General features: G+C 41.6%; 16 protein-coding genes across 25 annotated transcripts; 6 read left to right on the top strand and 10 right to left on the bottom strand.

The window, feature by feature from the left end:
- The first annotated feature begins 16,733 nt into the window (after positions 1-16,733).
- On the top strand, positions 16,734-17,901 carry LOC115675845 (protein EXORDIUM-like 2). Its single transcript, XM_030598623.2, has one exon. It carries the CDS (start codon positions 16,826-16,828, stop codon positions 17,756-17,758), a length of 933 nt encoding a protein of 310 aa, XP_030454483.2. The 5' UTR covers positions 16,734-16,825; the 3' UTR covers positions 17,759-17,901.
- Positions 17,902-27,203: 9,302 nt separating this feature from the next.
- On the top strand, positions 27,204-31,401 carry LOC115675804 (phospho-2-dehydro-3-deoxyheptonate aldolase 1, chloroplastic-like). Its single transcript, XM_030598583.2, has 5 exons — positions 27,204-27,922; positions 28,092-28,369; positions 29,048-29,324; positions 29,683-29,928; positions 30,933-31,401. The coding sequence occupies exons 1-5, from the start codon at positions 27,356-27,358 to the stop codon at positions 31,197-31,199; spliced, it is 1,635 nt and encodes a 544-aa protein (XP_030454443.1). The 5' UTR covers positions 27,204-27,355; the 3' UTR covers positions 31,200-31,401.
- A 508-nt stretch (positions 31,402-31,909) lies between these two features.
- On the top strand, positions 31,910-42,027 carry LOC115675865 (lysine-specific demethylase JMJ21). 2 transcript variants are annotated; one of them, XM_056317259.1, is made up of 17 exons: positions 31,910-32,232; positions 32,771-32,887; positions 33,055-33,110; positions 33,232-33,374; positions 34,204-34,401; positions 34,531-34,730; positions 35,433-35,532; positions 35,628-36,015; positions 36,115-36,200; positions 36,702-36,824; positions 37,553-37,633; positions 37,708-38,042; positions 38,148-38,405; positions 38,955-39,039; positions 39,465-39,669; positions 39,991-40,156; positions 41,595-42,027. In XM_056317259.1, exons 1-17 carry the CDS (start codon positions 31,925-31,927, stop codon positions 41,731-41,733), a joined length of 2,988 nt encoding a protein of 995 aa, XP_056173234.1. In that variant the 5' UTR covers positions 31,910-31,924; the 3' UTR covers positions 41,734-42,027. The 2 variants fall into 2 exon arrangements, with proteins under 2 accessions (XP_056173234.1, XP_056173233.1); XM_056317258.1 differs by having other exon boundaries at positions 35,628-36,200.
- Positions 42,028-42,188: 161 nt separating this feature from the next.
- LOC115675867 (40S ribosomal protein S6-2) lies at positions 42,189-44,634 on the bottom strand. Its single transcript, XM_030598650.2, has 6 exons — positions 44,492-44,634; positions 44,321-44,385; positions 43,494-43,551; positions 43,283-43,391; positions 42,817-43,089; positions 42,189-42,689 (listed from the first exon to the last, which is right to left on the bottom strand). Exons 1-6 carry the CDS (start codon positions 44,495-44,497, stop codon positions 42,451-42,453), a joined length of 750 nt encoding a protein of 249 aa, XP_030454510.1. The 5' UTR covers positions 44,498-44,634; the 3' UTR covers positions 42,189-42,450.
- A 3,376-nt stretch (positions 44,635-48,010) lies between these two features.
- LOC115675956 (plant cysteine oxidase 1-like) lies at positions 48,011-50,304 on the bottom strand. 2 transcript variants are annotated; one of them, XM_056317395.1, is made up of 6 exons: positions 50,202-50,304; positions 49,942-50,101; positions 49,704-49,849; positions 49,434-49,578; positions 48,407-48,610; positions 48,011-48,241 (listed from the first exon to the last, which is right to left on the bottom strand). In XM_056317395.1, the coding sequence occupies exons 2-6, from the start codon at positions 50,066-50,068 to the stop codon at positions 48,135-48,137; spliced, it is 729 nt and encodes a 242-aa protein (XP_056173370.1). In that variant the 5' UTR covers positions 50,069-50,101; positions 50,202-50,304; the 3' UTR covers positions 48,011-48,134. The 2 variants fall into 2 exon arrangements, with proteins under 2 accessions (XP_056173370.1, XP_030454645.2); XM_030598785.2 differs by having other exon boundaries at positions 48,011-48,238; positions 49,942-50,260.
- A 2,678-nt stretch (positions 50,305-52,982) lies between these two features.
- LOC115675864 (14-3-3-like protein) lies at positions 52,983-55,024 on the top strand. Its single transcript, XM_030598646.2, has 4 exons — positions 52,983-53,517; positions 54,018-54,140; positions 54,396-54,512; positions 54,644-55,024. The coding sequence occupies exons 1-4, from the start codon at positions 53,023-53,025 to the stop codon at positions 54,695-54,697; spliced, it is 789 nt and encodes a 262-aa protein (XP_030454506.1). The 5' UTR covers positions 52,983-53,022; the 3' UTR covers positions 54,698-55,024.
- Positions 55,025-56,537: 1,513 nt separating this feature from the next.
- On the bottom strand, positions 56,538-58,379 carry LOC115675953 (VQ motif-containing protein 9-like). The gene has a single exon (XM_030598781.2). The coding sequence runs from the start codon at positions 57,916-57,918 to the stop codon at positions 56,878-56,880; it is 1,041 nt and encodes a 346-aa protein (XP_030454641.2). The 5' UTR covers positions 57,919-58,379; the 3' UTR covers positions 56,538-56,877.
- Positions 58,380-60,646: 2,267 nt separating this feature from the next.
- Positions 60,647-65,943, top strand: LOC115675945 (serine--tRNA ligase, chloroplastic/mitochondrial). 2 transcript variants are annotated; one of them, XM_030598765.2, is made up of 10 exons: positions 60,647-60,981; positions 61,108-61,256; positions 61,538-61,631; positions 61,764-61,912; positions 62,215-62,307; positions 62,760-62,939; positions 63,253-63,419; positions 65,004-65,138; positions 65,217-65,310; positions 65,429-65,943. In XM_030598765.2, the coding sequence occupies exons 1-10, from the start codon at positions 60,738-60,740 to the stop codon at positions 65,699-65,701; spliced, it is 1,578 nt and encodes a 525-aa protein (XP_030454625.2). In that variant the 5' UTR covers positions 60,647-60,737; the 3' UTR covers positions 65,702-65,943. The 2 variants fall into 2 exon arrangements, with proteins under 2 accessions (XP_030454625.2, XP_030454626.2); XM_030598766.2 differs by lacking the exon at positions 60,647-60,981 and having other exon boundaries at positions 61,114-61,256; positions 61,531-61,631.
- A 320-nt stretch (positions 65,944-66,263) lies between these two features.
- On the bottom strand, positions 66,264-70,804 carry LOC115675947 (thylakoid lumenal 29 kDa protein, chloroplastic). Of its 3 annotated transcripts, none has more exons than XM_056317387.1 (11): positions 70,521-70,804; positions 70,277-70,372; positions 69,919-70,017; positions 69,791-69,825; positions 69,590-69,655; positions 69,430-69,470; positions 68,827-68,957; positions 68,484-68,590; positions 67,802-67,939; positions 66,823-66,957; positions 66,264-66,571 (listed from the first exon to the last, which is right to left on the bottom strand). In XM_056317387.1, the coding sequence occupies exons 1-11, from the start codon at positions 70,780-70,782 to the stop codon at positions 66,461-66,463; spliced, it is 1,221 nt and encodes a 406-aa protein (XP_056173362.1). In that variant the 5' UTR covers positions 70,783-70,804; the 3' UTR covers positions 66,264-66,460. The 3 variants fall into 3 exon arrangements, with proteins under 3 accessions (XP_056173362.1, XP_056173363.1, XP_056173364.1); XM_056317388.1 differs by having other exon boundaries at positions 69,919-70,003; positions 70,521-70,772; XM_056317389.1 differs by lacking the exon at positions 70,277-70,372 and having other exon boundaries at positions 69,919-70,003; positions 70,521-70,771.
- A 1,347-nt stretch (positions 70,805-72,151) lies between these two features.
- Positions 72,152-77,525, bottom strand: LOC115675944 (O-fucosyltransferase 7-like). Its single transcript, XM_056317464.1, has 12 exons — positions 77,083-77,525; positions 76,607-76,693; positions 76,213-76,312; positions 76,067-76,134; positions 75,402-75,490; positions 75,119-75,299; positions 74,914-75,042; positions 74,685-74,818; positions 74,379-74,592; positions 73,214-73,398; positions 73,036-73,131; positions 72,152-72,628 (listed from the first exon to the last, which is right to left on the bottom strand). The coding sequence occupies exons 1-12, from the start codon at positions 77,275-77,277 to the stop codon at positions 72,475-72,477; spliced, it is 1,632 nt and encodes a 543-aa protein (XP_056173439.1). The 5' UTR covers positions 77,278-77,525; the 3' UTR covers positions 72,152-72,474.
- An 8,435-nt stretch (positions 77,526-85,960) lies between these two features.
- LOC115675950 (uncharacterized) lies at positions 85,961-90,573 on the bottom strand. 2 transcript variants are annotated; one of them, XM_030598772.2, is made up of 6 exons: positions 90,425-90,465; positions 90,224-90,301; positions 88,772-88,945; positions 88,258-88,322; positions 88,008-88,094; positions 85,961-86,284 (listed from the first exon to the last, which is right to left on the bottom strand). In XM_030598772.2, exons 3-5 carry the CDS (start codon positions 88,914-88,916, stop codon positions 88,026-88,028), a joined length of 279 nt encoding a protein of 92 aa, XP_030454632.1. In that variant the 5' UTR covers positions 88,917-88,945; positions 90,224-90,301; positions 90,425-90,465; the 3' UTR covers positions 85,961-86,284; positions 88,008-88,025. The 2 variants fall into 2 exon arrangements, with proteins under 2 accessions (XP_030454632.1, XP_056173422.1); XM_056317447.1 differs by lacking the exon at positions 85,961-86,284 and adding an exon at positions 86,338-86,646 and having other exon boundaries at positions 90,425-90,573.
- A 3,791-nt stretch (positions 90,574-94,364) lies between these two features.
- Positions 94,365-96,410, bottom strand: LOC115675948 (homeobox-leucine zipper protein ATHB-6-like). Of its 2 annotated transcripts, none has more exons than XM_030598770.2 (3): positions 96,050-96,410; positions 95,463-95,839; positions 94,365-95,040 (listed from the first exon to the last, which is right to left on the bottom strand). In XM_030598770.2, the coding sequence occupies exons 1-3, from the start codon at positions 96,099-96,101 to the stop codon at positions 94,654-94,656; spliced, it is 816 nt and encodes a 271-aa protein (XP_030454630.2). In that variant the 5' UTR covers positions 96,102-96,410; the 3' UTR covers positions 94,365-94,653. The 2 variants fall into 2 exon arrangements, with proteins under 2 accessions (XP_030454630.2, XP_030454628.2); XM_030598768.2 differs by having other exon boundaries at positions 96,044-96,410.
- A 3,302-nt stretch (positions 96,411-99,712) lies between these two features.
- LOC115675937 (uncharacterized) lies at positions 99,713-107,664 on the bottom strand. Of its 2 annotated transcripts, XM_056317520.1 has the most exons (16): positions 107,436-107,662; positions 107,258-107,321; positions 106,530-106,623; positions 105,604-105,782; positions 105,036-105,086; positions 104,556-104,612; positions 103,187-103,307; positions 102,712-102,778; positions 102,554-102,595; positions 101,522-101,627; positions 101,290-101,400; positions 101,002-101,073; positions 100,813-100,914; positions 100,581-100,627; positions 100,440-100,467; positions 99,713-100,139 (listed from the first exon to the last, which is right to left on the bottom strand). In XM_056317520.1, exons 2-16 carry the CDS (start codon positions 107,273-107,275, stop codon positions 100,008-100,010), a joined length of 1,227 nt encoding a protein of 408 aa, XP_056173495.1. In that variant the 5' UTR covers positions 107,276-107,321; positions 107,436-107,662; the 3' UTR covers positions 99,713-100,007. The 2 variants fall into 2 exon arrangements, with proteins under 2 accessions (XP_056173495.1, XP_056173496.1); XM_056317521.1 differs by lacking the exon at positions 102,554-102,595 and having other exon boundaries at positions 107,436-107,664.
- A 3,052-nt stretch (positions 107,665-110,716) lies between these two features.
- On the bottom strand, positions 110,717-113,980 carry LOC115668344 (uncharacterized). Its single transcript, XM_030589809.2, has 6 exons — positions 113,730-113,980; positions 113,291-113,563; positions 111,736-111,893; positions 111,464-111,569; positions 111,260-111,385; positions 110,717-111,172 (listed from the first exon to the last, which is right to left on the bottom strand). The coding sequence occupies exons 1-6, from the start codon at positions 113,919-113,921 to the stop codon at positions 111,035-111,037; spliced, it is 993 nt and encodes a 330-aa protein (XP_030445669.2). The 5' UTR covers positions 113,922-113,980; the 3' UTR covers positions 110,717-111,034.
- A 2,968-nt stretch (positions 113,981-116,948) lies between these two features.
- LOC115675885 (uncharacterized) lies at positions 116,949-118,857 on the bottom strand. 2 transcript variants are annotated; one of them, XM_030598673.2, is made up of 5 exons: positions 118,457-118,857; positions 118,287-118,355; positions 118,072-118,169; positions 117,781-117,980; positions 116,949-117,257 (listed from the first exon to the last, which is right to left on the bottom strand). In XM_030598673.2, exons 1-5 carry the CDS (start codon positions 118,822-118,824, stop codon positions 117,150-117,152), a joined length of 843 nt encoding a protein of 280 aa, XP_030454533.2. In that variant the 5' UTR covers positions 118,825-118,857; the 3' UTR covers positions 116,949-117,149. The 2 variants fall into 2 exon arrangements, with proteins under 2 accessions (XP_030454533.2, XP_030454534.2); XM_030598674.2 differs by having other exon boundaries at positions 118,072-118,154; positions 118,457-118,850.
- A 15,628-nt stretch (positions 118,858-134,485) lies between these two features.
- LOC115675753 (E3 ubiquitin-protein ligase Os04g0590900-like) lies at positions 134,486-136,255 on the top strand. The gene has a single exon (XM_030598509.2). It carries the CDS (start codon positions 134,600-134,602, stop codon positions 135,740-135,742), a length of 1,143 nt encoding a protein of 380 aa, XP_030454369.2. The 5' UTR covers positions 134,486-134,599; the 3' UTR covers positions 135,743-136,255.
- Positions 136,256-137,531: the final 1,276 nt, after the last annotated feature.

Genomic DNA, 137,531 nt, shown 5'->3' on the forward strand with positions numbered 1-137,531 from the left:
AGAAGTTAAGAGTATCAGAAGAGTGGTTATAATTTGTTGACACCTAAATTTTGGCTAATCATTTAGTAATTTATGAGTATTATAAGAGCCGAAATTTTCCCATAGGATAACTGAGCAATTAATCTTGATTATAATTCAAATCTTGAAAGATAATTGTTCGATTTGGTTTGATATTATCAAGATTTTAAGAGATAATAAAAGTTTCATATCAGTAAAGTGTATCTCTTAAAATTTAAAATTGGGAATTTTAATCTAAACCTAATACTATATAAAGGGACGTCCATTCATGTTTGAAGGGGGAGGCCACAGAATTGAAATACACGACACGTTGAGAGAAAAGAAAGGTAAAAAGAAGGAAGTCCCTCCGCGGCCGCCGTTCGTGTCCCTTGGTGCTGGACTTTCACGCTGCGAATTGCAGCGCCCCTCACTCCCTCGCACACTCAACGGTCCAGCTCAAAACCTAGCGACACAGACGAGATCCATTGCTGTGTTCAAGCTGAAGACTTATCCAAGTTGAAGGTTGAAGGCCGTGAGACCAAGAGGTGGATTTTGTCGCCTTTTGATTACATCCTGCCAACTAAGGTCAAGAAGATTGAGTCAAAGAAATTCATAGCCAGGTGGTCTTGAGCGGAGAAATTCAACCAAAAGGCCTCTTCCTTTTGCGGGCATGCGGTAGTTCCCTTTATGAACAACTACTGTTATGCTTCCTGCTGATTTGCTACTGCTCTCTCAAACGAGAACCGAGCCTTCGAGCGTCCAGGAATGATTCCAGCGGGTTCTCAAAGAATCCAGACCCTTCGCTTTGCATCCTGCTGACCTTGTGCCGATTTGCTCTAGCCTTGTCGAGCCCAACGATGCGTGATATTGCTGGATCATCGTGTCCTCCCCTTGCAGCCATCGACCCTCCATCGAGCCAAGGAGTTTCGTCTCTGTTTTTGCAGGTTTATGGGAGCCCTACGAACTGTCGTCCTTTGGCAGAACGTCACGACCAGTCACCATAGCCGGCTGAGCATTCAAACCATCATCCGCCGAGGGATATGTTGAGTACCTCCCCGTCATCGAGCACTCCCCATCGGCCATAAGTCATCCACCAGGAGCATCCTTAGCCACAACGCCAATGAGCTGCTTGTGATCCTCGATCGAGCACCCCACACCATGAGTAGCCCCGTCGTTGAGCACTGTACACCGCCAGTCATCCTCCGAGCCTCATCCGCAAGCCATGATCCGATACGATTCCGATAAGAATACGTGCGTCCAAATTAGATAACAATCTTATCCAATTTGACATAAATTGTTTAATTGCTTAATTCGGATAGATTTTGTTATCTAATTGATTTGATTGAGATATTGGGCATTATCCAATTAGGGCTATTGATTGAGTCGATATAATTACTAATTTGATTCGTAAAGATTTCGGATCGTTTTTTTAATTAATTCAACTTAATATTTGGGTAATTGTTGTGCCTAAAGATTGCGGTAATCTCTAATTTAATCCGTGAGACGACGGGTTATTTTTTAGATTATCGTAATCTTTGATTTGAGATTTTCGTGGATCACGCATGCGGATTCGGTGAATATTATCCCGCGACGAGTGCTTATCCTTTGCTTGATTGTTTCCAATAAAAGAAAATATCAAAAATATCTTAGAATAGATTATATTTTTCTCTTAGACTTAATCATTTGTTTAAATTAAGACATTTATTTATTTCGAATTTTAATAAAAAAAATTCAAAAAAAAATATCATATGCATGTCATATAGTTTGCATGTTAGGAAATCGCACGTTATGTAGATTAGACTTCATTTCAAGATAATATAAAATCCCAAAAATGTTTGATTGTTTTGGTGTGACTAATTTATTTCCTTTCTTGCAATTTAGTTGCTTTGTTATTTAAGTCTTAATTTCATTGATTGAGCACCCGCATGATCACCTCTTGCATGTTAGTGGATAAGTTAAAATCAATTCAAGCTGCTTGCAAAATATTTTTCTGAAAATAAAAGAGAGAAGGTACCGAAAGGGCGTCAGAGAATTTAACGTAATCAAGTCCCAAACTCATAATCTCTAGTTTGTAGGAGTCAAGTATATCTCGCAATACTTTACTTGAGTTCCTAATCTACTCACAAAAAATAGATTAATGGCGACTCCTAAATGAAAATGATTCGCATGTTAAGAACTTGAATCAAGTTGTGAATTGATATGGGTTTTGAAGAGCCCAAGTTAGGTTTAGACTTAGTAATCCATTAGCCAACCCCTAAGTGATTGATGTAGAACAGTTAGCCTGTTATTATATTGAACAATGTGATCCTCGTAATCACCGGAAATCTCGGCAGTTTTTCTGATTTTAGGGAAAACAACCATTCAAGCAGTTTCCTATATTATCATTTAGGCAGTTTCCTATATTACCCAGTAAAGCAGTTTCCTATATTATCATTTAGGCAGTTTCCTATATTACCAGTAAGGCAGTTTCCTATATTACCATTCAGGCAGTTTCTTTAATTATTCGGTTTCCATTAGTATTAGGAGTCCTATCTCTATATATAAGATGTCCGTCTTGTAATCAGAAACACAGTATTATAGAATAAAAATTTCGAGTTCTTTGGAGTTGTTCCAAATTTACGCTTCTCTCTGCGTCATTTGGTATCAGAGCAGGTTTCTCCTGTGACGATGGTGAATAACGTGAATGTCAATCTCCCCGCTGCTGAGGGCCGTGAGAACGAGCCTATTACGCGGGCTGAGTTCAATCAGTTCGTGGATCAAACCGATCGGAGGTTTCAAGAGATCCTTGATGCCATCCAGCGTTTGTCCACAAACCATGCGCCTGGCAATCTTCCAGCCGAGCGAATTTCTGTTGTTCGTGATCCCGAAGATGCTATGGGGCGTGGAGGAATTCCCCGACAAAGGCGTCAAGACTATGTCGAGGATACGGAAGACGAAGACGATGATTTCCAGGAGATGCAGATTCGTGGTGGTCACCGATACAGGGGATTCCAGGAGGAGCATGTTCGTGGAAATCGACGTCAGGGAGGATATCGACGAGATCCTGAGCAGTATCAACTAAAGGTAGATCTCCCTACTTTTAATGGGAATTTGGATATTGAAGATTTCCTTGATTGGCTTTGGAAGGTCGAAAAATTCTTCGACGCTATGGATATTGACGAGGATCGCCAAGTGAAACTTGTGGCGTACAAGTTGAAGGGTGGCGCTTCAGCTTGGTGGGAACAGACTCAATTGACGCGACGTCGACAAGGCAAGGTTCCTATTCGATCATGGGGTCAGATGAAACAGAAGTTGAAGAAGAGGTTCCTCCCAACGGACTATGAGCAACTGTTATTTCAGCAATTCCAGAATTGCCGACAATCGAATAGATCAGTCCAAGCTTATACGGAAGAGTTCCTTCGACTCTCCGCTCGCAATAACCTGGATGAGTCCGAGGCACAACAAACTGCTAGGTACATTAATGGTTTACGACTTAATATCCAGGATCGGATTTCTTTGCATCGACTATTCTCTGTCGAAGACGCCCAAGATATGGCGCGAAAAATTGAGGTGCAATTGGAGAGGACTAGCCCTAGTACTCGTGGTAGCAATTATTCAGGTCGTGGGTCATTCGGGAAAGGAAGACAGCCTGATGTTGCAAGTTCTTCTAGTCAACAAACACCTGAATCGAGCCGAGTTCCAGGAGGTACTATTGGGACGCCTAAGGAAGCAGTCGCAGCAAGCAATCGCACTCCCAATCAGAATACCCAGAATCCATATGCCAAGCCCCAACCGATCAGGTGCTACAAGTGTAACGAGTTGGGCCATCGTTCCAGCGATTGTCCTCGTCGTAGAATGGCCAATATCGTTGAACATGACGAAGATGTGTATGAGGAAGATTGGGAAAAGGAAGAAGAAGTGGGAGTGGAAGATGAAGTGGGCGAGCAAGTTAATTGTGTTGTGCGTCGTCTATTGCTTGCTCGCATGGACAGGAAAGATACCCAGCGGAATCAGCTTTTCGCGCTCGTTATCTTGTCAATGGCAAAATATGCGATATCATTATTGACAGCGGAAGTTGCGAGAACATAGTGTCAAAGGCCTTGGTGGATCACTTGCAACTAAAGACGGAGCCTCATCCCGCGCCCTATACGATCGGGTGGATACGCAAGGGAGCAGAACTTAAGGTAAACCAATTATGCCGTTTACCTATTTCGATCGAGAAATCATATCAAGATAATATTGTCTGTGATGTTGTGGAGATGGATGCGTGTCATGTTTTACTGGGTCGGCCATGGCAATATGATGTTGATGCTACACACCGAACTAGGGAGAATACGTATTTTTTTGTGTGGAAAAGGACTAAAATTACTTTGAGACCGAAGAGTAATTCCCCTCAGATTGTGAAGAAGCAGAATGCAAGGGTTATGATGAACATCCGAAAGCGTGAAGGGATGTATATGATTGTGAACAAGGGCGACCAGCAAGTTGTGGTTCGTGTTCCCGACATTCTTAAGCCCTTATTAAAGGTATTCAGTGATGTTATGCCTGAGGATTTACCTGACGGATTACCTCCTTTGAGGGATATCCAGCATGAGATTGATTTTCTTCCAGGAGCTAGTCTTCCTAATTTGCCGCATTATCGGATGAATCCGAAGGAGAATCAGATTCTACAGGAGCAGGTGGGAGATCTCCTTCGAAAGGGCTTCTTGCGTGAAAGCAAAAGTCCATGTGCAGTTCCTGCGCTTCTCACGCCAAAGAAAGACGGTACCATGCGTATGTGTGTAGACAGTCGTGCCATTAACCGGATTACTGTCAAGTATAGGTTTCCGATTCCACGACTTGATGATATGCTAGACAGACTTGCTGGATCACGGATTTTTACGAAGATCAACCTTCGAAGTGGATACCACCAAGTTCGCATCCGCCCCGGCGACGAATGGAAAATGGCCTTCAAGACAAGTGCGGGATTGTACGAATGGCTTGTCATGCCGTTTGGACTCACACGCAGTGATATGCCTAAGCAGTGGGACCGGTATCTTGATCCTGCTGAGTTCGCCTTCAACAACTCGGTTAACCGCTCTACTAAGTACATCTCCCTTTCAGGTCGTTTATGGGCGTACACCACAGCATACTCTGGATTTGGTTCCCTTGCCCAAATTCCAGGCTATAGTGTCGCGGCAGAGAATTTGGCAACCAGAATTAATGAAGTCCAAGCTGCTGTGGCTAGTCAATTGGCTGCTTCTAATTCAAAGTATAAGGAGGATGCTGACAAACGGCGACGTTCAAAAATTTTTGAGGTAGGCGATGAGGTAATGGTTTTCCTACGAAAGGAGCGTTTTCCTGTAGGTACCTATAATAAACTGAAGCACAAGAAGATTGGTCCTTGCCGCATCCTGAAGAAGATCAACGACAATGCCTATGTAGTTGAACTTCCTGGTGATCTCAATATTTCCCCTACATTTAATGTGGCAGACTTATTTGAGTATCATGCTTCTGATACACCCCTCTATCCTAATCATAACTCGAGGGCGAGTTTTTCCGAAGAGGGAGGGAATGATGTAGAACAGTTAGCCTGTTATTATCTTGAACAATGTGATCCTTGTAATCACCGGAAATTTCGGCAGTTTTTCTGATTTTGGGGAAAACAACCATTCAAGCAGTTTCCTATATTATCATTTAGGCAGTTTCCTATATTACCAGTAAGGCAGTTTCCTATATTATCATTTAGGCAGTTTCCTATATTATCATTTAGGCAGTTTCTTATATTACCAGTAAGGCAGTTTCCTATATTACCATTCAGGCAATTTCTTTAATTATTCGGTTTCCATTAGTATTAGGAGTCCTATCTCTATATATAAGATGTCCGTCTTGTAATCAAAACACAGTATTATAGAATAAAAATTTCGAGTTCTTTGGAGTTGTTCCAAATTTACGCTTCTCTCTGCGTCAGTGATACACCCTGAGGGTAGGTCGCGACATAATTCAAATCGAATAACCATCAAGGGCCCTAATATTAAAGCTTAAAGGGATCATGGCTATACTAAATAACCTCTTTCACCCTTCCACTCATCTCTTTATGTTGTAAAGTAAATTTGAACACATCTTTCAATATCCAAAATTTCACCCAAAATTTCAGTGAAATGTTCATAAGTTCTGCAAAAATGAATAATAACCGTATGTTGCCAAACAATGGAGGAAATGGCAACTGGAATTGATAAACACAATCGTGCACCGTTGTTACTCGAATCACATTGTTTCTTTCTTTATTAAATCGTGCTATTCATTTTTTGCACACATATACGTGTATGCAGCGACGGATTTTCTCGGATACCCATAGTTAATAGAAACATATAACTGTATAATTTAATTGAATTCTCACCTTTTTACTATTTCACATGATCGACAAATTAGACCGAGGAAGTATGCTAATGGCTATCCATTAGGCAAAAGTTTAACGGAAACATAAATATTTAGGGAAAATTGTTCAAAAAGTTCTAAACTTATTGCATTTTTGCCAATTATTGAGATTTTCGCTGTATTAACCTTAACTTTACTTAAGTTATTAAATATTTCGTTATATTTCGAAACCTACAATTATTATTCTCACTTTTTACAATAGATTTTAAATTGTGTCTTCACTAGTACTCTCTTCCCCCACCTCGGCCAGAGGCTTGCTCAATTCGACAAATCCACCATCACCATTTCTCCCCCTCTCCACCGCGCGCACTGTCGTCATTCCTTTGGAGGTCATCGCCTTGCCAGCTCAAGCCCAGGTCAAGGCCAAATGACGAGCTTGATTTTACGGGAGTATTGTTGCGACCTCTCCTCCCGCGGTGCACCACCTAGGGGTTCGGCTAATTAATTGTTAAGTAACTCAGGCTCTCCCAAGCCCTACCAATTCACGATTTAAGGTTTAAGTTTTTAATATGTAAACTTTTTTGTACTAGAGTCGCCACTAATCTATTTACAGTGGATCGATTAGAAACCCAAAGAAAGCATAGGGGGATATGTTTTATTCCTACGAACCAGAAATTTTGGATTCAGGGACTTGGTTACGCTAGAACTAGTCTAACGCCCTTTCGGTACCTTTTCTTTTCAAAAAAAAATGTTTGAGCAGGCAGTCTAGATCCATTTTATTACCTAATTGCTAACATGTGGGGTGACCATGCGGGTACGCAATCTACCAATTTAATACCCAATAAAGAAAGTAATAAATAAATTACTAATTTAGGAGAACAACGTACCTTTTAGCAATATAAGCATCTGCATTGTTAGCTAGAAAATCATACAAGCAAACCCTATATAATTTCTAATTAACAAGCAATTCACTTAACATATTTTTTTTAGGTTTTCTCTTTATTACAATGCAAACTAACCTAAGTGTAATGACGTGCAAAATATGACATGCAATTAATTAAACCTAGCATGCAAATTATATGACATGCGATTGAATGACCTATTTCTAATGACTGGCAAATAATGTATTTTTGGTATTTTTCAATGAAATTCGGAATTAAAAAAAATGCCTAAATTAACATGCAATCTATCCCAGAAAAGACAATTTAATCTATCCTAAAGTGACTCTTTTTTTTCGATATTTTTATGAAAATTCAAAATTCTAAATTAACCTAAATAATCTATTAGGATTAGAATAACCCCTAATTTAAACTAGAAAATAAACTACCCTAAATCCCAATTTAAATTAAGTAATTATCATATATTCAGGAATCCTTAAACCTACAAAATTTCTAATTTAAAATCTAACTAGTATTTTTTTGATTTTCGTTGTTTTAAAAAGAAAGCAATCAAACAAAGATAGCAATCGCACTCAAACAATCCAAGCAATCCGCAAGATTTGTTTATCACGTTCAAATTAGGAAAACGAATCGGGCCATCAATCATATCCACGGGGTCGTGGATATCAATGGAAAGCCGACCGTTTGAACTTGAAAAAGCGAATAAGATATATTATCATATCCAAGTAGTTATAGATAAGATAACAATCTTTCCGTACCGCTGCGTATCGTACCTTAGGGTTAAGGTCAGATAGTCGTCCAGGTACGTTGCTAAATTCGGAGAAAACTCCTAATTTGAAGCATCTTAGAATATTACGGATATCACAAACATTATCCTCAGATATCTAACATTCCACAAAAAATATCCACAAAATATTCAAACACCCGAAAGATTAGGAAATCAAATATTCTAAGAATATCGGATGAGAATCTTAACTAATTTCGCGGATAATTTCCAAGTTTGTATCGTCTCGGGATCGGACTCGCGGATCGGGATGAGGTGGCCGACGGTGGGCGCAGCCACGAGGACGACAACGGTGGGTCAGATGACGCTTGGTTCTTGACGGGGAGGGCACGCCATTGGACTGGACAACAGGCCAGCGATGAGGCTCGACTGGATCGCGGCCAGCAACTCAGCTTGGATCAGTAGCTCGTCACCGTGGCATGCGGTGTGATGCTCGGATCACGCGGCAGGTTTGTCGAATGAGGCTTGCCGATGGGCTGTCTCTCCGTGGTGCTCGGCGGTCGGCAATGAGAAGGAACTCTTAGCCTTCGCTGCTGATCGATGATGTTGCTTGAAGATGGCGGGGACCGGCTTGGAGCGTCAGGAATGTTGGACAAGAGGCGGATGTAAACTCGTGCTCATGGGAAGCCCAAAAAGAAACCAAAAACCGTGACCTCCAAGTGTGGGTTTTCTGATCTCTGGGCGTCTCCGCTCTTTTGTTTTTATTTTTGTTTCTTTGCTGGCACCTTTCACTCAATCTATTTGAGTGCTCTATTCTTTCTTTTGCACAGAGACCACCAAGGACAAAACTTACCGCTTGACCATGGCTAGTGTTGACTAGATTTCGTTGCTTTGGCAGTGGGTCTTCAATGGCCAAATCTATGGAACGCTGGAAGTGTTGGCGACAACGATGGGTGGTTGCAAAGCACCGGAGGAACCACAGCGGGAGAGAGAACTTCTCTTCTTTTTTTGCCGTCCATCTCTCTCTCTCTTCTTTTTCTGCCGTCCTTCTCTCTCACGCTTTTCTCTCTTTTTTCCTCTCTTTTGGCCATGAATTGTGAATTTGTGTGGGCTTCTCTCGTGTGTTTCTGAAAATTCTGAACGTTCCAATGATTATGAGACATAACGACATATTTATATTGCATACCTAAGTTAATTGGCCCGGCTATCAAGACCTAATAGGCTATGGGCTTTGGCTTTGGCTTTATCACTTAATTTTATTTTAAACTCAAATGGGCTGAATTAATTTGGGTTTTTCTCTAATTAAGCTTAATGGGCTGATTTAAGTTCAAATTAAGACAGCCAAAGCCTTTTAGACTTGTGATTTTCGACCCCTGTCCCCTGAGTGAGCCGAGTTTCGTTCGATGTCCGAGCTCGGTTTACGCGATGAATCTTCAGCTTACTCGCCACCGCCGGTCCGATATGGAATGCAATTAACCTATATGAACCTAAGCTATATGCTGTGCAATTTTAATATTTTTATTTACGGGTTAAAATTTAATCTCTACTTTTCTATGCAATTAATCGATGGTTAGCCAAAATTTAGGTGTCAACAAGTGTCTTTAACAAAATCGAATCCAAAATACTAAACTGATGCAAATTAGTACAACTTCAACTAACGCTGCAGTTTTTCCGACCAAAAAAAATAAAAACTAACATTGTAATTCAATTATAAATTCTCTTAGGCTTTGTTTGGTGGTCCGGATTTGAGTTCGAATAGGATAGCAAATTATCATATTTGGTGTTTGGTGACGTTCTCCGGACCGAATAAACCTGAATATATCTGGATAAAATGCCGAAGAATAAATCCGGCATAGGGAGTGGGATAAACTCGGATTGGATGTAAAATTTAAAAAATCAACTTAACAATTCTAACGTAGCAGGAAAACCCCACCTAAGGCGAGACTCACCGTCCTTGGCGTTTCTCACCAGCAGCACCCTACCACAACTTCGACGGTCGTCCACCATGACCGTCCCTCACTCCGGCATCCTTGAGTTTCCTCGCCAGTGCCCTTGCTCACGGCTCACTTAAGGGCTAGAGCTCACCACCTCATCCATGGCTTCCTCTCTTTCTCAGTCGATTTTCTAGCTTTTCCACCATCACCAAATCATCTCTCGGTTGCTCTCTCTACTTTACCTCTGATTACTCATTCTTGGCCACCATTGTTCCACGATCTCTCTCTTGATCGACTTTGAATTAGGCGCTCACCAAGTGTTTGATGAAATGCCAGAGAGAGATCCCCCTCGTCTTTAGTTTAGAATTTTGCTTAATGAAAAAGTTCGCCCTCCTCCATTTCCTCTGTAGCTCGCCTACTCCATCACACTCCCCCCGTCACCGCAGTAACTCCACATTCAAGGCCACACTCACCAAGGGTTCGACAATTTTCCGAAGAGATAGAGAACTGAGCATTTGAACTTATGTGGGGCAAAGGTTGCTGAGAATAGAGTCGACGATTGTGGGAGGCTTGAGGGCGCTTGTTGAAGATGATAGGATATTATGTTGAAGATTTTCAAAGATTTCAAATCTTTTCTTAAATTGCACCAAACATATGATAGGATATTTTTACAATCCGGATGATATTTGAAGGATTTTAAATCCCCATTTATCCTATCCTATCTTAATCCGAATCCTAACGACTAAACACAGTCTTCGGGAAAATGGTTTAGATGGCCAACTAGTCCTGAAGACATAGACGAGAGTAATCTGTTGGAAAAATAGATGAAGAAAAAGGAGAAGAAGAATTTACGTATTGGGAGAAGAATATACGTAACACTGTTTGTTTTAATCAGAAAAAGAATAAATCCGAACAAAATAAACAGGAGGTGAGGTACGGCTAACCGAATTCCTTAAGGTGATTAGTTCCTGCCAACGGTGCTAAGCAGCTTCACGAACTATGCCTCCCAAGCTATAACACCTCAAACACGTTTGAATTAGCACTATGCAAACAAGATTCTATCGAACACTTCTTGAAACCAGCACACTTAGAGAAAATTGAAGAGAGGAGATGTAGGTGTTTTCGAACCTTGCTTGGAATGAAGAATTTCAACTCTATTTATAGAGTTTTAGAATTCATGTATAGAAACAATACATGAACTAAAAATTAAATAGATACAAGAATCCAGGAGTTACATGAATTAAGTAGATACACAAATCCAAGAAATACATGGACTCGAGAGATACATGAATTAATGAGAAACGTGAACGGAAGAGACGTATCTCGTTTTGCTCACATTCGTTGATCCATTAACCCACCATAAATACAACAATCCCCTATATTAATGGATCAACAAAACAGTTTGACTCGAGGAACTCTAAGTGTGCCTGTGGAAATACACTGCATCAAGATATGTAGCTTTTGCTTTGAACCTTCTTTAGTAAAAGCCTATCGAACGTACTTAACCAGTCGATGGACTAGGCCTTGAACCGCCAGTTGTTGGTGTAAGCCCAGACAATAGACCTCACACAGAGTATTTCCGAATCAAGATTAATTCTCGATTGCATTCATTCTTTCGGCCCTGAACCTCTTAGGATTCATGCGTGCTTTAGAAAATCTAGCCTTTAAAGATTTTCATAGAGTCGGCTAGCTCCACGCATATAGGTGCATTCCTATAGAAGGTATCCTACCACACCTTACTAGGATGTTGAATTCCTAGCTATAGGAATCATTAAACGCATAGCGTACCCTTTAAACACTCTAGGAAGCACCGTTGCATCATAGGAGTGGGAGACAGTGCGCACACTAAAGTTTCCAAAATTTGTGTTGTCCTATTGAACCCAGTCCATGGGATCTCTAATCGCTAGGTTAGGTTTCCACCCTGAACCTCTTTATTGAGTTAAGGCTTTTAACCCCATTCCCCTCGATGCGCAGTTTACCTACTCTCTCAACAAACCTTTTGTTAGCGGATCCGCAATATTTTCCTTTGACTTCACAAAGTCCAAAGAAATTATTCCATTCGAGAGCAACTGCCTTACGGTATTATATCTACGACGAATGTGTCTAGACTTACCGTTATATATTACATTTTGTGCCCTTGCAATCGCTACTTGATTGTCACAATGAATGCATATCGGAGGCACAGGTTTTGGCCACAACGGAACATCCTCTAGAAACTGTCGAAGACACTCTGCTTCTTCAGCAGTTTTATCCAAAGCAACAAACTCTGATTCCATTATGGAGCGTGCTATTAGAGTTTGCTTTGAGGATTTCCACGATACTGCGGCACCTCCTAGCGTGAACACATATCCGCTAGTCGATTTCGATTCATCGGAATCCGAAATCTAGTTGGCATCAGAGTAACTGTCCAAAACAGCTGGATATTTGTCATATTGCAGAACATAGTCTTTAGTTTTTTGCAAATAACCCAACACTCTCAAAAGAGTATTCCAATGCTCATAACTAGGATTACTTGTATATCGGCTCAGTTTTCCTACAGAGTGCGAAATATCCAGTCTAGTGCAATTCATGATGTACATGATGCTGCCAATCACTTGAGAGTACTCTAGCTACCTAATACTGTTTTCAGTATTCTTTCTTAAAGTTAGGTGTGGAAGAAAATGATTATTCGTATCATTAATACCGAACCCTTTAAACCTCTCAATTACCTTTTTAATGTAATGAGATTGTGTTAAACCTAAACTTCAGTATTCCTTAGAATTTTGATGTCGAGTATAACATCTGCAACACCTAAGTCTTTCATCTCAAAGTTCTTCTTGAGAACATTCTTGGTGATTTGGATAACCTCAGTGTTATCTCCAAAAATAACAAGTCATCGACATATAGACAAATAAGTACACATCCAACGGTTGTGGATTTAGTGTATACACAATTGTCACACTCATTGATTCTATATCCATTTTGGATCATCACACGGTCAAACTTCTCATGCCATTGCTTAGGAGCATGTTTAAGTCCATAGAATGATTTGACAAGTTTACATACTTTGTGTTCTTGTCTTTTGACTTTGAATCCTTCAAGTTGTTCCACATAAATCTCCTCGTCAAGATCACCATTCAAGAATGCAGTTTTCGCATCCATTTGATATACCTGCAAATTGTGTAGCAAAGCTATAGCAATCAACATCCTAACAGATGTTATTCTCGTTACAGGTGAATAAGTATCAAAGTAGTTTAGACCATCTCTTTGTCTAAACCCTTTGGCAACAAGCCTTGCTTTATACTTATTTATGGAACCATCAGCTTTACGCTTCTTTTTGATGATCCATTTACATCTAATTGGTTTATTTCCTGACGAAAGATCAATCAATTCCCAAGTGTGATTACTTAGGATAGAATCAATTTCATTGTCAGCGGCTTCTTTCCAGTAAGGAGCATCTGGAGTTGACATTGTCTCTTGAAACGTTTGAGGCTCACCTTTTAACATGTATGTCAGAAAATCAGGTCCGAAAGATTTTCAATTCATGACCTCTTACTCCTTCGAAGTTCGGCTTCTTTGGCTTCAACTTCCTCATTCTCAGATTATGGATTTTTAATTCTCTTCTAAGAAGGTTCACCCTGATTTCTTTTCGTAGGATATACATTCTCAAAGAATTCAGCATCCCTTGATTTTAAGATAGTATTGGTATAGATTTCCACATTTTCAAATTTATGAACCAAAAATCTGTATGCGCTGCTATTTTGAGCATAATTGATGAATACGCAATCCACCGTTTTAGGTCCCGACCAAGTTTGTTTAGGAGGAGGAATTGCCACCTTGGCTAGGCACCCCCACACTTTCAAAAAATTGTAGGATGGTAACCTTCCATTCCATAATTCATATGGAGTTTTACCTGTCTTCTTATGGGGCACTTTATTTAAAATGTAGTTCGCAGTTAAAATTGCCTCCCCCCACAAATTTTGAGGTAAATCCGAACTTAAGAGCATGGCGTTAGCCATCTCCTTTAGAGTCCTATTCTTCCGTTCAGCAACTCCATTTTGCTACAGAGTATAAGGTGCCGTTGTTTGGAGAATTATCCCCAAACTAGCACACAACTTTTTTAAATTGGAAGAATTGTATTCTCCTCCTCTATCAGACCAAAGCACTTTGATTCGTCCATCAAGTTGGTTCTCGACCTCATTTTTATACTTGATAAACATGCTTATAGCCTCGTCTTTGCTAGTTAATAAATAAATATAGTAAAATCGAGTACAGTCATCTATAAAAGTGATGAAGTATTTCTTTCCACCTCTACTTTCTACAAACTTTAAATCACATAGATCATTATGGATTAGTTGTAGAGGTTCACTCGTTCTTTCAATCGATTTGAAATATTTATTAGCAAACTTAGCCTCAACACAAGTCTCACACTTGTAACGGGCATCCAACTAAAACCTTAGAATTAGCTCCAAGTTTGCTAATTTATTCATTGTACCATAGTTTACATGTTCTAATCTACTATGCAGTAGATAATGAGACACAACAGTGTAAACTGAAGACTTTTCTTTATTAATAGTCTTTGGGTACAAGAATTTACGGTTAAATCAATGACAGCCACATTAGCTTTGAACATGTCATTATACAAATACCCTTTCCCCACATACATCCCCCATTTGGAAAGTACAAACTTGTCAGATTCAAATACAATTTTGAAACCCTTCTTGACAAGTATGGGGCCATAAATGAGATTCTTCCGTATCTCCGGTACATGCAGCACATTTTGCAGGATGATCTCCTTGCCGGAGGTGAAGTGACTTTTGCTAATGTAGTATTAACAATATAAATTATCTCATCTTCATCAGCTTTCTCGTAAAACGAGAACATGTGTTTATCAACAAAAATGTGATTTGTGGCACCTGTGTCCAACTACCAATCGGTATTGTTTGACACCAAAAATACCTCAGATACCACCACAGCGGTCAGTTTCTCATTATCTTCCTGCTGCCACTGCTTAAAGCCCACACCGGTGAATTTCTCCGGTTTCTCATTCGGTATTACTAGAGGTGGTACCATCAAACTAGGCAAAGCCTGTTGAGCCATTCCTCTCGAAATTGATCCACAAGCCAGGCCTGCACTGTTTTGAAAAACGGTCCCAAGTATTTCAGTCAAACGACTTGCACCCATACCACCATAAATGGTTTCAGCCTAAAGGCTCGCAGCATTTGCTACCACAACACCAGACCACGAGGTTTGAATCTCATCAATCGAAACAACCATAGGAACGTCTCCAAAAATATTCCGAACATCATTAGGTACTTGATTGTTATCAACCATCTCGATTTTCAAATGAACCCAACAAACAGTAAATTCCAAGATAACTGCCTTAAGATTGTTGGAAAAATAGAAGAAGAAAAAGGAGAAGAAGAATTTACGTATTGGGGGAAGAATATACGTAACACTGTTTGTTGTAATCAGAAAAAGAATAAATCCGAGAAAGCGATGACAAAATAAACAGGAGGTGAGGTACGGCTAACCAAATCTCCTTAAGGCGATTAGTTCCTGCCAACGGTGCTAAGCAGCTTCACGAACTATGCCTCCCAAGATATAGAACCTCGAACCCGTTTGAATTAGCACTATGCAAACAGGACTCTGTTGAACACTTCTTGAAACCAGCACACTTAGAGAAAATTGAAGAGAGGAGATGTAGGTGTTTTCAAACCTTGCTTGGAATGAAGAATTTCAACTCTATTTATAGAATTTTAGAATTCATGTACAGAAACGATACATGAACTAAAAATTAAATAGATACAAGAATCTAGGAGATACATGAATTAAGTAGATACACGAATCCAAGAAATACATGAACTCGAGATATACATGAATTAATGAGATACATGAACGGAAGATACATATCTCGTTTTGCTCACATTCGTTGGTCTATTAACCCACCATAAAAACAACATAATCAACTATTATTGGGGAACGCACGTAAATGACAACTTCTCCACATCATAGTGGTTATGGTCAACCACCTGATCGCGAGCCCAAATCCATAGCTATCCCCATACCTACCTGCATGGGAGGCCAAGTCCAAACCTGTTAACATATTCAGTTTGATCCATCTTTACTCAAAAGCTTAAGCAAGTGGGTTATAGGCCAACTAGTATATATTAACTGCTCTACATCACATCATACCAATTTTTTGATGTGAGATTTTTCTAATATAATTCACACGTGCATCCTCGCGGTGAAAATATTCAGAGCTGAAATAATGCCATTAGCTTTTGGCTTCAAACATGACTGACTATAATTATCTGCAAAAGTTTATTGGTGGTGGACCGGAGAAAAAAGGCATTTCTCTAATTAAAATTGGAGTAGTTTTGTCGTTCAACAAAACCAGATTTGGAGTACACAAGTAGGTTCAATTCAGTAAGCCTAGCCGTGGATTAGTAATGAATTCCAATATATTTTATTCAGTCACCAGGTTATAATGCATCTATTAAAAAATGATCCCATTATACAATAGCAATCTGTCTCCCAGTGGATCAGAACAAGAACCTTGTCACCCCCAAGAAAATGCCCGGCACGGGCGTAGCAATATGCCAATATTCATTCGAGCATCCTATTAAAGTCGTGTTTTCTTGTGCTGTCCCAGAAAATGTCGGACCCAGCTCGAACACCCAGCAAAAAGCGGCAACACCCTTTTGACCCTCCAAACCCGTCAAACCAATCCGACGCGTCTTCTCTTCTCTCGTTCCTGAGATGCTTCCTCCCTCTCTTTTCTCTTTCAAAGCCAGCTATGCCACCTGCCCCCACGCACGCACTCACTCCCCCCTTCCTCCTCCGTATAAATACATCACCGCTCCCCCTCCCTCACTCATCAACCAAGCAGAAGCAAATCAATCTCTCGTTCTCTCATCTTCTTCCTCCTTCTCGTACTTGTCCTCTCAGAAAAAATGGCTTCTTCAAGCCGCAGTAACTTTGCGAGCCTCGCTTTACCTGTCCTTGTGATCCTCTCCAGCCTCGGCCCGCGCCCAGCAGCCTCCGCTCTCGTCCAGGAGCAGCCCCTCGTCCTCAAGTACCACAACGGCCCCCTCCTCAAGGGCAACGTCACCCTCAACCTCCTCTGGTACGGCGCCTTCTCCCCCGCCCAGCGCTCCGTCATCCTCGACTTCCTCCACTCCCTCTCCGCCACGGCCACCTCCCCGCCCCCCTCCGTCTCCTCGTGGTGGCGCACAACCGCCCGCTACAAGGGCGGCCCTTCCAACCTCGCCGTCGGGGTCCAGATCCTCGACGAGAGTTACTCCCTCGGCAAGTCGTTGCAGATGGGGCAACTGGCGGCTCTGGCTTCTAAGGCCGGCTACAAGAGCATCAAGACCAGGGCGCTCGCCATCAACCTCGTGCTGACCTCAACCGACGTGGCGATCGACGGTTTCTGCATGAGCCGGTGCGGTACCCACGGCTCCGGCGCGGCCGGGAAGGCCAAGTTCACGTACGCGTGGGTGGGGAACGCGGTCAGCCAGTGCCCGGGGCAGTGCGCCTGGCCGTTCCACCAGCCGCAGTACGGTCCGCAGACGCCGCCACTGGTGGCGCCCAACGGCGACGTCGGGGTCGACGGGATGGTGATCAACCTGGCGACGGTGCTGGCTGGGGCCGTGACGAACCCGTTCAACAACGGGTACTACCAGGGGGTGGCCGGGGCGCCGCTGGAGGCGGTGAGCGCATGCACGGGGATCTTCGGGAAGGGCGCGTACCCGGGGTATCCTGGCCAAGTCCTGGTGGACAAGACGACGGGGGCGAGTTACAATGCGATCGGCGTCAATGGCCGCAAGTTTCTGTTGCCGGCCATGTGGGACCGGAAGACCTCCGCGTGCGAGACCCTCGTGTGAATCGCAACACTGAAAGTCCAAAAGGAGTTCGTAGGTATGAGCATTAGAGGAAATGTTTGCTGAATTCTAGTTAATTTGTTATTCAAATGAGAAGGAATGTAAAAATGCATAGAAAGTTGCAATAATATGGGAAAGTATCTCTACTTCTGGAAACCCTCACACCGGCCGGTTCGACCAATCATGGGTTGGTGAATAATTTGATTTATGGAAAAACGAAAACTTCCATTTATTATAAAATAGACAAAAAAAACCAACTTTATACATCAATCCTGTGTCATGTCGAATGCAAGGTCATAAGTTTATGTCATGAATGATGCTAGGATCTATTCATGCAATGAATATTGTTCATTATGTATGAAAAGACTTCTCGGCTTCTGATACGCTCATAAACTGTGAAGACGGACTCATTAACATTAGAATTTAGAGTTTGGCATGACTACTTATAATTCAAATCGAATAACCACCGTGGACCCTAATATTAAACCTTAAAGGGATGATGACCATACTAAATACCATCTTTCGCCTTTCCCACTCGTGTCTCTTTATTTTGTAAAGTAAATTTGAACACATCTTTCAATTTGCAAAATTTCACCCAAGATTTCAGTCAAAAGTTCATACATATTGTAAAAATGAATAATAACCATATGTTATCAATAACGGAGGAAATGGTAACTTAAATTGACAAACACAATCGTGCACCGTTATTCCTCCAATCGCATCGCATCGTTTCTTTCTTTATTAAAACATGCTATTCATTTTTTACACACATATACGTATGTGTAGTGACGGCTTTTCCAGTATACCTGTAGTTAGCAGAAACATATTATTGTGTAAATTAAATGAATTCTTTCCTTTTGACTAATTCGCATGATCGACAAATTAGACCGAGGAAGCATGCTAATGGCTATCCACAAGGCAAAAGTTTAACAGCAATGCAAATATTTATATTTTATGGAACCTTAGCGGATGCACATAAGTATATGCATGATAGTCACTTTTGATTTGTGTGCCACTATTGAAGTTCATACCACTTGCTAATTTATTTATAAAACGAGACTTCATACTCATCAAAAGCCCGTGTATAATTATGCAAAGAAAGACCCCTAAAAAAGTTCATATTTGCTGAGTTGACACGATTTTTGTAACAGTTTAAAGACCAATATTGCCAGAAGGCAAATAGGCCCGCTCGGCCCGCCCGGATCTGAAATACAAATGAGCCTGTTTGACCAAGTCCTTTCATTAGAAAGTGCAGCCGGCCCAACTTTGGCCCGGTCCAGCTTGGCCAAAGATTCCTATATATGTCTTAAATTATGGACGGACTTGGGCGACATATTCAGCCCAACCTTCGAGTTGATCTAGGGTGCGCATGAATACCATTCTATGTCCGAGAACTATTTCTGAACAAAAATGATTTTTTTTTTATTCTGTGCCCGGAAACAATTTCTGAATATTTGAAGGCGTTTGATAAACTATCCAAAATTTCTATTCCTAGAGTAGAAAAGAACATAAATGTGTTTGGTAACTACACAAAATTTCTGTTCCCAAATAATATTTTAATAATATTTTGAATTGTTTAAATTTTTTTTTTCTTTCTACCTATTTTTTTCTTTAGCCATGGCCGGTCGCCGGCGGCCGGCAGAACCGGCCATGACCCAGGGCCGGCGAGGGTCCACCCTCACCCTCGCCCGCGAGGGCGTCACGGCCCTCGCCGCCTTCGGGGCCGTGGCCGGCCGCTGGCCGCGCCCCGATCGGCCGGCCGAGCCCGGCCCAGGGAAGAACAACACAAAAATAAGAAAAGAAAAAAAAGAAAAAGAAGAAAAAAAACTGATTCTCAAAATTATGCCGAGAAACAAAAAGCAACTTTTTTTTATTTCTTATTTCTCTTCCAAAACTGTTTCTCGGCACAAATTTTTGCAAAAATGTGCCCTGGAACAAAAAGTTTACCAAACGCATTTCTGTTCCCAAACTATTTCTGTGAACAAAAGAACAGAAATTTTCACTGTTTGGCACATTGCCAAACGGGCCCCTAGACTCGCCTAATGATGATGGAACTCAATTTGGGAATGAGATGGCTTCCGGTGCATTATGATTTTTTAGTGGTTAGTTGCACATCGATTGTGACTAATTTTCAAAGAATTCAGCGAATGATTACTTGGGAATAGAGGTGACAATATGGGACAGAAACCCATTTATTAACTCATTTTTTGTGGGTCCAGGTTGAATATAGGTCATTTGAAATTTTGAAAACATGTCAAAATGAGTTTGCAACATTAAAGCTCAAGTTTATATGGGTCGAATATGGGCTGAATATGGGTTTGCAAACCCATATTCGTCTCATTTAAGTTATTAACTTGTAGCCTTATAGGGTAAATAGCTTAAGTGTAATATTTTTTTATTTTTTATTAAAAAATATAAATTTTTACAAACCCATATTTGACCCATTTAAGTTATGAACTTGTAGCCTTGTAGGTAAATAGCTTAAGCGTCATTAAAAAATAAAAATTTTATTATTTTATTTTTAAAAAAATCGAATTTTAATTACTTTTTCTTTTTCTTTTTTCTTTTCTTTTCATTTTTTTCTTTTTCATTTTTTTTCTTTTTCTATTTCCTTCTTCTTCGGCCGGTCGTCGGCCACAGCGACGGCCGGCGACCGGCCATAGGCGAGCTCCAACTCGTCCAGATCGGCGAGCTCAAGGCTTGTCCAGATCGGCGAGCTCGAGCTCGCCAGATTCCGGTGAGCCGAGGCTCGTCTAGATCGGGAGCTCAAGCTCGTCCGTCAAACTCGAGCTTAGCCAGATTGGCGAGCTCGCCTACTGCCGGTCGTCGCCAGCGGCTGGCCGAAGAAAAAGGAAAAAGAAAAATAATTAAAATTTTCATTTTTAAAAACGAAAAAAGAAAAAATTAAAGATAAATAAAAATATAATTTTTTTAATTATAAAAATTGTTCACTTATTTTGTATTGCATTGAAGCATTTTAGCAATATAAAAATATTAAGAAACAAGTTTTTTTCTAAATTGAATTTTATATTAAAATCTTTTAGAATACGGGTTGAGTCAGGTATAGGTCGTTAGATTTACACTATATGAATATGGGTCAAAACAGGTTACATGGGTCAATATGGATCAGACCATTTTCGACCCGACTCGACCCGACCTAACCCAACCCACCTGTTTGACACCCCTACTTGGGAATTAGTATCATGATTAAAGAAATCAAAGTAAAAAGCGGACAACCATTCGCAAATTTTAGGCGCGGGCCATTCGAAATCGCGTTTTGGAGTTCACATCCTCTCCGCTGTCGTATGTCATTGCATGTTTACCGATCCTTGTTACATGGATTTGGGATTGAGCTTTCCTCTTAATATTTAAATCCTTTGATGTTATAGCATAAATGAAGCAAACACGTAGGTATCGACCCTGCAATGAATTGATACCTGATGCGTTAGGGCTGAACTTAAAAGATCTATCTGCTTCGCGAGAAGCTGACGGTCATACCTAGAGTCTGCAAAGCATGGCGCGTAGCAGCGAGTGCACCCGACCTTCGGCAAGAGATGAACCTCGAGAAATGGTGCGTGGGCCGGTGGCCTACATCTTTCCGAATGATTTGTTTATGCTTCTTCAGGCACCCGAGCGACGGCATTTTCGGTTTCTTTGGTGATCGGTCGTTCCTTTCACTCCCTTTACAATTTGGTTTGTAATTCCATATTAAGCAAGGAAAGAAGACGAAAAGAAAATGAGCGAAAATAGCAGACGCGAATAACAAATAGTTAACTCCTACGTGATGGACTGTATGAGTTTGTGACATATGGTCTATTTCCGACTAGTTGCGAAATCTCGGTTGCTTGTCGTCGAGCTTTTGGTCGATTATGTTCCTCCTTTTCTTTTAGGCAGTGTAAGTTCTCTTAAGACATTGAAGGTGCCAGATACTGACTCTTGCAGTAGCTGAACATATTGCTGCGAAAATTAGTACGCTCGCTTCTCTGGACCTGTGCTTCTGCTACAGGGTTGGAGCTTCTGCCGTCGAGGCTATTGCAAAGAATTGTAGAGCACTTCGCCACACTGTGCCGCAATGTGTATGCTGGATATTATACCCAACAGTAGCTCGGGAAACAAGAAGGTGCACGCTATTTCCGCCGCAATGCCGAAGCTGAAGCACCTCGAGATGTCGGGCCAATTCATCACCATAGAAAGTGCTCTCGCGATCCTTTTGGGCTGCCCTGAGCTCGAGCTATTGGACATTACGAGTTGCCGGGATGGGAAACTGGACGAGAAGTCACTCAAAGATAGGTTGCTCAAATTGAAGATTCTAGGGCCTTCTATTGATGAGGATTACTGGGAATTAGGGCTGTCAAATGGGATATCGCGTCGGGTTTGAGTTGAGTTGAAAATGGTCCCACCTAAATTAAGTTCATCATGTGTATATGTTATTTGGATAAAATCGCTATTTCGACTATAAGATGCTAAAGAATTGGCTTTCAACATTGCATAGAATTTGCAATTTTTGTATGGTTTCACGATGAAGAATAAGATAACGTTAGTACTTGGTAGTCAATTTATAAAATTACAACAACAAATAACATGGCAAAATTGAAATTTTAATTAAATGGAATATAAGATATTGAAGAAAATGATTTATGCTGACCATGAATTGCAATAACAAGAACTAAGATTAGAATTTTGCATAAAATAAACAATGCCAAATGCAACCAAGGAAAGATATATCCCAATAATTAACAGAAGAAACTTACAAGATTAATAAAAATAAAAAATATTTGGGAAACAAGAAGCCGTCTTGATATTTTTAATAACGGTTAATACCGCGAAAAACCTCAAATTGGTACGTGTGATAATTTACCCCATACTTTTTTGACGTGATAATTTCCTGTTTTTTTTTTTAATTGTTTGTTAAATGCCGGATTATTTTTGTCTTCCTCCGTTGGTTTAATTTTGTATTAATTATTTAATACAATAATATTTGTCAATGTCTGTTGTTTGGTGGTAATTGTTTTTGTAATTTGTTTGAATAATTTGTTTGTTTTATGTGTTGCCGGCTTACTTGGAATAGTCCGATGAATCCATTTTTTTCTCATAGCGGGTGAAAAAAGAGTCACAAAAGTGGATTGGGTTTGGGTAAACTATGAACCCATTTAACACACATATTTGTTTGGGCTTTACCATTTTAAACCTATTTATTACATATTTACTAAATGTAGCAAACCCATATAATGACTCAGCCCATTAAAATATGAGTTGTGAAATGGATATGCTGCTGCTGGACTGATTCGAATCCCGAAGACTTTCCTCGGCTGTCTGGAGCCCGCACGAGCAGGAACTATAACATGCATGTGGATGATGTTTTGGCTGCGATGTATGACTTCTAAGATCTTGAGTTTAAGGTCATTTGCAGGAGTGGGTGGGTCTATTATTAGGCTGGACATGCTTAATAAGTATAGTCCTAGTGTCCTTGCTAGGAAATGGGTTGCTCTTCTATTACTAGGATTTTCTGGCCTAATATCTTTAAGATACCTACTTCATGTTCTCTCTGATGCCAATATTTAGCTCTGATGAATGATTGGTATGTTTTCTGTGGCTTGTGGTACCTTGCAACTAGAATTTATCTGCTAGATTAGGAGCTTATGCTAGGAATTGCAGATTCTTGCGTGTATACCTTCTAACCACTTGTGCCCATAGTCTTGTCCTAAACCAACTTTTAAGCCACTTTTTCTTTGATCTTATCTTTCAGAAATCACTTTGTGCTCAAAAAGAAGACAAGGGATACTTGAGACAATAAACCATGTTTTGCTTGTTGGTTAGCGGTGATTCATCATCACCAAATTAAGTTGTGTGGATGTCACAAACCGACACGTGAAGGCTTTGTAGATACACGCGTCTATCAAGAAAACAACTTCTTGGTAAGTATAAGAAAAGGAAAGATTTAGAATGGAGATGACAGATGCCCTAACTCTATTAATTGGCTATGAATGCTCGTTCCTCTTCGTCCGTTAACTATATGTGCTTGACATTTGCCATAATATCCTAAAGACGACTCAACTTTTTGCTACATGATTGCTCTAAATTGTTTTACTTTTGCCGGTTTTTCCTTTCCTTTTTATGTCTCAATGAGTTGTGCAGAACTCTTTGAGTACCCGACTAATTCTCGTCGAGGGTGACAGTAGCATAGACCGTTCTGGTGGGTATGGTGACGACGAAATATTTCATCTCTTGCACTAGATGGTGGCCCTTCTAAATTCCAAATATTTGAATTTGCAACCCTTAGAAATTTAGGAATGATCTTAGTTCTCTTATTTCCTCTACAATTTACATCTCATATTCTCCGACCATATTTGAAAGTCACACTATTCTCGTATTTTGTAGCTCTTTAAACTGTAAATGGACTCGTAAATTCTCCGTAATGATTACAAACTTACAGTCCGTTTGTTCGAAGAAAAACAATTTTCGGAAAATTATTTTCTATCTTTCTGGTGTTTCGATGACAGAAAAATAATCGATTTATAAAAACTTTTTCCATGGATTGAAAATGAGTTTGGACTTAGGGAAAACGACTTCCCCTTCTGGTAAAAAGAAAATCACTTTTTCTTATTAACGAAACAAATGAAAACTAAACATTTTCCTTTGTCCTAAAATTTTTCAGTGAAACAAACACACCCTTACTTAGCGAATGCATGATCCTCAATCTAGTACGAGCAAGGCACGAGCATAAACACGTACGGGCATGAGTTATGCGCGTGAAAGGACTTTTGGCAACATGACGTGCCCCGGTTTACTTGGTCGAAGCCTGGACACGGCCATGTGCAAACTAATTAGTTAAGACCATAATTGAAACGTGGAATCAAATTTATTGTAGAGGAAAAAGGTCGGGGAGAGAGATACCGATTGCTTAATTATAAGTGCTAAATGTTTTACACACACAAAAAAAAATTGATTAAAGAAAAAAGGGATGAGTGCAATTATATGCACCTTATCATAATTAGACTAGTGCTTCTTGAGAGTAAAAGGCTTTATAAATAGGACTAAGGTTATGTTTGATTCAGCTTTCTCGAGGAGATACCGGGCCTCCAAAGCTCAATCCATCAACCAAACGCCCTTTGCTTTTGACAAATCCACCTTTTTTTTTTTTGGTCAGAAATATAAACTGCTCATTAATAACTTGTATTATTTTTAGCCCTATTACAAAAAATAAGCTTAATGCTAGAAAAGCTGGAAACCAGGTCACGGGCTTCACTTATCAGTACGCAAATCCACGTTCATTCGTGGATCTTTTGGGGAAATTGATTTGCATTCCCTAAATCAAGGGAAGGAGGGTTACAGAGACTTAATTCCCCTTACCCTTTTGCAAGATCCTCTGATTTGCACATGCTATTCATTGAAGAGGGTTGGTGACTACATGACTTGAAGTGACTTCAGTGGGCCTCCCCAACATTCGCCATGATTTCGCAAGTCTAGATAGACAGCCCTCGTGGTCGCGAGGAATCTTTTCCCCCTTCGGAGGAATTATGCTCTTTACACGTTCAAATTTTAATTAGCCTTCGTGCTTACCAATAAAAGCCAAAACAAAACCCCGTTTTGGACCGTGTCAGCGGATCGTCAGCGATTGGGACAAATGAGTTTCAAGCCTCGTGCAGCTCGACTCACCACCAACCCTCGATGGGCTTCATCTCCACGATCCAATCTTCTTCGACACTTTGCCATTGACTACGTAGGAGACACCATGTAATTGCATCACCTAACCTCGTTCTTTCGATTATTGCATCGAGCAAGCCCCCCTAGACAACGAGTGGCGATGATGATTCCGTGGTATAGGGATGGGGGTGAGGTCGACGGCACAAGTTTGTTTCATTTTGGTATAATGAAGGTGAAGGAGAGAGTTGGTTAAGAGGCGGAACTGGGGGTGCTTTTAGCAAAGCCAAGACGCTTACGGAGTTTCGTACGTGAGTTCCGAAATGACCGACCCTTAAAAAACGCAAAATTAGAGTTACGAGTAGCTTAACTCGTCCATAATTGCTCGATATCCTTCTCCCCTTCACTTTGATAATTAGAAGATAAATCGAAAGCCATTATGTTTCGAAGGAACTCTCGAGAGAACGCACGTCAAGTATATGTTTCTACCGGAGCTTTTAATTTTAAGAAGTCGTAATAGAGACAGGAAGGGGTATGGGATGTAAAACTCTAAGGTCCCGTTTGGTATGTGAGGCTGAGGCAAATTGGAATGAAACGGAAGGGGTCCAAATGAATTTCGAGGAATCGGAATGGGAATCAATTTGAAAGCAAGCACGTCCGGTGATAAACGGGAAATGAAACGTGTCTTCATTGTGCTAACCTATTTATCACGGAGCAGTTTTCATTCCGACTTTAAGAGAGCAAATAAGTTGTCGAAACTCCCTTTCTTAATGATTGGTTTGATTGGCGGCGACTATCTGAAAATCTTGGTGAAAAAACGTATCTATACTTTTACCTGATCCATTTAAACAATATGTAAACATTTCAATTATTCGTAAGTAGATCTAATTTGTCGAATGGATTCAACCCATCTTAGTTAAGGCAAATGGATTATGTGTCAAATCATGGTAGGTTGTCGAAGAAAATCAGTAATTTAGGATTTGGGCTAATTTTAAAAAATGCTAATTTATCTAGAGTGATATTTCTGGCCCGAATTTTTTTTTTATCTTATTAAAAAACACCAACTTTTACTCAAATCCCAAACCTGGCCCCGTGATGTGAATTTTATAAATTGTTCAGATCGGATTTTGGATTTAAGGAAAGTTTGTGATTTTTTATGAGACAAAAAAAAAAGTCTGAGCAAGAATTGTCGCTTGAAATAAAATCGATGCTTTGTTTTTTGGAATTAGGCCGAACCCACTTGAATTGGCTCTTTGTTTTTTATTTTTACTTTAGATCTGAATCTGATAATTCCCGCACCTTCGATTGTTCTTCGAGTTCGGAATTCCTGAAATTCCCGGACGAGCTCCAGCTCCAGCTCCCAAGTGGCGACGATCTCCGGCTAATGAGGCTCGGCGCAGCCGCGACCACAACGGCAGTCCAAAATGAGCCGATCGAGTGGCGCTTTTAGTAGGTGAAGCGAAAAGTTTTTCCCCTTTAATTTTCCTTTTTTTTTTTATCATTTTTCCCCCCTCTTTCAGAAAACCAAAGAAAAAGAAAAAAAAAATGAAGTTGGGTGCGCCTGGAGATTTTTCCGAAAAGTAATTGAAAAGAGCGCTCCCCCAGACCGAGATGATCAAACCCGTTGACTTCTTGACCGGTTCCCCTCCCCACCCTACCCCCACCAACTCGCTCGAATTACCGCCCCGTGCCATCGTCTCCAACTACCCCCACGTCGCCACCAGACACCACCACCACCCCTCCATCTCCACCGCCGCGCCCGCCCCCCACCCCCACCCTGACCTAACCCCCCCCCCCCCCCCTCCCTCCCTTCTCCTTTATAAAAACGACCGGCCGTTTCTCCCCACCTCTTCAGGTACCTCCCTCGTGCCTTCCCCTTCCGATCTCCCTCTCCTCCAACTCGACCCGCATTGCCGTCACCCCGAAAAGGGAAGGACAAAACCAAGAGCGGAAGCAGCAATGGCGATCGCCTACAGCAGCTCCATCATACCCGCCAAGGCCTTCTCCAAGACCCTCCCGGCGCCGGCGCCCGCCGCCGTCCCCCTCCGCATCGCCGCCGTCCACTCCCCCGAGCCCGGCAAGAACGCCGACAAGGCGCATAAGCTGCCGCAGCTGAAGAGCTCCGCCCTCCCCCCGTCGTCGTCGTCGGCTGCGGCGGCGGCGGCGGCGCCCACCATCCCCGCCCCCGCGGCCCCGGCGAAGGCCGCCGTGGGCGCCGGGAGGTGGAGCGTCGACAGCTGGAGGTCGAAGAAGGCCCTGCAGCTGCCGGAGTACCCGGATCAGGCGGAGCTGGAGTCGGTGCTGAAGACGCTCGACGATTTTCCCCCGATCGTGTTCGCCGGGGAGGCGCGGAGCCTGGAGGAGCGGCTCGGGGAGGCCGCCATGGGGAACGCCTTCCTCCTGCAGGGCGGCGACTGCGCCGAGAGCTTCAAGGAGTTCAACGCGAACAACATCCGTGATACTTTCAGGATTCTGCTCCAGATGGGAGCTGTCCTGATGTTCGGAGGCCAAATGCCTGTTGTCAAGGTCAGAGACACTGCGACGGCGCCGTGATATTCGATTTCAGTTGTTCCTTTTGCCCTTCACTTTTCAATAGTTGCTATTAGGACATGGAAATATACGCATTGGGTCGCTGTCTAAGAGTTTTGAGTGACACCGGTGGTCTGATGTTGCTTGAATGATTATCGGTGTATAGGTCGGAAGGATGGCTGGTCAATTTGCGAAGCCGAGGTCGGACCCATTCGAGGAGAAGAACGGGGTGAAGTTGCCGAGTTATAGAGGCGATAATGTGAATGGGGATGCGTTTGATGAGAAATCAAGAATTCCTGATCCTCAGAGAATGATCAGAGCATACTGTCAATCTGCTGCTACGTTGAATCTATTGAGGGCTTTTGCAACTGGAGGTTATGCTGCCATGCAGAGGGTCACCCAGTGGAATATGGATTTCACCGAGCATAGCGAGCAAGGAGACAGGTGATTTTTCCAAACTTTACCGCGCTTGGATAATTGATTAACATTAATCCAGTTGGATTAGGTTGTTATTAGATCTATTTAGCTTTAAGGAGAAGGTTTCCTAAGATGGAATCTTTGGCCTGATGAATGAATCGTATTTGAAAAAGCAGTGAGCTCACTTTATGGGGGCAAAAGGAATCACAACCGGATAATCCATTTTTGGCGCTGGAAAGCATTTGTAGTGGAGAAAAAAAAGAAAAGACCAATGAAATTAACCTCAATTTCAGGCCACGTTTGCATTCTTTGTCAACACATTTTCTGCTCTAGTATGGTGGATCAATGATGAATTGGGCTTATAATCAGTTAACGGATATGATCGTCTAGATACTGGTTAAAGGACTTGAAATTGCGTTATATTTGATGAATATTTTTTGGAAGGTTTTGATTTATTCGCATTTGGTTGGTGTCAAATGCAAATCAGTTAGCTGGACCAGGTTCACCGGTTCCCTCTCGTCTTCTATGTTTGTAGCTTTCTGGTGGACCGAGTAATCCGGACAGATTCTGCTTCGGCAGTACATGTGTATCTGTTTTGCTCTGCTTGTTGTGCGGTAGTTTATTGTGAGCGTTGACATCAGGGAATAATATAAAGATAGACGCTTGATTAATCGCATGTTGCTGAGTTTCTTTTTTTATCCCTAGGTACCGGGAGCTGGCTCACCGAGTCGATGAGGCTCTTGGGTTTATGTCCGCAGCTGGGCTTACTGTTGACCATCCTATTATGACTACAACTGAGTTCTGGACATCACATGAGTGCTTGCTCTTGCCCTATGAGCAGTCGCTCACTAGAATGGACTCAACTTCAGGTCTTTACTATGACTGCTCTGCCCATATGCTTTGGGCTGGCGAACGTACTCGACAGCTGGATGGTGCCCATGTTGAATTTTTAAGAGGAATTGCCAATCCCTTGGGCATTAAGGTAATTGTTTCATTTCTCATCTCAGGCTGAAGAGTTATTATAAAGCGAATACTGGCCAACATTTGAATAAACTTAAAGTCAGGTGAACCTTGCTTTCTGGAGTCTTTAGATGAAGAATTAACAGGCAAGATTTGAAAATGGAGGAGGGCTTTAGTTGAAAGTGGTTCTTGGGCAATGCACATTATTTTCTAAATATTATAAGCACCACAGCATGACGAACATACTTTTTATGCTATCAGTAAGCAATCGATAAGTCATACTGCTTATCTGAAGGAAAAGATTGCCACTCGGCTTGTTATTCCTTACTACATCTGCGAGCGCAGAGGCAGTCGGATTCATGGTTGATGTTATGCTGCAGGTGAGTGACAAGATGGATCCAAATGAGTTAGTTAAGCTCATTGAGATTTTGAATCCTCAAAACAAAGCTGGAAGGATAACAATTATTACCAGAATGGGAGCTGAGAACATGAGAGTGAAGCTGCCGCACCTTATCAGGGCTGTCCGTAGGGCGGGGCAAATTGTTACATGGGTCAGCGATCCAATGCATGGGAACACCATCAAGGCTCCATGTGGTCTTAAGACTCGCCCATTTGATGCCATAAGGGTATGCTACTTCACTCTTCTATTTTCATATTATTTTGTTAATGTAGTCAATTTTGTATGCCACTTGAAGTCCTGGTGTAACTTTTGAGCGAATGCATAGGATCTTGGAAGGATTGATTTGAATGCAATACATTTTAGAAGGAAAGCATCAGGAAAATCTAACATATGTACAACTCGACAATTATTTTGCGAGCAAGAAGCTTGAGATTGTACACCTTTTTCGCTTAAGATTTCCTTTCCAACAGCAAAAAGTACTGTTTTTTTTTTTTAATTGGTCGGGAAAAGTACTGGGTTTGAGGAAGCAGTTTCTTGTGGTTATCACTTCCTCCTCTTCTTTTGGGCAAAGAAGGTGATCAGATGGTATGGTTTCCTGTTCAGCAGTAGATAGGTAGCAAATGATTTGCTCTGATAGCCAGTTAGCTACTACCGTCCATTGATTTGTACACTTTATTTGCAGTTTATGTTTTCTACACATTAACGTGTCTCATGGAGATGTTCATTGTCTAAGATGGATCTATACTATTTGAATTATTGACTAGTATCTCATTTACAAGGTAGGTGAGCTTTATGCGGTTGTATTATGCATATTAAATTTTGTTGAGACACAAGTGGTGGTTCGTTGAATGAGGTGAAGTTGGTGGGAAAATGACATCTATGTTTAGGTGCAATAGTTGCGCAAGATTTCTTAACCAACCATCATTTGAGTAAGAAACTGTATTGCTTTGGTTGTTGGGTGCACATCCCTGTCAATAATTTGGTTGGATCTTCATCAATTTGGGAAAAGGTCCTCCTCCTAGATATGTGCTGTTTCAGATAGCGCCACGTTGATTAAATCAACAACCACCATACGCATTATTGCTGACTCGAAGTGAGGGAACTTTTGCAAATCATGGCTTGGGCTGTTGATTAGTCTACTTAATTATTTTGCAATTATCAAATGGTGTTGTTCGTGTTATAGTGTCTTCCTTTTCTTTTTACCACCTCTTAACAATTACCATTTGACAGGCCGAGGTGAGAGCATTCTTTGATGTCCATGAACAAGAAGGGAGCAATCCAGGAGGAGTGCACTTGGAGATGACAGGTCAGAACGTGACCGAGTGCATTGGCGGGTCGCGAACCGTGACGTTCGACGATCTCAGCTCGCGCTACCACACCCATTGCGATCCCAGGCTGAACGCTTCCCAGTCTCTAGAGCTTGCTTTCATCATCGCGGAGCGCCTCAGAAAGCGGAGGATCCAGTCACAGCACCCTGTTTCATCCTTAGGGCTGTGAAATTGGCTCCCATGATTACCGAAGATACATATTCCCTTCTATTAGTGCCGGCATGTGCGAGTTGTTGTGTTGTACCAACATTTATGTAATGTTTTAATTTATGCTCGTATACAGTGGTTGAAGTTTGATTTTTAAGTACTGAAAGGGACACTGAAAGGTTAATAAAGAATTTGGTGTGGCCACCAGCCTATGCGGCTTAGAATCATCGGCTCCAGCTGTTTAAGCTCTTGCACGGTCAAAGTAGAGGGCATAGTGGCGTCCCACCCCCTGAATTAAGATATATGTATATATGCTGGTAAGAGTCGCCAGCAGGTGGGTTCGGATACCAAATATTGAGTTGGTATTTGTTGAGTTGTGTCGGGAACCAAATATTTGTGTTCTTGCTTTTCAAGGATGTAGAAAATCATAACATGAGCGGTTCGACAAAATTGCATTCCTCTATACCCACCCATTTGGCAAGATCAATTTGTTTAGATACTGTTATATTTTATAAATCTTCTACCGACTTGACTCAATTTGTTTGCCCGCTCATAAAAAGGATGGGCTTGACCGGAATGTTTAGGCCCGCTGGGAAGCCCAGGACAAAAAGATCCAGGCCCAAAATTGGAAGGCCCGGACCCAAACAGGCCTGGGCCCAGCACGGGTCCAATCCAAGGCGGAGCATCCCGATCCGGGAAGCCCCCACGATCGCTGCAGGTGGCGTGAAACTTCAGCGCACGCGGCAAATGCGCCAACCTCACGCGGTTGGGTTTTCGCGGAAAAAATGGCGGATAGCCAAACGTATATATATCGCGAAAGCCGACGCTGAATCGACCCCCTTCCTTCGTCGTCGTCGTCGTCGTCGTCTCTCTCTCTCTCTCTCTCCCTCCCTCGCCTCGTCAATGGAGAATCCTCCTCAAGCGCCGCCTTTCGGGTTCGGAGATCGGAGGCCCGGCGCCCTCGGCGACCTCTGCGTCCTCCCCGACGAAGTCATCTGTTCCATCCTCGATTATCTCTCCCCTAGCGATGTGGCTCGCCTCTCTTGCGTCAGCAGGTTCACGAATCTCTCTCCCTCTCTCTGGTCGGTTCCCTCTCGATTGTCGGCGTTCGAACGCGTTTTGCGTCGGTGCTGCACGTTTAGGTTGCGAATTGAACTTGCGGTTCGCGAGTAGCGAACCAGCGGAAGCTCATTTTGTGTGCCGATTGATGTTGCGGTTAGCGATGGAGTAGTTCGGTTGCGTTTGTGGAGATCGATTATTTTGGTTCTGCGTGCTGCCTTTAGTATGGATATAGAGTATCGCTGCTTAGTATTTTGTGATTTTGGTAACTCGTGAAGATGCGACAAGTCATGGAATTGAAGCATTAGGTTGTTGTAGCATTTCTATTCAGAACTCCATTCGCTTGGTCGTTTGCACGTCCTGCTCCTGTATACCGAGCGTAGTATAAGCTTGTCTAGTTTGAAATTTTTCTTATGGCCTTAACTTGTCATCGAAATAAACTACTACTGTGGGTAGGACTCATAAGTCCTGGAGTTTAGTTTGCTGCTGCAGATTTTATATGCTATCTGATTGGTTGGATTTGTGATACTGTAGTGCGATGTACATCCTGTGCAATGAGGAACCGCTGTGGATGAGTCTTTGCTTGAATTCGAAGAGATCAGATAAGCTTCTTCAATACAGAGGATCCTGGAAGGAAACCACGCTCTATTTGTATGTCTCGGGACTCATTTTCCATCTACTTCCGTAGTTTTTCTTTCATTGGTGGTTTATGATCAGTTGACATTTATGTAGTTGTCATCAACTTTTTTTTCTTTTTTTCTTTTTCTTGCTTACAATTGGTATAAGCTGATCTTGTTCCTTACTGTTTCTCTATGCAGAGAGAACCTTCCAACCGAGTGCATTGAAACTTGCAGGAAAAGATTGCATTTTGATGGTACCACATTCTTTTTTGTGTCATCACTTCATTCTTTAGAGCGGTCAATTTCTTTCAGATCACTTGTGAAGATGTGTTAACATAGTGTCATCTTAAAACTTTCTGTTACTACTGTGTACAGGATTCAATTCATTGTTCTTGTATCGAAGATTGTATAGGTGCCACACCACATTGAACGGGTTTTCCATGGATAGCGGAAATGTGGAAAGAAAGAATGACATATCTCTAGAAGAATTTCGCCATGAGTATGATGGAAAAAAACCGGTAAAGTTTCAAATGATTGGTGTCGTAATGACCATCGTTGCCAAAATTTCTTTCTACAGATTTTAGAAAGGCAGGAAAGAGAGACAGAGAGGCACATCTTTAGTTATTGTGGTTATGAAGAACAATTATCTTGTGATGATTGATGTGGGACAGTGGTACTGATTGGTAGACACTTTTAGATATATGATAGTAATAACAGTATGGTTTTGCTCAATGAAATGATAAATTATCTTCTTTTGCCTTATTATCGTCAGTGGTCTGCATCATTAATTAGATCTGTAATTTCTACTTGGAGACAAACTTCTTAACATGGATATATTTACTACTACAAAATGTGTTTTGTGCAACTTCCAGATTTATTTTTGTTTCACGGAAGCAGTGCAGGGTTTGGCTATGTTAGATTTGAAACAGAAACTGAACTCTTTAATAGGCTTTTTTCAAGATTGAAGATTCCTTTTGAATGCCCGATTAAGAAATGAAAATCTGATAGACATTCAGATACGATGGGCTCACTTGACTAGGCTAAACTCTAATTACTATTTTTAGGAGAAATTATTTGTTTTTATAGGTTTTCGAACCCACAAACCAAAGCCTATAAACTGAAAACACAAATGCATACAAGAAAACACGATAAATTGATAAACTGAAGGAATTGTTTTCATAAGGTTTGGTTCTTCTTTTCTTTTCTTTTTTCTCTTTTTATAAACTCCCTTACCCCTTTCCCTCCCTCCCCCTTCATTCTTTTTCTAGTGCATGCACATGTGCTTTTGTATTTCCAAATGCATATTTTGTACTTTCTGGATGTAAATACTTCTAAATCTTTTATCAGGTTCTGCTCACTGGACTTGCTGATACATGGCCAGCAAAAACTTCATGGACCATTGACCAGCTGTTATGCAAATATGGAGACACACCATTCAGAATATCTCAGCGAAGTTCAAGGAAGATCCTGATGAAACTTAAGGATTATGTTTCATACACAAAAGTCCAGCATGATGAGGATCCCCTATATATATTTGATGATAATGTGCCTCTCCTCCTCCTCCTCCTCCTCCTCCTCCTCCTCTATGCCCTTTTTTCTGGAAAAGAATGTGGTCGTTTTTTCTTTACCTCCCACTTTTTCTCCGTGAAAGTAAATTTGCTGTAAATTCCTCAGTTTGGAGAAGCTGCTCCTGGCTTATTGAAGGATTACCGTGTGCCTCACCTCTTTCAAGAAGACTTTTTCGATGTTTTGGATTTCGAGCAGCGGCCTCCCTATCGATGGCTCATTATTGGTCCAGAGAGGTCTGGTGCCTCATGGCATGTTGATCCGGCTCTTACCAGTGCCTGGAATACTCTTCTTTGTGGTAGAAAAAGGTACATTGTGCTTACTCTCGTTGCTACAATCCTGTTGGTAGAAATTATGTTTCGAGAATTTACATTCCTACAAGTATCTTTTAAACTTCATGCAATAATAGTACCTCTATCAGATGTTTAAATTATACATAAATTGTTCCTGAAGTTATATGAAAAGCAGGAATTTCTCCGGTACTTTTATCTGATGGCATCTTCATCACTGTGATGTAGGAAATCTAGTCTTAAAAGTAGCGAATCTAATTTAGTGAAAAGTTGTATCTACTAACATTATCCAGAAGTGTGAGGGCACTTATATTGTCATGCTCAGAAAGCACATTGCATGCATCTAAAGATGATCGCACAATATTGTTACGATTTTATGAAATTTTATTCAATTAGGCGGTCATATAACCCACGAATAACTGAGCTTCACCTTTGACTGGGATCAAGCAAAAGGAATGAGTGTTACTCATATGGTTTTGGCAGTTATCTTGAAACTTCCATCGATAATGTGGACAGCATCAGCTTCTTCATTAATTTATGTGCTGAACAAAGATATTCCTTAATTTTGAGCCTTCCACATTTCGATTATTCCTGTTTTGTACTTCAAATTAACTGGAACAGATGTTGAAGAATTAAGTTCTCTGTTTTTGTCTTATTATGGAGCCTCAATCAGAAAGAATAGTCTTCACCAGGAAATTTATGAAATCGATGTTGAAGCAGGTGGGCATTATATCCTCCAGGAAAAGTGCCTTTGGGTGTTACAGTACATGTGAATGAAGACGATGGCGATGTCAATGTTCAGGGTCCATCATCATTGCAGGTAATTAGTGTTGAACCTGGTAGTTCCTCGCCGTTTATGTCTTCTATATGCACTTTGATGTGTTTTCTTTACTCATATCGTCTGTGTCTGTGTAGTGGTGGCTGGATTTTTATCCACTTCTTGCCGATGAAGATAAACCAATAGAATGTACCCAACTTCCTGGAGAGACAATATTTGTTCCTAGTGGCTGGTGGCATTGCATCCTGAATTTGGAGACAACAGTTGCAGTAACGCAAAATTTTGTGAATTCAAAAAATTTTGAGTTTGTATGCTTGGATATGGCTCCTGGTTATTGTCATAAAGGAGTATCGCGAGCTGGGTTGCTAGCTGTGGATGGAGGCATGTCTGGCGAAGCAGAAATGGTTGATCTTCGTCAATTTGATACCTTGAATCACTCAGATTCAACCAGAAAAGAAAAGAGGTTAAGAACCCAACACGGAGACCAGATGAGCAATGGCGGAGCTGCAAATGGCGCATCCAAAAGTTATGATTTGTGGAAGCAAGATTTCTCCTATGATATAGATTTCTTGGCTATGTTTTTGGATAAAGATAGAGACCACTACACATCTCCTTGGAGTTCAGGGAACTGCATAGGACAACGGGAAATGAGAGAATGGTTATTCAAGCTTTGGGTTGGAAAACCGGAGATGAGAGAACTATTATGGAAGGTTAGTCTTTTGAGATTACTCATTTATCTTTGACAGTTTCGGAGACTAGTGTCTTCTTTCTTTCTTCTTTCTTTTTCATGGCGAGGAGACCCTCTTACATAGGTATACCTTGGCCTTAAAATACACCGCTAACCTCTTGAACCAGGTAAGAGCACGAGCCAAAAGCCAAGCCCAGGTAGATGGCCCAAATGGAGAATTGTTTGCGCTGGGTAGTGTGGGAAATTGAATATGTGCTGTGCGCTTCTACTCATACACGTGATCCTTAACCATATGGCCAGTGTTTTCTACAGGAAGATTCAACAAAAAGTGAACTCCTGTTGTCGACATAATAGAAGAAGTAAAACAATTTTAAGAAACGCACATTGGTCACAAGATTCTTCAAGTTCCATGATTTGCCAGTGTTTTACTTTCTCATGCTCTGGATGCTGATGGTGTCATCATGTCGTGTTGCCTGTTCTTTCTTCATTTCATATGTTCTAATTAATTTTTTAACATTTTTAGGGGGCATGTCTTGCACTGAACACAGAGAAGTGGTTGAAATGCTTAGCAGAAATTTGTGCTTTTTACAAATTGCCTTATCCAATGGACAGTGAGAGGCTTCCTGTTGGCACAGGTAGCAATCCGGTACGTCTCAGTCTACAGGAAGCATTAGTTCTTTGCGATCTCTGTTGTCTTGTGTTTATGTATATTCTCGTGATTGTCATGCACGATCAATTTGGGAGGAATCTTTAGGAACTCGGTTACTTATTCATGAAAACAACAAGTAATACAGTTATAATCCAACCTTTAACCTCTGAGGCAGGATTGGTGGATGAGTTCTCTTATATGACAGCACCCTATACAAAAATTTTATTCTTTATTGCATGGATATTAATAGTCAATTTCTTTTATTTTGCTAATCCTATAAATGTTGCTGGGGAACCATGAGACTTGGGGTCAATTGCTCTGAGAAAGAATCGCTGGTAGCAGGATCTTAGGCTGCTCATTTGTTGAGGCAGTCTACTAGAACCTCATTGAATTTGAATACATGATTTCCATGATTTTTTAAACAAAAAGCAGTTGAGAATTTTATTGCTGGAGGATTGCTTCCATTCTGCTAAGCTCGCTGTTTGTTGACTATTCTTAAGGCGTATATGCAGAGTTCATGGCTGGCATTGATCTTATAATCCCTCGCTCAGCTTCATTTCAAGACTGTTTACTTTCTTCTTACCTAGAAGATAGATATTTGACTTTTGAGTGCACGTTAAGACGAATTAAATATTGCATGTAATTATATAATAGAAGTTTCAGCAAGGGAATGAGAAGCTCAGATAATTCTCTACTGGCTATGAATTTCATATTCACTTTTGCAGGTTTACCTCATTGGGGACCATGTAGTGAAGATATTTGCTGAAGAGGGCCTGGAGAATGCAATGTATAGTTTAGGCACAGAGGTATAATCTTATTAATTCATTCCTGAATTTTACGTTTTCATATTTTTTTTAATTTTTATCTCTCTTATTTGCAGCTTGAATTCTATAACTTAGTGGATCAAGTCAGCTCTCCACTGAGAAATAACATTCCAGATGTTTTGGCTAGTGGCCTTCTTTACTTGGAAGATGATGAATCACTTACTGTTCTGCCATGGGATGGTCAAAAGGTGCCTGATATCATTTCAAACTATAATCTGATCCCACCAAAGTGCTCAGTGCATGGCTTTCCTTTTGGTGTTTGGAGCAAGAAGAGATACGAATATACGAAAGCTGGAATGTCTATGAGCGAATCAATCTGTTCAGCTAGCTGTTCCAGAATATGGCCATTCATCATAACTAAAAGATGCAAAGGGAAGATATATGCTCAGCTGTAAGTGGTCTTGTCTATGAAGTGCAATGCCGACTTAAAGTTCATGTATGCTAGCACAGATGGATGTTATGTATTGACAAAGATTCCTGTACATTTGAAATGCAGAAGAGATACACTATCAATTCAGGACACACTAGATCTAGCAGCCTTTCTTGGAGAACAGCTGCGTAACCTACATATGTTGCCCTGTCCATCGTTTGTTTCTCAAAGTTTCTCAGATATTGGACAAACAGTGGAATCACAGGTTACAAATCATCAGGTGGAAACTCATCTTTCTAGTTCAAAAGTTACTGCAGAATGGAATATCTTCCTTGGGACTTTAAGCAGGAAAAAGATGACTTTAGCAAGCCGGTTAACTAGATGGTAAGTCCAACTGATACAAAGGACTTGATGGAATTTCATTTGCTGCAGCAAATAATGCATTACTAAAATGTGCAAACTCATCCAATTTGCAATAGAAAAAGTTTTCTTCTCCATCTATTAGGGAAATGTTATCCCTTTGAATCTGCAAGACCTTTCTGAACAAAAAAAAAAATCTGCAAGACCTTTGTGTGTTCTTTGAAAAATGATGACAAATGAATGTTATTTTCCATGGACTAGATGTTAGACCCTATTTGTGATAGCAGACACCCTCAATCTTGAAGGTGTCATTTGACTTGTGCTGAGAGTGCACATTTCTTTTGCTAAGCTAACTAGAAATTACATGATCCCTCGGATTGCTGTTTGATTATTGCTGTTATTTATGGCTGTTTGATTATTATGTTGCTGGCAATTCCAGTGTGGCCTTTTTTTAAAATGGGAAAGGAAATGAGGACTATTGTCATCTGATAGAGAAAGTTGAAGAGTATTAGTAGAATCCAGTGTCACATTTGAGTTTAATGTGAGACCTTTAACACTTCTACTGTCTTGTAGGGGAGATCCAATTCCTAGCGCGCTGATAGAGAAAGCTGATGAGTATATCCCAGATGACCTAACGAAGTTGCTTTCCTCGTATAAGGTGACTCGAGGACCCTCTTCTCATGCAGCTTATGGATTAATACTTAATTTCTTTCTCTAGATACTATAATTTGACAGCATGTACCTGTTTTTGTGGTCATCTGTTTTTGTATCATGAAATCCCATGAAAACTTATGTGATGCACCCCAAAAAAAAGAACTTTCTAGGGAATCAGCATCTATCTGCTATGCTTCTTGAATTTGAATCTGGACTAGACATTAGATGAGAAAATGGGTTTATGGACCTAATGGCAGTTTTCTTCTTTTCCGGAAATAGTGCAGTTGATTGCTCGCATTCGACATGAGAGGCATAGATATTTCATTAGCAACTTGGGCTGTTGTTGTATTACATGGCGGGTGTGAGTTGATTTTTTTATGAGCACTTCATATCCTTTGTTTCTGAATGTGCACTGTATATCTTTTTCAGGATTACCCCAAGGAAGGCTGTCAACCTTCCTGGATACACTCTGACATTATGGATGACAATATTCACATGGAACCCCGTTCTATTGATTGTTACAATAATCGAATTTCGCCTAGAGTTGGCTGTATGGATAATGGAAATGATGGCAGTGAGCTGGGACAGTCATGGCGGCCAAGTCACATTCTTGATTTTAGTGATCTCTCCGTAGGTTAGTTCTTTTCATGTTTGCATTTATGCTTTTGCTTGATTGTTAATTAGCGAGTTAGTCTTCAAATTCACAGAGCTAAGGTCCATAGTACAGCCATGCAAGGTTGATGCAAACTCATAAATGTGCATAGCAGGCTAAATAAATTGAATGTACTTGGACAGCCATGTCCGTGAACTATGAGAATTGATTTCTGAGGTTTAGTCATGCAAGTGAGGATGACTGAAAACCTAAATGCCTTTGAATCTGTGTGATGGAGAAAAGGAGTCTAGCAAGTCTCAGGACATTCTTGCTGGTACTGAACGATCTTTTATCTCTTTGCAGGGGACCCCCTTTATGATCTGATTCCTATACATCTGGATGTCTTTCGAGGTGATTCCTATCTGTTAAAACAGCTTTTGCAGAATTACAAGATCCCCTTGCCGGGAGGCCAACTACAGCATCAATCTTTGCGAGATATCAAATACCAGCGGCTGTCGTACCGTGCCATGTGAGTCATAGTTTTCCTTCCATGTTTGTTTTACATAATTTTATAATCTCGATTTGTTTTATGCAACTAATTTTCATGAAAAAGGCACATGTGCATGCGCACGCCGTGTTTGAGGGATACTCGATAACAAATAGACATTCCCAAGAAAGCATCTTTGTGCAAGGTTGCACCTGACTTGGACCTTGGCTAAAATGAAAGGTGCGAGCGAATGGATAAAATTGATGCTCATTGTTGGAGAAAATATAGCAGTATGAGATACTCATGGTTAGTAGGTAATTGTTTGGTATTTAAATGAGGTAGGTAGGGATTTATGTATCAAGAGCGTCTTTAAGAGCTCATGCATAATTTTGAAGTGAGTAATAATGCGTTGAAAGCCTACTGCTTCTCTTTCCCTCTATTGTAATCCTAAAATCTTATCCTGACTTTAGAGCCACCGCGAGAGAGCAAATCAAAGCCCTAATTCCCGCTTTCCTTTTGCCACCCCACACAGAATAGGTAAAAGAACTAGTGTTAGCACTGTCCATTTGAGTTTTCATTGTCAATCACGTCACCTCCGACCTAGGGTTTTCAGTCAACCCTGACTACATTGATTGGTTCTTTAACGTTTCTATCTTCATCGGACTATGTCAAGTTGGGTACTTCATCCTCAGTTGTTACTTCATTTCCATTTCTCTTATCAATCGCATTAACACTCATCAATCCCCGCTTGTAAATTTTTTTTTGGTTGGTTAGAATCCCCGCTTGTAAATTTAGAATGTGTAAAATTGGGTGTCTGATCTGTAGATTCTTTGTGACGAATTTAATCTTTGCAAACAAGGTTTCTCTTGAGGCTTGTTGCAGTGTGCCTCTTGGGGGATAATTCTTGTATTGCTTCAATATCAAGGGTCCTATAGAAGCAACTTTCTTGCAGATAATTTTTATCGCACAGTAGCTTTTAGTCACTGCTTTGTGCTGAAGCTTTCTTCATCAGCATGTGCTTATCATGGGGATGGAGATGGTAAAAATATGTTTGTGTTGTATGAATTGACGCTCACAGCTCCCCTAATTTTACCTTGATTCTTGGAGATGAGAAAGGTACATCTTGACAAGTGGAGTCATATGACGCAAGTCCTAAGATATTGACAAGCTAAATTTCACTAGATTGAACAGTTATGGACATCTTATTTTGCCTCTTTGTACGAGCCTTGCCACGTCCCGCCCTTTCGAATATTAAATTGGAAGAATGCATTGATTGTGCTGTAACCAAGCTCTTAAGAGTTTGGTGCCTATAATTGCACTGGCTGACCCCAGGGGCTGGCAGCGGCCGCATCCCTTAGCGATGGGATATTCATAGCCAATTTTCCCTGTTCCTAACCTTTTTACATTCTGGGCTTATTTCTAATTATCATTTGACCTAAATTCTATGTCTTTCATCATATATCAAATGATGCATGTGCAGGTGCTATTGCATCTTGCATGAAGAGAACGTTCTGGCAGCTATTTTCAGCATCTGGAAGGACCTCAGACGTGCAGAATCTTGGGAAGAAGTCGAACAGACGGTGTGGGGAGAATTGAACGAGTACAAGGGCTTCCCCTGATCTTATCTGCAGTCACAACGCATCAGCCTGAATTTCCAGTTTCAGAAATTGCCTGCCACACCAAGACGATTCCGTCAAAGATTAATTATTGATTTATTTGTAAAGATTCACAGCTCCATTAGGCATACCGACCATGATTGGCCAGGACTATTGTACGATACGATTTTCATATTCCTGCCAATTGCACCATACGATTGACAAAGGATGATTTTGTTTACGGGTCGGGGGAATACTTTTATTTCGTACTTATACGTTTATACATTTATAAACTCCTTTCTACTGGATTAGTTGTGTGCCCATTTCCCATCTCATTAACAATATCGACGAACGTTATATTAGGCCAAGGTTTTGGCCTACGGGGAAAGACATCCAATCAAAATAAGCAGATACAAGTTTTTTCTCACCCCTGGCTTTCTCACAGATCTCTGCGAGCAATACCAAATCACAAGAGTCGGTACAGATTAAGAAATAGCAAGTGGTGTCTCCATGATGGGGTGATGACAAATCATCCGTCTAATATAAAATGTAGATCAGTAAATAGGGAGAAACTCATGACATTCTACCGGACAAAGCAACAGCATGATGAAGTAAACTTCAAAGTTTCTGAGTCGTAAAACAAGATGACCACACCGACCATCAAAAATTGAACTTCAAGCATGTAAAATCTTAAAAGTAAACTCCAGTCATAATCAAAACTCCAGGCAGAACCAATACAGTCTAAGCTGCAACTGATGGCTTAGAGGCAGCAGAAAGCCGGGACCTCTTCTTGGCCAAACTCTCACTGCGACGTTCTCTCTGCTCCTTCAATCTGGTGGCAAGGAGCTTCTGGTAATCAGCAGCTTCAGACTTGGCCTTAGCAATTCTCTTCTTCTTATCAGCAATCCTCGCCCGCTTCCTTTGTAGAGTCAAAGGAGTGACCAGCCTCTGAATCTTGGGAGCTTTGCTCACCTTCTTGCCTGAGATTGTGCAGCCAAAAAACCGGATTCAACATTGAAGGTAAATTTGTAAAGAACAGTCACTAGCTGTCGATGACAAATTTAGTCCCTTTTAAAAAAGAAAAAACATGATGTCATGGAAACATACCAGATTTTGTCGTAAATGTTCTGCGGTAAGTGTTGACATACTTCCGGACATCATCTTCCTTTGAAAGGTTGAAGAGCTTGCGAATCTTTGAAGCCCTTTTAGGACCTCGCATCCTTGGTTTCTCGGTATCAGTAAGACCAGGGAGCTCACTCTCTCCCTTCTTCACAATAACCAAATTCAGAACAGAAAGGTCAGGGCTGACAATGCACCCACGCACAGACTTCCTCCTCCTCTCTCCAGTCCTCCTTCCGTATCCACGGAAGCAAGGGGTCCCTGATGAATGAGCCTCATTTTATAGTTCAAGAAGGCAAATAAAAGTTTGTGCCATCAAATATGTAAAAATTGACAGTGTAACAGTGACTCTACAAAGATACTGCCAACATTAACACCTCTCTTGGTGTCCTTTATTTAGCCTATTGTAAGCCAAAAACAATTCATTCCTTAATTCAGGCTACAAATCACTCACCCCTATGAAGCAAGAGGCGGACACGGCCAGGAGTCAGGACTCCCTGCTTCATTGGGAACCCTTGCTTGTCACATCCTCCCATGATCTTGAAAACATAACCCTTGAACTCCTGTTACGAAAAATGTAAACTCTCAACCAGAAAATATGGCAAACATACAAGGACAATCACATTGTCAATGACAAATGCTAAAACTCATTGAGCATAAAATACCTCTCCAAGTGCATCTCCAACGACTTCCTGTGAAAGCCTTTTGTCATAAAATGCTCGCCTACAAGATGTGGAACCCAGCAGTCAGCAGAAAAGAATATTTGGTATTCGAGGAAAAAAAAACATAAATTAGGCAGAACTAGACAACCAGAGAGGCTACAGCAATTGCGCAATCCACATGCATAACATATTCACGGCATAAATTGTAAACACGATATGGATTTCGGTGTCCAAGGACTACGTAATCATGGGCATCAACTACAAAGTTTAGGCAGACGGCATTCAACTCCAATGAAGCCAACAACACTCTTTATGAGCACATACATAGACAAGATAATTTCTTTATCAAGCAGGAAACAAACGGAAATTCTACTCAAGCTTTAGCATTTAGCAACCCCCCCCCCCCCCCCCCAACCCAGACATTGGAGCCTTTTCCCTATCTAAAGATAAACCCGCTTTGCGAAAAGGACAAACCGGACATACCCCAATTATCCCATAGGCTACTCATGATCACCATGGGAAAACCATGAGACAGTCGAAAAAACCTCAATGCACCGAACACACTCACCAACACCAACATCAGAACATCTTAACAAGCAAAACAACGAGCACAAACAGTACCCACCACAGAACATCACACCACGTACACGTCTATTCACTGCCAAACCCATCCAAGTTGAACTCAACCACGAAAAGGAGAGTCCCCAGCTCATATTCTGCGCACCACACGACGCGCGGCCCGCAAAACACCAAACCCACATTTGGACGACTTGGGTCGAATCAAACGAGCACAGAGAAAGAGCAAAGAGAGAGAGAGAGAGAAGACTAACAATTTCTGGTCATCGTCGATCTCGAGCTTCTTCTGGCAGCCGGTGGTGGGGTTGGCGATGTTGAACTGCAAAAAAAGCACACGAGCAAAAGAGAAATCGCAAAGCGAATGAGCAAAAACTTCCGAGCACTTCTACGATCAGAGCGCGGTGGCCGGAGAGAAGAGATCGAACCTTCATTTTCGCTCAGAGGAGGCGATGGCGCAGAGGCGGCTCCGAGGTTGCCTTCCTGCTGGAGCTTGAATCTGCCTTCTGCAAAACTAGGGTTTTTCGGTGGCATCATTGGCCATGGTATTTATAGGGCCGGCTGATGTGGTCTGTGTCGGTTTGGGCCCAATAAATCACCCGGCCCGGCCCATATCGATCCGACCCTATTGAAGAAATGGATAATTTTGGTCATCCTATCGATTAAACTCATACCATTTCTTTCGACCAACAAAAAAAACACTCGTACTATTTCTATCTTGCCAAAAAAAAAAAAAGATAATGACACAAATAGTTCATGATCTTCAACCCGATATGTAATATAGTCCCTAAACTTTTAATTTGTTCAATATGGTCCATGAACTTTAACTCGATATGTAATATAATTCCTGAATTTTTAATTTGTTTAGTGTGGTCTGCAAACCTTTGGTACATGTTCAAGTTAGTTCCAGGATTATGTGAAAATGTTTAATGTCATCCTTCCATTAATTCAAGTTTAGGGACAACATTGAACGTTTTTTATATAGTTTATGGACTAGATCGAACATGTATCAAAAGTTCAGAGACCATATTGAACAAATTGAAAGTCCAGGGATGACATTGCACATTGGGCTAAAGTTTAAGAATAATATTGAATGAATTATAAGGCCGGGGACTAAAGTTCAAGGATCGTATGTGTCATTTTTCCAAAAAAACTCTCCTATGGGTCCACTTATTTTTTGGAAAATGAACATTTTGAAAAATGTTTTTCTTGAAAATAATTATTTTGTACTGTTTATAAAACTAAGTTGACGGAAAGTATCGGTGATTTTTGGCAACATAAATGCACGTATATTTATCGTTTGCTTCTAGAATAACTTTGTTCAATTAAATCCTCGAAAGTAAACCAGCGTTGAACACCATTAGTTTGTGGCAATTTAGTTATTTTTGTCGTGACTAATAAACTGGTCGATTTAAAACTCTATAATAGGTAAAAGCGAACAAATAGAAAACGAAGATAAGTTTCTACAAAACTAATCACTTTGCATCCCCTGCTTTTAGAAATACAATAATTCTTTTGTAAGTACTATCTTTAACTTTTCCTTCTCTTTTCGGAATTTTGATCTACTTTTTTTATAGAGCACGAGAGTCGAACCCTAGACCTATAATACTAACGTCCCATTTAAATAGTATTGTGCAACTCTTTTGAATTATCATCATGTTCCTTTCCTTCACAAAAATTCCCTTATCGGTTTTCTTATTTTTCACAACCATAAGCCCCTTGTTGCCACCGCAAAGGCACCCATCATACAAGCTCCTCGTATCTACCTTGTTTCTCTTGGGATAGATGTTCAAAAAGTCTTAAACTTATTATACGGTGGCCAATTCATAAATAATCTTTCAATTATGTGAATTTAGTCATAAACCTTTTAACGATTGCTAATTGTAGTCATTCTATCCAATTTTGATAAAAAAAAATCGCTAATGTGGACGCTAATTGTCCTAAGCAGTGTGATCGACGTTGACATAGTTTGAGATTTTTTTAAAAAATTCTGAATTTTTCTCTTTTTCCTTTCTTTTATTTTTCTCTTTTCTTTTCCTTTTCGTTAGTGGTCGATATTCAACCGCGGCCAGTAAGAGCATTGCAACCCTCACCCTCTCCAAATCGGTCGAGGCAGACCCTCACCAGGTGAGGCTAGCCCTCGCCGGCTGCCGTTTGTGCACAGGTGCTCGCCTTGGCCTAGTACCAACCACAGGCAAAATGAAAAGAAAGCGAAAAAAAATCCATAAAACTTTTTTAGAAAATACAAAAATTATCCACGCCAGTGCCGTCACACGAGACAGCCAGCAATTTCCATTAAAAATTGGCCGGAAGGATTGTCAAAAAATTTAAGACTAATTCATAATTAAAAAGTTTAGTTTTGAATTAATCGACGTATAATAAGTTTAAGACTTTTTAAATAATTTTTTTTAATTTCCTCTCTACATCTCTCCTCCTCGCCTCCCTAGATCTCTCCACCGTATCTCGTCCACCGAAAGCCCGCCCTTGTATCGATCAAACATTACTCGTGTCGACATTACCATCTAAAAAAACATCGAGGTGACGAATACCATGGCGGGCTCTTGCCAAGGAGGTAGCCCACAGGACATGACGTTCGAACCCATCGAATCTCGGCTTCTGCGAGATCAACGATGATCTTGGGGTTCGCTGCTCTGAACGGGCGGTTCCTTTTCTGCTTAAGAAACATGGCCCAGCCTGCCCGTGTTCAACACTCGTACTTCAGATATCTTATTCAATCTGATACCTACGCCTTACACCCATCACTTTGGACTTGTAATTCTTCTCACCGTAGCCCTCATAAAAACCCTGCAACGTTTCGGCATGTAAATTGCTCAATGTCAGGACAACTTACTTTCGTGCTCGAGAGATTTTCAAATCGGAAATTGAAACTTTCCAAATTGTAATCGATTGTGTAAATTGCTCTATGTCGTGATCACTCACTTTCGTACTTAAGGATTCTTAATATCTCTAGGACTTTTAAGTCCCATACCGAGCCGTACTGATTATTTGGGTTTATGATTCTCACAATGTATTATTAGGAGTGAGCAACGTGCGGTTCAGATATCAAACCAGACCAAACTGCATAAATACGACTTGAAAAACAAGTGAAACCAAACTAAACCGTACCATAGTTGAGAAGCACTAGCTTAGAATGAGCATTAATTTCGAGAAAGAACCGAAGTCTGCACTTACGACACTTCATAATTTCAATGAAACCTACTTCAATTTTTTTAAAAAAAAAAACGCTACTTCATGGTTAAAAACAATTAAAAATTAATAGGTTATACAATACGTTTTGGGATTTGATATGGCTTCAAAAGAGTTGAAACTGAACCAATATTTTAAAAAAAAGTAGTCTTGAACCTAACTGAACTATAAGAAACTGTTTGGTTTGGTTTGATTTAACAGTTTGAACCATTCTTTGCTCACTTTTGATATATTGTTAGAGATATATGCATAATCTTGAGAGATTCAGAAAATCAAATGAAATATCCTACATAATTCTAATAGATACGAGAATTAAAGGAAATATACTAAATATTTCTAATATGTACAATAGCCCAAACAAGAACACTCCCAAGTTTGGGCACTTGGTTGGTGTTAGCGGTTTTACATATTAGGAATTGAACGTAACATGTTCCAATTCCACCTATTGCGTTGCAAAATAGGTCACATGCATAGACCAAACATTTGAATTTAGCCGGTTCATGAGACTTGTAAGGTGCTTCATTTTTAGGTAGTCTCATCTCTGGGTTTGTATCCCTGAATCACAAAAAAGTAGTGATTTTTTTCTTTTTTTTGACCGACTAGACATTGAGCGGAGGCGGTAAAGTCATGTGCCCTCAATGGGTTGTGATTGAAAATTAGGTAAGGAAAAAGCCAAAAAAGCCACACACAAAAAAAAAACAGAGCAGCGGATGAACCAGAGCACGGTGAACTCGACAGTCTGTAGCAAGCTAACACTAGTAGTATATATAACTGCTCGTTCCCTACGAATTTAGTATTTACGTGTCTACATGGAGAGGCACACCAAATTTGCATTAAGATGGTGATGTACATATACTGAAGCAGTCAACTAAGATCGTCCTCCACTGTGACAACCGGAGGTCCAAGGTACGGCGCTCCGGCGACTTCTAAATCTTCCGGCAAGTCTCTTTCCTCGAGCACCACGTACCCTGCTAACACAAAAGACATTCACAAGCCTTTGTCATTCGCTTGCCACCTTTGATCGATCACAGCGTAACGGGACACTCTCTAAGCAGATGGGAAAATATATATCTCCAAGGTAATGTTATTTACATTAGAGACTGTAGAGAGGCATGGGGTATGGAGTGATCGTTTACCGGGAAGAGAAGGGATAGGGTACTCGAGGAAGTAAGTGGAAGGCCTTCCTAGCTCTTCGGAGTAAGGAGGGGACAACACGTCCAGGATTGCACAAGGCGTCAACGCGGTGAAGCTATGGATGTTGCCGCCGCTTCTTGGGAAGAGAACCGACGTCTCGCACGGTGACTTCATCACTCCATCCATCACCGTCCCCGCTAATCCAACTACAATCACCAACACGGTATAAACATTCAAATTGCTTCATATCCTTCACCGATCGGTAAATCAGGAGTAACCATGATGCTAAGTGACCTTTTAATATACTCCCCAAAGCTAGTATGGCATGTTCCTTTGATTCCATTTTAGTATCTCTAACATTAGTCAGGCCGGGTAGATCTGCCTATAGCCTTTTATTACGACGAATGCTGCGATTAACGTACAGTCGCACATCTAAATCTAATAATTAACAAGCATTGATACGTGAGCTAGTATTGCTCATGCAGCCTACAACAACATCTATCAAGATCACAGCAAATGTATTCTCATTTCTTATGCATATTTTGGTTACCCATGTATATTGCCTTTGGTCCTCCTATCCGACCTTAGAGCACGATTAAAGGATGAGCCGTCGACATATGTTTTGCAAATGATGCATCATGATCTTAAGAAAATAAATTCGACCTATATACTTTTGTCAATTCAATGGGAAGGATGTCAATGGTTTTCGATGGTCAAGCTAGTTGTTTATCCAATCTCAAGCTAGCGATGACTGGATTATGACTTTTGCCTATGCCTTCTTCTTTGGTGCCTTCAGTCAACCCCTTTTGCATAGCAAAGCATCCACCCATCAATCCACCCATCATGCTCATAATTCAACCAGTTTTTCTTTTTTTGGTTCCTTCAGTCAACCCCTTTTGCATAGCAAAACCATCCACCCATCAATCCACCCATCATGCTCATAATTCAACCAGTTAATCGCTGGGGGGCATCTCCAGAATTTCTAATGCAAATCGAAAGCAGCACACACAGAAATAGAAGGATCCGTACTCATTCTCGCGTTCGATTCCTCTACTTTAACCCAATCATAAGCCTTCACGTACAGTGATCCGTAGAGCAGTTTGCTCAGAACCGTCATCCCCGGGTGGTCGTGCAGCGGGAACGTCGCCCCGGCAGGGAAGCAAAACACGCCCATCTACAGATAGAACAGCCGCCCGATCAGATGTGTCGCATTCATGTTCTTGTACTCATAAACAAATCCAGAACCCATGTCCAACTCGTCAAGTGCAAACATACGTGCGTAAAAACTTTTGGACTTACAGAGAAATCATCGCACTCATGCACGTGTATGTACGTTATCTTCGACACCTCCTGCGAACTTATCAGTTCCTTCGGCCGGTTGGGGCTCGACGGGGGAGATCCCGGGCCGAACTCGTCAATCCCGACGTCCACTGCTTCCATCGATCCTGTGGCACGGAGAAAAACACCGATATCTTAACAACCAAAAGAAGAAGAAGAAGAAGAAGAAGACCGAACAACCTAGTAAAACAGAACGTACCCACGAGAGTTTTGAGCCAGTGAATCTGTTGGAAGGTGGGGAGCTGCTCCTTATGAGAAGAGAACACTTCGTTACAAGCATCGTAAAGCGTCTGAACTCTGGTCCTGCTTCTATCCTCCATAGCCATTGATGAGCCAGGTCGATCTCGGCTGGAATTATGCTGTCATCACTATCGTTAGGGCAGTGGCTTGCGGACCGTTTAAATAGACAGAGACTCCGAGGAGCGGTAAAGCGCAAAACTCCGTCGTAAGTCGCCAAACCAGGGGCTCGCGCTTGACCCGTTCCTTAAGTCTTACGGTGGGCTCCCTCAGCACTTTAGCCCTCCGTTTAAAGCTGAGCCCGAGAGTTCACCGGTGAACGAATTTCGGATGCTTGAACGATGAAGCGAATGTGATATTCCGCCGTTGACGTGGGCTTTCATGCGATATAATAATGACGTGGGAATTGGAAAAAAATGGGAGGCGTTGGCTTGATTTGGCAAGTGGGTTTTGCTTGATTTGTCGTTCTTGCCCACGGCCTAGAGAGGGTTCTTTTGACCGAAAAGGGGAAAGGATCCGCCCCCATCGCTGCCGGTAATCGCGGCCCTTCTTTGGAATTTTTGGACGGGAGATGGTTCCGGCTCCAAACAGGAGCGCTCACACCCACCAGATGGCAGGCGGCAGTGCTCGTGCGTCGTGATATTTTGCCATTTGTCTCCTTAGAATGGGAGAGATTTTGGCGTTTCCTGCTTTGCCTAATTCCCACCGTAACGAAGGGGACTGTAGCATGTTTTTCTATGGTCGGTTTATGTGTTATCTGTGTAATCATAGCCATTTTCCTTCATTTTTTTTTTAATGTTTGTTTATACTATGTTGGAGAAAGGGAAAATTGTCCGAAAAGTTATAGTCCTCTTGTACGGCGGTCGATTCAATGTAATCTTTCTGGTAAATTTTGGCTAGAAATTGCTGATGTGGACGTCAGACGTCCTACATGGCACGATTATTACGTCAGCGATTTTCAGTCAAAATTAGCTAGAATTATCATAAAATTTGGAACTAAATTGGTAGATCATCAAAAGATTTAAAACAAAATTGAGAAATTCAAAACGTTTAGGATCGCATTGGTCACCTTATTATAGGTTTAGAACTTTTTGGACAATAATTCCGTTGGGAGAAACTAAGAGAGGTTGCCATGCCGCCCGTCTAGCCTTATGAGGCAAGGTCCCTTTTGCTAATACAATATTTTCATTTGAGTTTCAATTTTAGCTAAGTTCTCTAAAATAGTCGACTAAAAAGGTCGGTAGGAACTTATATGGGATCGTCATCAATAAATGTAAAAGATGTAAGTGCTTGCATCTATACTTTTGCATTTCCAAATCTTAGATGTTACCGATCAACCTGCAAGTGAAGTACATACGGATGAGGCAGTTGCATACATCAAAAGGAAATAATCGAGTCGAGTCGAGCCGTAAAAGTTTGGTTATTCCGTGCAATGGAAAGGAGATGGTGAACTGATCAATGAGTGTTCATGGACTCCATAAATACTATTGGCGTGAGGTAGTGATTTCATTGGTGGATAATAAAAGAGGAAGGTGCGTCGGCATGATAAGAAGGGCATTCCTCATGTTTGAGCGTGAAACAAACGGCCGTTTCCTGTTTTCTCATGGACATAGGCAGTTTGTAAGTCGTACCATGTAGCCAGGAATTCCTTTTCTATGGTTCCTTTTCACAACCAATCGATGCGTTTGCGGATTGATATGACAGCAACATTGAACAACATTTACTCTTTTCAAGGGTAGCGAGTAAATAAAACTAACTTACGAGGGTTGTCCGGTGTTTCATAGGCTTACGCCCGTGCGGCCATGTCCCTAGATTAATTAAAAAGAAAACACGAGACAATTTAAGACTTGTTATTTGCCCGTTGCCCAACAATAATAAGCTCTTGGATATGTGCATGTATGATTGCCATGAATTGATCGGTATATACTAGGAGTTCATTCTTCTCGAGCCAAAAAAACGTTATATCTCCGACAAAACGGGTGTAGAGGCAATAGAAGAGTTGCTGTCAATACACAGTACTGATACCATGATGAACAAAAGAAACATCCTCTAGGGAGTACATCTTTGGACAAAAGTGGGGGTCGAGGCGTAGATCCGGAGTGGTTGGTGTTGCTCCCTTCTAGCTTCAGCCGAGCACCGGCGCACCGTTTCCCTTTTGGGGCGAGTCTAATAAAAAATAGTTTTGAGCCTAGGTCGGCCTAGGCAGTGGCCCAGGAGCAAGGGGCCGCGCCTGGCACGACCCCGTTTTTTCTATCAAGCTTGGCTCGCCGTGGGCTTGTCTTGTGCTGAAGGCCGCCGGCACTTTAGCCATCTTTAGCGACACCCGTTCTATCTTCAAAAGCTTCTTTGAAACCCTTCTTTACGTGGGGAGAGAGAAGAGGAGTGGGGATTTGGGATGTCCTACTCAGGCCTCGAAGAGGTTCTAATGATCTCGGCGTAGCATAGATGGAGAGATATATTACTGTCGCACTCTTTCATAATACTCAACTCGTACCTCGAAAAAAAATCACTTTCTTCGTTCACCAATGTTCTACTAACTCGATTTCGAAAACTTCTTTTGTTTTTTTGCCGATGATCACTCATGGGTCGCGTAGCTCGGCCTTTGGCACTCAAACCTTTTAGCCACAAAAACAAAACACACACAAGACACACACACACAAAATAACGAAGCTGCATAATAATCGGGTCAATGACACCGCACCGCTATGGACTTGCGATCCGGCCCGTGACCGCCCAACCCGGGCCGTAATGGGGCCCCGTTACGGAAAAAGTACAGGCTGTCAGTTATGTTCCCCCGGGTACTTCTGCCAGCCGAAACAGAACCACACCACCATCTCTATCTCTCTCCAAATCAACGGCCCAGATCGGTCCTCCGAATCTCGACAAACGCAATTATCGCCCCCCGCCCTCCCTCGCAAAAATCGCCCAAAACGCTCTCGAAGAACCAAAAACAAATCAGATTCGAAACCGGAAGGAGGAAGGAAAACCTCGAATCCGAAGTCCAGATCTAGAAGAGCCTGAGCGCGCAGCGCAGCGCAGAGCAATGGCGGCGACGGCGGCACCATCATCGGCGCGGGAGGAGAACGTGTACATGGCGAAGCTGGCGGAGCAGGCGGAGCGCTACGAGGAGATGGTGGAGTTCATGGAGAAGGTGTCCGCCGGCGCCGAGTCGGAGGAGCTCACCGTCGAGGAGCGCAACCTCCTCTCCGTCGCCTACAAGAACGTGATCGGCGCCCGCCGCGCCTCCTGGCGCATCATCTCCTCCATCGAGCAGAAGGAGGAGAGCCGCGGCAACGAGGACCACGTCGCCGCCATCCGCGACTACCGCGCCAAGATCGAGTCCGAGCTCTCCGGCATCTGCGCCGGCATCCTCAGGCTCCTCGACTCCCGCCTCATCCCCTCCGCCGCCTCCGGCGACTCCAAGGTCTTCTACCTGAAGATGAAGGGGGATTACCACCGGTACCTGGCCGAGTTCAAGACCGGCGCCGAGCGAAAGGAGGCCGCCGAGAGCACTCTCACCGCCTACAAGGCCGCTCAGGTTCGTCCGTTCGGGCCTCGGTTGTGTATTTTTTTTGTCGAATGATGCCTGCTAGATCATGGTAGGATGTGGATCCAGCAGTACTTACTAAATTAGATCTCGTGCGTATATTATGATTGATCAGATTTTGCATGATTCTTAGATATCAATTGAATTCGTAGGACGTAAGATCTGGCCGCGCTTGATCCATAGATCTCGTATGTGTACTTGACTGATCAGATTTTGCACAAGTCGTGTTTGCGAAGAGGAGCTAATGATGTTTCCATTTTCATGGGATAGCCTCTCTCGTTGTACTTCTTCTGGATATTATGCGTAGATATAGCAGTTAATTCTCCAACATGCACAATCTATGCGCTCTTATTATGATTGTTTTGCTGAATCGTAAGGCAAGCTGGGTATAATGTCAGTTTGAGGCGAATGTGGTTAATTCCCTTCGTGGCCCTTGTACTTTTGCATGACGAAGCAGATTGATTGTGTATGCAATTTGGTATCGTTTGCAGGACATTGCCAACACGGAGCTGGCTCCAACTCATCCGATCCGGCTTGGACTAGCCCTCAACTTTTCTGTTTTCTATTATGAGATTCTGAATTCTCCTGACCGTGCTTGCAGTTTGGCCAAGCAGGTAAGAGGCCTTTGATTAGATCAATGCGTCTCTTTAGCCTATGAGTAGGTAATGTTCCGAAGTCTTGGTTTTCAGAACACACTCCTTTTTGGCCACAAAAGGAAAAATTTGGTATCTTTTGAAAGCTTTTATTAAGATCCTGGAAAGGTTTGAATGCAAGTGAAATGGCACGATTATATTATCATCTCTTTGCCTGATGAAATTATATATGCTCGGCCTGCTCGTGACTTGTTCAATTGGCCCTCACTGGGACAGGCTTTTGATGAAGCAATTGCTGAGTTGGATACACTAGGAGAGGAGTCTTACAAAGACAGCACTTTGATCATGCAACTTCTTCGCGACAACCTCACCTTGTGGACTTCCGACATGCAGGTCCTGCCTTGTTTCTCTTTTGGACTAGTCTCCTATCTTTCCTTTTTCAACGCATGTTCATCTAGTTCCTCTTGATATCATGGACTATACAAACGCCAATTTGTTACTTACTATGTTCTGCTCTTGTACAGGAAGATGGTGCAGACGAGATTAAAGAAGCACCGAAGCCTGATGAACAGCAGTGAGGTCTTGACCATTGCTCGCTGTCGAATTTCTCCATTCAATGTTTTTATTTGGAGAAGGTGTTTGTTACTGATTTCTCTTTTATTCCGAAGTTGGAGCCATCATCGTCTCTTTTAATTTGTTTCTGGCTTTAGTTTGTCTCATCAATCTCCTCATGTGCTATTAATTGTGTCTTACTTTTCTTGGAGGCATGCAGCTTCGATTCTGCACTAAGTGTAGCAGATCTCTTCTATTAGATTATTCATATGACTATGTGACTGATGATATCTTCTTTCTTTGCCAACAAGATATCTGATTCAATGTGCTATCAAATCTTTAGTACTGGAAAATGTTGGGTGGAATCTAAATAAATGTCCGCGACTGTCGCTTAACTTTTAGACATGTCTACTGGCAATTTCCTCGATAAATTTAGCTTTAAGGATCTGGTATTTGACGTGCTAGCTCAGTGGGTGGACCTTTCATACTTTCCATGCTAATAGTACTTGGTCCGTGCATTTACATCACATCAAAGTATGAATGCTTTTCCAAACTTTGAAACTTCGCTTGCCTAAAATACTTGGCTACTGATTGAATTTCATTACGTTGTTTTCCTACAATATATGAATATTTTTACTGAAAAAGTTGGATGATTATGGCCTTCGGCAGTTGTTTCAGTTCTATTCCACTTTAGATTTTCTCATCAGCTTTTGAAGTTGCGCAGTGTCTTTAAACATGTGGTGATTTTCTCTTTTGCGGCCACATTTCCTAAGGGGCTTGATTCTAACCGAGAGTGTCACGGATAGCCTTGTTCAAATTCACTCTCGACAAAATTGGCAAATAGAATTGGCATAAGCATATTGTATAGACAGGTGTACTGGATTACCGCTTCTTGAATAATGGATTAGAAATGTAGATACTGACATGATAATGTTAATATTTTCTCACGTATGCATGCAGTTGCTTGTGATTTGTAAGACTCTGGTGAGTTTCTCCCAGTAATTTCTACCCACCTCGTTTCACCAACCAACATGAAAATCCCTAAAGCCCAAACCTATGGAAATTAATAGCGACACATTCTCTCTTGTTTTCTAAAGATACTCTTTATTCTGAAACATGCAAAATGTTGCATTGCGGTGTTACAAAATGATATCGACCCTATATTGATCAGGTTAAAATGCAAGTGACATGGGATTGCTTATGCAAACGCGAAGGCGTGAAAACGCTCGGTCGGAGGTCTTCCTTCCCCTGCAAGGCCGATGAAACCTGGCCAGTCTACTAAAACACTAAAGTTGGTAGTCATCTCAACTTTGATTGCTCGTAAAGACCCAAAGCAAGATCGTGTCTTTTTGACTTTAGTCTTCATAAAGAGCGACAAAGCAAAGATGTGCCCATTTGCCCAATGAAATATGGTCCTTTTAACACATAAAGCAGCCTCTGACCAAAAACAAACACATAAAGCGGCCACTCCACACCCAGACAATAATTCACTTCCTTGGTCGCCGTGCTTGCACAGAGCAAGAGAGAGAATCCACATTATTGAGAAAGGCTCACCTTTCGAAGGCACCGACGGCAAAATTGCGTTGGAGGGGATCGAAACTGCCGCAGCCACGCCGTACTTCACATCCCGACAAAAAGAGATGTGATTCCTATGTGCACCTCTATGTCTCGTCTCGTTTAATCCAAGGTGTAACAAACAATCAAAAGAAAGGTAACTGGTAAGTTTAGAGAATGATCGCTTTCGGAATAGCAAGAAACCATGAAACACTTCTTGCTGCGGTTTACATAAAACTGTGTTGAAAGCACGAGGCATATTCCATATTAGAGAGGAAAAGATCGGAGCTACATACTACTTGGGTGCGCACGGGCGAAAGTGAAACATATCATATGTCATTCATCCAAGAAAGAATCCAAACATATATCATGATTTGAGGGTTCTCACGACAACGACAGCCTCAATAGTTCTCCATCGAAACTAAACCAAGCTGTTTCATGTCTTTGATGTCCGTTTTACATGCCCTCTACTAAACATCGGCCAAATTCGCACCAAAATCAACAATGTAAATCGACTAAACCTCCCTATCCTTCCTAACAAGTAACAATGTACACCACCCCCACCTTAAAAACATAATAAACTTTGGTGTAATCTTCTTCCCTGTGACAGCTTTAAACCTCTAAGCCTCTCTAACCTCGGACCCCGCCGAAACTAAAGTCCTCTGTCTCCAGGGCTCGACACGGGCACCGTCGGAGATAGGGGGAGCTGCGGGAACCCCAGCTGACCCGACGTCGGCGAGAACAGGAACCCCGGCGAGAGTAGAGTGTAGGCCGACCGCGGCGAATTCAAGCACCCGAATGGCATCGGCGACGACGGCGGAAGCTGCAGCTGTGCCGCCGGTTCGGGCGGAGGAGGGATTGAACCCTCGCCAGGAGCCGCCACCTGCTGCTGCTGCTGCTGCTGCGGCGGAGGAGGGGCCAAATTGCTCCACCGGGGCGAGGCCAGGGGAGCCAGCGGTCCGAATCCGGTGAACTGATCGAGTCTTGGATCTACGGCGGCGATCGTGCCTTGGAGGCGCCGCATGTAGGCGGACACGGGCGATTCCGCCGCCGCATGTACGGACGGGAGCGGCGGCAGTGGCGATAGGGGCGCTACTGGTCTTCCCATCGGGTTGAAGCCGGAGCTCATAACGTTGTTAGGGTTCATAGTTCCGTTCAAGGAGTTCATGGGGTGCAGGATGTTAGGATTTAGCATGGAAGTTTGCTGCTGCTGCTGCTGCGAAACGAGGCCGTTGGGGCGGTTGATGAGCTGCGCGAGGGGCGGAGGTCGGATCCGGTGCAGCCGCGAGCTCGGCGGCTTCGGAGCTTGAACCTGCGGCTGCTGCTGCTGCTGCTGCTGCTGCGGCGGCGGCGGCGGAGTGGGGGCTCGGTCGTGGCTGGTCGAGCCGGTGAGCTTCTGGACGACGTCGCGGAAGTCGTTCTTGTTGATGTTGTACACGGGCGGCTGCTGCGGCGGCTGGGCTTGGGGCGGGGGCGGCGCTTGAAGCTGCGCCGGCTGGTTCTGGTTGACCGCGGCCGTGCTCTGCGCCAGGGACTGATCGGGCTGATCCGGAACAAGCGGGTCCAGAGGGTGCTTCCTGAGCGGGGGCTTGGAGATCTTGTGAGAGAGCTTGTTGAGGTGCTTGAGGTAGTGCTCGGAGCTAGTGGCAGAGGATTCTGCAGAGGAGGAGGAATGATGATGGGTTTTCTCCATCTTTTTGGTTCTTGGGGTCCCGCTCAGCGAATCGGTTTCTCTGCAGATCTGGGGGGGGGCTAGGAACGAACAAAGGAGAAGAGACTCTTCAGGTTCTGAGCTGCTGCTGCTGCTTCCTGAAGAAGAAGAAGAGATTGGGCACGTATATAAGTGAGGAACGAAAAAGGGTTCAGCGACCCTTTTCTGGTCCGCAGTTTCTCGATCGCGAGGAAGAGGAGGAAGGAAGGAAGGACGGACGGATGGGCGGGGGGGTCTAGTTCGGTCTTGGAGCTAAAAAAGAAGAGAAAGGACATGACCCGTAAAAGAAGGCGCACACCTCTCCCTCTCTCTGCCCCGTGAAGAAGATGCTGAAAGGGAAAAATGAGGAATGGGGAAGTGGTGCGGGAACGTGAAAGGTCGTCGTTTTGTATTTCGCGACGGCGAGGACTCGAGGAGGAGGAGAGAGAGAGAGGAGGAGGGGCTTGCGTCAATGACGATGGGTTATCCTCCCCGTGCACGGCGGTTCACGGGGCCGGGTTTTATCCAAACATCGAGAAAATATCTCCGGACCCCACCAAAAGTTCTCTCTTTGACCGGTCAAAACTCGCCTCTTTTGTCCTCTTCTGGGGATGTCTTCACTGCCCTCCCCCCACCACCGAGGCGGGCCCACGTGCGAAATCGATTGGGGGGGACACAAAAGCATTGGATCAACGAGTGGCTCTGGAGCCTTCTTCGTTAAAGGCGCGTGCAGCGTGTGCTCTCTCTCTCTCTTTAGAAGCGACTGGCCCCGCGAGATGGTAAATTGGCTTTGCTAGGTTCGCGCAACTTCGTTCGAAATAGAACGTTGGAAAGCATATATTCTTATCATGTTGGTCGACTCGCAAGCGGCTGTTTCCCTTCTTCAGAAATCAACTCCCTCTCTCTCTCGATTCTGGGGGCATTCTCCTTTCTCAAATTAGGAAAATGTTAAGAGTATTTTGAGCAGGCTAAAATCGTACGTGCTTTTAAGGAAGGAAACTCATGTATAGATTACTTAGCAAATTAGATGCATCATCGGATGTAAATGAAACTCTAGCATTAGAAAGGCCATTGAGAAGTCTGCTTGCTTTGCTGATAAAAGAGATAAGAAAGGACCGAGTTTCGTTACGAGAGTAAACGGTATAACTTTAGGGCTTTGCCCCGATTTCTTACTAAAAAAAATCTCCCAAAGAAGTCGTGTTTGCCCCGTGTTCTAAATTTATCGAGATATTTTCTTTTTATTATGTTTAATATGTTTTAATTACAATACGTATAATAGATATAAGCTCCTTTTTTCCATTTTCCTTTTCTTTTGGGGTGGGGGAATAGACAAGAAATGAGTTATCTAGTACCTTCTGTATTAACTGCGGGAAATATAGGGAAATTAAAGTAATCACGGGAAAAGCGAGATGCTGGCCTGATTAGTTTAAGAGGCAATAATAATAATAATAATAAATAATTACAGTAATAGCGGCCTTAATTGGTAGTTTTTAGAGGTCCTAATTAATGCGGTTGTCTGTTTTTGGAAGCCTATAACGACGTGATTACATGACATGCATGTGATGGTGAGAACTTGCAATTGTAGAAGGAGGGAAGATAAGTCCAAAAGGAACACGAAACGTCGTCCTCCTGAATTACGAGCACCGGTGTAGTACCGTACGCCACGAAAAAAAGCTGCAGAAAGGTCGTCTCGCCACATCATATCGATCCATCCTTCATCGTCCAAAGCTTATTACTGTGAAATTCGATGCATCGCAATCCCTAAAATAACATGAATTTCATGTAGCCGATTTATACCGAGGTTCTTGTTAATTCAATTTTATTGGCTGTTAAATTTATTGCTATCTGATTAAAATCTCGGTCTTTAATGTCTGTCCAATTGGGATATTAGGTCTGCCCTTCGCACTATAAATATCGATGTTATCATATCGTTTTTGCTGTCTTTTGATTATGAATCAACATTGACGTTATTGAGTTATTGCCAAACTTAGACGTTTCTTCTCGTCATGCTCAGATTGACTTAAATTATGGACTCTTCCGAAGGGAATTCAGAGCTTTATTTGATATATATATATAAACTTACATGATGGACTCCTCATGGTGCTTCAATTAACTTATAAATGTAAAGATTTACGACACGAGATTGGTATATAATTTATATAAGTTATGCTCAGCGTGTCGAAAAACCTAGATAGAGGTACATGCGCACCTCGAGACTGATGTACTCGTAATAGATCCAAGTAAATCAATTTAAGCTTGTGATGCCATTAAAGTTTTACAACTCAAATGGTTTTTTTTTTTTGGTAAGGGACAACTCAAATGGTTTTTGTATGTGCATTTTTCTAGATTATCGAGATAGATCACAAAACTCGACGCGTTTCATATTATTGGAAAAGTATCCGATATAAGTTGATCGGACACGCTTGCGAAATCGATAATGTTAAAATCTTTTCAGGTATAACCGCATAGTAGCTCTATAGGGATCTAAATATAAGGAAAAAAAACACACACGAGCGATGGTGTTGAATTATTATTATTATTATCATCATTGGATATAAGTGAAAGTGAATATGTTCTCATTTCCATCTCTACGAAGCACATGGAAAGAGGAACGGTTCAACACGGCCGAGGAAAAAACGGAACAAACGAACCGTTCGAGCATTTCAGACCGGAAATCCGAACCGGCCCGTCCGACCGGCTGTCTGCTGTCTCCGCCAGAAGCCGAAGATAAACTCTCCCTCTCTCTCTCTCTCGCTCTGGCTCTCTCGCCGCAGTGTCTCGGACCAAACCACAGAAGCTTCGGCGGACGGAGGTTGACGAAGATGAGACTCGGGTGTTGCTGCTTCGGCGGCGCCGCTCTACACTCCTTGAAGCTCGCCGCTCTTCCTTCTCTATCTCCTCCGTCGCGCTTCGCCCTCGCCCCCGTAACTCCGGCGCTCTTCCGTTCTCCGCGCGCCCCGCTTCGCTTCTCGCCCGTCGCCAGAGCACTCTCTTCCGCCCCGGCGGCCCAACCCGCCGCGTCCACCTCGTCGAAGGTCGCGACCAAGACGAATTCAGATGATCAGCGCGAGTTTCTGCACTCTCTTTTTTCTTTGCTTTGGTTTCTCTCGCCCAAAAAATTCGATCTTGCTGCTCGTAAAGAAGTAGCTTTTTTGGGGATTGATTCGTTGCTTTTTTCTTTTTTTTTTCCAGTTGCGAAGACGCAGTGGAATGCGTCGATCGACTTCAAATGGATCAGGGACAACAAGGACGCCGTTGCCGCTAACATTAGGAACAGGAATTCGAATGCCGACTTGGAGCTTGTGCTCGAGCTCTATGCCAAGATGCTGGAGATTCAGAAGGTCAGGTTTCGATTTGAAACTTTAGTGCTTTTTTCACCTTCGATTGCTGGTCGGGCTTTTGGTGCACTGTTAAAGTGGTAGGCTTCAGTTTGTTGGTTTGAAGTTGGAAATTATGGAAAATTTGTGCTTCTGTATCCATTTTAATTGGGCAACAGAATATAAGGAGATGAAAAGTTTCGTATTGCTTTATGTTATCACGCGAAACATATAGTTGGTTTTGGGGTTAATGAAAGAACTGGTTTTCATCTCAATTTGAGCTAATTTTGACCCACAGATAGCAGGAAGTGGAGCGTCTTCGCGGGGAGAGGAATGTGGTAGCAAACAAGATGAAAGGAAAGCTGGAGCCTTCAGAGAGACAGAAACTTATAGAGGAAGGTTGGTTTTTTTTTTCTTCCTGGCCAAGATTTTAGGTAAATCCAAATTTTTTGTTTAAGTAGTTCTTGCGAAGAAAAAAAGTTTTCCTTTTAGTTATTGTCTCTTTTGTTAATCCGCGGCATTGCATTTCAGGGAAGAATCTGAAGGAAGGGCTGGTTACTTTGGAAGAAGACCTGCTTAAGCTCACGGATGAGCTTCAGCAGGAAGCACAATGTATTCCTAATATGACTCATCCGGATGTTCCTATAGGAGATGAGGATTGCTCAACTATTAGAACAACGGTATCCATCTTGATTCGTATCCTGGATTTTTGTAAGAAACACTGTTAGCGATAAAAATGATCTGCATAAACAAGTATCTTCTTGAATGGTTAAGGTGGTGATTGTATACACGTATTGTCCATCTGACATTACTTGTGGAAATAATCAATTTTTAATGTCAATGTGCACTGCATAGTAATTATTCTTGCATCTTTATATTCTTCTCACTCGTCTCAATCCTAGAACGGAGAGCGTATTGGTGCTTGGTAAGATTTGTGTAGCTTTTCTAACCTGTCTTTCTCATGTAAGTTATGTTGGAGCAGGTTGGAAGCCCCCGTGAGTTTAGTTTTCCTATCAAGGACCATTTACAACTCGGCAAGGAACTTGACCTTTTCGATTTTGATGCTGCAGCAAAGGTATACTGCCTATTCACTTTAGGTATTGAGGCACCTCTCTCTTTTATCTGGGAAATTTTTTTTTAATCGAAAATAGTTTTTGGTGGAAATGATCTTGCACGGGTTTGATATATCTGCATGTGCTGTGATTTGGTTAATGTATGAGTTGATTCTGTTTGGGCTTTTGCTGTTTATTATCCATTGATATATTGAAGAAGAAATTTTTTTGTTTGTTTTATATATTATAGACCTGGTTTTTGGGTGGCATTTGACTAGACTGCCAGTGGTGCTTGTAATGTTACAGGCTCCTGTTGCCCGTGGACAGTTTATTACTTCCCCTCTTGCAGTTATTCTTAACCCTTCACTTAAGTTCCGATGACAAGGCTTTACTGTTCTTCCTTCTATATGTTGACCTAGAATGGAGTCTAACTTTTTGATGTGTTATCCCATTGTATATTGTATATTGTATATAGGTCAGTGGATCAAAGTTCTACTACCTCAAGAATGAAGCAGTTATGCTAGAAATGGCTTTAACTAATTGGACAGTCTTTGAGGTTGTTAAAAGGGGCTTCACTCCTTTAACAACCCCAGAAATTGTGAGATCGTCTGTTGTTGAAAAGTGTGGCTTCCAACCTCGTGGAGAAAACACACAGGTTTGCCCTCTTTCTGTTTAAATTTGAAATGGAATCTGTCAGCACTCTACATCTTTTGGTTATTCTGGGTCAGAAAACTATCTCCAGAAGCACTGAAATACACTGGCATGTTATGTACGGCATATGTTTCATGACTTCATATTGGGATATATATACTCAAGCTGATTTTGTTTTCCCTTCTTTTGGGAGAAACCTTCTAATTTAGGTCCTGCAACAAGTTTAAGATGATGGAATTGGGTCCCAATTTATCTATAACTGCAGTAGTTGATAAAGATTTGGTAGTGGTTGATGACATTATGTTGATATTTGACAGGTTTATTCTGTTGAGGGCAGTGATCAGTGTCTTATTGGCACTGCTGAGATCCCAGTTGGTGGAATTCATATGGATTCCATTCTTGCTGACTCACAACTTCCTTTGAAGTATGTGGCATCTTCCCATTGTTTTCGTACAGAGGCGGGTGCTGCTGGAGCTGCAACTAGGTAAGTCAAGCACAGCCTATTCATGTAATCTCGTGACTCTAGCTGCCTATCTCCATCTCTGTTGCACTAGGTGAAAAATTCTAAATGTTTATGTATCCATATTTTCTCTGGCAGATGATTTTACTTTGTCATTAGGACTATTTAGAGTGCCCAATGCAAGTACCTGTCCCTTGAAATGTGGTATGGAAACATCACTTTTTTACTTAAGTTTTGTTTAGACGTTCTGACAGTTAAATCTGCCTATACATTTATAGTTTATCTGCAATTAAAATGTAATTATCTTAACTGCATTTTCAGACTCAGACTTAACGAAGGGTGTGGGCCCAACAAAAAAAAATGCCTTAGGCCAACTAATTCTTGTTTAATGTCAGATAAAGTTTTTTACTGAGGCACTCGCATAATGCTACCTAATAAGTTTCTGTAGATTGTAAATCAGGATGAAAGTACTTAATTTATTATTACTTTAATTGGGTCGCAGGATCAAATCGAGGGTCCTAGGAACATAATGTTAAAAGCTAAAGGGGTCTAAGTGTTACAATGTATGTTAGGGGATCCCGGGCTCTTTAAGTATTGGAGAGGCAAAGACGAGGAGGGCCTTCGTGTATTTAACTTTCTGTGGAAATCTATCTCAAGTTATGTTGTTGTCATGCCTTTCCTTCGTGAGCTAGCGGCTTGAGACAGGGCCTGATTATTGCAGACTTAAATGACGAAGATACCCTCACTTAAATTTCACCATGCACTCTAACTTATCTTCCTCTCTCGTATTAACTAACAACTCTGAAGAGAAATTCTAGAAAATCGCAAGAAACTCTAATGAGTTCATATGTTTTCTTTTCACCATGGAGAAATCCTACTTGTGTACCTTTCGTGTTTGATGAGTGAAAATGGGAAACCTTTCTTGTTGCCAGTCCATGACTAATATGGGATCTTGTCGAGCAGTGCTCTAGACCGGTGGAATAATTAGGTACCTACACACATATGTATGTATCTACTTCCATATTCGTGCTTGAGGAAAAATGGGCACGGAAAGAGCTGTGCTTTGCTTTTTTTGGATTGGAGCATCGCTGATCTTTTTCTCTTTCCACTTTATCGAGAAGTTGCTTCTTTTTCAGCTCAAACTTACGCCGTCACTTTTGGGGGCATTTTTCGTCCTTTTGCTTATGTAGATATTACTCTTTGGCTGTGGAAGTAGCAACAGCCTATGATTTTCTTGAATGTAAGGAGATGTGGTTGAGTGATGGGAAAGTGGAACTTTTGTTTTTGGCCAGAAATTGAAAGTGAAACTTTTAGTTCTCGTTACTATGAGTTTTACACTGCAAATTAAGATCCCAAAGTCTGATAGCTTTGTCATAGAGCGAGTTGAAGTTTTTCATTTGATTTAGTTTTGAAATATCAGCAGTTGGTATTACGACAAGAAAGTGTACCATGTAATTTACCATTGCCATCTTGATATTTGATAACCATGTTCAGCTGTTCCTGACATGTGTCTGTCCACTTCATGGTTTCTCGTTGTAGCTTCTCTTCTCTACAAACAGGTCCTGTAGTTCTCTGCCGTGTGATAATTTCCGCAACTATTCAATGCAGGGGCCTCTATCGTGTGCACCAATTTAGCAAGGTTGAGATGTTCGTTTTATGTCGACCAGAGGAAAGTGATTCATATCATGAAGAGCTCATCAGAATCGAAGAAGAACTCTTCTCATCACTAGGATTGCATTTTAAGTATGGTTCTCTTTCACCGTCGTAACACTTGTCTAAAAATTAACTTCCAGGCTATATGAATTTCGAGCTTCTTTGCAGGACTTTGGATATGGCGACGGCAGATTTAGGTGCACCTGCTTATCGTAAGTTTGATGTGGAGGCATGGATGCCCGGTTTAGGACGATATGGAGAGGTTAGCTGCTTATTAGTTTTGTTTGGCATTACTTCCTGCTTCCTTAACTTATCAGAGGTGTATCAATCGTTGATGATTAAACATAACTCCCCTCATCATTGTTTGATGAACGAATTAGATATCAAGTGCTTCAAATTGTACGGACTATCAAAGTCGTCGATTAGGAATCCGGTATCGGCCCTCAGAACCACCGTCGTCAACTCCTAAGAAGGGTAAAGGCAACGTTCCTACACAGTTTGTTCACACTTTAAATGCGACTGCCTGCGCAATACCCCGGATGATTGTGTGTATACTGGAAAATTATCAGCAAGAAGATGGCTCCATCGTGATTCCCGAGCCATTGCGACCATTTATGGGCGGGCTTGAGCGAATTACTCCAAAGTCCCATTAGATCAATCTCATGGCTCTATCTGTATTTTATTTTTGACTTTTACAGGGGATTAAATGTCTGCAATTTTGTTTTTCTGTCTTCAAAATATTGAGGTAGGGGAGGCAACTGATATCTCCTTCACTGAAGGATCACTGCCTTGGCAATTTTTTGTTCCGCATTTCCATTGTTAAAATAGTTTTCTTAATAACAGATATATTCTACTTGAGTTAATCTTATGAAGATAGAAAAGTTGGGATTGATCCCGCCGTGGCTTATTAGTTCAAAATTCACGGGGTTAAACCAAACTCCCTTCTCTTTCCTTAGCAGTAGACTAGTCTTTCTCGGCGCCCAATGATCCTTGTGATTGATCTTAGCAAGGAAAGACGTTCTTGGATTGGCCAATTGTCTTCCCTTTCCACAGGGCAATCATTCAAAGATTACGTATTTCGAAGTGACTCTGGTTCATTTGGTTTACGAACCTTGCACCATAAGGTGGTCTTGTTTTAATGGAAGGCGATACTCTTTTTGGAAGGCACTGAGAAAACAAGAGATCAAACACTAATTTAACAAGTAATACACGAAATGGTAAAACATGATAATCTCATAAGTTACCCTCGTCAATGTTTATGTCGAATACAGGTGAACGATAGAATGGCACAGTGAATCTATGTGCCATGGGGAAAGCTGTTGAAGAGAGATGTGAAAACTGGGCCAGAATTTGTGTATGCCCTCTCTCTGTTGCGCTTGCGGAGATCAAATATATCCGACGACTTCTTTCCCTCACAATTTGAGCTTTCCCAAATCAACCCTTGGAACCGGGTAGGTGTACGCTTCGTAATTGATTTGTTGCCCCAAGCTGCTTAATTTCGTCAGAGTAGTTATCAAATCGACCTGCAAAGAGACCAGGTTAAGATTAACGTCGGAGTGAAGCGAATGCCACGATTTTAAGACTCTTTACATTAACTATTCTTTTTGGTCAACAAAAATCGATTGCGATTCAGAGATTTCGTTTTTTTCTTGAGGCACAGAAGGCCATAGTATTGTTTTTCTTCTGTTGAAGGGAGAGATTATTCTTCACCACCATGATGGCAAATATCAAGTAAAGCTTTCCCATACTGAAAAGAGCCACTGGTATAACCAACCTCATAATCTGTCTCTGACACTGTCTCTCGGCTTCTTTGGTATTTTTGAACCCATGGAGACACATCTGGATCGGTGGCTAATAATGTCTCTGTTGCGTTCTGATCAGGACCCAGAAACAAAGACATCACTGCTAGCTGTTCAGTCGAGAAGATAAAAGCAGAGTTAAATGAGCAAACATGCACGGTGTCCTACTGAGGATAGGAGATGAAAATTAGTAGCCGGTCATGCAATGAAGATTGATTTACGAAATGATTTATTGCCACCATATATCAGAGTTTAGCCCGTTAGGCATTGGGATACTGATAGATATATTAAGATTGATTTAAAAAATGATGTGGCAAGCTTCAAGTTGCCATTTAAGCAAGTGGGTCATATTCAAAACCCAATAGTAATATGTCACATCACTTGAGAAATCAATATTGCAAACCAATCTGCGTGCTATTCTACTTCTAGACATCAACTTCTGAGCAGTCATTTGAAAAAGTCAACACCGCCACTTCATTTGCTTAGGTTAACCAGCCATAGTTTCCATGCAGTCCATCATTAACAACCAGTTTTCAAGATTGACGGGAAGCGACACTGAGAATGTTTAAATCTCATTACAAGACTAATCTGCAAATAGAGATAATTTCACGGAGTACCATCTCAAATCTCTATTTTTGAGCTTTGAAAAAAATTTCCAAAAATCTATGGTTGCAGAAAACGATATATGGTATGGAAATTTAAGAAAACAATCTAGCTACTTCAGAGAATGAGATTAACAGAATAGAGAAATGAATCATCTAATATATCTGAATGCAATACGCAGCATGAAACTGCTTGTTAGCTGCATGTCTATTGGTTTTTCGAAATAATAAAGATAGCCTTGTTTTCCCATTGCGGTTTTGTAGATGAAAATCTTCGTGCATCAAGAGAACAATATATGCATGGGAGTATCGAAAATTCCTGCATAAGTAGTAAATGTTCTCATGAATATACCTGCCGAGGACCAAACCCAATGGCTGAGAATTTATCTTTCATTTCCTTCACACTGGCCTTCTCCCACTGGGGGACCCTACCTTCTGGATCTGGTTCCGCGGTGTCTGACCTCCCAAATTGTTTGTCAAACAAGCCCCACTACATGACCGGGCGATATACATAATGTGGAAATCAGAACTAAAAATATGAAAGTTATTTGAGAAACAATTAGTCAAGGCAGTTGTTATGTTTTTCATAGGTGCATTTCCAATGTATTCCAGAGGAAAAATTGGTAAACCATAGGGATCATTTTTTTCTAAACAGGTATTCAGGAATAAAGCTATTGAATGAACATAGCAATGGTGAGCTACAACAAATGGTCAATAACAAGGTACTTTATGGCAATCGTCAGATGAAGCAGTACATGCTGAAACAAATCCTTTATCTGTTGTTAACATGAAACCATTTTTCAAATATTACCTGAGAAACTACTGCGGCAAGTAAATTTTAGCCTCGTGTATGTCTCATCCTAAACTACTTCATCTCACAAGATACACTGACTATAAGTTATGCAGTGCCACATTACAAATACTAAATTACTAGTTGTAGGAAATATTATTCCTATTTGGTTGGTGATTATACACTATAAAATTCCGTGGCAAACACACATATGCCTCCATGCACACAATGAATTAGAAATTACCTGTCCGTTGGAACCATAGGCAGTGTAGAGCAAGTTTCCTTTCTCTTCATTCCCACCACATTTGCGAATGGCTGCAGCGAGAAAGGTAGCCTTGGCTGCACTCTGCGCTGTTTATAGGGAGAACTTTAATTAGAATTTCCTCCTATCGATAAGCTGACAGAATTGAGACATAATCCACTTTTAATACATGACATGAGATATTCAATACCAGATCTCCAAGCCTAATGGCATTAGTAAATGCTTCTTCTCTAGGGTCTATTCTAGAAGGTACTAACAGAAGTTCAGACTGAGTGCAGCATTTTATGCTAGTGACATGCAACTTAGCTATGTAACATGTACAAACCTGCATACTGTATAAGATCTGCGTAGGATATGGGTCCACCCTTGGAATAAGAATCTATTTCCTTCTTAGCTTCTTCCAATAAGTTCATAGCAGCTGAAAGCCGCTTATTCTCTGGTCTGCTAATCTCTGAGCTTCAAGAAATAACAATTCATGACATTGAAAATCACGGTGAGTCTTGTCTAGGAGATAAAAGATATGCCGCAAAAGCATGAAATTTTAAACTGGAAGATACACGTGTTATGTTCTAAAGAACTTGAATACATGGGAACCATCCTGCAGGGAAATCAAGTTTTCTCCTTCTATTTTCCTCAATTATCTCTAGATGCTCAGCTTCTAGATTCTCTAAATGGAGATTTCTGGATGACATTGAATAAAAAATACAGAACTGCATATAAAAGCATTAAGAAATTACACTTGGATCTTGACATTGAAACGAAGACCTCACTAGAATATAATTCTGAGAGCAAGCCAGTCGTGTGAAGTGTTCAACCCTCAGAAAGTCCAAATTAGGGGGCTCACTAAACCCAACAAATTGAATATTCTGCTCTGCGCTATTGATCATCAACTCACATCAGCATTCACATGTTTTAATGTGACAAGTACCTGAACCTTATGGATCCATTTGGGCCACCAGATTTTGAGGCCTGCAAACTTAAGGGAAAATAAATCAGCAGCCAATCTTCACCTCATCATTTAAGGGAAAACCCTCAGTGAGATGAACTATTCCCATTAAGTTTCAACATGTAAAATTTATCAGTCTGACCTTGTCATAAGTCATAGCATCATTTAATGCCAACGTCAGCAAAGATGGGATAAGATCTGGGTTTCCCTGAAATGAGTCCAAGAGAAAAAAAAGTTATAAAATTGCATCGGAGTGTAGCATTCTAGAAAATGTGTAATGAAATCACGAGAGCAAAAATCATGCGGTTAAATGGCAATTATTAATGAGCAAAACAAAATTCACCTTTATAGCCGAGTAAAGGGTGCCCCTGACACTTGCTGAGGAAAAGAAGAAGTCAATTCGATTCGATTCTGGAGATTCATATACAATGCACTAGCATAGAAAGAGAAGCAACTCTTCGATGGGCTTACAAAGAAACTCGGAACGCTGCCGGCGTTGAATCAAATCAGCAGCATGGGCCAATTCAACAAACGATCCGGAGCTTGCTATCAGTTCCTGAGAGATCACAACTGGCAGAAACTCATCATAATCCAAGCTAAAAGAATGGTTCGTCATTTACACAAACCAAAAGGGCACATTGCAAACCAGAATGAAATCTCAATCGTGACCGAACAAACAGATAAGCACCCAATCTCACGGTCCAATCAAATTTGCTGCAAACAAGAACCCTATTATGACCCCTCGAAACCCAACTCAGTCAACAGACAGAAGATCACATTCACGGAGCTCAATGCAGCTGACGCATGGCTCGACAGAAACTGCACTTACAATGCCGATACCGGCGCCGGCGCATTTGAGCACGTCCCGTCGGCTCAACTCCTCGACACCGGCGAAACCGTTGTCCGTCTTGCAGCGAGCTACAACCTGAACTCCGGCGACCGGGAAAAGACAACAAGCACTACGCCGATCAGAACAGGAACTAACGCTCAATCCATGCAGCGCGAGAGCAATTCGCAATGCGGATGTCGGAAACAGAAAGCAGGCTGGGCGAGGAGAGGGGGAAGAAACTAACGGAGCGAGCGGGGGGTCTGACGGAGGCGGCGGAGGACGAGGAGGAAGGAGAAGGAGAAGGAGAAGGAGAAGGAGAAGCCGCTTGAGCTTGAAGTGGGAGCAGAGAAGGCAGGGTCGAGACGAAGGACGCGCCCATCATCATCTTCTCCTTCCTCCTCCTCCCTCCTCCTCCCGTCTTCTTCGCCTTGCTTCGGAGATGGAGAGGTGATCGAGGGGAATGCTTGCAGAAGCTTCGGGCGATGTGTGGAGGAGTTGGGGGTCATGTGCCGCTGCTTGTGTTATCCATATCCGATTCTCTCCAGCGCCAAATCCAAACGCTGGGAGGAGAAAAGAGATGAGAAAATGTTGGGCGGGCGGGCCGGCACATCCACGTCGGCGGCCGTTGCCCAATCAGGAATCGACACGTGGAGCCACGTCAAACACGGGTGGTCGCACAGTAAATTTGATTCTCCTCTCCTCTTCCTTACGAGAAAAATGTTCGCTTTTAACAGATCTGCATGCACATATTTATTGTACTAGACTAGACGTGTTGCACATACTTAATTTCCCTTTCTCTTTTCCCCCGTTTTTTTTTTTGGTCCTTTTTAATTTGCCTCAGATTTTGGATCCTCTCGGCTCTCTCTCGTTGCTGCTCTGGCGCTTTTGCTTTCTCCGGCCTTCGCTCTCAGATTTTGGGGCTCGCTCGGTGCTCGGCTGCTCGTTGGTCCCCCGCCCCTCGCCTTCTCTTACCACAATAATATTGTGTAAGGTCCAAGAAGGGTGAGCTTAAAGTCCACGTAGAATGCTGGTTGAAGCTAAAAAAAAAAGAAAAGAAGAAGAAAATACTGCATGCCGAAGTAATGCCGAAACGGCAAACGAGCGGTCGTTTTGGTTGTCCTTTGCTTTCCTCATTCTTCCACACTCTCTCTCTCTATTTCTCTCTCTCTCCCCTGTACATTTGCTACTCGCCCTCTCCTCGTCTGTCGTCATAAAAAAACCTGTAATTCCAAATAGAACAGTCTTAGGGTTAGTCTGTTCTTCTTGCATGCATTGGACTGCTCTCGAATTGACAAAAGAAATCGCCCGGTTTAAGTCAGGTGAAAAAAACCCTTTGATTCGTCTTTCTTTTTGTGTTCCTGTTACAAACTCACTAGAAAATAACGTAACTTTCGCGAAATTTTTAATGAGCTATCCTCTGTTTTCTTTTGCTCGATTTTTTTCATTTGGTTTGTTCGATCCTCTTTTCATGGCGATTCGCAAGTGGGACATGAATTTCTTGTCATATTTTTCCCGTCCTTAGTTGATGCTCTATGCAAGTTTTGATTTTGGACTTTATGGAATAATTCAATGGAAGAAATTTCTCATGCGGAATTGTTGAAATCTCTGTATTTTGATTCTTTTGCTCTCAATCAATTATAATTTTGCATGCTTTTAGATGTGAGCATGACATGGGAACAAATTCCAGATGAGGTTCTCATCTAATTTTGTCGTGCAAAGATGCAAAGCCTCTTTTCGAAGTAATGGATCCGCCACATAGCTTCACATCCAAGCAAGCATCATCCCACGCACGTTCTGGCACGGTTTCCTTCAACCTCCGATGACTCGCGTAGAGAAGTAGAACAGCGGGAGTAACCGCACATAGAGAAGCGTGGATTCTGGAAAAGCAATAATAGAATTATTGCATCCTAAATGAATTTCATCCAATCAATCTCCCTATACCTGCCATCTCCTCAAAGATTTTGCCTTGATGATAAAACGCAAGGCCCATCTTCAGGGATCAAACTACCCCTGCTTGCTCATTGCTAGCGCATTTCACTTCCTGTGCACGGGCCCATCCTACCTAGTTCTAAAACTCAGTATATACAAGTTCCGCGTCCCTATCTATTCACTGCAGTCAGTCCCAAGAGCTTGAGGTGCCTGAAGCAGTCAGTCCCAACAGATTTCTTCTTCTGGGAGCAGTTTCCGCTCCACATGATCTACCTGATGTCAACTGATGCAATCACTTCAGGCAATTCACTCCGACATAAACAGTCTGGCAAAGGATTCTCGTAGAACACCTCCTCCGAACGAAATCTATCCATGCCCTTTGTTCCTGAGATGGGGCCTTTCCTCTTCCGTGGGGACCCTTGCCTGAAAGAGAAGAAGATGCTATTCCAAAATTAATATGGGATCTGAAACTTCTGCCAGCCCGACACTTTAGAAGTTACACTCAATTTAGATCCATAGTTTCTAATTGCGACACGAATTTAGTGCACAGGTTCAGACCCCAACATACCATCTGCTTACATATAGCGATCGCATTTCAACACCACTAGGCTAAAATAATGTTGTTGCACTGTGAAGAAGATCGACAAGCTACATCTAGATTATTGGATGCAATGAAAAGGGAAAGCAAGAATTTGAAGTAAAAGGGTGACCAGACAAGGTCTAGTGCAGCAAAACATATTTCTTGGGTGGAAAAAATCAATAAAGAAATTCTATCCTCGCTGCTCAGTTTTTAGAATCTATTAATGCAATCAAAGCACTGCATGATGTACCGTCTTTTCTGGAGTTCGGCAACGCGATCTGATAACCTACTTCCTTCTTTCAGAGTCCCCTGCTCAATTTTGTCAAATAGACGAACAAGAGCTTTCCTGGGATACAAAAGAAAAAAACATGAGTTTATGACCGTGGACTGACAGTCAAGTGTGATAAAAGGAGAAGAAACTTTGTTGCCTGTCAGGTGATATTGTCTTTCTATGCCCCAAAAAGCGGCGGTGACCTCCGACTGCCCTTGCCATATTTCCTGAGTAGGATGGAATGAAAACATCACTCTCCACAGATACAATGTAATCCAGTGCTGCCATTTGAGATGCATGATTCATAAAAGGTTTCAGCTCCTCGACTGATGTTAGTTTTTCCTGCAAAGACATAGCAGGAGTATCAGGTGCTAGTTTTCTACAAATGCCTCCAATTACATCACACTATTACAACTACGGAACAATTATCCTCTGAAACCAGCACCAACGATACATTGGCACTAAAAGTGGCATAGCGGTTTACACTTTCAACGTTTCACTTGTGCTTCTACATTTGAAGTCAGAAATTTTCCCCATAATGTTTTGAAAATTACAATAATCGGGGCAACTTAGAATAAGCGCTGTTCTTGGTTGCCCAAACAGGCACATAAATAGGAGAATAAAATGATTTATCAAAGAGATAAATATGCTGTCAAAATTTCTTCACCACAGCCGAGATACTGCAAGCATCAATAACTTCAACTGAATGATCATGATATCAGATGCCAATTCTGATAGAGATACCCACTATCAACTACTGGAGGCCATATGTAGCATATTCTAAACACGTGGAACATCACAACAGGGTTCAATACTCACAACCTGACTATGAGACCAATCAGGGATGAGCTTTGATCGTCTTCAAATGCATTGGCATGATTCATACCGAAAGTGCACTTATAAGCATAAACATACCTGAACTAGTGAGGCGTGTCGTTAAAGAATGCCATGTCAGGAAAAAAAATCCATGGTAGATTGCGTTCATGTTGTTACAGGTTTAAAAATAGCAAAGCAGGTAAGCTAATGGTCTTTATATCACACTAAACTGATGGTAGACAAAATACATTTTGCTCAATAATTTGAGAACTGCCTACTCTAACACATTATTTTAATTGAAAAGTCAGACACACTAATCAACACTGTTTGGCAAGAGCTTACAGTCTACACATTAAGATTGCTTTTCACCAATTTGGGAATTCTTTAACAGAAATGCCTCCACATCAGACAGTAAACTTCAGTGAAAAAAAATGGTATTAGTAGAGGATATGACAAGCGGGGAAATAAGTATGACAAACAAACAAAAATGAAAGGCAGGTTGAGACCTTGCTCATCAACATCGGATAGCGGGACCGTAGTTCAGTCATATGAGAGTCGCCTCCATATATTTCTCCAGCGGCGACGTATATAGGTGTATGGGGTGGATACCCGAGGGCTGTGAGAAAAATTGCAACCTCCTTTGGAGTTAGAGGGCAGTATCCTTTAGATCTCTGCTCAGTAGAATTAATATTCTTTATCTTCCAATGCAGAGTGTTCTCCCTACAAGTTCCGGGCCCATTATTAATCTTATAAGCGAAAAATTGGTAATGAGGATGCTATGTATATGGTGCGCTTCTCACATGCGCTCATACCTAATTATCCGCAGTTCTTTAGCTTCAGCAGCTGATAAACCATGCGTACACCCACTAAAGGCAAGCATGTCCTTCTCATACCGCAAATGAAGAGCAATATAAGGACCATAAGATCTCATCCGCTCAACCAGCAACTGTAGTATTTATGGCAAGATTAGCATGTAAAAGTCACAGGAAACGAGAGAACAGCCATTAATAGATCAACTAAGTTTGTAAGTTACTTTCATACCTTTCCCATTGCTTCAATATGGGGTGCAAAACGAAGGGCCTCATAACAAGCACGACAGCGTAGCTTTTGAATGGCTGATGGAAGATTATTATTTGCAAGACGAGAATCTGACTTTGAAGCTCGTATTACCTATTGAAATTGAGTGTCATCCGATCATTGCACTGTTGGATATTAGAATCATGGTAAAAGTTTCTATTAAATGTACCTCATAATATTCCCACTTGCCAGCTATCTCCTTGTGATAGTAATCCATGCCAGACCAACTTTTAAATTCCTTCACTAACTTTGTGGTTTTAGCCACTTCCTTGGGAAGCTTCTTTACAACTTTAACATCGTTAGATAAAGTGCTTATAAAATGTTCTTCATCAAAAATATCTGAAAAGTTGCTGCAAATGAAGCACTGAGATCAGTTTCAAGCATATTCTGTCGAATCTGAGCCATACAGTATCTTATAAACAAACAGACTAAGAGGATGAATATCACGTTACCTAGAATCTCGCCAAAAAGAACCTTTATCTAGTTCGGGAATCACCAAAGTAGCATTTATTATACGAGCTACAGCAACCATGTCACATATCTGCATAGAAATGAGATTGCTTTACAGATCCATTCAGCAGCAAAGCAATCTTAATCGTCTTTAAAATGATCATAAAGTTAATCGGGCAATTCCATCTAATGTGTATGATCTAGACCTTCTTGACCAAGTGACACTAGATGTTTTGACGCTAGCAGCAAGCTGTAAAATTAGGAAGTTTAGAGTGCAAAAGGAAAAACCTTTTATTTCACAGTATTCTTATCTGTTCAACCCAGAAACTGGTGCTAGTAATTTTTTAAACTTTCCTCAGATACCTTATCACCAACAAAGTAGCCAGATGATTTCTTGTTTTTTTTCTGGTGGGGTTAAGGAATGGTTAACACTTCCATTTCTCATAGAGAAAAAATGGAATGAGCATCGGTATGCTTGTAACATATTCAGAAGGGGGGGAGCTAGCTATTGAGTTTCAAAATGTTGTCATCAGAATCACTCAACGATGAACATGTTAATATAGATTCCTTATTCCATATTTACATTGCAATGATTTTAATGGAAGATAAAAGATGCCATCACAACGAATAAGTGCAAGTCTTATCAGTACGAGGAGCATTCACACACCCCAGCTCGCATCTGATTAAGTCCGCCATTGGTATGGACTAGAAGGTAACCTTGTGATGCTGAAGGAACTGACAAAGGAAAAACATTTAAAACATCATTAGAAAGATATCTGTTCAGCAAAAAGATGAAGACAACAATCATCTTACCTGTATAATTTGTGCTAGGACTTATACATGGCATGAAATCACGGTTTGATGGATGCTTCCAGAGCTTATCAAAATCCAAACTCCAGTCGGCACTGTTCATCTGTCCAGTTATAAGAAGTTACATGTAACGAATGCAGGGTACACTAGATCGCTCATCGCTGTCCAACTAAGTCTGCCAAATTCAAATCCTAGCTTTTAGACGGAGCCCTTGAAGCACGAATCAGTTGATTCTGGTCACAACTTTGGAAGAGCATTTCACTTCAAAACATGACTTAAATTACCAACCCTTTACTTTTACATGTATCTATGATCCAGCGACTTTTCTTTTTTCTTCTTTACAACTAAAAACAGCTATGAGAACATGAAAAACGTCATAGTATGAGATATGCAAGACCTTGCGAGAAGACCCTGGATTTTTCGAAAATTGAGGTGGAACGAGTTCCTTCGTCCAGCTCTGCTCACTCCCCTGTCTCTGGTATTGCTGCACAAATACAAAATAATAACCAGATCGTTAATCAATCTCAGTCAGCGACTGAGAACTATTCAACTACGCCAAATCGTTACGCAAAGTCAATCAACAGATTCAACGCACTATGCCCAGACGCAAACAAACACAGTCCAACGCCGAGTCCCCGACGCACCAAACGACCAAACGACCCGAAAGCATACTCAAATCGCCAATATTTGCTCTCCAGACTGCACGCGAACGGCGAAGAACAATGAAACGCAACGCCGAGATCGCACCGATTTCCCGATATGCCCGCCACGCGAACAGAGACGAGCAAAACCAACCGCAGAAAGAATCGAAAGACACACGATCGCAACCGAACGAAAAACCCTAACCAACGGCTAGAACCACCGAAACCGCACCGGACGAGAGCAATGCGACGAGCGCTGAAGCGAGCGAGGCGCCACCTTTAGGAACTGCGGAGCGCCGGAGACTCCGGCCGGAGGAAGCACGCGGACGTGCCCGGACAACAGAGCGACCATAGCGACGGCGCATATGGCGCACGTCAGCAGCTTCCGGAGCAGCAGCGGCAGGGCTCGTCTCCTCCGCTTCGTCATCGCCGTCGTCACCCCCTCTCTCCCTCTCTTTCTCTCTCTCGGCAGCCCCCGCGCGCTCGGAATCTAAAGAGAAGCGGAAGAGAAGGCGGCGCCGCCGCCGTCCGCCATTGACGCCGCCGGAGAAAAACCGACGCGAGAGAGATCGGGAGGGCTCCGGCGGGGAGAGAGACGGGAAGGGGAGGAAGGAGAGGAACTGCGGAAAGGCGTTGGGCTTCTTTGCTTCTCTGCGTGTTCTCTTCGGTTTGCTTCCCGTTCAGTTTCGCCGAGTCGGTTTTAAATACGTCTCTCGTGGCTTTCTTTTTCTTTCTTTTTTTTTTTTTTTATTTTCTTTATAATTTTAGATAACGACGCGAATTTTTCTCGAACTTTGGGCCAACATGCAACGTGGTCCCTAAATTTTTAATTTGTTCAATATAGTCCCTAAATTCCTGGTAAATGTTCAAATTAGTCCCTAAATTATAAAAAAATATATCCTTCCGGTAAATTAAGTTGGCGGACAACATTAAACATTATCATATAGTATAAGGACTAGTTTAAATAGGTATCAAGAATTTAGGGATAATATTGCACGTTGGGCTAAAATATAGAGACTATTTTTGTTTTTTTCTCTTTTATTTTTGAAGCATATCTGTTTTATTTATTTATTTACGTTTTTTTGGGTTTTGGCTGTATCTAGTTCCCCAGCAACTTGAAGGCCAGGCAAATAGGAAAGGGAAACGTTGTGCAACGATGGACATAATAACCAATGTGCGAATAGGAAGCGACAAGGAAAAAGGAACAATCACTCTCTGAATTTGTTTTTTCTAACGTTATATATAATAAAGGCTTGGCATGGTCCATGGCAGCAAGGCATTACATGCGATCTCGAGATAAGGTCGTCAACAGATGAATGTGGACGGAACCGGCTATCCATAAATAAAGAACAAAATAATGCGTTATATTTAAAGAAAATCTCTAATTTCATTAATCAAACATCCCCGCTTGATTACCTAAAGAAATCTGGAGGCAGAACCGATCGTAACTCCTCAAAACCACCTCCAAGATTGCTCAAGAAAATAGCTATTCTTTGATGGTGTGTGTTCTTTGAAGCTCTATATCATATGGTGTCATCTTTTTGTGGGGGCAAAGCATGATGATATTCATTCTTTCAATTTACCATTTTTATTTGCATCATTGCATAATCCAGAATTCTTATTTTTGATCAAGTTAGTTGGTGGTGCCAAATTAAAGGGATTTCTTTTTTGTGATTTTTCAATTTGATGGAAGATCTCATTAAAAAAATTAGTTGCGAAACGATTTCGAAACGTAATTAGTTATGAATTATCATAGTGATTCGTCTGGATTTTATAATTTTGTTTAAATTAAATTATAGGCACCACATTAGTAAACAAAGATCAATAGTTAACTTTAGAGAATTCATTCTTTTCCAAATAAGAGTCAATTACCAGTAAAGATAAAGAGATAAAGAGATATACAGCTAGCTTTTTTGCAGTTCTTTACTTATGTCTGTCGTTTACCAATTGGATAAAGTGAGTTTATGTCGTGTTTAAAAATATTTTGTTATGTACTTAAAGTTAAACTTTTACGAGGTGCACACAAGAAATAGTTTTTTAATCCATCTAACACGAAAACCGGTCCTAAGCAAAACCTTAAAAGACTTCGTTTGAACTCTGGGACGTTAAATTCGAGGGTATTCCTTAAGATGAGAAAAGTCCTAATTAGGGATGCGGGGCGTGCGGGTACCAGCGCGTTAAAATATAATACACATCTTATAGAGCTAAGGAAATCGACTTCAATAATCACTTTTTTGGGAACAATATGTGCTTGGATTTTAATAAAGGGGAAGTTAACTTTTATTATGGGTTGGAATGTCAATTTGCAACAAGAAATCACAAGAAAATGTGACATGATCTCAACGCGTGAGCTCCGCGAATTTCCAATCTATGTCTAAGGTAGTACCGGAGAATTTCCATGTACTTAACTCTTGCGAGGTGTGCATTTTTTACAAGCTGTGACGTAACAAGATACGTCGGTCGAACGTATGCACTTATATTCAACCTTTTTCAGGGTGCGTATCAATGGAACTGACGGCATAATTTGATCCCGGCATTAATTAGGTTGCATTAGCTCACGTTAATCCCGTGAATGCGAAAGCCGTGTCAGCTTGCCCGATGCGATGGACGATGATTCGCATTCAAGTTGTGATCGTGTGATACTAGATCGACATGCGGGTCGATTCGCTCATCGAAGACACACTGATTTCGGACTTCTTCCTTTCCTTCTAGGCTGGTGAAGATATTCTAAATCGAAGCAAGTACTGATTTTCTTTTGATAAGCGAGCACGATGTATTGATTGGATCAATGAACAACACGCTACAGAGCACTCATATTATAAGAGATTGCTGTTTAATGGGAGCTCTTGCTAGTATTTAAGAAGTAGAGAGAGCTGCCTTTACGTCTGCTCTTGCATTGACCAAGTTTGTCAATCAATGCTTAGCTTAGCTGAAGAAATGGGCGGGACAAACACGGTGTGGATCTCAAGATTAAGGCATCGGCCACATTGAAATTTTGCATTAACTAACGACGGCGAGGCTGTGCGCCTTGCATGTGCCAGTTATCTGTTTAGGGACAAGCCATCCGCATTTCCTCCTCCTTTTTCATTAGATTTTTTTATTAAAGAGTATCTTAACAGCGCTTGTCGAATACCCAAATGGATAGTTTTGTTACGTCCAAAATGCCGTTTTTTTTCTTATTTTATGCATCGCGGTGTATTGAGGGCGAAAATCTTTCATTATCGGTTATGATTGACAAGTGCCCTTATGATAAAAGTGTCGTGATGTTAGTGTGAGCGATTGCCTGATTGGAAAATAAGACCATCTCTCGACACTTAACGACCAAAAGCGTTTCTTTTTTTAGGGAACGGAGTAGTTAGATGTGTAAGCCAAGCAGGAAAATCCGTAACATGTTGGTGAACCGCAATATGGTCCAATGTACACACGCGGTCATACGTGTGAAACGAGATCAATTCATAATTTGATGTTGGTATGGATATGCCCGGCTGGCTCGCAAGTGGAATGTACAACACTAACTGCGAAGTGGGGACGAAAACGAAAGGTTTAGGAGATGGGAAAAACGATGGATCAGCGCAAAATAATGCAAAACCTAGGACCTATCACATGATTTCGTGCCAAGATGATCGCGATGGCATTGGTTAGGTTCCCTTCTAAGATGTCTTTCCGTGACGTGTTTCCTAGGAAAGGCATTGGCATCCAGCAGAAGGCTCCGTGGCTGGCAATTGTGTATGGATCGGTACTAAGTATATAGTAGCTCGAGATCATTGGGGGGCAAATTATTGTGTTCATCGGTTGGAAATTAAGGATGAAAACGAGTGCACCCCGATCCATTTTCTTCTGGGTATTATTGGTGGATTGTATTGGGGTTTTGAAATGACACTTTAAAATTATTTATAATTTAGTGTGAAAGCTATGGATTTAGTTGTCATTAAGTGCTGTGGATGTGACTGCACAGAGGCAGCATGACACTTCCAATCTTGTTCAAGAAACGAACTTTGGCACATGATTCGCGAGTTCTTTGTCAGCTTTCATTGGAGTTGATTGGCATTAGAGTTTTATTGATGCTTCTTGAGGAAGTTTCGAAATGGTTAAATCGTCCCGAGAATTCGATTGATCCCTTTTGTTGTTCCGAAGAAATGTCCCGACATGCACTCTATAAAACGATTAGACATTGCCTACCACTGAAAAAACTATCGAAAACCCAACTCCATCATCATTGCTGCGACCGTCGATGGTCCAAATTTTCTACGATCCAAACAAGCTAGATTTTCTTTTCATGCCAAGGAATAGTATTACTTGGAATGAGAATCCATTCGAGGATTCAGTGTCGTGGGACCAAACGAGAAACCGTAGAGTGATCTATAACGATGTTTTTGTTTTGTTTTGTTTTAGAAAGTGAGATTTTCATGTATTGGCCAAACGATGGGCAACTATTTGTATTCACTCGGTTTGTCTGAAAACGCAAGACTCAGTCCCAAACGCACAGAGAATAGCTAGTATGAAGCATGTCAATTTAACAACTTGTTTCAATCTAGGGATCCTAAATTTTCAAAAGAAGCACCCAAGTGGTTTTTTTCTAGGTAGGCTGCAATGTATATATCACTTGAGGATCTCTCTCTCACCGCACGCGGAATGTGGAGCCATCGAAATATTTAAGTAATTTAAGATGAATAGATGAGGATTTTAGTTTGACGGAGGACTTACCTCAAGCTTTTAGTATTATCATATGCTTAGTTCGGGGAAAAATACTATGCTTATTAAAGATATGTGGACTCTTGACCCGAACCGAACATGACCCGAAACGCAAAAACCGGGTCGGGTTTCGGGTCTTTTTGGGTTCAAGCTAATATTTGACGATGTTACAATTGCTTGAAAGTTATCGGAATTACCCAATCGCCTCCACCAATCCCCATCGGCAATAAATTGAGTGCTAATCCGTTCATTCCAAGACTAGAGCAGTTAAGATATTTTTTCCGTGTATCCACATACGATGCCATTCTACAGGAAAGATCTCCGGTCAATTCGTCCTGATCAAACGAGGAGCTCAAAAAGGCCCCTCGCAAACATCGATTGCTCTCGACGACGAAAACTAAGGTCCGGGACTGGGAGGGTACCATGAAATGAATCTTTTCTTGTGTCCCAATAGTGCGACCTGGTTCTATCAATTACTTGATCCTTGGATGCAATATCTCTCTTTCTCTCTAAATGTCTGTTCCCATGAAAAAGGCCGACTGCCATTTCTAATGAGACTGGAAATTTATTAAAAAGAACAGAAGCCGTTTGAAATATTTTTGCTAGGAACAGAGTGGTCACCCATCGCCTCCTCCCCCACTCCCTTATTATTTGCTAGTACCTCTCATTGCTAACTGGGACGACGTTGATGCATCATCCTGTTCGCCGGCCCAGCCTTATCATCTCTCTCTCTCTCTCTCTCTCTCTCTCTCTCTCTCTCTCTCTCTCTCTCTATGTGCTGCTGCTCCTAATGCTCAGCACATGAGGACGATGGAAAAGAGCGCACGATCAGAAGCAACCAAAATCCCAATCACAGCATACATTGAACCGATCCACACACAAGTAAACCCAAGCAAAAGAACAAAAACTTTTTGTTCACGCCACGACGAAAAAGCCAGGACAAAGTTGAACGACAGTGCTGCAAAGTGAAATGTGCTTCGGTTCTAAAAATAAAAATATGTGTTTCGGTTCGGTTCGTGTTTAGAACACGAATCGAACCGAAACCATTGAGATACCCATTTGCTTAGCTAATACCCGAACATGAAGTTGACCCGGCCCGAAAATACCCAAAACTTCGGGTCGGGTCGGATCGGTTCGTGTTCCGGTTCGGGTATATTGTTTGGTTTTGACACCCCTACTGCAATGTATATATCACTTGAGTATCTCTCTCTCACCGCACGCGGAATGTGGAGCCATCGAAATATTTAAGTAATTTAAGATGAATAATGAGGATTTTAGTTTGACGGAGGACTTACCTCGAGCTTTTAGTATTATCATATGCTTAGTTCGGGGAAAAATACCATGCTTACTAAAGTCAGGTCTACAAAGTGACGTGTCGAGCTGTTATCGATTCTCGAACATGACCCGCTTGTTTTAGGGTGCGCATGAATACCATTCTTGTGGAGCTATTTCGAACGTAAATGATTTTTTTATTCGTGCCGAAACAATTTCGAGTATTTGAAGGCGTTTGATAAACTGTCCAAAATTTCTATTCCTAGAGTAAAAGAACAGAAATGCGTTTGGTAACTACACAAAATTTCTGTTTCCAAATAATATTTTAATAATATTTTGAATTGTTTAAATTTTTTTTTTTACCCATTTTCTTCTTTGGCCATGGCCGGTTGTTTGCGATCGGGACGGCGCACACGGCCGGGCCGGCAGAGGCGAGGGCGGACCCTCGCCGCGTGGGCGAGGCGGCCTCGCCATCTCTAGGCGAGGCCGACCTCGCCGCGTTGCGACCGACGGCGAGGCTTGGCCTCGCTCGATCCGGGCGAGGCCGCCTCGCCCGGGCGGCGAGGGTCCAACCTCGCCCTCGCCTCGCCGGCGAGGGCGACCTCGCCTGCTGGCGGCCGGCGAGGGCCGTGACGCCCTCGCCGGCCCCGGGTTGTGGGCTGCCGCGCCGGCCGCCGGCGACCGGCGGCCGGCTCAGCCCAGGGAAGAACAACACAAAAATAAGAAAAAAAAAAAAAAAAAAACCGATTCTCAAAATTGTTTAAACAAGAAGAACTTTTTTTACTTCTTGTTTCTCTTCCAAAATCAAGCTTTCAAGACAAATTTTTGTAAAAATGTGACAAGGAACAAAAAGTTTACTAAACGCATTGTTCCTAAACTATTTCTCGAGAACAAAAGAACAGTAAATTTTCACTATTCAAGACATTACCAAACGGGCCCTTAGAGTCCCATGCACGGTCCGACACAGCAATCAATATATAGCAACTTTGTGAACCAGTCTGCCTTGTAACCCGGTGTTAGTTTATATCCGTCAAAGAAGTCAATGGGATTGAAAGGTAGGAAAACACCAAGCTGTTCAAAACCCACCATTTCTGGTGGCGCGAATGGCTCTCCATGTATGCGTGTCGTTCCATTGACGCCAACAGGTCTTTGCCTTTTTGGTCTTTTGTTAAGGCTTTGATTAAGTCTTTGGGTGACTGAAGATGACTTGGACCCGGCAATTTAGCAAGAGGCCAATGGCCGTTTAGGTCAAGTTCAACCCCTAAATCAGAAGCAAATGGAAAAATGCAGAAACCACCAAGTAGTCATCATCGCTCGGTGCGCACTGAGGTTGACGTAGGGTCGAATGGGTCAACCTCCTCACCCTTAAGCCAATGCACCACTTGGGAAGTACACAGGAAAGAATGTGCACAAGCTTGGAGGTCCACAGGTTCTCAAATTGTGAATTGAAGGTACTTTTGATTAGAGTCATTTGAATGTGAAAAAAGGTACAGGTTACGTCGTATCGTGTAACGGGTACTTAGCATATCCTTTCGTTCTTTCCATTTTCGCCGGTTGAGCGACGACTAATCCGATCTAATATAGGGTAAGCAAAGTCAGTTGGAAGAGAATGGTTAGAGGTTGCCATGGCAATGCCTAAAAGTTTCTTGAATGGTTAGAGGTTGCCATGGTTGCCATAGCATCATTAATGAAGTTGGTGGGTAGTAAATTTCAGTTATTCAATAGCGTTTTCCGTCAATTGATGGTTGCTTTGATACATTATTTTCGTAGAGCTGCTTCATCTCTCATTTGTGAATCTTCAATTAATAAAGGATTTTTCTACCATTGTCTATCGGTCATATATCTCCAACTTTTGAAAACGGAATTATTAGTATGCATTAGTAAAGTTCGTAAAGTGTTCTATGATCCATCGAAAATATTTCATTGAACAAATAGTAAATTAATTTTTTTGGATAGACACATGTATCAACATCTCCTCATTAATCTAACATCGTATGTTCGATTTATTATAATTTGAGTCGAAGATTGAAGGGATAGCAAGAAAACTAAGAAATAGGTAGTCCATATCTATATAATCAAAACACGGCAACAATTCGGGTGTACAAGCACCATCCACATATAGATTATTCACCCACTCTATGATTACATCCATTCCACACTTCACAGTTGAATTGACATGTACCATCTATTTTAAGATGGTGGCCGTTCAAAGTCCACTAAATTTGAGAAATGGAGTTACTAATCCTCAGTGGCATCAAGATCATTAATTGGTAAATTTCTCTGGTTTTATGGGAAATTGTCGGAGCAAAAATTGGAAAAAAGAAGAGGTTGGTGGAAGAAGTGGGAAAGTAGGTTTCGAGGTGGACTTCATTGACTTGTTTACTAGTTCACTCCACATCACTATCGTGAGCAACATCAAAGCAAGAGGGCTTTTGGGGAGGGTCATTAGGAATCTTGATCTTGGCTTACCTAACCCTAATAAGGACATGTTTGATAAAATTAACGATAGTCCAAGGAAAACCGATGAAGTGGAAGCAAGGAAAAGGAAAAATGAAGGATGCCGACAAGAGCCATATAACGATCATCGCATTGGAAAGTGGGGGTGGGTCAACCTCGCTTTCAGAGCTGAACATCGTATTTGTCTGTTCTTGAAGCATTTCTCAAGTGTGCCGATTAGTAATATTTTGATCTTCGAAACCTTAATTACACATCCCATAAAAATTTGTAGACTTCCATTATTTGCTTACGAAGCCTGTTTTGGGTCTCACAAATAGACAATGTTTTAATCATTTATTCTGTACCTGCGTTGGTTTTCTCTCTGGTATTATCTAGTGGGCAAGAAGAAATCAGCCAACGACTAGCTTTGATTCCTGTCCTTTGGATTAGGCAATTTTGATAGGGGCTTCAGATAACGCTTGATAGACCAAACTGATTCGACAAAGTCAATCTGGTTGATGGCCATTGTTTTGGGCTTGGACAGTTAGATCGAGGTTGTAGTGAAGTAGACTACTCCCATTAGAAAAAGCCACGCTCTAAACAAAAATGAGGTCCCAAACTCAGCCCGCGAGTTTAGATACCAAAGTGCAACTCTTCCTACGATCTTGTAGACGTGCTTTTATCTCGTACGTTAAACGCAGCTCAAGATCGAAGAATGAAAAATCACTTGCGTAAATGCCTATCCAGAGTATTTCAATCGAATGTTCTAACTACATCATCCTCCGCAGCATCGTCGTCTTTTCCAATGGCGGACATGCATAACACTCGCAAGAAATAATGGTATATTGATCTAGTGACGCTGCATTTATCTACCGAAACAACAAAATGTACTCCGAAAAAGAAATGGTGACCATAATTTCATGCCGACACTCGTCTTGACACGTGTGCTGATGATATTTTGGCCATGATTTCAAGGATTGCAGCGATCGTACAGTGGTACCGAATTTCCACTCTCGCTGATAGAATCAACGCCCCTGAAAACTACTGACATTAGTAATGATAGGGCAGATAGATTGATACAATGCCATTACAGTTAAATGAGATTTTACTTCAAAAGGTCCAAAAGGACAATGGTTCAATAATCATAACAATATCGACATGTACAAAACAACAAAGGCTGCTCGATTACACAGCTTCATCTATGTTATTGTTCATAATTCCTACCTAGATTGGAGCAACTAAAGTAATTAAATTTAGCGGTCACAAAAAGGTCATTAAATTTGTTTTGAGACATCATTCTCCACGCCAAAAAAGAAAGACAGAAAAAAGCATAACTTCCAAGGTTCTCCACAAACTCTTCTGCAGTATGCCTTGAATGCAATCATGCATCATTTCCCTTTGAAAGAACCAACAAAAATCAAAAAGGTTGCAGTGAAACATTTTTAATTTAAGGTTAGCCGACAAAAGATCACCAAAACAAGTTCTGAGATCAATGTATTACGTGTAACTACACTATAACTTAGCAGGTGAAGTAACACTCATGTTCAATCATCAATCACAATCCAATCAAACACAAACTATTTTAGATTAGTCCCACACCATTCGAGTCCTATTTAATAGGGTGTTTCATCTTTCTTTATGGTACCATCTGCAGTATTCACCATAAATAAATCATCCCCCTTCATATATGCTTAGCATCTAATAAAAGCAACCATTTGTTTCAACTATTTTTTCTCATTTGTGCTTTCTTAACTTCTATGATGAAATTGACAATGTCATCCTGCTATATTAGTTTCTTTCTAACAAGGTCAAATCGCAAGAAACTTTAATGAGTCATCACCTGTCTTCAACGATGCAATAGCCTTTCCTTCATCACTTATCTAGAACTTGGGTTTGATGAAATGGAACAGGAACGAGAAATCCAAATAGTTGAATTCCATCCTCTTCCCCACATAAAGGGAAAGGTGAAACCTCATTATTCAGCATTTTTTCTCCAGTATGAAGCATATTTCAAACATGCTACGCTAGCTAGGACATTGGTACGGTGATAGGGCAGTGTCACCACGTTTTTGTTTACTCAAAAGTTCAATGGATTAATACTACGAAAAACCCCAAACTGGTACATCGGTGACAATTTTACCACAAACTAAATTTTTTACCATCAAAAAACCCAAACTGGTGCACCCGTGACAAATTTACCCCAAACTAGTTTTTTGACCACAAAAAACCCCAAACTGGTACATTTGTGACAAATTTACCCTCCGTTAGTTTCCATTAAATTGGATTAATACCACGAAAAATCACAAACTGGTACACATGTGACAAACGGAGGGTAAAACATAAAACTGGTACATCAGTCAACTGCCGTGTGTCATTTAACAAAACAATTTGACAATAAAATTTAACGGAAACAAACCAAGGGTAAATTTGTCACAAGTGTACCGGTTTGGGGTTTTTGTGGTTAAAAAATTAATTTCGAGTAAAATTGTAACAGGTGTGCCAGTTTGGGGTTTTTCGTGGTATTAACCCAAAGTTCAATTGGCGCACAAAAAATTACTAAAAGAAACCACTTTCGAGATGACCAAGAATGAGAAAATAATCTTCATCTGACGAAGTATCAATCGAAAATGTTAAGGTAGATTTCTGGCTTTGAACTAGAATCCATTGCAATAACTTTTAAAGTCAAACAGAAAAATGAGAAAAAAGAGAAGACGAAAAAGAAAAAGTCGGAATGGAAAAGGTCAGCAGAAAATGCACCTTCTAATGGCTCTTAGTCTATTTAGCTGCATCAGTGGCCTCGGTAGTTTTGACTTCTATAGGGCATTGAGACACATAAGGTTTCAGCTGCAAGAAACAAAGGGCCATTTAATAATCACAAGGCATGGCGAATTTATTTGAAGTCACTCATAATAGAAATGCACCACTCGCTTTATTTGTCAACTCTGGAATGTTGGGATGTTCGAAGGAGGGTATGGGGAGGATAGGGACTAATGAGCTTTAAGGGTACCTTGAAGTCAGTCAAATCGGGAACTATATAGTTTGGTAGTTTCTCCTGCATCACAACATATCCACCTGCAATAAAATGATATTTGGAATGGTTCAACTTGTGCAGAAAATACCAACAGTATATTAAGAACAATACTCATGCTGAAAGAAACAGTTAGCAGCCTGACAAGGGCCAATCTTTAAACAAAGGATGCTCATTTTTTTTTACTCGTCATAGCAAGGATGCACACTGTGATAAGAAGAACGCCTTTCGCCTGAAAAAAGCGCGACCACTCTATGATTGCACTTCCAGTATGTTCAAATAAGGGATACCACCTAAGGACCATGAACCTATATCTTCTACACTCTTCGACTTCATGTCATCCATAACATGACATAACAATACATACTAAGAATGGTACGTGTTATCTTAAGAACAGCAATATAGATTCAAAGGAGGAGCAAAAAATTTATTATATACTTTTAGCATTGTGGGGCCCTACAACATAGAGTAAAGGAAAGAAAAGTATACAAACCTTTGCGCGTGTGAAAACCAGTTGGCTTGCAATTCTTTCCCTTGTAGTAATTTCTTGGAGCACGTTTTGAAGAAAGAATATCGAGCGATGATGTACGCTTCCTCCTAAATGCCCTTCCCAACCCTAGTATCAATCCCAATGGCATTTTTTCTCTCTTTGCAGTGAATGGACAACCTGGAATTCAATATGAGAAACATGAAATGGACTTTATGACCTCAACTTTTTACTCATACAGTGTTTTGCCATAAGTCATAATAACACCATACGGTCTTACAAATAAAAAAACTTAATCAACACATTGTAGAGTGTCAAATGGCTAAGATATTGAACATTCAAAGAACAAGCTATGAAGAATGAAAAGGGAAAAAAAGTTAAAGTTTGATCGCAGATACAAACATAAATTTGTTCTAGTTGTTAATGAAAGGTGGGATTTATAGTTTTTGTGTTATCCAAATCCTCAGCGCTCAAAGAAAAATGTAACTAAATGGATATTTTTGCTGGCCAAACAAAAAACAGGATATTTTCAAAAACCAGATTGTGATTTCAATAAAGTTTGTCAAAAACTAGAGAGATAAACCTCTCTCCCTCTCTCTCTCTTCGTCTCTCTCTCTCCCTCCCTCCGAATATCACAAGCGGCTTCAGAAATATCCCCGGGTGAGGATTTTTAGTCTGCTATTTGAAGTGGCGAACAAGAGTAGTTTAAAGCAAAAGTCGACTAACCACATTACTCATATAAAAGATGTCCATATAATTTCCTCAAGATTAGTCTCTTAAATGCCTCAAAGAAAGCAAGCAAGCTAGAAAAAGCCAAACGGAACACAAAAATCATCACCACGTATGATGTTTAAAAGGCCCACGTACAGCTAAGTTTGGATTTCCAATTACAAGGACGCAATCATGACAGACCCAAGTAGAGCTAAGCTGGTGTAGTACTACGGCCATAGCTAGAGACAATCATAACAAATTCGCAAATTGGACTCATCTTAATTCCTAAAGTAGGGCATATTCTGCAGCGACCGATGATCCCATTTTCAGGATTCCATGACAGATAGGATTTCCTTAGGTTGTGATGTCATGTAGATGGAGGGTCTCATTACATATTGGGAAAATTCGACTTTACGGAGGTCCAATTTTCAATCTTATGCTGAAGCCTGAAGACGCTTCATCATCAAGCAACTGCATAGGCGAACGGAGGGTCCAACATGTTCCATTTGGATGCAATGACACGGAAGTACCCCAGCTCTTTTTAACAATGAGTTCATGTACTCAAAAAATCAGTCCTTTAACATTTATAACAGCCGATAGCCACAACAAAACTCGGCTCAGCCTATCCACAGCCAGTCATCAATAATAAAGTATCAACCACATTCATAAAATTCACGTTCCTCCACCATTCTTTCACTTCATTAACATCTAAAACACACTAAAACATCAGTAGTTTAGGATTCAAACCTCGAACAATCGGCGAAACAAATCCTACACGACTCCTCGTTCGGTGTTCTGGTCGACCGACGTCCGCCGCGATTCGATCTGTTCAACATCAACGAACACGGCAAGATATATCGCAGGAATCACATTTACTAAAAAGGACAAAAAAAAAAAACAGAAATTTCGGATAAAACTAGAAAACCATGACGCCGCTCGAAGTCCAACCTGCGCGAGAGAGCGAGCCGCGCGCCGAACCTCGTGGAGGGCCTGGCGGCGGCGCGGCGACCGTCGTCGTCGGAGCTCGTGGACTGGTGATGGTGCCGCCGGTGACACGAGAGAGAGAGAGAGAGAGAGAGAGAGAGACAGCGGCGGCGGGAGGTGGCCCTAGCTCGAGATGAAGCAGGAAGGAACCCGGACCGGCGAGTTCTTCCTCGGCCAAGGGCTTCTCCTTGGGCTGGGCCTTGAAATGGGCCTTGTACTGGGCTTCAGGAAGAAGACCTGTCTCGTTAATTTATCGCCAAATTAATATGGAGATTCCCAACCAATGTGGAAAAAGGGCGCTGTTGGGATTTCTCGCTTCACCAAAACGACGTAATCAAGTCAAATCACTGATCGAATCCTATCCTCGTATCATTTGATGGCCTTTCGAGTTTCTAAATTACTTTCAATCGGTATACTCCGCCCATTTTTCGACCAATTTGTAGGCTACCGCAAACGTTAGCGTCGCCCCCTGGAAAAGCAGCTAGCAGAGGGGGTGAAATTCGGGCGACGTTGCCCGACCCACATTGACCTCGTCCGACCGCCCTTATCGAGGCATCGCGCGCGAGCCGGATTGTCATAGACAAGGGGCACGCGAATCCTCTCTTTGCTTTAGTCCGAGGGTTAGCCTTAGCCACTCTCACCCGTGTCTCCATACACGAACCCGGAACAGCTCATCAGAAGGAACGCATATCAATGAGATAAGACGGGTCAAGATGTCCCAATACAAAAAAGCTTCAAATCACCAACATCCAAAAACCAAAGGCCCCCCTGTTCCAGATTTCGTTCGACGACAGGTGCGGACGCCCGACACCCAGAGAATCGCCGCTCCCAGGTGAGCCCTACCTCGGGGCATAAAAAAAATGAAAAGGGGGGTGGGGGGAAGAGAGGAACGTCCCGCGACCGCTGCACAAAGAGACAAGACACGGCGAAACCAGAGACCCCCCATAAAACGCTACGCCCCCCCTACCCTATCCCAAAGATTCTCCTCCACAGTGCACCGAGACAGTCAAACATGGCTAGCGAAGATGGAGCCCCACCACCACCACCACCCCCGCCCGCCCTTCTGACACCGATCGAGACGTCTGCTGGCCATGGAGAGAGGGGAGGTGGAGGGGGTCGCTAAACAGTCCCCGAGAACAAACAAAAGAAAGCAGCAAGGGGGGGGGAGGGGAGCCCCCCTAGTGGGCGGACCAGCTTTATGGTCCGTCTCTTTCCGTATTTAAAGTGGCAAAGCGGAAAGCGACGTGGGTCATCTCCACGTCCATGAGTTCGCACCCCCCCCCAGCCCACGACGTCGACCCTTGAAGTTGTAGCAGCAGTGACTAGCGATGGCGACCACCTTGGCCGTGGCCGTCGCTGAAAGCTTCGATGCAAAACGACCCCTTCGCTGCTGGCATTGACTGGCGATTGCGCCTGTTGCTACTGCTACTGCTATTGCTATTGCTATTGCTAGATGTATCTGTGAGTTTTGGATGGTGCTTCGCCATGCATCCGTCGAGTTGATGAGCTGATAGGGACGCTGCGCGTTCCGAAAAAAAGGCCGTGTATGGACGGGCGCGGAAGAAACAAAAGATGGGCCTTGTCGCCGGGCGGGATGCATATGTCGAAATTGCGGCGTAATGCGCGAATGATGCGAAAGAATGACTAATGCTGTAAAGGGTACTTTCGACACGGTCTACTCGCGCTCGAGCTTAGGATTTCCGTTACGTACCTCGAACATGGACACATCCCAATTAACACCCTGTTACTTTGTGTTTACCACGTGATAAATATGTATTAGAACAAGATGTGCATAGAAGTTTGAATGTAAGAAGTTACCTCTCATTGAAAGCTGCACATGTATCATTCAATTACGACTAAGGCCCGCTTTCTTGTTTCTTTCTAGATAATCCACGTGATAAAAAGCTTGAGAAGGGTGGTTTTTGTGATTCTGCAATGAACGGAACGAAAGGGGGCTGGCGGCGAGAGTCGCGGCCCTTCTTATTTGCCCGCTACTTGCTGTATTCTCTTATAAAAAAATACGCTATATATGTAGTTTCTCCTCCTAAGTTAAGCATTGCAGAAATTCTTCCATCTTCGTCTCTACGAGCTCGATCTTTGCGGTCCCATCACGTGATACCTTAATCGTATACGAATACGAGGAATCCACAGGCATAAGCTCCCTATACCGTAGGACCTAGACTAAACCATCATCTACATGGTCCAGTGCTATACGAGGTAGCCCCCAGCATCCTAGGGATTGTTGACTCGTACTAGGGTTTCGAGTAGACTTAGTCTCGGGACACCGAAAAAGGTTAGATGTGTGGGTCGGCATCAGCTTTTCGATTAACTCGTTGGGGGGAACGGTATATGCTTTTGGTGATTGGTACTTTTCCAGGAATTCCAAACGATACGAGAAGGAGACAAAACAGCTAATTGGCATCTTTTGCCCGTGTGATTTTCCAAGGTTACGTACGAAAGTCCACAAAAGAAAGCTTTACTTTCAAACCTTCAAATCAAAACAATACGTTGGCATTATGTACCTTAGCGGCATACGATTTTAGTTAGTCCATGTATTATATTTGGGGAAAACTGCCGAAAATATATCCGACTTTCCATTGAAAAATTATGGGTTAATATCACAAAAATCGTCAAACTGGTGTGCCTATGACAAATTTATCCAAAATTAATTTTTGGATCACAAAAAATGCCAAATCAGTACACTCGTGACATATTTATCATCCGTTAGTTTCCGTCAAATTTTACTGTGAACATTTACATGACAATGACTCAATTGACATAGCAAGTCCATTCGGAAATTCATATTAGTTTGGATTAAATTTATCACAAGTGTATCAATTTGAGGTTAAAAATTACTTTGAAGTAAATTTATTACATATATATTAATTTAGGGTTTTTCGTGATATTAAGATCTCGCTTAATTGACTCTAACCATATCCATTTAGCACCAAAAAAAAAAAAAAAAAAAACACTCTAACCCTCCCCTCAGCTTCTCTCTCTCTCTTCTTGAGACCTGCAGAGGCCGCGCTCCACCCTCCAACGCACGGCGCCACAATCACTGACCATCGGAACACGTCGTCGTTGCCTGGGTTGTCGAGCCGTCGCCCGCCTCCGCTACGACTATCACGCATTTTGGGAGTTCGTCAAACGAGACAGCTTTCCATGTAGATGCATGGGGAGCGACTTTGACCTTGATTTTTTGTTTTTTCTTTTTTTTTTTTGCTTCGAATCTCGTGACTCTTGCAGTTTCACTTTTCATTAAACACGAAACGGGCGAAACCTTTCAAAACATAGATATCGACACATGGAGTCGAGCCTGATTTTGTCACTTTGATCTTTGCTATTCTCTTTGTAAATAGTTACCAAGAAAAAAAGCCATTCTTTCCGTTTTCAACTTGCCCAAGGTAATAGTAGGAATTAGGAGAACGTGCTAACGATATGGCAAAAAGAAAATTCCACATTTGTATAGCAAAATCGGGTTGGATTTGGCCGAAGGAATTCCTATGCTTTACTTATCTTCTCTTCGTTCCATCTTTCTTTAAACGGTTCTTGTTAGCCCCATCTCTCTCTTCTGCATGCGTGTCGCTCCATCCAATTATAGTCCCAGATTAGATCGTCATCATGAGAAGAGCAACTGTCTTTTCATCTGCACGCACACAGGAGAGAGAGAGAGAGAGAGAGAGAGAGAGAGAGAGATGTGTCTCTGCGAATGAGCATGGTGCTCGACTGCTCGTACTCTCATGAACTCTGCCTCCCGCAACGCTGTGTCCCCGTGAAAGGCTTCAGCTTTTATCTGATTCGATTGCTCACGGGGGCGAGAGAGAGAGAGAGAGAGAGAGAGAGAGAGAGAGAGAGGACGGGTGTACAACGTCAGGGGCTCAGAACCACCCCATGCCACGCACAGTTGCCAATCATTAAACACTTTATTACCACTACTACTCTTCTTTAGTTAAAACAACGCAGCACAGAGAGAAACAGAGAGAGCGAGCGAGAGGGAGAGACTCAAGACTCTTTGCTTGTCAGAGATTATGCTGAGAGATCCAATCTAATTCCACTTCCCCATCTTCGAGGGTAAGAAGGAAGACTCCGATGTTGCCGACTCCCAAGCTCGACCACGGCATGGCATTCCGGTTTCCAAGAAGGAAAACCCAGGATTATTTGACTAGGCGAATTTTTTTAAATGCCCGTGATCTTCAGGGGAAGTACCAATGCAACGTGGGAGGCTGGTCGACCGAGAAGAAGTTGCAAGACTCCTCCGAAATGAACCCGCTCTGATGGTGATGCTCTTCCATCCTCACCTGCTGATGATGGTGATACCCCTTCCCCGCCGTCGTTCCTCTCGATGAGGATGACGGCGGTGGCGACGACGGTGAGCAACTGCTGTATAGGAAAGGGAGCGGAGGAGCCGCCGGGGAGGTGGGCAGCTCCGGGTTCGGGTTGGGGTCGTCCTTGACGGATTCGCTGCACGAGCCGGGCTTGCCATCTTCGGAGGATTCGGAGATGGGGGATTCTTGTTTGACTTCGCCGTGATTGCTGCTCTCTGACGATTCTCGACGGAGCTTTACCTTCAGCTCCGTTAGCTGCAATGCACAACACACAACAGCAAGAACGTAGAATTGTCGTTCATTATAAGCTCAAACATTGAAATATTTGCAAACATTTGACCTCCCTCTCATTCTACGCTCTGCTTTTTATCTGCTCGCAAATTTGATTCACTCGTGAAAGTAATCGCAATCCAAAGAAGCTACGATCAAGAATTGAATTTTGAAGATGCCAGTTTGAAAGGACCCCGTGATGTTTTGGCACCTAATTTTGGGTCCATCGGCCGCTGGTATGCGTCAATATCATACTTACGCAATGCAGAAATTTTTCGAAATGTGAGAATGCACCGACGCCTATCGCTAGAATGCAGAAAGAACTGAAATTGGGTGCGGAAAATGCCGCTACGAAGACGAAGACGAAGACATATGCTAAGCTGACTGAAAAGGTGTTCTTTCAGTACCTCTGCGACTAGAGACTCCTTTTCTTGCTCGAGGCTATCGAAATTGAGCTTCAGGTTGTCGTAACTGGCCTTGAGAAGGCTGTAGTCCTTCTCCAATTGCTTGGTCTTCCAGCGAGCTCGCCGGTTCTGGAACCAAATCGCTACTTGCCGCGGTTGGAGGCCCAATTCTTCGGCCAATCTCGCCTTCCGCTCTGGCTCCAACTTGTTCTCAATCTCGAAGTTCTTCTCTAGGGCCTTCACTTGGTTCGCATTGAGCCGCCGCTTCTTCTCGGCGATCGGGCCGGCCTCTTCCCCGGACTGATCTTCTTGGTCCAGACTATCTAGCATTGCCTGGAATTCTATGCTGTAGACTTGGTTCTTCTTTAGGACTTTTTCCCCTGCAGTGGCAACAAGAAAGTGGGCTTGTCTCTCGTTTCCTTCTACCATAAAGCAGGGAAGCTAAATGGGATTTGGCATAGTCGGGCAGACTCTAAAGTCAAGATATTACAAGACTAAACTCCAACCTTGTACAGGAATTGGAAACTGAGCATTGCAAAAAGCAGAATTTTTTCCATGAAATTGTCGGCAGCGAAGTGGGTTACCTTTACCTGGGCACATGGAGATCCAAATATCCGAAGATTCCGAGCTACTCCGCTTCATTGCTAATCAACACGGCTAACTGCAGCTGCTTTGCGCAGAGTTGAATCACCAAGTGAAGAGAGGGAAAAAGAGAAAAGAGAATAGAAAAGCAAGTGTTTCAGCTGTCACAACTCGTTCTCCTCCTCCAAAACTTTGCTGTTGCAACAAGTGAGGCACGCACGCTCACTGTTAAAAGAGACAACATGCCTAAAGGCAAGCGAAGAGATCATGAAATGGGGTCGAGAGAGTTTCGAGGAGGAAGCTGAAATAAGATAAAAATGCTCAAAGCCAAGAAAGAGATGTCTCATATACACACACACATACACAACTTGTATGCAATATGCAATGACCCCCGTATAGTGACCTATATGAACAAGCGAAAGTATCGGCACTGTCTTCTTGCAGGGTCAGCTTTTTCTTTGAGTTTGAATTTACTCAAAAAGTTGGCCACGTGAGTAGGCCCACCATCTCCTGGACTTTTCACATCCATTGAAGGCCACATGCTTGTAGACATCGGCTAACAGTCGAGTTCAAAACCAAACAGAGCTCAACAGAACTTGGGTTTGGTGTGGCCAGTGAGCTCTAAAGACTAGAGAGACCTCAGCAGTTGAATTTCATCTGTCTGTACAACTGTCTGATCTTGAATTTGGAAAAAAATTTGTGAGGAGGGGAAAGAGACGAGAGGATTTAGAATGCCTCGAGTGATCTATGTAAACTAAAACAAAACGTGTTTCTGCTGTAGTGAGTGGATCGATGTGACGAATTTGAGAATTTTTCTTTTTGCTTGAGCTCTCCTTTTTCTTTTTCTTGAGTTGGTAGGAGTGGTTGGGTACTAATTTTTGCTTTCTTGGCTAATCCACATGTGATAAACAAATAGCAGCTATATTTTGGATGAAAGGAAAATGGCGGAATGCAAAGCAAGATAAAACTTATTTACGAGAGAATAATGAAATTTGGGAAAAAAGAACTGGCGGCGGCGGTGATAGACGCAACTACTATTAATGAGTGGTCACGAGATCGAGACTGCTTCATATAGTATTATGCGGTTTTTAACTTTGTGCATATGGGTTTTCGATTTAGGGGGACCTAAGGTTGGGGTTTTTTTTTGTTGGGGTTTTTCGATTTTGAGTATTTGAAGTGTCATTTCGAAGGGAAAAATTTCAATTTCGTAACGAAGTTAGAGTATCAAACGATGTCACTTATCACATCTAAAACAACAAATTGTACCTCTGTTCATATGGGCTTTAAACCTAGTATTTGAATCTTCTATCGAATTTCTGTTTTTTTTTGTAAAACTACAAAAGACTTTGTGATTGACCTTATGCTTTCAGAAAGGGATAATGACACGAATAGTATATGAACTTTAGTCCAATGTGCAATGTGATCAATGAACTTTCAATTTATTTAATGTGGTTTATGGACTTTTGGAACGTGTTTAACTTAGTCCCTAAACTATGTGAATATAGGGACTAAATTGAATATGTATTAAAAGTTTACGGATTACATTGCATATTTGGATACAATTCATGGACCACATTGAACAAAATGAAAGTTCAGTGACCGTATTGCACATCGAGTGAAAGTTTATGGACTATTTATGTCATTTTCCCAAAAACGTTGGATGTTTCAAAGTTAAAAAAGATTACGAAAATAAAAGAAATTGAAAAATGTAAGTTGGAAAATTCAAAGGTAAAAAGTAAAGGGAAAATACCACAAAAAACCTTAAACTATGCCTTTTGTAATACATTTACCTCATAATACATTTGTTAAAGGGCATTTTCGTCTTTTTCTCCGGATCTGGCGAGGGCGACCCTCGCCTAACCCCAACGCCGGCAAGGGCCGCCCTCGCCGGCTTCCCTCCACCGTGGCCGGCGGAGGGAAGAGAGAAGAAAAAAAAAGGAAAAAAAAATGAGAAAAAAGAAAAAGACGAAAATGCCCTTGGACATATGTATTGTGGGGTAAATGTGTCACAAGTGGTATAATTTGGGATTTTTCGAGTCACAAAAAAAAGTTCAGGGTAAATTTGTCATAAGTGACATAGTTTGAGATTTTTGGTGGTGTTTTCTCAAAAGTAAAATCATTGGTGATGTATACCAACTTCTCATGCACGTTGGTGCTTGTATAAACGGAGACGATCATTCCTCTTAAAATCCGTGCAAAAGATGAACCAATCACGATTGATTCTCCCCAAAATCATGGCAGACATCGTTTGTGGCTTCTCGACAATCGAGTCTTATATTGTCTCCATCCATTCATCATCATCATCATCATCATCATCATCTGGGTGTTCGATGCGAAAAAACTACATAGAGAGGAACTGATAGTAGGGGAAAAAGAACAGAACCTTTTTACATGGACTATGTAGAATTTGATCATGGATCGGACAACCCGATAACTAATCCCTATTTTCAGTGTCGTCTTCGTCAAATTCGTGAATTCATTCGATACGGTTTGGTACATTCCTCAATATGTCCATTCCCGTTATATAAAAACGCGAGAAAACTTTAGTGCCCGCTTATTAACCGAAAGAGTTGAACTTTGAACTGGTAAGCACCCGCTATGGATAGAAACGGGTGTGACCTCAAGGACGAAAAATTCTATTTTCCTCCATCCTTGCTTGAAAGGGGTTTTAATTGGCGAGTTGCAAATATGTGCGACATCACGCATATGTAGATGTAATTAATGATAAATGCGGGTGGTGACAATTTTACATGTGAATGTTGCCCCATATTTATATACTATGAGTCGGCATCCTTCGATCGAGATGGAGAAAAACATGGCCTGACGAGAAATAGAAAATGACAGAGCCGAATAAATAAAAAAGTATAGCCCCCTTTGGATAACCCCATCGACAAGGAATGGAATGGAAGAGACCAAAATTGAAAGACTTTCAATCCCTCGTAGGCCAATGGTCGAATAGTCTCGTGACCAAACATGCCCAAATTAAGCAATTGGCAACACGCTTTAGGACATATCATCTTCCATTGCAAGCCCCTGTCCTGCTTGCAAGATATTTTATGTATGCTTGAGAATCACTGATCGAGAAGGCGCACACCTGTCGACACTCGATTGCATCGGCAGCCGAGGGAGACAAACTTTCACACAACATCAAAAGCCCTATTGCTAATCAGATCACGTCCTTCTCAAATGAAATAAAAAAAGGAAATAAAGCACGAGCACAAGAAGGCCCCTCTCCTAACTGAGATGCAACTCTAATTACAAGTAGCTAAGCAAGAGTCAAGGGAGAAAGACCGTGCTTTTGTCTTTCTAATCAGTTTGACAAAGAGGGCAAAAAGACATGTCTGCGTCTAATCATCACACAGCCGAGCAGTACCAATAATTGCAGTGAAGATGGGCACGGCTGATTGTGAAGATTTAAGATGCTTATATGAAAAGCTTCATACTTCTATGGCAAATTGAAAATGACATACAAAAATTAGCTGCAAAGCGACTGACTTATCACAGAAAAACTCAGTTTCGCAGTAATCGCCATTCGCTATATGTTGAAGATAAAACATGCAAACATACAAACATACAAACATACACTGCATGGTGCTCTCAGAGAACAAAAAGTATCAGTTCATGTTCCTTTCATCGATGTGAACATCAACAGCGAATAATCAACACAGATCTGAATTGAACCGAGATTTTAGTTTCTTGTCGACATTATAGTCAAACAGCTCGCATGTAACGTAAGATATGGTTGATGATGAAAAGAAGTACATGGTAACCAAAAAGGGTTCTACTCAATCGCTATGGATTTTGTTCCAGTTGTGTGGATTTAAAAGTTACAGAGGAATCGGGGTTAAGAGCAAAAGAAAAATTTACCAATGGAGCAGCATATGGGACTTCAAAACTTATGCCGCAGTGTAATGACCTTTGCACAGTTTGACGCCTTTTTCTTTTAAGACTGTTGGCCTAACTACTTCAAAAATCTGTTGGTATCTCTGAAATTCTATATTCTGGCGAAGATGAAAATGGGGAACAGCACGATGATATGTCAATTCCGGCGACTTCCATGGCATTGCAGACCCATTCAGGAACATCGCCTTCTGGAAACTGCAAGATGAGAGGTATGAACTGGGTTTAATAGTGCAAGATTCTAACTTTTACCAATTAACACCATGCACATTAATCAACCGAGTCGATATTTTAGAGAAGTCTTCCAATTGACATATGATTTCACAAGTGTGCGTGCGTGCGAGCGTACACGTGGGTGAGCTCAAGTGGGAAATATTTGGATTTATCTAAGAACGCAATGTCTTTACAATTTTGTAAATGTTCAACAACTGACAAAGAGAGAGACCATGTGCACATCATAAAGCAAGATCATAAACGATAGATTTTCCATAGAAGTACCATTTTCTGCAGAAATTTGCATACGAACCTGCGAGCAGAATTAAGAACAGTTGTCAGAAGTCCACTACAAATGAGCATAGAGGAGAAAAGAAAGGCTGGAGGAGGGAAGATGATCTCAATTATGCCAAAAAAGGTGCCTACTCTGGAAATCTTCCCTGGACAATTGACGAGTGTAAATCACTGCTGAGCTGCATTGTATCACAAGAAATATCCAATTTCAAAACTTCACCAAGGACCCGAAAAAGAAATGGCTTTTTTTCTTTTTTGCTAGTTGTATACGGCATAGACAGCATAATCACAATTAGTAGTACACCAACTTTCTACTCAAACGGCCACCTCATCAACCATTAATAATTTTAACGTATTTCCATACCTTCATCATGTAAAATAAATTGTGGTATGATAGAAGCTGGGATCCCATGGCATCTTTCGTAACCAGGCAATGAATATAGGCCCTAGAATATTTCTTGCAGACCTGCAGGGAGGAAGGAAAAGGTTGAGATATTTGAAGAAAAGCATCTTCATTAACATTTTAGATTATCTAGTTCCATCGAGAACATACCATGCAATTACATGAAGGATCGATCGGACGGGTATCATTGGCCATTGCTTGATGTTTCAACTTCAGAACACCCTGATTGGAATGACAGATTAACGCGAGTGAAAGAAAAACAAATACACTATGAATTTGGGTACCCACCAACTCACTTAAATTGTTCCTTACACGTAAATAGAAGAGGGTTTTGGTAAGTTTTACGCTGATATCTATGATCAATAAGTGCAGAAATCCATTTATGATCAATAAACGAGGAAGGATCTTTTAAGATCTTTCAGAAGATAGGTTTATTACCTCAGGTACAAGAGCTGTGCCAAAGCGAGCAGTACGAGTTGGATAGACACAATCATACATGTCGGCCCCTAAAGCACTGCAGACCACAATATCTAGTGGATAACCAACACCCTGAGAAATGGAACATGCATGTATTAGAGAATACCACTAAAGAGGAGACAAAGCAGAGATTCTACACGAACACTGGCATAAGTCTTAAGGTTATCAGTAAAAGTTATAAGTATTTTTATACCATTACATATCGTGGTTTATCCTCGGGCAGTGCTGCAGTACACTGAGCGACAACACGCCAAAATGAATCTTTATCCTCACCGCCTGAAAGACCACCAATGGCATAGCTGTCACAGAAGTAAACTCAGTTAATTTGATTTCCTCCATTTACTAATTGAAGACATTAGAAAGAGAAGCTTGGCAAAATTGACGAACTATTTGCACGGAGCACATCTACACATGCAAAGGAAATCAAAACTGGTCTACTAAAGCACTCCAAAGTCCAACCCACTTGTCGAAGGGGATATTAGCGAACCTATACCTCATGCACATCTTGCAAAAGAGCCAAATGAAGTTTCTAGTCCCTTTATATTCAGTCTTTTTTATCTGTTGATAACGTCACTTATCTCTAATTTCACACCATACTGTAATATCTGAATTTCAGAAGCAAAAGAGATTTTGTTTTTGGGTCAAAGAAGCGAAAGAGATTTAATTAGACATAAAGAGCACATCTTCGTGATTTAACACTTGCATGGTCTTTTCACTCAATCCAAGATATCATGCAAATTGTAGGCCTTCTATAATGAAACGGACCCACAAATTGAGTCTACAAAGAAAGTAAGGGTGAATAACCAAAACTCATCCTGCCCCAGAATATCGTGGATTACATTTTGTCAAGTTAGGAGATTCAAATTCCTCTATTTGCAATCTCCATACATGTGAAATGTATAAGTATGTGCCAACAATGAATAGCAGAGTCTTTACTGCACTCCACTCAAATTTAACCAAATACTCAAACAGTCCATCACACAACTGATGCATCTAAGTTCTAGGCAATTCCTGGACAAAGAGAAATAAATGCATCTATCCTAAATTACTAAGCCTTCATAAACCATTTTTCTTCACTAAGTGAATCCACAAAAAACGACTCACAATCAATTTCCACAGTCAAACTAGAAACTTAATGCAACTAACCCTAAATCAAGTGGACTCCTTCCTGGCAAAGTCATATATAAAGCATCATCAGTGACAACGCAAACCATAATGCACATACCCGGGGAGATTCCGCTCCACCAAGCCTCTGACACATATGTCTCTGCTTACAGCAAAGACATAAATGTTAAGAGGCATTAGTACTGGATTATAACAAGAGACAATTAGAGGAATAGAAAGCGAAATAACCAATGAATCGAAACGTGAAGTAATACTAACCTAAGCACAGGATCTAGACCACCTTGAACGATACCAAATAAATTTTGTTCATTTGGTCTTTTATGAGCTGTCAGCAGATATCATTAAAAACAGTCTGATGTGATTAGATAAATGAAAGACCATAATGGAAAAAAATAAAAAGAAGAAGAAGAAGAAGAAGAAGAAGAGCTGAAAGGACCTCTAAGGGAGATATTAACAGTCAACATAAATTTCCTGCATAGGAACTCAAGAAATATCATATATCTGAGACCTATACATGAAACGGATAAGCCTAGTCTGTTATTAAAACTTCATCCAAAAATTAAAGTAACTTTCTGAACAGTAACTTAACACTTTCGGTCCACCAAACCTGGGCAGTTAAGGGGGGAAGTAGAACCGCTTTGTTAATTAGAAATTGGATGTTCTACGCACCTATTGTGGATTGAAGATCCGAAAAATAGCTACCTGGGAAACATGACTTAAATCTAGATGTTACCTGCTACACATCTGTCAATCCAACGAAGAGTGCGATACATGGCCTCCTCAATCCGTGGACCAGTAATGGTGGTCTTGACCACATCATCAAGAGCCATTATTATATCTGCTCCAATTCTGTTCTGTATATTCATCATATGACAAGGGTGATCAGATATCCATTGATATCCATTGACTCATTTAAAAAGAACACGAGAAAGAAGGCAAGCTTTCCTCACAGCCAAGCTATTACAGTTGTATGCCCAACCATTTCAAACTACTGCATGTAGCTACCGTGTCAGGTTTCTTCAGTACCTTTTCTCGGTTTTTATTACTACTAATTATTGATTGATTAATTATTTTGGGGATGGGGACGGTGTTGCACAGAAGTATGAACATACTTTGGGTGAAAATGCCTCAGATAAAGATTGCTACCTTTGATAAACACATCTTCAGAAGACATTCTCTCCAGTCTTTTTTAAAATATAAATTATTTTACCAGGTAACGTAGTAGGTGAGGATGGTTTCATTTTTTGCAAATTCGACACTAAATAAGATATCCAGAGAATGTCCTTTAGAAGACGTGCACATTGAAGATAGCAAATTAAACAGTACATTATATTACATGAAAGCAGATATAACTAGAAAAGTGGGAAAGAAAGCGGTCCTCGATTAATCATGAGCCGAAAGTATGACAGTAAACATGCTGTAATTAACTCAAATGTTAATAATATTTCAAGAATAGTGGATCAAAGGATTGAACGGAAATCTCCAGAGAAATAAATAGGTTCAAGTTTTGAACCACAGAATACTGAAATCATCACTAAGTTTCATCTGATCATAGAAGTGTCCCCTAAAAACCAAAAGTATTGGAAAAATAAGTCCAAGGTCCATAGTCAAGGGCAGTATGCCCCAACATACTACATCCATACGACAGCTCATCAGCTTCATGAAAGTCAAACCATGGATTTGCAGCAAATTCAATTTTTTCATTGGTCAGTTGATGATGTCATCATCTGCAGAAAGTAAATACAATAGATGGCAGCAAGAAGTAGAGAGCATGACATCCAAGGCACACACACAAAGTATGTGAATAAATATCTCCTCCATTTGTCGTTTACATTTCCATCCCAAAACTCAGACATTTCACAAGATATTTGCAAAATGGCCAAAGCGAAACTTCATAATGGGATTTCCAATCATTTCCCTAAGAACATTAACGCAGACATTCCAGAAGCCTGCATCCAATTGCTAATACTTATTCATTCCCCAATTAAGTATATCCAACAAATAGATATTTAAGCTCATAAAAGAAGAAATTCAGAAAACCTGGGGGAAAACTCTCGGGCATTCATCAAGTCCATAAGAATTGCTAAAGAAGTTTTGCCTACCTGTATTTGTATTGATTCTTCAGGTGTTAGAAGCATTGGCTTTCCATCAACTGGTGACTGAATTAAAAACAAGTTTCAACAAATAAGACAAGAACCAATACGAACATGATAGGAAACAGTTAGTAAAAATAGCTAGTGGATGAAATAGGACTAGTACAAATAAGCAAGCTATGTTGATGAATTGTATTGGAGAGATTCAAATACAAAGATGCAGCCTGTAGTTTCGGATAAAACATTTATTACAGCAAGGACAAGAGAACGGGCAACGTTTAGTATGAATATACTAGCTGCTAAAGTAAACCCGTCAAAGACAAAACACCAACTATTCAATATGTTTCACTTTCCTTACACCTATTATGCTCAATGTTAATGATCTGATCATTGTGCAGAAAAGAGAGGAAGAGGAAGTAAGAACCAGCCTAATGAAATGGACATTTTATGAACGACTCATCCAAGAAAAACCATGATCTAAAAAATCACCTGAAAAGTTACACCTTTTTCAGTGATATCGGCTAAATGCAACAAGGATACCTGAAAATACAATCATTCATAGTATCAATTTCAGACATATAGAAACCTTAAAAATTACGGCAGGTAAAACATTTAAAACAGAACTTTAGTAGGATAATGACTTCTAATTTCACGACACGAAATTATGGGTCATTTTTCAAAGAGACAGCATCAAGGTCTCTATTTTTCATTTTAATGGAATAATCATCTCCTAGTAACACTATATCGTATGCGATGACTATATATGCAATGCCACTGAGAAAAATTGCTAAAATTCTACAGAGAAAAATCTGTCTGAAAATAAATGAACCTAAGAAGAAAGAACACTACTCAAACCAACACAAAGACGACCAATTTTGGCAAGGTAAAAAGACGGGCACACCGTCATGCTACTAGAGATCAGCATATGCACATATTTATTACGTTAACGAAAATATTCAAGGGATAAACAAAAACTATCAATTAAATCTAGTAGTACAGGGACAACATAATCACAGAAATTCACAGAAAAACTGCATGTTTGCGCATACTAGACAACCATTTGGAAGCCACCAGAGTCAGTAAGTAGCGCTCTAGGCCAGTTCATAAACTTGTGAAGACCACCCAACTCGTCAATTAGCTCAGAAGTAGGACGAAGTGCCAAATGATAGGTATTCCCCAGTATTATCTGGCAACCAATTTCCTCAAGCTGGTCATTTGTCAGTCCTTTTATTGTCCCTGTTATTAAAAGAAAAAATGTACTCATTAATTTTTGCAACCGCTGCTACCTCTTTCTATAAGCGCTGGAATGCTTGAACAAGGAGAAAAAAAAAGCAGAGAAAAAGCAGGATACAGAATATGAAGGGGCTGGGCGTAGAGCAAATTGATCAATTGAAGAGTTACACACTATTATAGTGAACAGGTACTCCTATTTCATGTTTACTTACGTATTGTTCAGTGAATAAATTTACAAGACATATAAAACCCCAAAAACAATGAACAGAGGAAGAGTTGCTTTCTTACACAGGTCACACAAAGGGAAATATAAGCCAAGTTGTTGAACAATTCCAAAATGTCTGTTGCATTGCTGTCAAAGTATAATTAGAAAGAGACACACATATACAAGTTGCATCCAGCAATATTCACTAACTGAGTCTCCTTTTCCCCACTACCTAGAGTCAGCAACATAATGAAGCAGCTGAAAAGCCAGTTCCCACCTTGAGCAACCTCAACCACATGAAAAGTATATCCCAATGCTCACTTTCATCAAAATTATTCTACTGTACCTATAGCTGTGCAAGTCTCATTTTTTCTTTAGTCTGTTTATTACCATAGGAAGTCAACATAGTAAGACATCCTGTGAAGTGCACTCATATTCAACGTCCAATTATAAGCTAGGAATGGGAACATCAAAGAAGTGTGCATGAATATTGTATTCCTGATAACTCAAAAAGAGTGAACACTTCTCCAGGTAACGTGACAAACCTTGTGTCCCCACCGGCATAAACAGAGGCGTTTGACACACAAAATGAGGGAGTGTTAATTGAGCTGCACGAGCACGGTTAAATCGCCCGAGAACCTAGAACAAAATAGTATGAAAGCATCGAATCAGAGATGTAACAGAGCGTGTAATTAAGGATGAACCATCAGCATGCTCTCAGTAATCATGCTGGACTTCTTGCTTAGGCAAGCACAGAGTTTGTTTATCGGTGCACCCATTAGTTACAAGAAACAACCCTTTTACTAGCTGCATATAGTAACACTGCCGTTCTTCATATCATTCAACGGCTGCATTGTCTTCTGGTTCAATGAGTACTCATCAAGCAAGACAAACTCGCACATAAAAGCAATCACTACTCCCATAAACTCCCTTATCAGCAGCACGGCGCGAATACGCCAAAGTTCCACCTTTATGGGAGGAACACACTGCTGACATCAGGAACTGCAACCGCAAGGATGAGACCGCCAGGAAAATCTTAAGTACCCAGTTATGAAGGAACAAGAAACAAGAACGAACATACTTTCCAATAAATTGGGCTTCCACGCACATCGCTCAAGCACTTACACTGTGCAAAAAGTCCGCTTTGCTTCACATTCAAGAAACCACGTCCGTAATCATTTCAAGAACTACGCACGTCGGTACGGTCCACCACACCACAACGAAACAAGAGGGAAAAGAAAGAGCGATGAGGAAAAGCAGACAAGAGCCTAACCTCAAACCGAAGCGCCATCGAAACTATCCCCTCCCCGCACCACCCGCAAAGTATTCACACCGACCTTTTCCAAACAAAAAGATTAAACCACACTTAAAAACAGAGCAAGCAAAGACGGGCAATGGCACGAAGAGCTCAAAAGAAGGAATTGCAAGAGCAGGACAAGAGGGAGACTTACGGAGAAGGGGAGATGCCCGGGGGGGGGGGGGAGGTGGTGATTGGAGACGGATGACGCGCGTCGGCTTGAGAGCTTAGCCAATGTCGTTAAAGAAATCTTCTTTCAAAAGGAAAAAGGAACAGGAGTAAACGACGACGACGACGACGACGACGAAGAAGAAGAGGAGGCGACGGCGGCAGTTGCAGCTTTGACCGTTATATCTCGCCTCCTCCGCCAGTCCTGTCCCCCCGCCTTGCCCTAGCATGATTTCCAATGTACGAGGGTTTTTACTTTTGATGTCGTCACAAACCACTATCGTATTTAATTTAAAACCAATATTTTGATTCATTTGTTTCACATATTTACTTAAATTATCATAAATCTGTGTACGCTAATTGAATAAAAAAAATATTGGAAGTGATTCTTTTAATGAATTTAGGGAAAATTATCCAAAAAATCCTAAGCCTATTGCACTTTTATCAATTCGGTCCTAAAACTTTTTACTTCTTGCCAATTGAGTCCATCCGGCCAATTTTGACCGGTGGGCGCTGACGCGGCCGGCGCCGGTCTCACCATGGCTGGGTGAGGTGAAACCCAGCTACGGCGAGGCCGGCCTTGCCATAGCTGGGCGAGGCCGGCCTAGCAGCGGCGGGTGAAGCTCGCCCTTGCCAGTGGTCAGCAGGGGCGAGCTTTGCCAGAGGCCGACAAGGTCAACCTCACCGGCCCGCGCCTCTGGCCAATCCGATCGCCAGACTGGCCAGAGGGAAGAAGGGCAGAAAAAAAAAAGAAAATATTAAAAAATTCAAAAAAATTCAAAAAATTGCCACGTCATCGCTGGCCGGCCAAAATTAGTCAGATGGAATCAATTGGTAAAAAGTGAAAACATTTAGGACTAAATTGGCAAGAAGTGAAAAGGTTTATGACTGAATTGGCAAACTTAAAAGGTTTAGGACTGAATTGACAAAAGTGCAATAGATTTATGACTTTTTAGACAATTTTCCCGATGAATTTACCATATCTCCTCTTTGCCTTCTTTGATGTTCGTGGTAAATCAACTTTAAAAGCATGGACCCAAAATAACGACACTAATCCATTCATCGTATAGGAGGTTTTGTTCCTTTTAGCTCCTTTTAGAGTGCACTACATCGGTTCAATAGCTTAAAGAGAAAATATTAAGTCACTCCCGCATTTTTGCATCTATTTAGGTCGATCATCATGCGAAATGAACTATACAAAAGCTTAAACCAAAAATAAAATTAAAAAGGATTAACGCCACGAAAAACCCCAAACTGGTACACCTGTGACAAATTTACCCAAAACTAATTTTTTAACCACAAACTGGTACACCTGTGACAAATTTACCATCAATTTATTTCTGTTAAATTTTACTGTCAAATTGATTTGTTAAATGACTCGCGGTAATTGACGGATGTACTGATTTTATGTTTAACCCTTCGTTTATCCCAGGTGTACCAGTTTGAGATTTTTTTTTTGTATTAATCCAATTTAACGAAAACTAAAAGAAGATAAATTTGTCACAAATGTACCAGTTTGGGATTTTTGGAGATCAAAAAATTAGTTTAGGGTCAAATTGTCATAAGTGTACCAATTTTTGATTTTTGGTGGTCAAAAAATTAGTTTAAGATAAATTTAGGGAAAATTCCAATTAAGGACCCCAAGTGGGGTCAAATTCTCAAAAAAGGGTCCAAAGTGAACATTGTGTCAAATAAGGGCCTGAAGTGCTCAATCAGTCTCAAATAAGGACCCGAAGTGCCCAAAAAGTCTTAAATAAGGACCTGGGTCCTCGGCCGGCCAAAATACCTGCTGGCCGGCGAGAAAGTTACTGTTTCGACACCGGAACAGTAACTTTTTAATTTTTTTATTATTTTCTTTCTATTTTTTCTTTTGTGTTTTTTTTCTTTTCCTTTTCCTTTTCTTTTTTTTTTCTTTTCTTCCTCCGCCGGCCATAGCCTGGGCCGACGGAGGTCGTCGGCCTCAGGCGAGGCTGCCCTCGCCGGCCTTAGGCGAGGGCCGGCCTCGCCTGGGTTGGGCGAGGCCGGCCTCGCCAGTTGTCGGCGAGGTCGAGCCTCGCCAGATCTGGCGAGGGCTCGACCTCGCCGGCGTCAGGCGAGCCTGGCCTCGCCAGTTGCAGGCGAGGTCGAGCCTCGCCAGATCTGGCGAGGGCTCGGCCCCGCCTGCCGCTGGAGAGGCTCGACCTCGCCGGCGTCGGGCGAGGCTGGCAAGGCTCGACCTCGCTCGATGCGGCGAGGCCGAGCCCTCTCTCTCTCCGGCCTCGAAGTTCGTGGTCGAGCCGTGGGAGGAGGAGCGGGGCCTCGTCCAAGGACCCGGGGCTGCATCGCCGCCTTGAGCGGCATCGAGAGGAAGCGATTCCAGACGATCTTTGACTTTGCTTCGACCAGACGAACTTCGGCGTCGGGCGAGACCGGCGAGGTTGAGCCTCGCCAGCGGCCGGCGGGGCCGAGCCCTCGCCAGATCTGGCGAGGCTCGACCTCGCCGCAAGCAGCGAGGCCGCCTCGCCCGGCCCAGCGAGGGCCGACGTCGGCGAGGCGGCCTCGCCCGAGGCCGGCGAGGCGACCTCGCCCGGCCCAGCGAGGGCGGCCTCGCTCGAGGCGGCGAGGCGACCTCGCCCGGCCCGGCGAGGTGGCCCTCGCCCGATCGGCGAGGCGGCCTCGCCGAGGCGCGACCTCCGCCGGCCCGGCTATGGCGCTGAGGAAGAAAAGAAAAAAAAAGAAAAGGAAAAGGAAAAGAAAAAAAAACAGAAAAGGAAAAACAGAAAGAAAATAATAAAAAATTAAAAGTTCTGTTGCAGTCTTGGAACAAGAACTTTCTCGTCGGCCGTAGGTATTTTAGCCGGCCGGTGACTCAGGTCCTTATTTGAGACTTTTTGGGCACTTCGGATCCTTATTTGAGACTGGTTGAGCACTTCAGGCCCTTATTTGACACAATGTTCACTTTGGACCCTTTTTTGAGAATTTGACCCCACTTGGGGTCCTTAATTGGAATTTTCCCATAAATTTATTATAGGTGTATCAGTTTGAGTTTTTCGTGGTATTAACCCAATTAACAATAAAGTGACACGGCGAAACATCAAAATGCAAAATGAACAGAAAGAGCACTGTTTCAACTCACCATCCAATGAAATTTAGCAGGCACAACATCCCAAAATGCAGCAAAAGCATGACACCTAGTAGAGACATCTAATCTTCCATCAGATATAGATTTTAGATGTCGACGAAAAACGAGCCAAAATCCACCAGCTCCAAGCTCTAAATATGTGCCAATCCAGAACGATTTATACAGTGGCATCATTAGGCCTTTCTTCGCCTCGTCAATTCTGTTCGAAAAGCACAATAATAGGAGTTACAACGTAACAATTCACTATCAATCAAGATAGTATAGGAGCATCACATCACAGGAAACCAGATTTCTTTTGTTGAAAGGAAAAGAAAACTGAAGTTGCTTCAAGAACTATAACCACCCATATCTTGCCAGTAACTTCAATCTAATCTTTGATTCTGAAAAGACTATTCAGGTACAAAGAATAGCTTGGGTACAAAAAAAGAAAATCGGGTCAGTTGATACATGTGGATGAGCCTCTACTACTTCTTGTACATCCTAGAATCAGGAGAGTTCTGTTTCAATGGTGACAGAGGCCGTCTTGGTGAATCCACATCACTGAGATCAATCCTCTTCTCAACTGGGCTATTCATCTTAGGGCTAGATTTTCTCTTGTTAGACTGCAACCAACCAAATGAAGTCAACTTAGCAAGAGTTCAGAATTGCAGGTTCACAAAATTAAGCAAAGCTCTCATCTTGGTTCTAACCTTTGCAGGAGCACTAGCTGTGATTCTCCCACCAGAACCAAAAATGTCCCTTTCTTTCTGGTAGTGCCTCAGTAACCTCTTGTTTTCTTCATCCAAAACGTTGTTCTCTTGAAACAGCAGATTTACCTACAAAAATAAGATACTGCTAAGACTTTTCTCAGAAAGACATCTTACAACAATTCAAGCGCTCGAAGAATTTCTTACCTCCTCCTCAGCTTTATGAAGGTTAATTCTGAGATTTTCCTTATCTTTCTCAAGTGTCTTTATGTCGGCAGCCAATGAAAGAACCATCTTAGTTGCTGGCCTTAGGCTACAGTATAAATAAGAGTGTCACTTTAACTTCATTTTCACATTGGATGTAAATGACATCTTTGCATAGTGCCATTGAAAGTGTGGGAAAGTGGCTGCATCTAATCAAGTGTGGGAAATGGTGTCAAAGCATGAAATAGAAAGCAACCAAAGAAATTAGCACTCACCAGTTCCACATTTTTAACAATTCTCGACATGATTCATGCGCACTATTTGCCTCCAAAAATGAATATGCTGATGCTACTGCATCTTTACTAACCAATGTTGAGATGATTGATTCGACTAGCTTCTCCTCCGAAGTGGTGCTCTCCGAAGTCTCTTCATCCTTCAAAAATATAATCAATAAGTAATCGTCTGTAACTTATGAATAGTAAAAAACCTTGTGGTGTACATAAATGTCAAGTTGGTATGTCCTAGCCCGCACCAAGAAGCACATTGAGAAAGAGAAAAAAAAAAAAAAATAGTTTCACCTAGTAAGGTGAAGCAAAAGAAAAAAACTCTACCTAAGAAAAACTCTGTTCAGAAGAAAGGTTCCCATAGTGAACTGAACGAATTTAAGGACTCCCCTTTCCCTGGGTTGTAAAGCATAGTAATCTCATATCTACCACCAGCTCCATGTTTTGTTTAAAGAATCGCACAAACAGCCTCTCCTAACTATTTGCATAAGCTTGTCAAAAAAGATCCTATGTTTGCTGGAACAGTTGATGACTGTATATAAAGCAAGGAGTTCAAACTACTTTTACACGACACCACGATGAATACTTTATCCATGCAAATTGAGCTATTTTACCATGAGAGAGAACATTACTGTTCATTCTTTCTTTTACACAGGTAGAAATGTGCAGCATACTTAAAGTTATGGTTCCTCCAGATAACCTTTTTCCTGCCTAAACAGTGACGCCTTAGCAAGATAATCCTCGTACATTGTTACATGGTATGATCCAAATCGTGACTAATCCAGGTCATAGCTTGCTTAATAAAGTGTTCCATCTTAGAACATTAGAGTTTGGTGAATCTAGAGTTTCATTGTATTCTGATGTTCTACCAAGCATTAAGCTACTCCTCAGTACACTTCCTCAGTAAAATCAATGTAAAAGATCTGATTCTCAATGAAGGGAATAAGGAACTTAAATCTAGTTTAAGAAAACTTCAGCACACTCATCTGATGTTACCATGCTACATGAATTTACAAGAACTTCTGGATGCAATAGATACTAAAGCATACTCATTGCTTCATGAAAAAAGAAGGACCGCCTAGAGCCCTTCCCACAAAACAGCAGGGCAATGTAAGGAAAAACAGCCAGAACACCTCTTGATATTACAGCAATATGCTAACAAGCAATCAATTCTTCACTAAATTTCAAAAAGAAAACAGATGGACCAAGCCAAGAAACTACGACTTCGATATTTCAAGGCATTCAGCTTCATTTCAACCAATCATTGTTTAATATGATATCTACTGTCATGTTGCAAACAATGGCAACTCTCCACAACTATGGGTCATCAAAAAGAAATTAAATTTACCATTGGTTCACAACCCAATGCTTATTTCTTAAAACATTAGTTTGCAAGGGTTCATAAATTGAACAAAACCCATCAACGAATTAGGACTTAAAACACTCCTATTCAATCGGAAGGCTACATAAAATGCAAAAATTAGCGCTTTACAAACACACTAAGCAAACTGGGAAAATGAGTAAACGTAGTTAAACTCCAGAATACCTCACGAGTATCATATTTGTGTTTAACATACTGCAACTCATCTGACAATTGCCGCACCTCCTCTTCCAGCTCTCGCACCCGAGCCTCTGCCTCCTTGGCCCGCTCTTCCACCTCGTTCCCGAAATCCATCAGGGCCTCCCGATCATGGTCGTAAAGCGAGCACTCAGTCTCCAACTTCTTGCACTGCGCCAGCAAATCGGCACATTCCGCCGCCAATCTCTGGTTCTCCTCCACAAACTTCTTTAGTGCCTGTGCATTCATGCACGACTCTGCCTGCACATCCAGATAACCAGGAACAAACAACATCTATAAAAAAAAAAAAACAAATCCAAGCCATGCGCCGAGACGTCCAGGAGAGGAACACAATGAAAACAACATAATCGGGAAATCATATCTATCCAAACAGACATCAAAATGCCGCTATCTTGCGCTATCTTACCCGAGCCCGCTCGACGAGGCCATCTTTCTCGTCCAATCTGGAGCGCAAGAGCGAGCACTCCTCGCGGAGCCATCTCTGCGCCTCCTCGGAAGCGCGGAGCCTCGACTCGAGCGTGCGCGCCGACACGGGGAGGCCCAGGGTGTGATCGATCGCGTCCCTGATGCAATCGTCGATCTGCGGGGGAAGATCCATTCTTTTCCGCGGCCTCTCACCGGAAAACCCCCCGCAAATTTCCCCCCCTCGGAGGCTGGTCGGTGCGGCGAGGAGGAGGAGGGGGGGGCGAAAGAAGGAAGCAGAGCCCCTTCGACAATGGAGATTGGGAATTCGCAGAGAGAGAAGAAGACGAAGTTGATGAGGGGAAAGATTGACGGGCAGCGAGAAATTGGGGAAGAAGGAATTAGGGTTTCGTCGTCGAACTCAGAATGGGGAAGCGTTTCTTTCTGGAGCGCTGTCGCTGGAAGAGAATTCAAATTGAAAAGGGGCTGCTGCTAGCCGTTTGAGCGAGACCGAGGGTATTTATTGAGGCGGATTCGCGTTGAAAAATAAATAAATAAAAAGAAGAAGAAGAAGAAGAAGAAAAAGAGAAAATAAGAAAAAAGCATTTTGGGGCCTGTTTGGCAACTTGTCAAATAGTGATTGATTCTGTTCTTTGTTCTCAGAATCAGTTTAGGAACAGAAATCCGTTTGTTAAATTTTTTGTGCCCAGGCACAATTTTACAAAAAATTGTACCCAGAATTAGTTTTGGAACAGAATCAAGAATAAAAAAAAAGTTGCTTCTTGATTCTAGAACAATATTTTCAAAACTGATTCTTCTTGGTTTTTTTCTTTTTTTTGGTTGTTGTTGTTCTTCGGCCCCGCCACCCGCCGACGATCAGTCACAGGCCAGGGCCGACGAGGGCGGCTCGCGGCCTCGCCCGGCCAAGGCGAGGCCGACTTAGTGACGGCGAGGTCGAGCCTTGCCCAGCCAAGGCGAGGCCGGCCTCGCCGTCGCCACCCAGGCGACGGACTTGGGTGGCGGCGGCGAGGGCGGCGGGCGATGAGCGGCAACGAGGGCCGCGTCGCCCTCGCCGCCACTGGCTGTGGCCTGGGTCATCGTGATGCTTAGGCGCGGCCATGGCCAAGAAAGGAAGGGGAAAGAAAGAAAAAAAAGAAAAAAAAAAGAGAAAAAAAAGAAATAAATATTAAAAAATTCAAAATATTATTAAAATATTATTAATAAAAAGAAATTTTGTATAGTTACCAAACGCATTTCTGTTCTTTTTCTATTCTAAGAACAAAAATTTTGGGTAGTTACCAAACGCCTTCAAATACTTAGAAATTGTTTCCAGGCACAGAATCAAAAAGAATCATTTCTGCCCAGAATCAGATTCTGGGCACAGAATGGTTGCCATGCGCAGCCTTATTGTCGAGTGTTTTGCTCTAAATAGAGCATGGTTTTTTTATAAAAAAGAAAACAGGAAACTTGGTCATAATCGGGGCTTAATTCCAAAAAAAAAAAACTTTATCTTGAGCGACAATCCTGACTCGAATTTTTTTGGTTTCGTAAAAAATCACCAACTTTTATTTTAAGCTAGAATCTCGCTCGAACAATCTGAAAAATTATATTACGGGGGCCAAATTTTGGACTCGAGTGAAAGTTGGTGCTTTTTATTGAGATAAAAAAAAGTTCTGACCAGAAATGTTACTCAAAGTAAAGTTGGTGTTTTTTTTTTTGGAGTTAGCCCTCATAATCAGTGTGCTTGGAGTCGTAAATTGTCAAGCCAATTTATGACTTTCAAAGACTTTTTAATCGATGCATTATGAAAGAAGTCATAATACTTCTTTGCGAGTAGTGTGCAATCAACGTTAAAGAGAGATTCGACGACCAAAGGACGGGCTACTCTCGTGTAGTTCAGTGCGGAGGCGGCACTAACTCGTTGGAGTACGAAGGAAATGAGCACGGAATTACTCCTTAACATTTTGACGATCAATCAACTGAATATATAAAAGCTTTATTTTGGCCAATGTTATTGTTAATGCTCGAGAAAGAACATGCAATCAAATCCTAAACTTACAGTCGATGGGCTTCTTATATCAAAACTCCCATGTGCCTTCCACGTGAATTTTTTTTTTTTTTAAATTTCAAGTCATTACGGACAAGAGAGTCGCGTAGGTTTTCCATCAATTTGCTAATCATGCTATAAATCTATGGATCTACAATTAAATCCACAGAAAATAGATGGAAAAGGAATTCTAGGAGTGATTCAAGCCTTCAAGAGATTTTTCTCAATCGCTTGCGCATCAGCTGTTCGATCAATTGTCGAATCTGATTCAAAAATGTTGCCAACCCAATTTTCTTGCCAAATATAAAGATTGTTAATTTTCTTTGAAATTAAATGACCCAATCGTTATGAATATTTACTGCATTACTTGAGCGACATCGCTGTAATCATATCAGATTAAGGTAATTATTAGAATTCTAATGCCTTGGATTTGTTAAGATTTTTTTTTATTTATAAAAGAAACTTTTTCGGCTCGATTAAGCTCTAAGCATGCATGCGAATCGTTCTCTCCACGAGCATTAACTAACAAATCAACTTAAACGACGGACAGAGGACGATGCGGGGTTATTTTCTCATGATAGAATCGTCAGTGTTTTTTGCATCATGCAATAAGTCGAAATGTTATATTAACGGTTGCAGAGAAATATATTTATCTCCCTCCGGATCGTGTTTAATCCCTAATTATATATCTTTTACGAGGTTAATCAGTGTAAACCCGCACGTGCAAGCTAGCTATGTGTGTCAAACAATCAAATTGCAAAGAAAGGAAACCATCCATTTCAAGGGCTGTTTGATCAAACTAAATATAAACACATGTTACATATGAGGAACAATAAAGCTTGTTTGGCCCGATTGATCTTGATAGTTGAACACACGTAACGTGGTCGGATTGAACTCCAGTCCCTTAACAGGGTCCGTCCCGGCGGGAATCTCTCTCTCTCGGCCCCGAACGGAGAAAATACCATGCCGACCTCATGATTCATGAGACGCACATCGAAATTCGAATCAATGATTTCGACACGGGATTATATACACGAAACCCGATTTAGAGAGACGTGAAAGCAAACTACAAATCGAAATGGAGATTGATGGGCAGCAGCAGAGTCAGAGCCCAACTCTTCAAACCTTTGCTTCAACGACTTTGTCACGAAAAAGATTCAAAACTACACCACGAGAGAGTCAAGACAGGACCAACGTGGTTCTGATTTGAATCGATGCATGTTTTATTATTGAATCTGGACATATAGTTTGATTATCTTAATCGAGCTTTATGGTTATTTAATAAAAAAAATTATCTACCGGGTACAAATCAAAATTTTACTTTAAACACGAAATAATAACAATAATTTCCCTTAAAAAAAAGAAGAAGAAACCCTGCTAGCTCTTCTGATCTTGTTCATCCCCTCCTTTGGAGATTTCGCCAGCTCCGTCCTTAACATGGCCTGGCTCCATGAACGAGTCCACTTCCTTCTCCACTTCCTCCACCTGCAATTCAATTTCATTGATTTAATCCCCATTAAACCCAGCAATTGCACAAGAAACAGCAATGATGCCAGTCGTCTAATCATGGTTTTACCCTGATTAACGCCTTTAAGCAGGACTAATTACATGGTTAGGCAGGACTTAGAGAGAAAGTAATGTGTAATGCACTTCACTTTGAATACCCAGGTCCCTAAGCAAGCTCATAGATGGCGGTGGTCAAAAGGTTATATCAGCAAGTGGGTATATTTTGCACAGAGATTCTCCATTTTTGCATTTCATAAACAATTGGACACTTGTTCTAAATGAAGATTATCTTGACCCTCCTGCACGTGATTAGGCGCCCCTACTAATCCCACTCATGAAAGCCTTACAAAGTCTGGTCAACAAACGCTGTTTTCGTAAGCACCACATTGTATAATCAGATTAGCAGATCTAAGACGTTCTGCAACAACTCCAAGCAACGTTGCAAGTTGTGCCGAGATGGGATTGACTATTGATGAAGAAAACATGTGGGATTGGGTGAGACCTTATCGATGATGTCTCCCGCGAGATGAGCATCCTTGCCCGCCGTCTCGGCTAGATGCTCCACCGAGGTCACCATGTCTTTCAGCTTGCCTTCTGGGAGGTGCTCGGCGACCTCCTCCGCCACCTGCTCCACCTTGTCCGCCACCTCCTCCACGATATCCGTCACGTGCTCCACCGTCTCGACCGCCGCTTCGACCTCATCTGCCAGAATTTCAAAGTTGAATTTTTTTCCATGTTTAACACGGTCATGCTAAGATTTCAACAGTAACAAGCTTATGGATTTGAGGCTCACTTTTCAGCTTCCACAGGGGACCCCATTTGTTCCTCCAAAATGGTAGAATCACCGATACAAACACCCCCACAACCCAGAATTTCCTGCCATGTGAAGAACTAATTCCAGTTTCAGCAAGAGCTAGCAAACAAAAGAAGAAAAACCATACGAATATGTATTTTATACCAGGACCTGGTTTTATCAATTAGAAAGGTTTTGGACCCATTAAAACTTACCAAGAACTAGGAGAAGGATCGGATGGAAGATGAGGCACCGGATCGATGCTGCTCCGAACAGCCACATCCCTAGATTAAAGACATCAGTTCTAAATCTGCCAATATCTAGTCGGAAGAATCCATTTTAGAAATTAGTATCCGGAACCGTGGATAATAAAGATAACACTCACATTGTTCGAGTGCTTTGTCGAGCGCAGAGAGATGCCATGCTCCGGCTATCCGCAAACCGGCAACGATCCATCTGTCTCGACGTCACCAAACGGCTTCTCTGACCGGCGTCCGCGCCGGTCAAACAGTGGGACAAAGTTACGAGACTTGTTGTCGACATATGCAGCCTCAAGCACCACTCTTGCTTCCAAACTGATGGGGTTGAAGTTTTGAGAAAGAGAAAGGAGAGGGCCTGGATTTGGAGAGGAAAGGGATTGTGAGAGATGTTTATTATCGATGGTAACGTTGGACAAACGATGAACAAGAGGAATATGTTACTGCCAAGACACGGTGTACTGCTAAGAGGATCGGAATTCAAGGTCTGATGCATATCAATAGTTTATGTATAAAGTCAAATCGGGGTTCGGTCTCTTTTTTCCAAAACACGTTTCCTAATGTGAGTTTGAAATATCATAAGCGTTTGCGTGGGTAGAACCACCTAACCCACTTGAGGTTTTACTCGGTCCATGTTGGTTTCCTCCAAGATTCTATCTATTAACATGACCAGCTATACAACCCCCACCTTCCCTTCTGTCTGATCTCGAGTTGTAAAGAAGTTTCAAGGGGGCATGAGTTGACTTGAAGACGTAATTTCCAGATTTGAACAATATTGAAACAAATGTCTGCATAATCTAAGCAACCGACCAAAAAGAGAGAAAAATGAGCAAGGAACCCCTCGAGATGTATAGAAAGAACTTGGTGCCGAGATCTCTCGTATAGGATGTGATCATCGCATCATTTAATGGGACATAGTCAAAGATTTTCCACGGTGAGTCGATGCGTTATCGCCTAATCAAGTTTGAATGAGAAGAAAGTTGATTTTTCTTGACAAGTTTGATTAAGTCATGGATGAGGAGCCTGCTTCCGGGTTTCTATCTGCATCTCCTAGCCTATTCGACACATCGTTGAATATGTGTCTCTGTGTAAACGTTCACGCGTTACTTTAGGAAATATCCCTAAATCCTAATCCTTTTCACCCTCTCTCAACTCTCTCTCGCACACACTTGCACCCGTAGTCTCATGTCAGCCTTCGATCAGAAATGATCGTCGTCCTCGGTCTCTTATTAGAACTCACAGACCTCATATCTACATCAATCAAGGATTTGTCGAAGTTTGATGATGGTTGTCAACCTCTATACTGAGGTCCCATATGGCAGTGGTGTTTGTTGGGGCGAGAACAGCCAGCAGAGCTTCGTCAGAGTTGTAGATGTGCAATGGCGTAAACAGAGAGTACAGTGTTTGTGCGTGCATACGCGGAAAGAGAGTCTTAATTTTCCTCGGAACTTACTAATTGACTCGGCAAATTGTATGTCGGACCGCTTGTAATCACTTTGAAGGGTAGTTCATTGATCGTTCTCTTTTTCTTATGCTCAGTTCACTCATTTGATTTCGACTTCACAGCATCCTCGTACGCATGATTCTAGCATGTTTTGTGGATCGACAGGACCGTTGGAAGGGCAATGTAGATCGATCTTGATCGAGATCGAGGGCAATGCCGGTCAGTTCGGGAGAGACGGAGGGTCCGATCCAACGGAATAATTTCTTCCTGGATAGACAATCCAAGAACAAAAACTAGATACAACCATCTTAGCTTAGAATGTCTTTGGAGGGACTATTGTAAGTCAAATGCACGTAATGATCGTTCACGCAAAGTCAAAAAAGAAAGAAGTTGAGATGCTTATATTCTATAAAATCATATTTTAGCTGTAAAACGTGCATGTATTGACTTTTACTTTCTTGCTCTTTGCTTAATTTAGATTTACGGCGAGCACGCTTTGATTTTATCTTAACCCAAAACATCTAAAACTTTCAAAATATACCGGTGTTGACACGTGCTCATTCACTTATAAATTTTGTCACAATTTTCTAAATTTTATATGATTTTCCAGATGTTGATGAGTTTTTAGAAAACATAAACCAAAAGAGGTTACATTCGTACAAGAGTAAAATTTGAGAAGACAAGACAACATAAGCTTTATACGTTTCTGAGTTAGTTTTAGTTCATTCGATTAATTAAAAAAGGTTACAGTTAATGTCTCTTTTCATAGTTTTTTGGGTTAATACCAAAAAAATCCCAAACTGGAACAATTATGATAAATTTACCTCAAATTAATTTTTTGACCACCAAACCCTCAAACTGGTACACATGTGACAAATTTACCCCAAACTAATTTTTTGACCATAAAAAATCCCAAACTGATACATTTGTGACATATTTACTCTCTGTTAAATTGGATTAATACCAAGAAAAATCACATACTGGTAAACTTGTGACATACGGAGGAGTAAAATTCCAAACTGGTATATTCGTCAACTGCCACGTGTCATCCAACTCAGCAATTTGACAGTAAAATTTGACCGTAAATTTATCACAAGTGTACAAGTTTATGATTTTTTGTGATATTAACCCTAGTTTTTTAGCGCCAGGTACGCACTCTCTTCTACCTGTCTTGCTAGGCATGACCTCCAGATATCTCCCCCCTACTAGCATCAACATTTGGAAGAAAAGGAAATGGAAGAAAAAACATAGATAAGGAAAAAGAAAAAGAGGAAAAATTATTTAAGGGAAAAGAAATCCTTGATAAACATTGATGCGGCATCTTTCAAAAAGGAGTAATTGAATTTTACTTCCCGATTACGGTGGCATCCTTTCAAATAGAGTGTCTTAAGTTGGAGTAATTATAGCATACACAAGTCAATGTGTAGATTCTTTTTTTTTCCATAAACGGCTTGATTTACCAGTGATTTGATGATTAGTGAAAGAATGAGTTATTAAAATCCTCTAATTAAGGATAGATAAGATTGTTTCTTATTGACGATGTAAATGTTAATTTCCCGTTGATTTACTTCCTAATGAAGAGAATCTTGATCCTAATAATTGAAAAGACTTTTGAAGAGAGCCGAGGGAGAGTTTGGTAGGCCATACGTGGGTCTTCAACTCCATCAAAGGTCCCCATATGTATGTAAAGGTGAAAGGGGTATGGAAAGTAAAGTGGTCATCTGGCTAGGGGTGTGCATTGGTCCGCTCCAATCCGGGTAGACTAAATCGGCCGGATCTAAGTAGTTTCCAGGAAAACTGATCCGGTTCTTGATTCGCAAAATTTGGAACCGGGAGTAACCGGTCTGGTTACCGGTTCTACATAAGGAGCTAGACCGATCGACCAAACTAGGCCATATTACTTAATATTTTTATTATTTTATCCTGAAGCAAACCCTAAATTAGTATGTTTCAATTTTCATTGAAATAAAATAATGACTTCGATATAAATAGAAGCAAACCCTACGCATTCCTCCATAATTTTGTTTATCCACACATATAAATTCTTTTATTATTTAACACATGTTGATATGAGGGGATCTATGCTGAGAGCCAGGGAAAACAAGGTCAGCTTACAATAGGTATGTTATCCCACACGGGCGAACCTCTTGTTCAAACCCTTCAGGGACCGCCTTTTAGCTGCAAAACTACCCGGAGATTTAGCTCAGAGCATAGAGACGCTCAAAGTAACCAGGATGAAGTTATGCCTAACTGGCCAAGCTGCATTTTTTAGAAGATCATGCCAAGCTTTGAAGAAAAGGATTTTTAAAGAGGCATGGAGAGTGAGAACTCTGAAATTTCACAACTTTTCCCTCCTATTCCAAACCGAAGGATTACATGGCCTTATATAGGCATCGGGAAATACATTGCTGGACAAAGGTCCAGATAAAACAAAACACACCTAAAACGGGGTAATTATTGGACTTCTGTCCACATAAAACAAAACTCACCTAAAACTAAGTACATTATTGGGCACACACTCGTAGAACACTTAAAACCTATTTATAGGTGAAACAGGACCCAGCTATGATATGCTACAATGAACAGTGCCGGTTAGGTGAAACAATACTAGTTTATCTAATGAACAGTGCCGGTTAGGTGAAACAATACTAGTTTATCTCCATCTAGAGTTATAGTCATAATCCGAGCTGTCTGAGCTGTTTGCACATTCATATTCTGCTATCTGTCTCTGTGTTAGAATGTGTTCAAAATTATCTTCAGTGATCACTGGCATTTGGTTCGAGGAAGTGGATGCATGTGTAGAAAGGTCTGGAAGAGCTGTATTCGGAGTGTTTTGTAGTAACAGGAGTTCATTCCACATTCTGATGCCAAGGCTTGGTTGTGGATTTTATTCAGGTAAGACTGGCTGAGGCAAAACTGGCTGGGGCCAATTTCCTAGTTGTGAGTAGTGAGAGACAGAGCTGGCGTCAAGTCCAACGGATAAAGACAATGGTCCATAGTCATAGGGGTCTTGAGAGAGTGGTCCACCCCATGGATCCTGAGATGATTGTGTTGGATCTTGAGATGGCTGTGCTGGATCTCCTATGTCTGACATTTCGTGATCTTGTGATGATCCGAGTTGTGCTTGTGCCTGTTCGTGTTCGTATTCGCTGAGTGCTTGTCTTGTTACAGATGAAGATCCTTCATGATCCCATGAAACGGGTGTGAAGTAATCCCATGCTTCTTCTGGGATAATACAATTTTCTTGGCATAGGATTCTTTAGAGTTCCCTGTAATTATATTCAACAAAACCAATGCAGCTGGGGAACGATTTATAGACATGTGCGACTTGGAGTTGTGACTGGGGCTTGTAGGTAGTAGTACCTACTGCTGCAGGAGTATCGGATATGGTACCATTATTGTGCACAAAAGTCCAAGGACGATGGAGGAGTACAACAGTGTGTGTTTCCGGATCATCTCGGACTTTTTTCAACTCTTCGAGAAAGAGTCGTTTCCAATAAACATGAGGGTAAAACTATTTGAGCACGGTTAAAAGGTTTTTCTCGTGTTCATTGAGCCCAATGTAATCAGCGATAAGTAAGTTGGTTAATTGGAAAAGAAATTTTCTGGTGGGAAACTCAATAGCTATTAAGTACTTATTGGTTAGATACCATAATAGCCATTTAAGTTTTTCAGGAAAATCATTTTTTCTCCAAAGTAATGGGTGAATGAAAGGGTACCTCGAGTGTAATCTAGAAGAGTCAAGAATAGATCCTCCATGGTGGCGGAAAAGGTCTGTGTGGCATTGCCACATGAGGTTGTCAAAATTTTCAGTGAGCTTATCTTTTTGGATTTGCTCAATTATTTCTTCAGGATATTCCAGGCTTGGCCAATCTCGGAACCATTCAATTTTGTACTTGTCTGACCGAAACGGGAAGGAATGCTTGAGAATATACATGTTGATTTCTACCAATGCTTTTGGTCTGGAGAGAAAATCTACAAGCACATTCTTCTTTCCTGCAACATGTTTGGTTTCGAAAGAGTATTTCGAAAACCATTCAGCCCATCTGAGTAGCTGAGGATGAGGGATCTGTTTCTGCTTGAATTTGGTCGTTTGGGGAAAAGAAGCCATATCCAGTTCTACTAGAAAATGGTGGCCAATAAGATGGAATTTGAACTTTTTTATTCCATTCTTTACTGCCAGAATTTCTTTGAAGGTAGAGTGATAATGCATTTCTGCCTGAGAAAACTTGCCACTTTTGTAAGCGCAAAGATGTCGCTTACCATGAAGTTCTTCGAATAATATGGCCGCCCAATATTCATCACTGGCATCAGTCTGCAAAATTCTCTTCCCTGTGGATGGGATTTGGAGAGGGGGAAGATCTTGCATAATTTCTTTGAGTTCCGCAACTGCTTTGGTTTGTGCCTTTCCTCATGGTATTGGATGCTTTTTTAACATCAGTTGCAAAGGAATTAACAACCTTGCAATAATCGGGACAAAATCTCTAAGATAATTGATTACCCCGAGAAATTGTTGAACTTGCTGGGTTGTAAAATTTTTTTCAGGAAATTTTTAATAATTCCCTAGCAATGTGCGGTCTTGGATAATATGTACCTTTGTTAAGGTGCATGCCGAGGAATTCAACTTCTGTTTGGGCAATGATCATCTTTTTCTGAGAAAGCATGATGACATATTTCTTCACAATTTATGCAAATTGCTCAAGAAGTCGACAGTGAGATTCTTCGTCTGGGCTGTAGAGCAATATGTCGTCAATATAGACAGCTGCACTGGATAAGATCGACTGGAATATGCAACACATAGCCTTTTGGAATAAGGAAGGAGCAACCTTGAGACCAAATAGAAGGACTCGCCATTGAAAGTGTTGGTTGGGGATACAGAATCCCGTTTTTGGTCTGTCATCAGGATGAATGCCTAATTGCCAAAATCCGGCTTTAAGATCAAACTTTGAATAAATATGGGCTTTAGTAATTCCCGCAAAAAGGGAATTTCGAGAAGGCAAAGGGAATTTGTCATCTTGGAGGAAAAGATTAAGAGGCTGGTAGTTGATAACCAATCTCATCTTACCTCTATTTTGCTCAGCACGTTTATTAACATAGAAAGCTTCACAAGCCCAATGAGAATTGAAGTTTCAATAAGGCCTTGTTGTAACAATTCTGAGCATTCTTTTTGAGCAAGAGCCAAATGCTCTGGATTCATTCCCGAGTGACTTGTCTTAGTAGGATTTATATCCTCATTTTTCTTGAAGGGGAGCCGAACATAGAATTCTGGGTTTTTCCACGGACGATGAGAACATTTTTGGGAGAATTCGAAATGATTTTCTGAGCATGATTCCAATAGTTTCTGCATGATTGGATCTAACAGACTCATTTGAATGGAAAAGAGTCTTTGGATATTGACGAATTCAGAGAATTGGTCTTTATACCTAAGTCCTTTTCCAGAAACAATTCTCAAGTCTGGAAGTTGAGTCATGATATCCCACACAATAATCAAGTCTTTATTGGGAAGACCAGATCCAAGAATTCTAGTGGTAATGGAGCACTAAGGGAAAAACTGAATAGACACATGTGTGGTGTGAACATTTGTAGAAAAAGTGTCTCCTGAAGCAGAGTTGAAATATCGAACACAAGAAGTCCAGTATTCTTCAGGAAGAACTTTAGTGTCTAGGATTGAAGCACTAGCACCAGTATCTATGAGGGTAATGACTGAAATTGGTTTGGCAAACTTTGAGAGATAGATTTTGACTGGGAAGTGGGGACAATGAAGTTGACTGGAATGTATATTGGGGTCCAGATTTTCAGGCTTTGATGATAGATGGAAAAGCTCTTCAGGTTTTGAATCAGAGTCTGTTTCACTAGGGGTGAGATAAAAAGGAATGATGCAAAGTGTTTGGTCAGTGGGATTTTCATTTACAGAGAATAGGGATTCGATATCATCATTGTCAAGAGAGATTCCTGTCTCTAGTTCGATATTATGAATGAGATGATTCTGACCCTTTTTTGCCTGGGGACAATTTTTGGCAAAATGGCCTTTCTTGTTGCAAATGAAGCAACGATTTTGTTTCTTGCGTCCTGTGAAGTTTCTTCGTTTCCGCAGGAATCATCATTTCTTCCTTCTTCTAAAGTGCTTAGATCTTTTCACTCGATACTTCTTGAAGTGCTTGTTTTTCTTTGAATATTCTTCGCAGGAACCGTCACAATCTTTCTTTGAACATTTGATCTTCAAATATTGTTTGGAGCAAGCACCATCAAGTTCACGATTATCTCTGATGTAGTTTTTCATCATCTGTCTTCGGAGGCAAAGTTCATCAAGACAAAGATGAATTTCTTGTTGCAGTTCTCCAAAGGGGATATCAACAATTCTTCTTTGCTTGTTGAGAAAAGATCTCTCAACTTGTTGGGAGAGTTCTTTAGGAATGGAAGCTAAGAAGACTTGTTTCAAATTCGGATCAGCTCCTAGGCCATAAAAGAGTTTAAGCATTTCTTTGTAATGGCGATCTAGGTGCTTTTTTTTTTTGAAGAGAACAATACTTTCTTTCAAAGTATTCTCTTCTTTTGAGTTCAAGAAGATCAGCAGGTTTTCCTATGAAATATAGGTAAACGATTCCAATGGCTTGGGAAAAACCTTGAAGAAGAAAAAAAGTCATTTGATCTATTTCAGAAGTTGATTGCCACCAGTGTTTAAGGCTTCCAGTAAACCTTGTGGCAAATTCTAAAAGAACATCAAATTTGCTTTCAACAGCAAGAGCTCTGGTGTTCAACCAAGCATGGAATTCATCCAATTTTTTTGGCCATTTGGAATAAGGAGTGTCATCAAGAGTGAAAAACTGTTTGGATGAGGAAACATAAATATGAGATGGATTATTGATTTGAATAACCTCTGGTTCAGATGGATTTGGTTCCATGTCTTGTTCTGGTGGATCAGCCATGAAAATTGGAGGAGTAGTTGGTGGTATTTGGAAAGATTCAATGGAAGAAATTGGAAGAGTAGAGGAAGAAGAAGAGAACAAAGAGTCAGATTCCGAATCTGAATTTAGCTAATTTGATACCTTTGCGACCTGAGAAGTGCACTCTGGTGAATGTTGGTCTGAATCAGCTTCTGGATTCTTTTGTTGATCTTGGCTTAAATCCCTCAAAAAAGATTCCAAAGGATTTGAGATCATCATCTGCTGGTCAGAACTCTTTTTAGGTTCTCTAGAGGACTCAGCAACAGGTTTTGCCTTTTTTTTCATTCTTTCCTTTCAGAGCTTTTCCATTTCCCGAATGCGATTACGCATATCTGTCATATCACTTCTGTCTCGTTGGGTAGAAGTTTCGGCTGCAAGAGCAGCTGCAGCAAAACCTGGAGAGTTTTGCGGTGGTGGAAGAGAGTATTCGACTCTTGGAATAGAGAAAAAATCAGTAGGCTTAAATTTTCCTTCTTCAAGGAGACTGATTTGCCTTTTGAGTTTCTCTATTTCATTTTTTGGACTTTCAAGATAATGGTAGCCAAGATGCTGGCCTGATTTCAGAGCATGAAGTCTTTTCTGGAAATCCACAAGCATCTTTTTGATGGACTCGTCGTACCGTCGGATTTCTTGTTGCACATCAACAATTTTGGAGTCAATCGTCTTGAAAGCCTGATTTTGTGCCAGAAGAGTTTCCGATTGCCAATTTAGAACAGACTAAGCAGCAGGCATTCTTTTTGGCCTTCCACGTTCATCAACATCAGTGGGAGAATGAATTTTTGAAGCATGAAGGTATCGTCCCTGTGGATCAGTAAATTCCTCAGTAGCAGGAAAAGAAAGCTAAGAACTTTCAACAGGATTTAAAGGAGGAAAATCAGCTTCGTTGAACATGGAGATAGATGGAAGTTGCCCGGTAGTTGGGTTTTCAGGAAAGACTGGGATTTTAAGTGGATAAGAATTTTTCTTTACCTACTTATAGATGGGTTTGTAGAAAGGGGAAACAACGGATTTTTTATATGGAGGTGAAACTGGAGGTGATGGTGGAGATGATGGAGATGACGGAGTTGATGGGGATGATGAAAGCGATGTAGGTGATGATGAACCATAGGAAACCATAAACTTGTATCCGCTATTTTCTCTAAGGGTATCTATGGTTGGATCTCCATCCAAATATCTTTGGTAGAAGCTGTCCTTGGCCTTCCCAGCTTTTCGTTTAGGCCTAATAGCTGGATCTACTTCATCTGGGGAATTTGTACATGAAGCACATTGGCAAAAAGGATCCCAGAAACAATGACCATAAGGATCTTTATAGTGATGGACATGATGTCCGTCACTTTTGAAGTATTGAACCAACTTTTTTGGATTTGGTTCCTCAGGAACTAGGTTAGGAACACAGGGTTCTATCATAAAGATAATAGGAAAGATGGAAGGAGTTTCTTCCTTCTCTTTGCGGAATTTGATGGTTACAGTACCATCTCTTTGTCTGACAAATTCAGAGTCTAAAGATTGGAGAGGTTGGCTAATTTGGTGGAGTTTTTCATAATTTGTTATCCAAGATTCAGGAAGAAGCTTGGCTAACTTTTCTTTTGGAATCTGCCGAGGAACATGGATGCAAGAGGCCTAATCATTTTGCATGGAGTTGAACAGTGCATCTTCATTTTCATGTTGGAAATTCAGATCTAGGGCATGATTTTGGACTTTATACACCATTTGGTAATGAAGAGTTGCAGCAATGGAATCGGCAGTTTGAGGAGCTCCAGTAAGCTGAAGTTGCACTTTCAAGAAAGAAAGTAGCTGGGGATTGGAAAGGGCAATATTAAAATTTGGATAAAGGGTTACAAAGACTGTTCTAGCATTTAAGGTGGTTTGGACAGTACTAATACAAGCATGCTGGTATTCTAGGAACCTAGGGCGCGTTTGGTAACGTACCTGTTTCTAGGAATAATTTCTTTTCAAAAATAAATTTTTCTATTTCTATTTCCTGGATGAGTTTTTGAACAAAAAAATGCGTTTGGTAATTGCACAAAATTTCTATTCCTGGAATAGAAAAAGAACAGAAATGTGTTTGGTACAACCAAAAAAATTTCTATTCCCAATTTTTTGCATTCTCAAAGTGGGTGGCCACAGGTATTCTAAGCCATTTTGTGAATTTTTTTTTAAAATTTTTTTGGGGTAAAATTTATTAAAATTTTTTACTTTCCCTAAATCTGTTTCTTTTTATTTTCCAGAAAATTTTTTATGAATTTTTTTTAAATTTTTTCACTTTCGGAATTTTGCAAATTTTTATGGTTTTTTTGAGTTTTTCTGATTTTTATGGATTTTCTGAGAATTTTTCTGATTTTTATGAATTTTTGGAATTTTTTAATTTTCTAATTTTTTTTGGGATTTTTCTGAAATTTTCTACTTTTTTTTTATGAATTTTCGGAATTTTTTAATTTATTCTAAGCCATTTTGTTAATTTTTTATTTTTGATTTTTTTGGGGAAAATTTTATTAAAATTTTTTACTTTCCCAAAATCTGTCTCTTTTTATTTTCCAGAAACTTTTTTATGAATTTTTTTTAAATTTTTTTAATTTCATAATTTTGCAAATTTTTATGGGTTTTCTGAGTTTTCCTGATTTTTATGGATTTTCTGATAATTTTTCTGATTTTTATGAATTTTTGGAAATTTTCAATTTTTTTATGAATTTTTTTTTATTATTCCTGCCGTGAATGGACCGGACCGGTGCTTTGAGACGGTCTACAGACGACGGAGGATGGAGGAGGAGCTGAGGCCGCGGCTTGAGGACCGGACCTTTCTATTTCTTTTTTTGTTTCTGGGAATAAAGAAGACTTCTTATTTTTGTTCTAAATATATTTCTTGGCCATTTTTCTATTCCAGGAAATAGAAAAATAAAATGCATTACCAAACATATTTTTGTTCTTTTTTTGTTCCAGGGAACAGAAGAACAGAAAAATAGAGAAGTAGAAACGTTACCAAACGCGCCCCTAATATCCAAAAGAGCCATTCTTGCTACAACAGGCAAACCTTTTCGCCCATGAAAGGTAAGAGCAAGACGGACTGCTCCATAGTGAATATGCGAATACCCTTGTTGGATCCACTGTTTTAGAAATTCATGAGGAATTTGAAGAGTAACAAAGTACTCCTTTTCAGTGGCAGGAATTGAGTGTTGGTCAAATTTGGAAGACTGGACGTATTCTTTGACCTCTTTTGGAGTATGACGGATGAGATGTCGTATAGACCTGATGGGGGAAAAAGATGAAGCAGGTTTGGCAAAGGCTGAGTATGGATTCATGAAAGGAAGTTGCGTTTCGGAAATCTTGGTTTCATCACTAAGAGAGACTTCATAGAGATAGTCTATCTTAGAAGCATGTAAAGTACGAAACTCGGTTAAAGATGAAGAAGAAGATGATGGAGTGAGAGAAGCAGTGAGAGTGATTGGAGTAGTATTTGGATCGGTCATGATGAAGAGAAAGGGTTCTTCGCAGCACTGGACAATCACCAACTAAGCGCATGGAACGAACAAAGCTAGACATAAAACCACGCTCTGATACCAATGAGGGGATCTATGCAGAGAGCTAGGGAAAACAAGGTCAAAATCCACTGGAAGACTAGTCGATTGTCAATGAGCTCTCCACCCTTGATTATGTAAACATTTATTTAACGAATAAACAACAAATAATGCTCTTATTTTTCTTTTAGGCTCCACTTGTTTCATGGAAAATGTGACATTCTTGAAAAATGTTTTTCAAGAAGTCATGACAATATTTTACAATGTTTAATTGAAACCTAAAAATGAACTAGAAAATATTTTTTGTCATTTGGTATAGAAATTTGATTTGATTTTCCTAAGTAAACATACACTATCCGGGGGCCAGTAATTTGTGCTTGGGCAGGGAACCAGGTGCTAGTATTAATGTCCTGGGTCCGGCCGCGATTGACCCCAACCCGAGCGCCGACAATTAGGGCAAGGGCACCTGGGTCTTGGGTCCTGGGTCTGGCCTTGATAGACCCGCATGCGAGCACCAGGGAATTGTGCCCAGCCTCGATGGACTCGGGCAAGGCCTTTGTGAACCTAGGCTCGGGTGTTGGGGATCCGAGCTCTGGTAGTGGGATCCCGTACTCGACCTTTGCAAATGCGGGCCTGGGTGTTGGGGCATTAGGCACGGGCACTAGGGTTTCGGGCCCGGCCTCAATAGACCCAGACGAGGGTGCTAGGGATCTAGGCACGGGCATTGGGGTCACAAGCCCGAGCACCAGAGACCTGGTCCTAGACGTGAGGACCTAAGAACCAATATTGTGATTTTTGTGCATAAGCGTAGAGTTTCGGGGCCAAATGCTGATATTTAGTTATATTTTGGAAAATAATTTTCAATTTTTTAAAGAGGAAATCATTTTCCTAAATTTAAGCATATATTTTCCGTTGACTCATTTTCCTAAGTGGACAAAATGCTAGAAAATAAGGAAAATGTTTTCTGCGAAACAAATGAAGCCTTAATGTTGAGAGACTCTCACTTGTGGAAAAGAGAGGAGGAATTACCGGTTCCTAGACTGACCCTTGAATTGGCTTGGATCGGTCGGTCCAATCTCAAAAACTGGGAACCGATCTTGCCTAGTCAGGTTTCGGATTCCTAGATGGAAACCGAGTCACCCCAGAACCAATTATTACTAATGGCTTGATTAGAAAATTGAAATAATAAATTAGTGGGTTGTGCTCGAGGCAGGTTCAACCCGTTCGATCCAAAACTTACCAGCCATTTGTTATTGTCTACTACTACGGACTATATGACAAGTGAAAAAGTATTAACCATCAGCATAATTTACTTAAGTACTATCACTACCAAGTTTTTTTTAATGACTTAGAATCGATTTTGAATTTAATTATCCATAAAATAAATGATTGAGAGTTCATTATATTATTCTATGTTTTTCCCTAGAAGTATTTGATCTTGTGTAAATAATCATACGTCACACGTCATTTTCACGAATAAAAGATGATAAAAACCAAATTTTACCTTAGAAAGACTATTCAGGTTGTGTGGTTCATGTTTGAATTGGTCCGACTTAACTTGGCTCATACAATCGAAGTACTTATATGGATACATGTTTCGATTGAGTTTTTTCGTCACGATCAAATAAACAGGTCATGTATGGATGATCTGTTTGACTAACTCGACACGACATAAAAACACCATGGAGTACGAACTAACTACTCGAGTGATTAACAAAATGGCTTCGACCCTAAGCAAACATTCTTACATGTAAGAAGTGGATGTTCCATGTACGAAAGGGATCAGCCTAGAGGGAACAAGATGAACTGCTGGAGCAAATGAAGTTTCTGCATGGCGTTACTCATAGATGTTTTATGCTGCACACACCTTATTCTAAATACCACATTCCTAGGGTTTACCTACAGCCAACGAGCCACGCATATTCATTCTCTCGACAAGGTGAATGGGGGCAGTTGTGCTCGTGGCGATTTCTGCTAGTGACGCTTTCTTGTGGGCCTAAATAACCACTTTCATAAGACATCAGTTGACATGGACAAGCCTGCTGCCTCTTGGAAAAGATGTTGAACGCAGATGAGATCGACCCTTCAGCACATGGCTCTCTTCCTGTGTCTTGGATTCTTCCATAACACTCCCCCGTCTGGGAAAACATGCTTGCCCCGTTAAAGATAAGGCAGGGACAGCAGCACAGATGACTGTGCTGAAAACACCTGCGAGATCAGTCGACATGGGACCGATCTAATTGACGGAACGGATCGTGTTCGAAAATCGTTCTGCTGTCTTTTCGCCGGAGTGGAGAAGGTAGACCCTGAACAGAGGGAAAATTGCCAAAAGAGTATTAAACCTATTACAATTATGTCAATTCCGTCGTAAGCCTTTTTTTTTTACTAATTGAATTATAAATTTTTTGTATTTGTGCTAATTCAATCCATTCGACTAATTTTGATCAAAAATCGCTGACATGGACACCGGTCATCTTACGTGGCCCTGTTTGGCGCTAAAGTGAATAATTTTTAATAATATTTTTGAATGTTTTCGAATTTTTATTTATTTCCTTTCTTTTCTTTTTATTCTCTTCTTCTTCTAGCTGGTCATCGCCAGTAGCGAGTGCTGGCGAGCCTCGCCCATTTCCTGGTGAGACCTAGTAGCCTCCGGCGAGGGCTCGAGCCTCGCCAGCCCAGTGGGCACTGAAACCGAGCGATATATGTTAAGCAAACTAGTCTTCTTCACAGGTATCACCTTAAAAAAATGGTGAGATCAATCTGGTGGAGTTAGATGATCAAAAAACTCAAGTCCATCTTCTTGTTTTCTTCTTCTTGTTTTTTTTTGTCCGTTTTTTTTTATCTCCCCTTTTTTGTCGCGGGAGCAAAAAAGTCCAATAGAGGATGAAAAAGTCTTAGCATAATAAGCACATTAGGTAGGACATAGAAGGTAGACAATGACATGCAAGTATTAGGTGCTACTGGCCAGTAATCTCTCCTCCTTATCTAATTAATTCCTAATAAATAATTAGGCGACTTTCGGCCTAACTTAAAAGTTAAACATCAATTTTTTAAGGCATATAAGAAAACGACCTTATGGTTAATTATTTTTAATGAATCGAGTGCCGTTTCATATAGTGACGGCCACCGCCCCAAAACATGAGCATGACCACCCACCCTCCTAATTTTTATTACATGTCTCGTAAATATTGCTTCGATCAGGCGTATCTCAATCATTGATTATAGGAGTCTCGTCTAATTTTTCGCATCTTTGAGGTTTTAATCATTTGCGGCTATCGGGACGCAACACCGGCTAGTGCATGACGATCATTTCAACGGAACCTATAAATGTCGAACGACATTTTTATTTCGTTTTAAACTTAATAAAAAAGGAATAAGTGCACTGAAAGTCCTAGAATTTATCACAATAGTGCAATCGAGTCCTAAAACTTATCAAATGAAAGGACTTGATTGGATCAATTCGATAAATTTTAGGACTTGATTGGATTAATTTAACAAGTTTTAGGACTCAATTGCATTTTCGTAACAAGTTTTAAGACTTAATTGTACTTTTTGAAAGTTTCAGGTTTAAATTGCACTTTCATAATAAATTTTAGGATTTACAATGCACTTATCCCTTAAAAAACGGCTAATGTGAAGAATACGATCCCTTCCGATTTTTTATTCTAGGCGAGAGATCACATAAGACAAATTGTGTGGGCAAACGAAAAAAGAAATCACGAGAAGAAAAAATCCGATTCTCTCACAACAACATATAAGGGACGCATCGGCAGTGCATCTAAAAATTTTAAAAAAGCATCGGTCCCATAAATAGATCTAGCGAGGATTAACGCGTAGAGATCGATGGAATGATATAACGAAGAGGCCGAGGCTTTACCTCCCAAAAAGGGTCGTCGGTCCCGGTCCCGATCCTCTTCCTGTCTTCAATTTATAGCGAATCGCCTCTCGTAATTCTTCCGAGACTGGCGCCTAGCTGGCCTAAGGATCGAAAAGCTCCCACTTAGGGAAAGCACGACATTTTTTGGCAAATCGAGAGGTGGTGCGATCAGTATTACCATACGAGAGAAGATCTCATCCCTCTCCTATACTCTTTCGTGGGCAATCTCGTAATGAACAATAATTGATCCTCCATAGCAAAACGACCACTCACCAAAATGAAAAGCGGCGATTGGCGACGACGTCGTAGCGAAGGGGGACGGTCGTCGTTGACTTTTTAACCCCCAGCACGCAACTAAACAAAAGGACTCGATTTCCCCTTGTTTTCTTCCCCCTTCCAGTTCGCACCTCTCCCTCTCTCTTTCTCTCTCTCTCTCTAGGATTGTCCCTGCGCCCTCCGCCGCATCCGACGCCTCCACCGTCTCGCCGGCGGCGATGGGCCCCCGGAAGCTCCTCCTCTCCGCCGAGCCACCGGCGGCGAACGTGACCTCCTCCACCTGCCTGAGCTGGTGCGACCCCTCCTGCTCCACCGGCTGCCCCGAGTACTCCTCCCCACCGCCGCCCGCTGCGCCCTACTGGCCCCCGTCCTACGTGCCCTCCGACGCCAACGACGGCTCCGGATCCGCCCGCTTCCCCCCCGCCGTGATCGTCGTCATCGGCATCCTGGGCGGGGTCTTCCTCCTCGTCAGCTACTACTTCATCATAGCCAAGTGCTGCCTGCACCGCCGCCGCCGCCGGCGGAGCCGATCCCGCGACCAACCGGCCTCGGACGGAGGAGGCGGGGGCGGCGGCGGGGGCGAGGAGGTCGTCGACGAGGACCGCGTGGACCACCCGATATGGTACATCCGGACGGTGGGGCTGAGCCCGGCGGCGATAAGCGCGATCGCGATGTGCGAGTACCGGAAGGGCGAGGGCCTGGTGGAAGGGAGCGACTGCACGGTGTGCCTGAGCGAGTTCAGCGACGGCGAGACGCTGAGGGTTTTGCCCAAGTGCGGCCACGCGTTCCACGTCCCCTGCATCGACACGTGGCTGAGGTCGCACACCAACTGCCCCCTCTGCCGCGCGCCGATCGTCGGCCCCATCCCTCTCCCCCTCCCCCTCCCTCCTCCCGAACGTCTCTCTCAGCGTCTCGACGGCGGCGGCGACGGCAATCGCGCGGCGGCGGGGGCTGTCGTCGGCGGAGGCGAAAACAGCAATGGAGCAGGAGCAGGGGCAGGTGGGGTTGAATCTGGAGAATCCAACAGCGATGGACTGTCGAAGGAGATTGACGAGGTGAATGGTCGGGACGGTCAGCTGGGTTTGGTGGAGGAGGAGGAGGAAGGGGTTGTTCCGGTGAGAAGGTCGGTTTCGATGGATTCTCCGTTTCTGGTAATCGAACTGCGGCAAGTCTCGGAATCGCAATCGTCCGATGCGAACACGAGCGAGCCGAGAACGACCCACGATTCTCAATCCTCGGCGGATCGTGCCAACACGAGCTCTCACCCGAGGTCGCTCTCTTGGAGCGGGAGGCTCTTCACGCCGAGACATAACAACAACAGCAACAGTCGGAACTCATCAAACTCGACTCTTCCCCGGTAATCTCAACCGAGTCCCTGCCATCTATTTTTCTGGGTTTCCTTTCAAGTTCAAAATCGGAGGGCACACAGATATCTGCAACAGTGTCAGCAATCGAGGGTTCGTCCATGATCAAGTCACGAGACGCTTATAGCTGAGAGAAATGGCCCAGTTTCTGATCCAGTGCAGGAGAAGTTTTAGCTGCCATGAGAATGAAAGAGAGTGTAAATTGCATTTTTATTTAACGATGATTAAAGAGATGGGAAATGGACAAAGTAAATTGGTCAATCCTCTCTCTCTCTTGCCTAGGAAGACGAAGTTTCAAGTTTAGCTTTTGCATTTATGTCTCTATCTGGGCAAACATGCTGAGCTTTTTTCCTGGTTTTTCCAGAGACTTTCATGTCCATGGTAGGGGAAAAAACTGTATCAGGGAAAGCACTGCTCGCGTTTCAAACACGAGTTTGAAACTTAGTTTTGAAACCTCCCTGTTAATCTAGTGCTTTAAATGACCATTATAGGTGAATTCGATTTCAGCTCTGTTCGGAAGATTGCTGCTCTGATCAGGAGATGTGTCACTTCTGTGGGGACTTGTTGCAGCATTTTGGATTAAAAGGAGCGACTAGAATCTAACCCTTGCACATGCACGGGATGGGACCTACTGAAAGTCCCGAGTGGGAAGAGTGACTGGCCACTGTGCTACTTGAAAGTCTTTAACTCTTAAGGCACATGTGCGGGTGGCCGACACATTCAAGCGTGATCAATGTGTCCACTTCAGTGGTGAATCAATGTGAAATGCGATGTGCTACCAACGGGTCGTGATTCCTCAACATCGGATCAAGATCCAGCATCGATTAGAGCATCTCGTGACGAATTTATCCCGAATCCATCGGGAAAGGGTATTCCGAGAGCCGTATCATAAATTAATTGACACAACCAAAAGCTTTATCGTCAATTGGATCCTCCCTTGTCCGGGTCCTTACTTGATGGGTTTCATTAAAATATTCGTTTTAGTTTTTCCCTCCCTTAGAGTGTTTAGGATTCATTTCTTATATATTAGTAAAGATTCGTTTAGTGTACATAAATTTTGACATGTGGAATTGATTAAATTTCTTCATAAGTTTTCATTTAGGGTTAATATCACGAAAAATCCTAAACATGTACACTAATGATAAATTTATCCCAATCTAATTTTTTTACCACAAAAAATCTCAAACTGGTATACATGTGACATACACGTAATAATTTTACCTTCCGTCAGTTTCAATGCAATATTTTCGTAACTTGGGTTGGGTCGGGGCCTAATAGCCTGCATATAAACAAGTCAGTGAAGAAAATTCTCATATTTACTGGCATTAGCCGATTTAGATTTTCTTTTTTTGAACCACGAGCAAAATTATGAACCTTTTACGGCTTTATCCGATTTGGAAAATTCATCTAATTATCTTTTTCGAAATGACAGTAACATTTCGGCGACTTGAATTTGAGGGCACGACGACGTCTGATTCCCGAATGCGTTAAAAGAATTTCCTTAAGCACGAAGTTGCCTAAACTTTGGACGTGTATGCCACGTCATGCTTGGCCAAAAGGACAAAAAAACGTCGTCCCATCGATTGATCACTTTTGACCATCAAGGCTGGACTTCGGCCAGTTGCACCTCAGAACGCGCCAAACAAGAAAATTTTCCATTTCTTTGGTCCAAATAGTTTGGGAACATAAATGTGTTTGATAACTTTTTTGCCAGGGCACATTTTGAAAAAATTTGTGCCTGAACAGTTTTGGAAGAGAAATAAGAAGTAAAAAAAGTTATTTCTTG

The sequence above is a fragment of the Syzygium oleosum genome, unplaced genomic scaffold (assembly GCF_021117445.2).
Source record: "Syzygium oleosum isolate NSW1041296 unplaced genomic scaffold, Sole_v2.1 Sole_v2.13, whole genome shotgun sequence".
In the NCBI taxonomy this organism is placed as follows: Eukaryota; Viridiplantae; Streptophyta; class Magnoliopsida; order Myrtales; family Myrtaceae; genus Syzygium; species Syzygium oleosum.

Coding starts and splice junctions, on each gene's coding strand:
- LOC115675937 (XM_056317520.1), bottom strand. Junction 104,613..105,035: donor AAAAAGGTGTAACTTTTCAG/GTGATTTTTTAG, acceptor TTTTTAATTCAG/TCACCAGTTGATGGAAAGCC. Junction 101,628..102,553: donor GTGGAGCGGAATCTCCCCGG/GTATGTGCATTA, acceptor CTTCTGTGACAG/CTATGCCATTGGTGGTCTTT.
- LOC115675945 (XM_030598765.2), top strand. CDS start 60,738: ATGAGACTCGGGTGTTGCTGCTTCGGCGGCGCCGCTCTACACTCCTTG. Junction 61,632..61,763: donor ACAGAAACTTATAGAGGAAG/GTTGGTTTTTTT, acceptor ATTGCATTTCAG/GGAAGAATCTGAAGGAAGGG. Junction 62,940..63,252: donor CTCGTGGAGAAAACACACAG/GTTTGCCCTCTT, acceptor GATATTTGACAG/GTTTATTCTGTTGAGGGCAG.
- LOC115675950 (XM_030598772.2), bottom strand. CDS start 88,916: ATGCCATTGGGATTGATACTAGGGTTGGGAAGGGCATTTAGGAGGAAG. Junction 88,323..88,771: donor TGGTTTTCACACGCGCAAAG/GTTTGTATACTT, acceptor ATTTTATTGCAG/GTGGATATGTTGTGATGCAG. Junction 88,095..88,257: donor CCGATTTGACTGACTTCAAG/GTACCCTTAAAG, acceptor TGTTTCTTGCAG/CTGAAACCTTATGTGTCTCA.
- LOC115675753 (XM_030598509.2), top strand. CDS start 134,600: ATGGGCCCCCGGAAGCTCCTCCTCTCCGCCGAGCCACCGGCGGCGAAC.
- LOC115675867 (XM_030598650.2), bottom strand. Junction 43,392..43,493: donor TTGGAGATGCACTTGGAGAG/GTATTTTATGCT, acceptor TTTTCGTAACAG/GAGTTCAAGGGTTATGTTTT. Junction 42,690..42,816: donor AACATTTACGACAAAATCTG/GTATGTTTCCAT, acceptor GCACAATCTCAG/GCAAGAAGGTGAGCAAAGCT.
- LOC115675947 (XM_056317387.1), bottom strand. CDS start 70,782: ATGACCCCCAACTCCTCCACACATCGCCCGAAGCTTCTGCAAGCATTC. Junction 69,656..69,790: donor CCCTTTACTCGGCTATAAAG/GTGAATTTTGTT, acceptor GACTCATTTCAG/GGAAACCCAGATCTTATCCC. Junction 69,471..69,589: donor ATGCTATGACTTATGACAAG/GTCAGACTGATA, acceptor TTAAGTTTGCAG/GCCTCAAAATCTGGTGGCCC.
- LOC115675864 (XM_030598646.2), top strand. CDS start 53,023: ATGGCGGCGACGGCGGCACCATCATCGGCGCGGGAGGAGAACGTGTAC. Junction 54,141..54,395: donor CTTGCAGTTTGGCCAAGCAG/GTAAGAGGCCTT, acceptor TCACTGGGACAG/GCTTTTGATGAAGCAATTGC. Junction 54,513..54,643: donor TGTGGACTTCCGACATGCAG/GTCCTGCCTTGT, acceptor GCTCTTGTACAG/GAAGATGGTGCAGACGAGAT.
- LOC115675804 (XM_030598583.2), top strand. CDS start 27,356: ATGGCGATCGCCTACAGCAGCTCCATCATACCCGCCAAGGCCTTCTCC. Junction 28,370..29,047: donor CATAGCGAGCAAGGAGACAG/GTGATTTTTCCA, acceptor TTTTATCCCTAG/GTACCGGGAGCTGGCTCACC. Junction 29,929..30,932: donor GCCCATTTGATGCCATAAGG/GTATGCTACTTC, acceptor ACCATTTGACAG/GCCGAGGTGAGAGCATTCTT.
- LOC115675885 (XM_030598673.2), bottom strand. CDS start 118,824: ATGCATCAGACCTTGAATTCCGATCCTCTTAGCAGTACACCGTGTCTT. Junction 118,170..118,286: donor GATCCTTCTCCTAGTTCTTG/GTAAGTTTTAAT, acceptor AACTGGAATTAG/TTCTTCACATGGCAGGAAAT. Junction 117,258..117,780: donor CGGGAGACATCATCGATAAG/GTCTCACCCAAT, acceptor ATTGAATTGCAG/GTGGAGGAAGTGGAGAAGGA.
- LOC115675948 (XM_030598768.2), bottom strand. CDS start 96,101: ATGAAGCGGAGTAGCTCGGAATCTTCGGATATTTGGATCTCCATGTGC. Junction 95,840..96,043: donor CTCCATGTGCCCAGGTAAAG/GTAACCCACTTC, acceptor TTGCCACTGCAG/GGGAAAAAGTCCTAAAGAAG. Junction 95,041..95,462: donor AGGAGTCTCTAGTCGCAGAG/GTACTGAAAGAA, acceptor TGTGCATTGCAG/CTAACGGAGCTGAAGGTAAA.
- LOC115675865 (XM_056317258.1), top strand. CDS start 31,925: ATGCGCCAACCTCACGCGGTTGGGTTTTCGCGGAAAAAATGGCGGATA. Junction 36,201..36,701: donor TGAGAGAACTATTATGGAAG/GTTAGTCTTTTG, acceptor TAACATTTTTAG/GGGGCATGTCTTGCACTGAA. Junction 37,634..37,707: donor TGTATAGTTTAGGCACAGAG/GTATAATCTTAT, acceptor TCTTATTTGCAG/CTTGAATTCTATAACTTAGT.
- LOC115668344 (XM_030589809.2), bottom strand. CDS start 113,921: ATGGATCTTCCCCCGCAGATCGACGATTGCATCAGGGACGCGATCGAT. Junction 111,894..113,290: donor ACAAATATGATACTCGTGAG/GTATTCTGGAGT, acceptor ATATTTTTGAAG/GATGAAGAGACTTCGGAGAG. Junction 111,173..111,259: donor CAGCTAGTGCTCCTGCAAAG/GTTAGAACCAAG, acceptor GGTTGGTTGCAG/TCTAACAAGAGAAAATCTAG.
- LOC115675956 (XM_056317395.1), bottom strand. CDS start 50,068: ATGGCTATGGAGGATAGAAGCAGGACCAGAGTTCAGACGCTTTACGAT. Junction 49,579..49,703: donor ATGAGTGCGATGATTTCTCT/GTAAGTCCAAAA, acceptor TTCTATCTGTAG/ATGGGCGTGTTTTGCTTCCC. Junction 48,242..48,406: donor CCCTATCCCTTCTCTTCCCG/GTAAACGATCAC, acceptor CTTTTGTGTTAG/CAGGGTACGTGGTGCTCGAG.
- LOC115675845 (XM_030598623.2), top strand. CDS start 16,826: ATGGCTTCTTCAAGCCGCAGTAACTTTGCGAGCCTCGCTTTACCTGTC.
- LOC115675953 (XM_030598781.2), bottom strand. CDS start 57,918: ATGGAGAAAACCCATCATCATTCCTCCTCCTCTGCAGAATCCTCTGCC.
- LOC115675944 (XM_056317464.1), bottom strand. CDS start 77,277: ATGACGAAGCGGAGGAGACGAGCCCTGCCGCTGCTGCTCCGGAAGCTG. Junction 74,819..74,913: donor ATATTGAAGCAATGGGAAAG/GTATGAAAGTAA, acceptor TAAATACTACAG/TTGCTGGTTGAGCGGATGAG. Junction 74,593..74,684: donor AAAGAACTGCGGATAATTAG/GTATGAGCGCAT, acceptor CGGAACTTGTAG/GGAGAACACTCTGCATTGGA.